This window comes from Carassius carassius, chromosome 34, assembly GCF_963082965.1.
Source record: "Carassius carassius chromosome 34, fCarCar2.1, whole genome shotgun sequence".
In the NCBI taxonomy this organism is placed as follows: domain Eukaryota; kingdom Metazoa; phylum Chordata; class Actinopteri; order Cypriniformes; family Cyprinidae; genus Carassius; species Carassius carassius.
The window spans coordinates 25,314,441-25,415,532 of record NC_081788.1 but is presented as its reverse complement, the minus strand read 5'-3'; the positions used below and the strand labels follow the sequence as shown (position 1 = coordinate 25,415,532).

The 101,092-nt window shown below is 36.9% G+C and overlaps 1 protein-coding gene across 3 annotated transcripts; it reads left to right on the top strand.

Annotated features, from left to right (window-relative positions):
• The first annotated feature begins 200 nt into the window (after positions 1 to 200).
• On the top strand, positions 201 to 58,628 carry LOC132114863 (TBC1 domain family member 22B-like). Of its 3 annotated transcripts, XM_059523228.1 has the most exons (13): positions 201 to 497; positions 4,659 to 4,715; positions 4,983 to 5,338; positions 8,231 to 8,398; positions 11,628 to 11,698; positions 18,600 to 18,728; positions 20,449 to 20,514; positions 21,981 to 22,095; positions 31,182 to 31,288; positions 33,199 to 33,274; positions 45,610 to 45,737; positions 54,691 to 54,786; positions 56,278 to 58,628. In XM_059523228.1, the coding sequence occupies exons 1-13, from the start codon at positions 442 to 444 to the stop codon at positions 56,404 to 56,406; spliced, it is 1,554 nt and encodes a 517-aa protein (XP_059379211.1). In that variant the 5' UTR covers positions 201 to 441; the 3' UTR covers positions 56,407 to 58,628. The 3 variants fall into 3 exon arrangements, with proteins under 3 accessions (XP_059379211.1, XP_059379212.1, XP_059379213.1); XM_059523229.1 differs by lacking the exon at positions 4,659 to 4,715; XM_059523230.1 differs by lacking the exon at positions 45,610 to 45,737.
• The last annotated feature ends 42,464 nt before the right edge of the window (positions 58,629 to 101,092 follow it).

Below are 101,092 nucleotides of genomic sequence, written 5' to 3'. Positions count from 1 at the left end.
CTCTGTATTACACTACTGTCCTCTTTATGTTCTTCAGTAGGCTCTGTACATTATAAGTCGTGTGCATTTTTCAAAACAACATTACAAGCAAACATCATTACATAAAATATAGTTGTTGTAAAATCGAAATATAACTAAAAATACGCGTCTGCGTCTATAAAACTCAAACCCCATTGGTCCGCTCCCATGCACCTGTTCGTCATTTCAACCAATCACAGCGTGACCTCAAGCACCTCCAAAATGGCGACGTCCATCCAGAAACGCTGTAGGCACATCCTGTGTTGGCAAAATCCCCGCTGTAACTAATCGAAACAAAGTAAGACGCATGCGGCAATACAACTAATAATATCGATTTAGCCGTCGGATATCTGCACATGTCGGTTGACAGCGTGGTGTTCGCTTTCATGGCTCTTTTTGAATGAAATTGGGCGTCCTCTCGCCATGGCCACCGACAACAGGATTCAATTCTGGAGGAGAAACCCAAAGGTTCCCGGAAGGTGAGTTTAATCAGTTATTTCTTCTTTGGCGTAGTTTTAAGTGTGTTGTTTTGTATGTAAAAGGCATTTAATATTAATGCATCCACTCTGACCAGCTGCTTTGTTTACTAGATAACATGCTATCTGCCAAAACATAGTGAACTGTCTATTTTGACATCATGCAGGTTATCCTGGATATGCTTTGCGTTATTGCTCATGTTTTAAAATTAAAATTAAGATTATTTGTGCATTCAACGAAACCGCTGTTGTGGTGTCCAGTTGTGGCCATATGGTAGCGAAGTTAGTTTTGGTTTATGTGAACCCTTAGTAGGTACAACATGGTAACTAATATCGAAAGGTTTAATTGTTACTAATATAACACTGTGGTAACTTGGGTTTTAGCTACTGTTTTAATCTAAAGCAAAAAGCCTCTTGCACTCTATGATCTCATAATTTATGTTACAGTAATAATTCTGTACTAACTATGCAATGCTATCTATGCACTAATCAGTGCTTGCCATAGTCATTTTTGTAAAGGAAAAACAACTGTTTACATATGCATTGTTTTTGGTTGTTTTCAAAACCATATTTAATCAAATAGTATTTGAAATTGTTAAAGCAGGCATGTAGGTTGGTCCAGTTTGTCCTGGCTGGCCTTGCTTTGTTTAGCCTGGACAGAGTTTGCTGAGTGTGCTTCATTGCGGGTTGTTTGGATTTTCATGGTTGCAGACTGAATCAGTTCTTCTTACTGTGTGAACGCAAGCTTGTGATGACTGGACAGTTTGCAGTAGATCAGATTATATATCGGGCCTTGCGTAATTTTGCAAAAGAGGAACTCTCGTGCCGTCAGTTTGGATGATTTTCTGCTGTTAGTGCTGCTGGTGCACAGCAGTCACAGTAATACACTTTTTTTGTTTTTTAATTTCTGTTAGAGGTAATGTATACACATGATGGATTGATTTTCAGGGGCATTTTAATTACTTTTTAATGGGGGAATATTGATTTCAAATTTTGTTAAAATAGTGTTGTTATATGTTTTTGTCCGCTAGTTTAGTTTTTAAAGCATATATTAGCCTGAGCTATATTCATGGAAGGTGTCATCAATAAAGTTAAAGTTCCAGATCGTTTGCTGTTATCTCAATATTATCTCTGTATTATCTAGAAGTTATTGCCTATAGGTTTTATGTTGATAACTTGCCATTGGCCTTAGCCTTGGATCTTGTTATTTTGTACTCCTAGATCTTGTTCAGTCTCTGGATTGGAGGGGGGCTAATTTATTTGTATGCAACAATCTGTTCTACATTTAAAGTTAATTTTTGTTATTTTATTTATTTTTTATTTTTTTTGGGCACACTGATATTTGCTACCATTCCAAAGCATGGTGTCGGAAAGGTCTTTTATGTTGCATTTACTTGATCAAAAGTATAGTAATGAACAGTTATTATTACAGTTTAAAAGAACTGTTTTTTTTTAAATATATATTATATATAAATAAATAAATAAATAAATACAGCCTTCCAGTCTTAGGTGTCAAATGATCCTTCAGAAATCATTATATTATGCTGATTTGGTGCTCAATATAATATAATCTGTTATGTTGTGTAATATTTAAATTGAGAAAAAAAAAAAAAATTTAATATATGATAAAATGCAAAAACATTCACCTGACAAGAACTTTCATGGGAAGAAAAATTCCATAAAGCATTTTTATAAGCTGTGATTGAAAATTACACAATCTATGACCTTCATGCAATGCATACTTTTGTAAAGACTGCAAGTCTATCTTGTTTTCACTCATTAAATTCAGTAAGGCATCTGACCTGAATAAGGTTTAAATGCTAGATTTGCAGCTCAAGAAATATTTCCTATGATATTTTTTTCAGAGTTCTTTAAATAATACAAATTCAAAAGAACAGCATATCTTTAAAATAGAAATATTTTGTACATTATAAATGTCTTTATTTTCAACAAATCATTAATATTTTAGATCAAATTAATCAGTCAGTTTTTAAATCAAATTAATATGTCCTTGCTGAATAAAATTATCAAGTTTTCTTAAAAAAAAATCGAATTGACCCTAAAATTAATTTTCTCTCATTTTAAATAGATTACAAATGCCTAAACTTTAATGCCTTTTCAATTGACAAAAAGTCATGACTTTTTGCAAGCAATTCTTTTTTTTTATCAGTTCTTTTTCTTTGAAAATTGAAATGTGATATAGTTTTCATGTGCACAATGAAGATTATGTTGGAAATGGACGGGATTCCCCTCTGTGATGGGAAAGATGAACAGGTTGAGCCGAAGCAGCCGTTATTGTTTGGGTGTGGTTGTGATTCCAGACGGTTTGAGTTGCTTGTTCGTGTGAATTGGCAGCAGTTGGAGGACACGCAGTGGGTGTGATCCGGCTGTAACATGAGTGGACGAGAGGTGTGGCCTCTTTCCCACCATTTATCTCATTTAACAGAAGGGACAGAGCATGCTAAAGTGACACTAGAGATGCCTTCAAACAACCTTGGTGTCATCCTAGTCAAAATAACATGACCTACAGCTGTAGAAAAGCACACAAAAAGAAAGATGTTCATTCACAGAGTGTGTCTTCATGTTAGTTGATAACTCAATTATAGACCTGTTTGATTCATTATAATAGCATGTTAATGAAATTCTCAATGGAAATTATTAATTACATTGACAGTTTTCCCACCCTGTTAACTTTTGTATGTAGATTATAGTGTGGAAAAGTCTTCTGTGTGTGTGTGCAGCAGAAGGAACAGCATACATTTAAGATAAGGCTGCCCTCCAGGAAACTGCTTACATACTCAAACACACTCCTTACTCGCAGCCCAATATTTAATGCAAATGCGAGCAGCTTGCTTCAATATCTAGAAGTAATATACCTTTTATTTTCTACTCCATATTTCAGCTGCATTGTGCTTTTGCCAATTATTCTGTGGTCCCATTTGCACATAATGCATAGTAGTATTGTGTTGATTTCACCAGAAAAGGGCCTTGTAACAAGCATACTGTTAATTTTCCTTTCAACAATATGACCACACCTATGGCCCTGTGTGGCCCGTAAAAATTCTGCTTAGCACTGCAGTGTTTGAACTTCTCTCGGCATTATGCAGGATATTGCACAGTAAATCACAATAGCCTCTAATATTGTAGAGAATAATATTTGTATGTTGTAGTGATGCACCCTGCAGTGTGCTTGGCTTTTAATTTGAGATGTATTTTTTGCTGTCAGCAAGCACTAGCAGGTCTATCCTGCTGCTCTGGAATTGTTTTAAACTACCTCTGCATCTCCAGATATTTGTTTTTCACTGTGTTTCTCTGACTAGGGCTTTGGGGATATATTAAATATTCAGAGTATATACAAATGTCATAATGATTTTACTGCAACTTTTATTTGGTTGTTACTTCTAGAGGCAGTGTTCGGAATAGCATAATGCAATGATATTCTTACTGTTTCTAATCTGTTATCTGTTCATAGTATGCAACTTTTATGTATCCATTGCATACATAGGTGACTGATTATTTGCCAAACATCCAAAATAGTAAGCACTCTGTCTGTACCTCATAATACAGTATATTTAACTTGACTTTCCATTTCTATGTGACTGCTGTGGTTCATTATCTGATTTGTTTACTTAAGTGGTGGACACCACTCAGGTTTAAACTCAACCCTAACCAATCCATTTTTGATCTGTTGAAAGAATTCCTAAAAAGTTTTTTGAACGGTAGTGTATGTAATGTAATCTGAAACTGTTGCATGAGCTATATTATGTGGAATGCAATAATTAGTATTCTATCATGAAAGCACCTGTGCCATTAACCTAGTTTCACTATCCCTCCTATTCTTGTGACTCAGTGACTCAGAAGTATGAGGGCAAAGAAATGTTTTGATAGCATCTCTGATTTAAAGCTTTGCTGTACTTTTATGGTGCCTGTTATCTCATTTTAAAAGTTGATGTTCTCAGTCTAAAAGTGGCCTGGATATTCCTTAGATTTGTACCTTTTTTATTTCATAGAAGAAGGAAAGTCATACAGTTTTGGAACAGCATGAGACTGTAAATACTGAGATGTATGTCAGGTACTGTCTTTATGATAAGGTTTTAAAAAGTCAGGATCACCCGGTCCTGTTTCTGACTCTTTATAGCACACATCAGCTTTTGTTTTTCTTAGCTTACAGCCTGTATATGGAGCACAGCACCCTCCTCTGGACCCACGCAGACACCGTCTGTAAGTGTTGCTGCTAGCTGTCAACTGTCTGTGGGCAAATCAGCCATTTGTTTTTCAGTTATTTGTGCTTTGTTTTCTGCCTTTCAGTTGTGTTCTGAATCCATCTGAACATGTTTGAGTGCAAGATTTGCATAAACATTTTGCAACTTTTTTTGTTTGTTTGTTTATTTGTCTTGCATGATCCTTTCTAACTGTAGCCAGTTCATATGTTATAGAGTGTGTGCAATATTGACATTTCCAAAAAGCTCTTTATTTATTTCCCTATAGATTAAAAGATACTCCAAAGGCCAGCAGTTTGAACACCAAATCCAAAAAACCTTCCACTTTCCACGAATTTGCTCGGAGCACCAATGATGCATGGGACATTGATGATGAAGAGGATGACGGTATGTTTAGTCTCAAACAGCCCTCATCTTCACCTGTCCAATCACGATCCATGCCTCAAACACCATGCGTCAAATTCATCAAAGCCCCAGAGGACACAGAGTCACTGCCCCGCCCACTGGACAGGCAGGAATCAATCAGCACAAACCCCGTTCAAGATCGTCTGGATGACAAAGGCAGTCCAGTCAATGGCAGGGTGGTAAAGTCTTGTAGCGACGCCCAGCTGAGTGTTAATGCAGGTATTGTGTTAGCTGTTGTTTTTAAGCTGCACCATTGTAAGAACATGTTAAAAATGCATAAAAAATCATCAAGGTGTATCAGATGTGTTTTTTCCCGCCTACTTTTAATCTGAATTGCTGTTTGTTATATGGCTGGCATAGATGTATAAATTAGTTTTTAACCGTCCAGTCACAGACTGATTGCAAGTAGATACTTTCAACTTAACAAGGTCTAAAATTTTCATATAAGGTTTGGAAAAACAAGTAACGTTTTGGCCATGCCTAACATTTAAAGAAGGCTAACTTGAGTTTATTATCCTCATTATAATTCAAAGTTTGTGTTGCTCATGTTTTATGTAAATGAGACCATGGGAAGAGTAATTCTTGTCAACAATTTTATTTTTATTTTTGTCTATTGGACCAAACAAACTAACTAACAAAAACATTATTTTAAGTTTAATGGACTAATGTCATGACAAAATATAGACTGAATTGAAGGATATTTTGATTAAACAACCAAATTTGCACCGTAAAAAAAAAATCTGTTAAAAAAGGCTGTGTCTTAATTTTTAAGTATTTATTTGTGAAAATATGAATATTAAATATGTTAAATATGAATTTAAAAAAAATTATATATATATATATATATATATATATATATATATATATATATATATATATATATATATATATAAATAATCGGCTTTAAATCAGGTATCCCCCCCCCTCCTGCTTTCCAGGATATCGGATTCAGCATCGGCTGTCAAAAAAAAAACAATATCGGTCGACCACTATATAATATATATCTAAATTAAATGATTATATATTTTTTTATTTAATAGTACCTATTAGGGATGTGCAACAGTGATCGGGGACTCGAGCGTGACACCGATGATCGATCACGTAAACGATGATCGAATTATTTTTATTTTTTTTGATTGGTTATGGCAGCACGTTGGGCAGCGCCCTGAGCTCTGATTGGTTAGCTTCCCACTTGATGCCTCAAAAGACGTAAGAAGACAGATAATCATGGCCTCAAAGTCACGTAGTGATGGCTGGCTTCCCTTTGAGAAGAATGATGAAAATACAGTTCAGGGTAAGCTGTGCAGCCCCAAGCTGTCACACAAATCTACAACAAATACAATGCGCTATCATCTCAAATTTGTACATAAAATATCTGGCGATAACAGAGCGGCAACTCAGACGAGCATTGAATCACTTGCCGTAAGACCTAAATGCAAATCAGGCAGTACCGAGAAGACGACAAAGCTATTCGCTGAAATGGTGGTGAAAGATTTGCTGCCCATTAGTTTCAGGGACAGAGAAGGTTTAAAGTTTTCCTTAACTGTGGTGGAAGGTAAATGAAAATCGGTTTTAGGGGGTTCATATCGGTCTTTTTGAATAGACATTTGAATGTTTCACCGGTCGTGGTAAATATAATTAATATAAATAATTTTATTATTTTAGTTTTGAGTTTTAGCCATAGTTAAAATATCTAGGCTATTTGGTCTCTGTTTTATACCTTATAATAGTTGTTTGGTTAAACTTTGGTGAACTTTTTTTCTTTATCTTTTAAAAACTACGTTTCACCGCTGGATCAAAATATGCAACTAAAGTTATACTGGAAGACAATGTTTTGTTAAAAAAAAATTCTGTTGAATAAAGAAGCAAAAAAAGAAAAAGTGTCTTTGTGTGTTAATTTTTAAATCAGACAAATAATGAAATGGTCTTTATAAAATAAAAATGCATTGGATACATTTGTAGCCTAATTACATTAAACATATTCGTAGAGATGACGAAAATCAAAATTATTTGTTTGTCATAGTTTTTATCTTAAATATATTTTAAATTGTATTCAATTATTTAGCAATAATCAGTGATTTCCCATGCTGTTAAATAACATTTAAATAATATTTTGGTTGATCAGAAAGTTCAAATTGAATACAAAATATTAATTAAATATTAGAATACATAAAAAAATAACGATAGTGACACTAATGTGAATTTATTGTACTTTTGTGTTTGTAAAGCGCAATCCGAGTTACACTTTCGGTCAAGTTCACATCTGCATCGTCAAATTTTTTTTCAGATAAAAGTTGCAAGAGCTAGTCTACATCTGATTAGTTAACATGAACAATTATGCTGAAATCGCTGCATATCAGCAATTCGTTTCATGCTCATATAAGCAATGCCCGATAATGATATTGCTCTTAAATGTTTAATTTTTCTATTATTATTGTTATTATTTTATTACTGATGTTATAATAATGCAGCCAAGCTTTTTTTTTCGTCATGTTTGTGGGCATAATTCAATTCATATGGCTTCGAAAACGCGCAGGTGGTTTATGGAAAATAAAACTTTAACTTAAAAAAAAAAAAACTTAATTACAACTATTCAACGCATAACTTAGCATCCTATTGTGCTGATGATACAAGTTGTAATGTTACGTCTGATATGTATCTCAGTTATCTGATTTATCATAGGATGTGTCATAGAATTAGCTTCCGTTTATTGGTAGCCTATACTCTTCACCTCAGGCAAATATTTCTTGCTCCTTTATTAATAACATTGCTTGATCATAATCATAATCTAACCTGTTCTAATCATGTGTTCATGTTTTCACAGACAGATTTTCATGTCAGATTTTTTTTTTTTTTTTTTTTTTTTTTTTTCATAGCAATCTTCAGATTTTTTCATTATATACATTATGGTCATGCCCCACCCCCGATTAATCAATTAATCGTTTTTGAAACCTATCGATGATCGAAATGAGAAATTTCCCAAAATGCCCATCCCTAGTACCTATATTAACACATTATCATATAAAATGTTTTTTATAATTGTTAAAATATTTTTATTAAATTATATTTAAATATTAATGTTTAATATATGTATTTTTCTGTCCTGTTTAGCTCGTAATACTCTGCAGAAACAGCAGTCGCTTCCTGTACGGCACGTCATTCCATTGGTTGCCCGCATTTCAGATCAAAATTCCTCTGGAGCTCCGCCCATGACAGTGAGAGAGAAGACTCGATTGGATAAATTCAAGCAGCTACTTGCAAGTCCCAACACAGACCTGGGTAAGCTTTAAAACAAACAATCAGCGATTTCTGCTAGCATTAAAAGGAAAACAAGGGATAAGGTCTGTTTTAAGCAGATTATAAAAGTGGCCACTTGTGGGTTACTTGTATAAGATATTTAAAGCCCATCCATCAGGGAACATCTCAAAACAGAAAGCCGCAAAACCCTCACATGTGTTTACACCTCATTCCCTCGCCCGTTTTTCTGCCTAGCTGAATCTCTTTGCCAGGTGAGACAGTGTGGGATGGCAGAATGGTTGAAAACCGTCCATGATGTTACCCTAGTCTTCCTGAGTTCACGCTGAGAGGCCCTTCTGTTCTCCCCACATTCTCCAACCACTCATTTCTTCGAGTGCACCTGCGAGCTGGTGGAACAAAATCAAGTTCTGTGTCTGCCTTCTCTCATTTGTGTCCCATAATGATGCTATCAAAGAAACTCGCTATTCTTTGCCTTATAACTAAGTTTCAGCCTCCGCAGGCTCTGAGCTTTCTGAGCGATAGGCTGAAATCACACCGGAATGAGAACCATCAGTCATTGGAGGGGAAAATAATGCTTATGCACTTCTTTCACAGCGCCTTATGAAAAATTTGCTTGTGATATAGTTGGAGGGGCTTCCCTGCACAGTATTCTGAGTTCATAATAGCTTCTGAGATCTTTCATCATTCTTCTATCATATGACTGTTGGCAGGTGTCCAATACCATTAGTATTTTAGGAGCGCTTGGATATCGGTTTCATGTTTGTTCTAACTCAAAAACGACCCAGGAGCAATCTCACCAGATGTTTCTCAGCAAGTCTTCATAGACGTTGTAAAAAGCAGTTTTGCATTCGCTGATCACGATGACCCAGAGGGCTTGGTGAGGGTTTGCAAAAACAATCCTTTAAAAGTTGTGTAGATTTCAGCTTCTGGACGTATTGATGATATCTGGTCTAATGGCATCCACCTGCAAAGTAATATTTACTTCATAACAAATGACAAAACAAGTAATTGCGAATGGTGGAGTTGAAAAGCTACATTCAAGGAGCAGACAAAGAGAAATGTTGAAGTTCACTATGATTCATCTGATTGTCATGACAACAGTTATCTTTGCCCTTTATTGTAAGACTCAAAAGTACAATAGACTTATTTCTTTTGTAGTGATTATAGCAAAGACAAGAGTCATAATTACGATCAGTCGGATATTATCATGTAACTCGTCCTGATTTGTTTACTGACACATCTGCATTTGTAACTGATTGGAGCCTTGGGGATATTTTGGCTCAGTGCTGGTTGGAAACCACCTAGCAACCCCACAGAATACCCTAGCAACCGCATAGCAACTAGGGCTGTGTCACTTTTTATTCGATATTAGAATATGTATTTGAACATGACGTGAAATATCCGTAATCGAACTATAAAAACTGATTTAAAATGCCATGTGTAGTGCATTTTTTACAGTCTATGATTAGACCGTTTGTTTTTTATTTTATTCTTTGTGATCTTATCCAGTAGAGGGCGCTCTAGACGTATTGTAGCGTAGGCCCATGACCAAAACAAGCGAATAATAGCTAGTAGCTACCCTATTTTGAAAGAACAGCCAGCCTGAGTGGACAATTACAACCCCAACGCATCTTAAAAGTAGTGTCTGGAAACATTTTGGGTTCTTCACCGTAGACAGTAAAATAACCGTAAAAGATAAAGTAGTTTGCCGAATTTGCAAAAAACGGTTTACTTACACATCATCCACATCCAATCTTCACGCTCACCTGTCGAGTAACCATCCAAAAGAGGCAAATAATATTAAAAGATGAATTAGGCACGTAGATATTCAAATATATTTGAATGCATTGCATGATATTCGATATCCGTTTGTTGGATTTTTCTCAAAAGTGACAGCCCTAATAGCAACACAAATCATAGCAGATATGGCAGACACATTTTCTGAAGAAATTAAATTTAAATAAAAAATAAATGCAAATTATTGTTTAATTGCTAATTGTTCTTGGAAAATAGTTTTTCTTTGTGACATTTAAATGACCTGTGTTCATTCGTCTAAAATATTTAAAATCAATAGCTCCCAAATCTCTAAAGTGAAAGGTATTTACATCATTTTATTAAATTAATATATTTTTATTCAGACACATATTAGAAAATAAACTGGCAAAATAATTTTCTTAATCAGTATTCGTATCTTGTTTTCCAGTCAAACATCCTTCAAACAAAACAGTTCTCTTGAGAAGCAAAACTAAACAAATATAATTCATAATGTATTATTAAACATATATATTTTAAAACTCCTGCTTAATAATATGTCTTGAATTAGGTTTCTTTTTCTTACCCATCAGCACATATTTTATCTTCTTTTAAGCATAAATCTATCATAATTTGAGATTTATACTTCTAACAAGAAAACAGACAATTCAATAAACTTATTTCAGGATATTTTCCCTGAAAACAAGTCTTGATTTCTTATGCAGTTTTCCTTCTCTAGTAAATATATCTTCTTGTAAGGATGTTTAGAGATTTTATTGGAAAACAAGACAAATTCTGATTAAGAAAATGATTTTTAAGGTGCATTACGAGAGACCCAGAATTGTAAAATAATAAAAACCAAGTTCGAATGAGCATCTTTCACATGAGCACCACAGGAAAAACATGACAGCAGGCCACCACGCAGATGCTTTTAAGCTGTTTGTCTAAATGTGCTCTCCAAACATAATGTTGACATCCCAAGCCATTGCTCCATCACCAATGAATCGTGAACTTCCCAGCCATTACTTTTTCAAATCAATGTGCAGTTATGGCTTGGTGTCTTATTGGAGTTACCATATTTCAAGGTGACATGGTTGTGAAAACTGAATGTGTTTGCTAATTAAAAATAATTGTGTATTGATTATGTTGATTGAACTATAAGTAAGAATGTCACCGGTCCTGTGAAGGCTGATGACTGTTGATTTAAAGCAAATTTTTCTAGATTTTCTATCACAGCATATGAACAAACTCTTATTGCATGTTTTAACTGCTGATTAAGGCTGTGTTCAGTTGTTTGGTCCATATACTATAATTTCAGCCCCCTCCTCCTACTCCAGCAGGTTTTTTTTTAACATTGTACTTTTGGGTCCAAACTGCAGTATGATTAAAAGCAGAGTATTAAAAGCAGCTGTTCACCACTGCAGCTATGGACCAACACAGCAGAAGATGCCAGTTTTGTCATTTTGGATTAACTTTGCACCGTATTTTGTTCATACAGAGGAGTTACGGAAGCATAGCTGGGCGGGAATCCCTCGTGAAGTTCGCCCAGTCACCTGGAGACTCTTATCGGTAAGTATTTACTAATACTGTTGTTTATTTCATTTCTATTTTTGCATTCCATTTAAACAAACAGCAGTGGGAGGACAAGAAACTATGTGAAAAGAGGGAAGAATTGAACTGAAATGAGTTGTGAGCTGAATTTGAACTCTCATTGTTCATAGACCTCTAACCTCTAGGCCGCGGTTTCAATTCCTTCCAATATTTTATATTATCATTATATCTTAATATATCTGTTTTCATTGGGAAAATAATAAATTCTGTTGGGTTTGTTAAATGTTTTAAACTATTTCTTGAAACTTGTCAAGCCAAATGGATATTTATCTGAATGAATAATAGGAAATACTGTAATGAAATAATCCATTGATCAAGGAAAATATATATAATTCCATGCCACTTTCAGTTTAATGTGTGCTATTGATTTGTTTTGCAATATTGGTTTTGCTGAGCACTTAATGTCAGCAGAATTGTGACCGTCATCATCATCAGAGGGGTAGAGCGGGCTGCTGTGTTGTGGCTGTATGTGTGTGGATTTTTGGATATTGCTTAACAAACCTCATTTGAATTTCTACTGCATGCTTACACAGTCAATAACACACACCTACAAGGTAAGCTGTACAAGCAAATCCCCACCCCGACCCAGCTCCTCCAAGCTTTTACTGCTTCATGCAGTGTTTGCTGGGGGTTTAGACAGAATAATTCCATACGTATAAAGTTATACATGTGCTAAACAAATGCTAATGTGCCAAAAAACTAAATGTTTCATCTCCGCTTTTCATATTCAAATTGTGATTGTAGAGCAACTCTTGCTTTTTGTTTTTGTTGGTCCACGTCATGTTTGTGTTATGTCAGCAAACATGAGTGTTTCCATTCGAAACAGGTTTCACAGCACACAAACCTCACCAAGACCTTCTCAGAATCGCATTGGAAAGCCGTTTTAAGATAATTTCAGTTGGAATTCTAAAGCCGTTATTAAAGTTTCAAGGGCTGATGATGGGGCGAATCCAAATAAGCGGAATTTGTGTACTTCTTATTTGCCTGAAGCACAGGACTTGAGCCGCATCGAGTCGAATTCTGAATGTACGTTATCATCTATGTGTTCAAGCGCTTGGCAACTCTGTGTGTGCTCATTAAAACCAGAATTGAGAAACAATGGGAGGGGAAGGCACTTTTAAAAATACCATTTTCTGAAACATGATGGAGAGTCATGACAACGATCTAACTGACAGTTCAACGCCTCCAAGTCTGCTCTACAAATAGCCTGCACTTGTTGTCTGCTCTTTAGGGAATCATCTGTAGCTACTAAGTATGTACTAGCACGATTGCATCCTTTCTGTGTGTTAGTTTAGTAGCTACACGATTAGAAGTTGTGGATTTTTTTGACTCTTGAGATCTGAGGTTTGTGCTCTGTATTTTCAAGAGTGTTTCTTAGTTAGTGGTGTTTGCTCAGGCAAGCATCGCTATTATCATTGCTCATACTATTATTGATTGTATACTATTATTGAAGCAATTACTCTATGCAGTCTGAATTACAAAAGTTTTCTTGATAGACAATATAACAGGCAAAGTTTTGCTCTAAAGGGCAATATAGTGAGTGGAAAAAAATAAAAACATAGACTTGCATTGAAATAGGCACCTAATGCTACAGTTCAATGAATGGATCAAAAGAGACAATAATGAATGATTTATGATTTACCAAAGATTCCAAATAAATTATGTTCTTCTGACCTTTCTATTCATCAAAGAATCCCATAAAACATTATCACAGTTTCCACAAAACATATTAAGCAGCAAAACTGTATTCAACATTGACAATAGTGAGAAACTAGATTAAACTGTTTGTAGACATATTTTAAGTTGGCTTGAAAAAGCCTAGCTAGAAAGTCTGAAAAAGTTTTAAAAGCTTTCAGTCAGAAAGTTTTCAGTATGAAGTAGTTTAAAGTTTGAATGTTTTCGAGGCAATACAGTTGATCTGAAAAACAGATAAGTATAAAACATATTGCTAAAGTACCTGGGTTGGTTTCTAGGCTGTTTCTAGATTAATTAGATTAGCATGTTTTTAGCCTGTTTTTAGCATGTTTCTAGCATGATTGGCATTTTGTTAGCATGTTTCTAGCTTGATTAGCATGTTGTTATCATAATTGAGAAGTAACTAACATGTTGCTAGCATTATTCTAGCATTACTAGCATGTTACTAGTATAATGTTAGATTTTGTTAGCATTATAAGCAAGTTTAACAAATTGCTAACATATTTCTAGCATGATTAGCATGTTACTAGCATGGTGATAGCATGTTTCTAGCATTTTTAACAAGTTGCTATCATGTTTCTAGCATGCTTAACAAGTCATTAGCATGTTGTTAACATGATTTTAGCATGATTAGGAAGTCAATAGCATGTTGCTAACATGATTAACATTTTACTAACATAGTCTTAACATATTTCTAGCAAGATTAGCAAGTTGCTAGAATGATTATCAAGTGGCTAGGACTAGTCTCGCATGATTAGAATGTTACTAACATAGTGTTAAGATTTTGTTAGCATGATTAGCAAGTTACCAGCATGTACATTTCTCAAGCCAAATTCAGCTTTATCACAGGAATAAATAAGAAAAACACAGTAAACTAGATAAGTTATTTTAAATTGCAATGATATTTCACAATATCATTATATGAGTTTGTTGTATTTTGCTCATATAAGTGACTTCTTACTCAGCCCATAATTTCTTTTTATTTTGACTTGCAAGCAGTAAGCAACTAAAACGAAAACACTTGTTTGTTTACTGTGTTGAGACGTGCTGCGTTTGGTCTCATACTCTATCGCATACGTTGTCAGTGTTGTGCGCTTGCTTAGACCTTTGTTGTGATAAACAGTAAAGTACGTTCAGCTGAATTCAATTTCCGTTTTGTCGGGTTTAAAAAAGATTAGTATAACGCGGCAGCGGTCGCGGCAGCCCTCCAGTTAAGCCCTCCTTGTGTGAATACCGAAGAGTGTAAAGACCATCGACTCTACCGTGCGACTCCACCGGGCAGGGACATCGGCAGGGAATAGAAGTATTGTTTCGATTAATCTTTTTCCTTCTTGTTTCATTTCTGTTTCAGTTGTTTTTTTGTTTCGAACCAAGTCTTACTTTGTGTTTCCAGATCCCTACTATCACTACCACTCGCAAACCACACATCACACAATGTAGACAGCGCAATCTTAACAACCTGCACACTTTGCCTATATCTGCTAATACACTACTTTCTTTTTCTATTGGTCTCTGGAATTGCCAGTCTGCTGTAAACAAAGCCGATTTCATTACTTCTATTATTAGTCAATCAAAGCTTAATCTCATGGCCCTAACAGAGACCTGGATCAAACCAGAGGACACTGCTACACATGCAGCACTCTCCAATAATTTCTCATTTTCCCACTCCCCCCGTTTGACTGGAAGAGGTGGAGGTACTGGTCTGCTCATCTCTAATGATTGGAAATTTAATCCTTTACCATCTTTGGGTATCAACAGCTCCTTTGAATCTCATTCAGTAACTGTTACTTACCCTTTTAAAATACATTTTGTAGTTGTCTATCGACCCCCAGGACCACTGGATAACTTTTTGGATGAATTAAATGTGTTGCTCTCAACCTTTTCTGAGGATGGTACTCCCCTAGTTATGCTTGGAGATTTCAACATCCATCTAGATAAACCTCTGTATGCTGATTTCCACACTCTGCTTGCCTCTTTTGATCTCAACCAAGTGTCAACTACTGCTACTCACAAATCGGGCAACCAACTGGACCTTATTTACACACGACACTGCTCTACTGATCATGTTCTGGTTACTCCACTGCACACGTCGGATCACTTCCTCCTCACTCTTAACCTCAACATGGTCCCTGACACTTCACTTACCCCTCCATATGTCATCTTTCGACGTAACCTACGCACACTTTCACCCTCCCGGCTTTCTGCAATGGTTTCATCTTCACTTCCTTCCCCTAAACTGTTTGCATCTTTGGATGCTAACAGTGCTACTGATACTTTCTGCTCCACTCTTACATCTTGTTTAGACACTGTTTGCCCCTTATCTTCCAGGCCAGCCCGTAACACCCCTTCTGCCCCTTGGTTATCTGATGTTCTACGCGAACACCGTTCTAAGCTTAGAGCTGCTGAAAGGGTGTGGCGCAAATCCAGAAATACTACTGACCTTAATATGTATCAGTCACTCCTATCTTCTTTCTCTGCTAATGTCTCCACTGCTAAAATGACATACTACCATAACAAAATTAACAATTTGTCTAACTCTCGCATGCTTTTTAAAACATTTTCCTCACTTCTTTGTCCTCTTCCTCCCCCTCCTGCTTCATCTCTAATAGCTGACGACTTTGCAACGTTTTTCATTAATAAAATTAAACGCATCAGTGCACAATTTTCCACACCACAATCAGTCAAGCTCATATCACCAGCAAACTTACACTCATTTACATCCTTCTCTTCACTCTTTGAGGCAGAAGTCTCAAAACTCATCCTTTCTAATCACCCAACAACTTGCCCGCTTGATCCTATTCCATCTCATCTCCTTCAAGCCATTTCTCCTGCAGTTGTACCTGCACTCACTCACATCATCAACACATCCCTCCACACTGGTGTTTTTCCCTCATCATTTAGACAGGCACTTATAACTCCACTACTTAAAAAAAACCCAACCTCAATCCATCTCTTTTAGAGAACTACTGACCAGTTTCCCTTCTTCCTTTCATTGCAAAAACACTTGAACGAGCTGTGTTCAACCAAGTCTCTACATTTCTCACACACAACAACCTCCTTGACAGCAACCAATCTGGCTTCAGAAGTGGACATTCAACTGAGACTGCCTTGCTCTCAGTTGTTGAAGCTCTAAGACTGGCAAGAGTGGAATCAAAATCTTCAGTACTTATCCTGCTTGATCTGTCCGCTGCTTTTGACACGGTTAACCACCAGATCCTCCTATCAACCCTACTGGCAAAAGGCATCTCAGGAACCACACTTCAATGGTTTGAGTCTTACCTATCAGATAGGTCCTTCAAAGTATCTTGGAGAGGTGAGGTGTCCAAGTCACAACATCTAACTACTGGGGTGCCTCAGGGCTCAGTTCTTGGACCACTTCTCTTCTCTGTCTACATGGCATCATTAGGTTCTGTCATTCAGAAACATGGCTTTTCATACCACTGCTATGCTGATGACACTCAACTCTACCTCTCATTCCATCCTGATGATCCGACGGTAGCTATTCGCATCTCAGCTTGTCTAACAGACATTTCTTCCAGGATGATGGACCATCACCTTCAACTCAACCTTGCCAAGACAGAACAGCTTGTGATTCCAGCAATCCCATCGTTTCATCACAATTTCACCATCAAGTTAGGCACATCAACCATAACTCCTTCAAAAACAACTAGAAGCCTTGGAGTTATGATTGATGATCAGCTGACTTTCTCAGACCACATTGCTAGAACTGTCCGATCCTGCAGATTTGCTTTATTCAACATCAAGAAGATCAAGCCCTTTCTTTCGGAACATGCGGCACAACTCCTTGTTCAAGCTCTTGTTCTGTCCAGGCTGGACTATTGTAATGCCCTCTTGGCAGGTCTTCCAGCCAATTCTATCAAACCTTTACAATTAATTCAGAACGCGGCAGCAAGATAAATTTTTAATGAGCCAAAAAGAATACATGTCACACCTCTGTTTAACAATTTGCACTGGCTTCCAATAGCTGCTCGTATAAAATTCAAGGCATTGATGTTTGCCTACAAAACTACCACTGGCTCTGCACCCATTTACCTAAATTTGTTACTTCAGACTTATGTGCCCTCTAGAAGCTTGCGTTCTGCAATTGAACATCGCTTGATTGTGCCATCCCAAAGAAGCACAAAGTCACTTTTACGGACTTTTAAATGTAATGTTCCCTCCTGGTGGAATGACCTCCCCAACCCTATCCGGACAGCTGAGTCCTTAGCCATCTTCAAGAATCGGCTTAAAACACATCTCTTCCATCTTTATTTGACCCTCTAACTTTAACACTCACTATTCTAATTCTATTCTTTAAAAAAATCTAACTACCTTTCTAATCTTTTTATATTCTATTTTCTTTTCATTAATTATGCAATTGTATGTGTGTGTGTGTGTGTGTGTATGTGTAAAGACCTCTAGCTTGCTCTATTCTTTTTTTATTCTATCTGTTTTCTTTATATTATTTAAAATCCCATGCTAGATGTACTGTGTTAACCTAACTGAGACTTGTTATAGCACTTATATATTATTGCTCTTTTTGTTGTTTTTGATTGCTTCCACTGTCCTCATCTGTAAGTTGGATAAAAGCGTCTGCTAAATGAATAAATGTAAATGTAAATGTAAGCAACTACCCAGAACATCCTAGCAACTGCCTAGCAATGCTTTAAAAGCCATCTGGACACCTCTTAGCCACCCTAACATCTAAATGATAATGCACTTTATTTTTCATTTAAGCACTTTGGTAGGAAAGCATTAGGTAAGAACTTGAGAAATTAGATGGAACTTGTCTGATTTGTTTCTCTTATAAGAAGTCTTTTGAAAAGTGCAATTTCTATGAGCAGCAAAAAAAAGACAGTTGCATAAAATCAGTCAGATCGTATTCTGAAAGGCATTCACTAAACATCTGACTTCAGCATGATAAAGAAGCTTGTCTCATTGAAATGATCCAAGCTGTAGATTTAAAAAAGCTGCATGGATCTACAGTACTGAACTGAATTCACATACTGCTGTTTTTAATATATTTAGTTTGCATTATTTATAGGTTACATTTTGGTTACAGGGCAAGATACAATTGGAAGACATGGAGAAAGTGGGTGTTCAGCAGTTGTTTTCTGAACGCTATTAAATGAGCATTTTCTTCTTTCCATGTGCTTTCTCTCAGGGCTATCTTCCAGCCAATAGGGAACGAAGGGATCTGGTTCTCCAGAGGAAGAGGGAGGAGTATTATGGCTTCATCGAGCAGTATTACCACTCCAGAACAGATGAGAATCACAGAGACACATACAGACAGGTAAAAATCAACCCGGCCTGCTTCTGAGTATGTTCTGAATAGAAAAGGGGAAGAGTTGGCTGAAATCGACCAGTTCCTTTCTAATCCTTTCTACACAATTTCCAAGAGTAAGAGAGCACTTTCATCAGTCCACAAGTCAGTTGTCAAACAGGAAATGCATTGTCAAATGCATGTCACGAATGCCGTCCATAGATATTATGCTGAAAGCAGCCCAGAATATTTGTTTAATTCCAGGTTTAGTTAGTTGGAAACCATCCTAATATGTAAATCTACTGTTTGTTAAGACATGAAAACAGATAATGCATGGGTGAATTTCAGTGGAAAAGGATCTTGTAAGATCGTTTGCAAGATAACATGTTTTTAAATTCCAGATGTTATTTGTTGAATGTCTGTTCATTTTGCTATCACAAGGCTGCATTGCAGTGTTCATACATCCTTCAAAACACATCTGATTTGTGTTTTGTGAACATGACAGTAAACCTGCTTAATTGGACAGGGCTTCTTTTAAGACAGACTGTTGATTTGGAAAAACCATGCAAAAAACTTCTATTTGGGGTCGGTAAAAATCTTATGCTCATCAAGGCTGCATTTATTTGGTCAAAAATACTGTGAATTATTATTACAATGTAAAACAGCTTTTTTCTATTTGAATATATTAAAATGTAATTTATTCCTGGGATGCAAAGCTGAATTTTCAGCAGCCACTGTACATTTCAGTCTGTTCCTAACACCGACCTCATCGTATGACTCAAGACATGGGTAGGGCACAAGACATTTGGATCTTTTTTTTTTTTTTTTTTGATACCAAAATGTTTGGTATCAAGGATGATTTTTGGGTGAACCATCCCTTTAACCACTAGGCTACACCAGACGCCAATCTGTTGAGGAACCTGATCCTCTCTGCAGTGAGTCATTCAGTCAAGGTTACACCTTCTAGAAAGCTATAGTACTAATACACCCAGATTTTGTCCTCCGTGTTATTAATGTGGACGAAGGGGGGATCAATATTCTTATGGGCTGTAAAACTCAGGTTAATGGTGCAGGACTGGTAGTCGATTGCTATGCGCTGCCTTCTCTCCTCTCTTGTCCGGTTCCTCAGGGCTTACTGGCTCCCAGCCCCTCATTTCGTCTACTGCAATACAAATCGGACACAGACCTTTAAAAGGATTTATATGGTCATACAGAACCGTTGGACTGGCCCCTGGCTGTCTGGGCAGGAACACTAAATGACCTTTTAGTGTGGTCACAGTCTGAGAGGGCGAGGAATGGCAGTGAATACGAGCAAACCGCACTTCGGTGGCCTTCGAGTGACCTGCATTACTACAAAGCCATTTCGTCAAACATATGATGGAAGTTGAAATAGAAAGAGGGAAGAAAATAAAAGAGAACCGGATGAAACGGAAGTGTGGCCATCTGTATGTGCAGCTGGGCGGTCCCGCTGTCCGCTTTCCAAGTGATTTCATGCAGGTTTTGTGTGTAGCTTGTTATGAAACCAGATCGATAGCATGTGCAGCTTGGGCCCTGATGGCTTTCCTCCATTTACTGGAAGGGTAAAGGCACATAGAACTCAATTTAGTGCTTTTGGGCCATATTGATTTAATCTCTTATTTTGTCCCTGGTCACCTGTGTTCCTTACACGCTGATTCGGTAACTGGTTTGTGTATGTGTGGGTGTGCATTTCAGCTTACCTGTATACACCTGTGTGTGTGTCTTTTCATAGATTCACATCGATATCCCGAGGACGAACCCTTTGATTCCTTTGTTCCAGCAACCACTGGTGCAGGAGGTAGGTGATCTTCTGAGACTGCAACACCCGAGCCTCGTTCTGAAGCACACCTGTGACAGACTAACCAGAAATCATAAAAATAAGAGAGTGAATCACACACTGTCCAGGTCACGTTTCACCCTGAAATCAAAAGAAAATAAAATGTATATAATTTGTATTATTTATTTATTGTGTTGTTTACAAGACAAGCACATTTTTTTTACAAGTTATCATTACCATTATGCATTCATTTTGAGGCTTTTGCCCCATTTTTTAAGACATATTCTTGAAGTATTTAATGAGATTCACTTAAGAAAAGAGCATGCGATTCCTTTCCTTATGGGAAGTCGTGGCCTAATGGTTAGAGAGTCGGACTCCCAATCGAAAGGTTGTGAGTTCGAGTCCCGGGCCGGCAGGAATTGTGGGTGGGGGGAGTGCATGTACAGTTCTCTCTCCACCTTCAATAACATGACTTAGGTGCCCTTGAGCAAGGCATCGAACCCCCAACTGCTCCCCGGGCGCCGCAGCATAAATGGCTGCCCACTGCTCCGGGTGTGTGCTCACAGTGTGTGTGTGTGTTCACTGCTCTGTGTGTGTGCACTTTGGATGGGTTAAACGCAGAGCACAAATTCCGAGTATGGGTCACCATACTTGGCTGAATGTCACTTCACTTTTCACTTTTTTTCACTCACTTATCAGTGTTTATCTTTACGTACTTGTGTTATATTCATAGTTTTTAGAGATGAGCACATTTTGTCATTAAACAATGACTTTAAGCACATTTTTCTTCCAGTTCTGAGGTAAATAATAACTTGAGGCAAAATATAATTTGTCTTTCTTTTATCTTGGTGTGAAGTAAGAGCAGGACATATTCTTTAAAGGTTTCATGAGATTCACTCAAAAAAAGAGCTTACTATTCCTTTCCTTATCTGTGTTTATTGTTTCGTACTTTTGTTTATATTCATAGGTTTTTGTTTTTTGTTATAGTTTTTGTCTTATTTCTTGTATAGATATTTTGTCATATATGCATATATGTGTGTGTTTGTGTGTGTGTGTGTGTGTGTGTGTGTGTTATGGTATTTTATTAAATTTTACCTAATAAAATGTCATAATTTTTGTTAATAATATTAACTTTTTTTTTTTTTTTTTTTTAAATCCATCACTTAAAAAACTTTTTTTTGTGTGTCTGTATTTCGCTGATGATGATCTCTGGTTAGATGTTATCAGCTTTGTGTCTTTGGATGCTTACCAGCAGGAGGGGCTGTGGTGTTTTCAACTTAGAAGTGTGCAACACTTGTAACCCATAAACAACAAGGAACTTGCACAAATGCTCTTGAAAATCAGTTGCGTTTGGAAATGCAAGCATGTTGGTCTGTCAAGAGTGAATTAAGCAACATCAGTTACCAAAAGTCTGCACAACAATCACAGTTGTAACGAGAAATGAATTATTTTTGTTAATCAGTGAAAGGGATTGTCTTCTTTTTCAGGTGTTTGAGCGGATTCTGTTCATCTGGGCCATCCGTCACCCCGCTAGTGGATACGTGCAGGGCATTAATGACCTGGTCACTCCCTTTTTTGTGGTCTTCCTCTCTGAATTCGTGGGTAAGTGTCTAATGACCTTCCACATGGATCACTTGGTCCGCTTGACTGATTATACACCTCTCTGATTGTGTCCTTTTGGATGAGCACATCAGTTGTGTTTGCTTCAATAATAGTGCACTGAAGTGTGTGATATGCTAGAGCCAGAGAGATGCAGACAAGCCTGTATCTGACAGATGATGCTCGGGACATGATGGTGTAAATGTAAACAAACTGACAATATCCTGTGAAAATGTCAGATGCAAAAATACAGAATATCAATTATCTATGAAAGAAACTCTTTAAGATAGACAGTGAGAGCGAGAGAGACAAATGGTGAAAGAGGGAGATGGATGGAAAGAGTAGCAGACAGAATGAAACGGAGATGGGAATAAGATGGGCATACGGTCAGAGAGAGAGAGAGAGAAATGGAGAGAGATAATGTGATGGACAGAAGGATAGATGGAGACCGATGAAGAGAGGGATCTATCTATCTGTCTGTCTGTCTGTCTTTTGCTCTATCTGTCAATATATCTATTCTGTTATTATAGCTCTAATTATCTCTATCGCTGTCTTATGTTCTGTTTTTCTATCTTTCTGTTTATTCAGTCTAACGTTATATCATTCTATCTTTCGCATTTTAGCATTCTCTCTGTTTATCTTTCATTTTGTCATTCTTTATGTTCTATCTATGTTCTATCGATTGTTCTATTACTCGTTCTGTCCATCTATCACTCTGTCGTTCTATCTGTCTGTCTATAGAATAGATAGAGGGAGAGATGTAGACAGACAGATAAAGAGAGACAGACAGGGAGGGAAATATACTCTCCAGCTCTGGTCCTCATTGCTATTCTCCCTCCACCCGCAGCCTTCCCCTCCCTTCCTTATTTATTTCCTGTCCTCTCATGTGAAGGTTAATTACTTATGGATAGTTAAGGATTACAGAAGAACAATAGGAGGCTCATTGATCTCTCCTGTGTGCCGCTGCTGCGATGTCACCAGTGCAAACACCGGGACATACCCACAGATTACCTGGATCACCAATCGATTTCTCTTTTTCTCCCCTGTCTGTCTGTCTCTCTCTAGCTGTCTACCTCGCCCACCACTCTCTCTGTCCCTCTGATTCTCCACAAAGCTCATTTAGCGAAAAGCAGATTTTTCATACAAATGCTTTTGTGTCATTCTGCAGGGCCTTTCTATATCTAATTTGTTAGCGGGCCTTGTGAATATGTGTGTGTGCGTTTGGGATTCTCCGCGTGTGTGAGCGAGCGACTCAATGCCGCAGGTAGAATGAGCCGCATTGATTGGCTGGATATAAGTGTTTACAGAGGCTTGAGAAGGTGCAGAGCACACGGTGGGGGACTCGACCCACTGATCGATACATCTGAACGAACGTCATGATCCCAACACGCTGCCAGCAGGAGATAGAAGAGCGAGGTTAGCGCATCCTCCCTGTGATGTGGGTTTCACCCCCATCGTCGAGTTTGCAGGCTCTAACGGCTTCGCCTGCTCTCATACGCAGCGTTTTGCCAACTTTCACTGTGCTGTTTCTCTTGGCCGACACGCCTCACTGGCTTTCTAGGGCTCCTCTGCGAGCTTTTTAACTTTCTGCTGAGACTGTCCTCTGAGAGAGACGTGTAGGAGAGTATTGGCGCTTCGCATTTAGCTCAATATCAGCGAGTAGCGTTTTAAAGAGTAGCCAGCAGGAAGGAGAGTCACGGCGCCCTTCGGTTTAAAGTGTTGGTATTGATGCGCCGAAGAATTTGAAGTGGAGAGAGAGACGTGGCAGAGAGAGAGGGAATATTCTCAAAGGGTAAATCATCACATTTACCCTGACAGACAAAGAGGACAGCGGGGAAATCTCCTCTGTAAAGCATCAATGCCCTGTCTCAGTCTCTCAGCTGTCCCTCACACACACATTGGTTTTTTATTACTGAAGAGGGTGTGTAATATTCTCACCTTATTATTTATTGCCTTCCTGGTTTTATGGATTGTTATTTGGGCCGTCACGGTGCAGTTTTAGTATTTGATGGATGGTCTGGTTGAGAATAGTTTGTGGTTTGGTGGTGGCGGTGTTGATCAAAAAGCTGCAAGAGGGTAAAATCACAAATGCACCGCTATTGTGACTTGAATATGTTCAACAAAAATTTAAATTGTTCATAAAATAACAGTATTTTTTGGTTTATAAACTGTAGGCTGTTTATAGTTGCTGTTTATTGTCGACAAGACTATTTAAAGGAATTGTTCATTCAAAAATGATTATGTAATTTACTCACTCATATGTCAATCCAAACCTCTCTGACTTTATCCTGTGGAAGAAGAATGAACCAGTTGCTGAATAAGTCAGTGAAAAATAAATTAGTTGATCTTTTCCATGAAATTTGCATCTGTAGCTTTTTATTCTTGGAAAAAGCAACATAGAAGTAGTCCATATGAGCACTATATTCCAAGTTATTTAATAGCTTTGTGAAAGTGACTAACTGAAATCCTTCTCCTTTAGCAGTTGCGATTGAAGCATTAAATCAGCATGTTAATCTCAAGACCAAGTTTGGTCTGAATCTGTTAATTTCTATATATATGTTTTTGGTGAATGATTCGTTCAGACCAGTGTTTTAAACTGAACCAACTTTCATGGTGTTGAATCTCAGCAACAAGCCGCAAGAGGGTAAAATCACTAATGCATAGCTTTTATAGCTTGAAAATGTTCAACAACAAACTTTTTTTTTTAAGTAATTAAATAAAAAAGTGCATTTTCTGTAATTTACTTCTGTCAATCCAAATCTGTACAAGAATGAATCAGCAATCTGAATAAGTTAGTGAAGAATGAATTAGTGTCTCTTTTCCATACATTTACCAACAGGAGCTTTTTAAGTTTAAATAAAGCCTCATAAAGAAGTCTGTATGGCTTGTGCAATATATTCCAAGTAATTTTATAGCTTTGTGAGATTGAAATTTACCTTATTCAATGAAAATCTTCTCTAGTGGTTGTGACCGGATCATTACTCTATTGGGTTGAGAACAAGACCCAGATTGGTTTAAATTTGTGATTGACTCACTCAGACCGGTTTTGTGAACTGAATCAACTGATCCATCAATCTAATTGGTTACGAATCAGACATGGCCTCTTCTCTTGATAAACATGCCAAGTAGAGCTAGGGCGAATGCCTAGGATCAGTTCATTATTGCGGTCTAGTTGTCAAACAAAAATGTTATATGGCTTGAAAGATTTTAAATAAAGTGCATGAGTCCTATATTAGTATCTTTAAGATAATTTTTTAAAGCCGAAAACTCCAGTCCCTGTTTATTGCAGTTGTATGGAACATAGCAACCAGTTCAACTCAAATTACTCTTGTCCTTTTCCACCAAAGAAACAAAGTACAAGTCGTACAAGTTTGGAATTAAAAAATCATGGATTTTGGTTAACTATACCAGTCATAAAGAATTCAATTGATGTGCGGTCACCAGGTGTGCGGCTGTCGGCATATTTTATAAACGGCTTTCAACACGGCTCATCCGCTTTAAAAGTCTGAGCTCAATAATAGGGATCATTTAATTGTCAACCTGAGACGTGCCGGAATGACCTGAATGAGCAGTGATTTGTTTCACGAGTTGCAGACTTAACTCATGATAACTGAATGATCTCTCAGGTCGCTTATTTTCGCACATGGCACAATAACCACCTGGGGTCAGAGAACAGGGTGGCAATGCCTCTCTTTGTGCCACAAACAGGATTTCTCCTGCATTCTGTAAAGCTGCTTTATGCAGCAGCTCTATGTGTGTGTGTGTGTGTGTGTGTGTCCGTGTGTGTGTCCGAAGCTTTGGAGTGATGTGGAAATGTGGAGAGCTAAATGGATCAGGAATCTCTTCAGTGCTGCGGCCAGTGACATATGGCCCGGCCCATGACCGGAGGGCACTGTATGCTTTATTTGTGGACAAAGAGGGTTATTTGCTTTACTTTTACAGCACCCCCACCCCCCACCGGCTTTTTCCTGTCGTTCTCCATCCGTCTTTTTTTACTTGAATCCCATCTCAGCCCCACATCAGCTGTTCTTCCTGCTGCAATGCAGAGGTTTACTGACAGTTTGCTCTGAGTTTGAGCAGAGAGATTTTTGCCAGTTGTTACCTACTACCAGTCTGGTTCACATTTGTGGATAACATTCATTAAATGCAAATTTCTGTGTAAATTGTTGGTAAATAAATTTTCTGTGAATTGATTAATTACATTTAATTCAAGTTTATTTGTATAGCGCTTTTCACAATACAAATAGTTGCAAAGCAGCTTTACATAAAATTATATATATTATATATATTATAAATATAGGTAAGTGATTTTGTAACTGATACGGAACTTAATAGGTAGCCAGTGCAGAGACCGTAAAATTGGGGTAATATGATCATATTTTCTTGACCTGGTAAGGACTCTAGCTGCTGCATTTTGGACTACCTGTAGCTTGTTTATTGAAGATACAGGACAACCACCAAGAAGTGTGTTACAATAGTTAGAATGCTGTTTTGTAATATGGGAAATATGATTTTCAAAAGACTATTATAACACCCAGATCTTTGACTGTAGAGGAAGTAACAGCACATCCGTCTAGTTGCAAATTGTAATCTACAAGATTCTGTGTATACTGTTTTTTTTGGTCCAATAAGTAATATCTCTGTCTCATCTGAATTTAATAGGAGAAAAGTTTTGGTCATCCGATCTTTTACACTTTTAACACTTAGATAATTAGGGGCATCTCTGGCCTAATGGTTAGAGTGTTGGACTTGTAACCCGAAGGTTACAGGTTTGAGTCTCGGTGCTGGCAGGAGTTGTAGGTCTCTTCCACCCTCAATACCCATGGCTGAAGTGCCCTTGAGCAAGGCACTGAACTCCCAGTTGCTCACCGGGTGCTGGATATATAGCTGCCCCATGCTCCGGGTGTGTGTTCACTTCTCACTGCTGTGTGTGCGCACTTGGATGGGTTAAATGCAGAGCACCAATTCTGAGTATGGGTTACCATACTTGGCAAATGTCACGACTTTCACTTTTTCATAATCTAAACTTTTTCATAAACCTTTTGCGCTGTTAATGCAATGCTCTACCACAGGAACCACAGATCTATGAGTTGAATGCAGCACTAAGATTAAGTAAAACTTGCCATATCTGTGCTATGGTGGGGCTTGAATCCTGACTAATATTCTTTATAGAGATCTTCTTTTTTTTTTTGCAGGAAGGAGCACAATTGAGCAGAACTTTTTTTTTTCTCTAAAATTTTAGACATAAACAGAAGATTTGAAATGAGTCTGTAATTTGCCAGTTCACTAGGATCTAGTTGTGGTTTCTTAATAAGAAGCTTAATAATCGCCAGCTTGAATGGTTTAGGCAGGTGACCTAAAGATAATGATGAGTTAATAATATTAAGAATCTGTTCTTCGGCTACAGGTAACAACTCTTTGAGTAATTTAGTGGGTACAGGATCTAATAAATATGTTGTTGGTTTAGATACAGTGATAAGTTTATTTAGCTCTTCCTGTAGCTCTTCCTCTTCCTATAGTTGTAAAGCACTGCAGTTTATCTTTGGGTGCAATGGATGTAGGGCTGGGTAATGTTCAGAATCTTTTGATCCGGTGCCAATTTCGATACCTCAGTTTCGATACCGGTTCCTAACGATACTTTTTCCGATACCATATGTTTTAAAATCCTTTTAAAAAAAAACTTTTATTTTTCACCTTAATTAAAACAATTTCTGGTAACACTCAGGATAACATTATTAATACAACTGGTTGTGCTTTTTGGATGGGGGTGTGCCAGCAGACATTCAGGATTGGTATCAATCCTAACTTGGCCAAAATTAACAAAAAAAGCGAAACCTTTTTGCTACAACATGAACATATTATAAATAAATGAATAAACAAATGATATTGTGTACAGGCTAATATTGAACCAACTAAAATGCAAATTATAAACGCTATCGTTAACTCATATTTACCATAGTAAAAACATGGTACATTTTCTTTAGTTTAAAATTAACCCATAGTAGCCACGAATGTACAGTTGTCTGAGAAGTCATGAAATGTTCTTTAACATCATGAACCATAAAATGTAGTCATCGTTCTGCTATGGTTTATTTTCATAACAGGTAAACACAGGATACAAGTTAACACGGTCACATTTGCTTGATTCAGCAGCTGCACGATGTGCCGCCGAGAGTCTTGTCTTGAATCCAGAGACCTGGAGCTGGTTCGGTGTAGATCAGTAGTTCGGTGGTTCGTGACTGTCGTCTCGCAGCGCGCCGTCTTTTAGCGTGTGTTCGAAACCCGTGCCAACACAGACGTACTTTATTTTTATTTTTTTGTTTATCCTACTTACTTCAGCCGCGAAACGGGCGATCATACTAATAACTTGTAATCTTTACAAGAATATCAAAGTCATGCAATGAGCATGTCTGCATTTATTAGACACTTAATATCACGTCAGTTTGTGCTTTCAGAATTGCCGAATCTGCTGCCGTCATTCCAGCACATCTGCAGCGGAGACCTAAACCAGGAAGTTGGTCACCAGATAACACGGTAACCAGTTAAACCGCAACACCGGCTTTGGTTGCAATACTCTTTAGACCTCTTTGGCATTGTAAAACATAATCGTTTTGAGAAAAAACAACTACACTTATGTTGTGTGACTGCGAGTATCTTCAGAAATCCTCCCCGTCACGTGGTGGTGGACAGCCAATCACGGCGAATTTAGGTCCTTACATGCAAGTATGCTACAAGCTCACACAGACACAGCCGCTTGGCAAAAAAAAAAAAAAAAAGTCGCTTGGCTTTTGGAACCAAAATTTGGCACCGAAAGATACATAATTTTTTCGATACTCATAGTTTTTCGTTCGATACCATAAAGGCATCGAAGTTCTGTACCCAGCCCTAGATGGATGAAACTGAAGTATTAGACGCCGTAGAATCTACATTTGTTATTGTATTTCTTTTCTTAAGAAATTCACAAAGTCATAACTATTAAACTGTGAGGGAATATTTAGATCGGGTGGTGTCTGGTTATTTGTTAATCTAGCCACTGTGCTAATTAAAAACTCTGGAATGTTTTGGTTATTTTCTGCTAGTTTGCAGGTATGCTCGGCCCTGGCAGTTTTTAGAGCCTGCCTATAGCTGGACATACTGTTTTTCCATGCAATTCTAAAAACTTTCAAGTTAGTTTTTCTCCATTTGCGCTCAAGATTGAATTTCTTTAATTGACTAATTAATTAATTAATTCATTCATTCATTCATTAAAGTTTTTCTTAATTAACAGTTTTCTTTAACAGTATATTTTTGTCACAAATCATACTTAATTTTAATACTTATTTTTTTTTATAAAATAAAAATGTTTTTTATATGAAAAACAGGTTGCAACAATTGATATTTTTTACTTGCAACCACCCACCCCCCCTTCTTTTTTTGTTATGCGGCTAGATAATTTTGTCTTGTTCAAATTTTTCAAATAGTCAACAAAAATATTTATCACAGAAAACCAAATGCATACATTCGCAAGGCTTTAAAAATGCACATGATCAACAAACATAAGGGGTAGCGTGTTGGTATTTGTAACCGGGTTTTTTTTTGGTGTCACTACTGGTGGAATTGCACATTTCAGTGTTTAAAAGGAAAGTTCACCCAAAAATTTCTATTCAGTCATCATTTACTCACTTTCATGTCAATCCAAATCTGTATGACTTACTTCTACTGAAATACTCCAAAAACACACTACTGTTGTTAGGTACAAACATTTTATTTATGTTACCTCCCTGGCCCTGGACCAGGGTCATAACACTGTTTAAAAGTTTAACACCGTTGTTTTTTTTTTTTTATGCTCACCAAGGCTGTATATATACTTGATTAAAAAATAAAGTAAAAACAGTAATGTTGTGAAATATTAACATAGAAAACAGTTATTTTGAATTATAATAATATAATAAAAAAAAAAAAAATTCCTTGTAATGGCATAGCTGAACTTTCAGCACCATTACTCCAGTCTTCAGTGTCATGATCCTTCAGAAATCATTCTATTATGCTGATTTGATACTCAAGAAACATTTTTCATTATCATCAAAGTTGAAAAATGGTTGTGCTGTTTAATAGTTTGTGAAAACTGAGATGCATGTTTTTCCAGGACTCTTTGATAAATACAATTTAAAAAGAACAACAGCATTTGTTTTTTAAATACAAATGTTTTGTAACATTATAAACTTAACTGTCACTTTTCATCAACTTAATGCATCCTTGCAAAAGTATTAATTTGTTAAAAAAATATATATATATTTCTGACCACAAACTTGTGAACGGTAGCGTTAATGCATTTATATGTCTGAAAGTTTGCTGTTGACAATCAGTTTGATTTTGTCTCTAACCACAGACCTCAGCAGCATTAGTCAGCATGGTCTTCAGTATGTGGTCCTCAGTTGAGTATCTGCGGTCCTTCGAGAGCATGAATTCTTCATTGTGTCTACGACCTTGGACCTGACCTTCTTCTTATCTATATTTCAGCTCTCATGTTCTGCAGTCGCGTGATTGACTGAATTGCTTTGGCGATGCACAAGCTGCATGCAAACATGCCTAGAGCACGCTCTCTCTCTTTCTCTTTACTCGGTGCTTCATCAAAATAGCTCCTTGTCCTTCCTTCCCCTCCCCAATCCATCCATCCTTATTAAGAAAAAAGCGAGAAAGAAATCAGGAGATGTAGGACTACATTAGTTGTGCAGTAGGTGCATGGAGTGGCACACAGAAGTCTTTTCCAGCCAGGTCTGGCTCTCTGGGGCATAATGTGTGTATCAGCATCATTTAGCACATATTGTTTAAAGAGTCGGGAAAGGTCATGGCTGTGAGGGGAGCCTGCGGTGGGAGGGAGAGAGGAAGAGGGGCGAGAAAGTGAGTTGATTAATGTGTTGAATAAAGAATGCAGTTTGCTGGCTAATGATCTAATGGCTTCGTGGTGTCTGTGCATACCACACGCGTCACACACCAGAGCTGCTGTTGCCTGCAAGAAAACAAAGACTGCTGAGAACACCTGCAGCATGTATTTTGGTTTGATCTGCTGGTGACAGAACATAAATATGTGTGTGTGTTCTTTTCCATAGAGGAAGACGTGGAAAATTTTGAAATGGCAAGCTTGCCCCAGGATACACAACGAAACATTGAAGCCGACAGCTTTTGGTGCATGAGCAAATTGCTGGATGGGATACAGGTATTTGATTCACTTGAGGTTTGACTGGTTGGATGAGAGATCCCATAAACATCTTTCTCCAGTGATTTCCATTCAAAATTAGCCATTCATAATAATTTTTTTTGTTTAGTTTATTTAGTTTTTGGACAAGCAGTTTATAAATCCTAACTCTTTAATTACACCCTTGTTGTCATTGTTTTCTTTTTCTTCATCTTCATAATAATAATTATCTATTTTTGTTACTCTGAATATTTTATATAATTTTTCTAAACATAAATTCAGATATAAATGAATGTATCATTAAAGTTCATTCATGCATCATTTTTCATATTTCTTTGTCTTATTCTTATCCCTTTTTATTTCTATAACTTTTCTAATAATCATCATCAATATCATCTTTTTTTATTGTTGTTACTATTTTTATTTTATTCAAAGGAGGCAAATTTCTTAATTTCTTCATCGTCATCATAGTAATAATATTAATAATAATATTTTTGTTACCGTTAACATTTTATTAATTGTTTTATAAACATATGTAAAAATATAGATAAGATACATTTATACAAAAAAAAAATAAAGCAATTCAAAATAATTTAATCTCTTTTTGTTGGTGCACTGTTATTGAATAATTTTCAAATATAGATTTAATTTAATTGTGCTGGTGGCATCATCTTATTCTTTATTCTTAATTCTATTCTACATTTCTTAATACTTATTTTATTTCATTTTTTTATTTTAAGGAGGCAAAATTCAAATCCCATTCTTCACAAAGTCCACATGAAAAACATTATGCACCAGCCAAGCTACTGTCATTAAGACAGTAATGGTAATGCTCACTTTCTCCAGGCATTATAGACCTTCTTGGTAGATCCTCAGTTTCCTGAGGACAGTATCTCAGTATCATCTTCATCTCTTCTGTGTCTTTTTATTAAAACTAAACCCTGTAGTGGTCATCCTGTCCTTTTGTTCTTTTCCAAAAGCTAAAGACAAGCTGAATGCAGTGCAATAAAAAAAAGACAATTTTCAGACGAACCAAAAAAAGGCACCGACTTTGTTGTGCTTAAGCCCCAGAGGATAAGACACTTAGCCGCATAGGGGAGAGAGACATAAAAACTCTGAGAGGAAGTTGAAGCTAGGACTTTTAAGCTAGGGGGATTCGGATTCAGGCTGTGTTCCTTTGAGAACGGCCCTTTGTTAAAGTGAGGCGAGCATGTGAGGGCACTCATCTGCAGGCGGGGGCAAGGGTCGGATGCAGGCCGCAGTCAGGCTGTCCTGTGGGCCGCTCAGTGTTGTGCTCATTGGCTGAGTGGAGCCGAGCTGAAGGGCAGAGCACACGCATGGATTAGAACACAGAATGTGTTTTCCCATGCAGTCGTCCCCCTGGGCTAAAACACGAGCCACAGCACAGCAGACTGCCACTGGCCCTTACTGACCCACAAGGGATGAGGAACAGAGATGGAACTAGATAAGTTACAAATTAACTAGGAATGTGATTTATAGTGCCTACAATTCATTACACTTTCTTTTTTTGCACAAGCAGCTTTTAAATATATGATATATGATAAATGATATATATATATTATTTTTCAACTCCTTTTCAACCTTTCAGCATGCAGGCATTTTTTTGTCTTTAACTGATAAAATGTATTTGTTGTTTTTTGGCTTGATTTAATTTTTATTGTGATTTATTTGTTTGTTTGAGTGCTCTTAAAAACATTTTTACAGGTTTAGTTTTGACAGTTAACACATAGGAAAAAAAATGACCTTTTCCAGAACACTAATTGCAGTGCTTTTCATGTGTAGGTCAAAGTGGCGCATGATGCTTGTGTTGAGCGATTTAAGCTCTTATATAAGTCATGTGAAAGAGGCTTAACAAGTTGATAGATCAATTATTCCATGTTCTAAATACTGCCTTTGTTTTTCTGTATCAGGACAACTACACATTTGCCCAGCCTGGGATACAGATTAAAGTCAAGGCGCTGGAAGAGCTCGTTAGCAGAATAGATGGTAAGATCATGTTGACAAACACATCATCTACCAATTTTACACTGCATAGAATTAAAGGAATTGTTAGTGTAAAAATACGAATTTTGATAATATGCACATTCGCATGTTATCAAAAAAATATATCTGAACTACTAAATAATGAAAAGCAAAATGACATTTTATAAAAATTCAAGATGCTAAGATTATTTCCCATTCGGAATTGAACAGCCCCAGATCAAGAGCAGTGTTAACATTCCATCAAATATAAAAAAAAAAAAAAAAAAACATTGGAAGCAACATTAGAATGAGTAAATGATTACAACATTTTAGTATTTGGGTAAAATGGTTATTTAAAAAGTTTGGTGTAGTTGGTCCTGGTCCCAAACAGGTTATCTTTGAAGCTACTTGAAAGAAATCACTCTCTTTTTGCACTTTGTTTTTGACATTTTAACAAAGCTGTACTCTTAGATGTATTTATTTCTTTTGCAGTGGTGTCAAAAGTATTGGCATTCATTACTCAAGTAGAAGTATAAATACTAGGGTTTAAAAAGACTTTTGTAGAAGTTGAAGTATCAACTCAAGCTTTTTACTCAAGTAAAAGTGTAAAAGTACTGGTTTAAAAAACTACTTAAAGTATAAAAGTAAAAGTAATGTAAGGAAAAAAAATGCCATTGAGAACAAAAGCTTAGGCCGCACCACAGGGGCCTTTTGTGCACTACCCCACCTCCTCAAAAAACATTTTTTTCTAAAGGCCATAATGACTATAATGTTATATTAAAATGTTCATGTTGAAAAATTTGGGATGCACTACGCTACCTGTTTCAGCCGCATATATGCCCATTGAAAATGAATGCATTTTAGTACAATGCAAATACATAGAGCTAGAGATATGATGACTAGTTGCCTATAAGTATTGTTATGGTGCAAAAAGTCAAACTTCAGAGGCATGTCATCAATAACCTTTAATGGAATGTAAATGTACATCCAAGCTTAGCTGCAGGAATTTGCGAGGGCAATGGACAAGAACATTAGTGCAGGCTTAGTAACAATTACATTTGTATGGTTGTCTATTTACAATAAACATTATAGTGCTGTCAAAATGAATGATTAATCCATGATTAATCAAAAATAACTAAAAATAAAAAAATAACTCAATCCTGATACCTCCTTGATTGATAGCTTCTTGTATTCGGTACATACGTCTGCTATGTCCAGATGATCAGGGGGTAACGAGTTACAAAGTTGGTAAAGCCCATCACAACATTGTCAATCGCGTCGTCAATCGCAAAAAAGATAATTTATTAAAACTTCTCGCTACCGAACTACCTACAGTAGCTTAATTTGCGGAGGACGAAGAGAAAGCACCCATTTGGTAAATGAGCCAGTGAGAAATAATAACTTTTAAGTGGGGTCCAGTGCCTTTTCGATACTTTTAAAACGGTACCGGCGCCTAAACGGTGCCTGAACCGATACTTTAAAAAAAAAAGGAACCTCAAAAAAAACTATGGATAACTTTAAAGAACATTACAAATATTTAAAATAAATCCATAGCTTTCACCTTGGATGCTCTCATTTCTCAAGTTGTGCTTCCTTTACTCTAAGGCTAATAAATGTATTTCACAATCTGGGTCATTATTTAATACAAAACCACACGTAATGTTTCTACTGTATCTCTGTCACTCACTCTGATATTTAGTTAAAATGAGTGCTGTCTGTCACTGTCTTTAATCAGTTCTGTGATGGACTGTATGGTCATTCTTTATAAAGTAGCAACAATGTCGTTTTTAAAATACAGTACTGTGCAAAAGTCTTAGGGAAAAGAAAAAATTGTATTTTCACCCCAAAAAAGGGTTTTAAGCCAGTTATTTATGTCTTTTGCTGTAGTGTGTCCGTAGGAAATATCAGTTTGCCATTAATTTTAATAAGAATCTAGTGCGATTTTGAATGCACAAGCAGTTTGACAATGGCAAAATGAATGTTTGGAAATGTAAACTGATATTTTCTACTGACACACTACACCAAATATATAAATAGCCGAACACCATTCTTTTAAGTGAAAATATTAACGTGCCTAAGACTTTTGCACTGTAGCTCGTGTATGTATAAAGTATGTATGATTAAATTAAGTATATTTAAATAAGTGTAATTAAAGTATGTGTTCGTTCATATGTGTTAAGGGCTAGATTTTCGCTGGAGGATACGGCTGTGATGAGCGGTGACAAGCGAAAACTTTACAGAAGATGAGAAACCGATTGCTCCCTCGTGACCTTTTGTAAACTGTATTTATGACAAAGAACTGCACAGATACAGATATTCTAACAATCTATCGATAAACACATACCTTGTGTCCTCTGTCTCTGTTTGAGCTCGCGCTGCTCCGCGAAGTAACGAAGCTATTTTTAAAATGTAAGGAGTAGAAAGTACAGATACTTGCGTGAAAATGTAAGGAGTAGAAGTAAAAAGTCAGCTGAAATATAATTACTCAAGTAAAGTATAGATACCCCAAATTTCTACTTAAGTACAATAACGAAGTATTTGTACTTCGTTACTTGACACTTCTGTTCTTTTGTCAGTTGTTGTAGCTCTTGAGGAGCCTAACATTTTTGACAGGTTTCTATGAATAGTTCAAATGTAGTCGTCAAAGCTATTTTGGGCCCAACCATGTGCCACTTTTTGTGACGTGTCAGATTTTTTATTTATTTTTAACACCCTCAGAAGCTTCAGCACAAATAACACGCCATGACTGCCAGAACAAAATGGCAGAGTCTGGAGTCTCTCAAATGATCCCGTCTATTTTGCCCTTTGCCCTCCAGAATGATGTGAGCTAGTTGTCTCGAACCTTAAATAGCAGTGCAAAATGTTCAAAACAACAAGGAGTTGTTTTTCTGCCATGGTGCGATCTTGTTCATCACCTCGGAAAAGTTGTTTTCCCATGGTGTTGGCCGTTTCTGTTTGTTGGAATCACACGTTTCCATTATGCCACTAGTCCGTCTGTGTTTTTTTTTCCTTGAGAGTGTGTATACCATCTGGACGCCTCCATCCCTGTTTCACAGTGTTTGGTGTGATAAGCTGAACAACCCACACTGAAACGCTCAGTGAGAGCCGCCGGGCGCCTCTTTCCCATCCATCAGCATCCACCAGCACTGTGAGCAATAGCAGACCCCACAGTCTCACCGGGGGGCGCAGGAGAGAAATAAATTCCCCATAAGCCCCTGTGATTAGGGTGTGAAGGCACATGGAAGTGAGCTTGAGAGGAGAGACGAATGGAGTGGACTGAGCGAAGGGAAAACAAATCACACTTTGAGAAGGCTATAGGAAAATTCATTAGCAAGTATACGTTTTTAATTTGATTTTATTTATATAAAAATGGGGAAAGAAGCGTTTTTGCAAAATTTGTGTGTGTATATGTATATACAGTGGGGAAAATAAGTATTTAGTCAGCCACCAACTGTGCAAGTTCTCCCATTTAAAAAGATGTGAGAGGCCTGTAATTTTCATCATATGTACACTTCAACTATGTTTTATGTAAAAAAAAAAATCCAGAAAATCACATTGTAGGATTTTTAACGAATTTATTATTAAGGTGGAAAATAAGTTTTGGTCAATAACGAAAGGTTATCTCAATACTTTGATATATACCCTATGTTGGCGATGACAGAGGTCAAACATTTTCTGTAAGTCTTCACAAGGTTTTCACACACTGTTGCTGGTATTTTGGCCCATTCCTCCATGCAGATCTCCTCTAGAGCAGTGATGTTTTTGGACAACACAGACTTTCAACTCCCTCCAAAGATTTTCTATGGGGTTGAGAACTGGAGACTGGCTAGGCCACTCCAGGACCTTGAAATGCTTCTTACGAAGCCACTTCTTCGTTACCCAGGCGGTGTGTTTGGGATCATTGTCATGCTGAAAGACCCAGCCATGTTTCATCTTCATGGCCCTTGCTGATGGAAGGAGGTTTCCACTCAAAATCTCACGATATATGGCCCCATTCATTCTTTCCTTTACACGGATCAGTCGTCCAGGTCCCTATGCAGAAAAACAGCCCCAAAGCATGATGTTTCCACCCTCATCCTTCACAGTAGGTATGGTGTTCTTTGGATGCAACTCAGCATTCTTTCTCCTCCAAACATGACAAGTTGAGTTTTTACCAAAAAGTTCTATTCTGGTTTCATCTGACCATATGACATTGTCCCAATCCTCTTCTGGATCATCCAAATGCTCTCTAGCAAACTTCAGACATGTACTGGCTTAAGCAGGGGGACACGTCTGGCACTGCAGGATTTGAGTCCCTGGCAGCGTAGTGTGTTACTGATGGTAGCCTTTGTCACTTTGGTCCCAGCTCTCTGCGGGTCATTCACTAGCTCCCCCTGTGTGGTTCTGAGATTTTTGCTCACCGTTCTTGTGGTCATTTGGACCCCACGGGGTGAGATTTTGTGTGGAGCCCCAGATCGAGGGAGATTATCATTGGTCTTGTATGTCTTCCATTTTCTAATAATTGCTATATATATATGTATGTATATATATATGTGTGTATATGTTTGTGTGTGTGTGTCCTCCATAAGTATTTGAACAGTAAAGACAAAATTGCTTTCTCTGCTGTGGAGTCAAGACATTTGCAAATATGATTAAAAGATGAATATGCGACAACTACAGAATGTCACATTGTATTATTAGGTCTTTAGACACATACGTGTTTTACCAAATAAAAAGGACAGCACAGGTTTGCATCTTGCTGTGTAGCTTCTGTAATGCTGTGTCAAAATCTCCTCCGGACTGTAGATTAAAAGAGCATCATCAACTACTGTTGTTTTTCTCAGCCAATCAGCTCATCGTTGGTTGCTGATGTTTCCGGTGGTTTCCAAACTCTTGATTTCTCCATGCCCTTTGTTTTTTTTCTATAGTTCTAACTGACTTACTCTTTTTCTTTTAGCATCAAAATTGCTTGCTTTTCTTTCAGCGTCGGCTTCCTCGTCTTCATCCTGGTTTGTGTGTGTTATCGTCAAATGCAAGACTTAGAATGGAGAAGCAATGGATATAACTGATAAGACACATTCCCTGCTTTTAATATCTGAAGAATGAATGCAACAGGACACAGCTGAACACTTAGAAAGACCTGTGAAGCAACCAATACTTATGCTCACATCAGATAGGGAGATGAAACTCTAAAAGTGCTGATCTTCTTAGCTGGGAAAACATCTTTGTGTTGAATGATTAAAAGATGGAGTAATAAAATAATAAATAATAAAATGTGACATTCTGTAGTTTTGTCTCATATTCATCTTTTAATCATATTTACAGATTTCTTGACTCCACAGCAAACAGAACAATTTTGTCTTTACTGTTCCAATACTTATGGAGGGCACTGTGTGTGTGTGTGTGTGTGTGTGTGTGTGTGTGTGTGTGTGTGTGTGTGTGTACTTATGGAGGGCACTGTGTGTGTGTGTGTGTGTGTGTGTGTGTGTGTATATATATATATATATATATATATATATATATATATATATATATATATATTAGGGGTGTAACGGTTCACAAAATTCACGGTTCGGTTCGATACAATACACTGGTGTCACGGCTTGGTACGGTTCGGTACGTTTTAGATACAGCAAAAAGAAAAAAATTAGCAGATAAATTTCCTTGATTTTTATAAAAATGTTTTATTTATTAAAACTAACAAAGTATGTTTTTTTTTTTTTTTACATTGAACAATGATGGAGCTATTCTTTACCCATCTTCTATGGTGTTTTCTTAGCAGCATACTGTATAAAACAAAAACAGCTCCTTATAAAAAAAAAAAATGAAAATGTTATATTAGTTATGAACAAATACAAAGATGTAACTTTTTATATGGAACTCTATAACTCTTTATATTGAGTGTGTTTTTACTCAATTGGTTCTCTATAGGGCTTATGTTTTTTGGAACAAAGCAGGAATTACGGTCTGTCTGAAATGAGCTCGTGAAGGAATATTGTAACGGGGCTCAATTACATTAAGCATGTTCTTAAAACCTACGTTTTCCACCAAAGCACAGTTACTCATTGCGTGGCTCGCGAGCCGCATGCAGCTCGTCAAGCTATAACTGGCGGCTCGCATAGTAGCTTACAGTATCACACTGCCACTTGCCTTCAGAGCATGTGAGGCGGGAGCGAGCGGGGAGCGCGAGCGGGCGGATCTTGGACAGAGCGCAGAGCGGCAATTTCAAAAGGACGGTGGACGGAGCGTCGCATTTCCCGCTCCAATTTCACTCTGCTCACACCACGAGTCTGAAGCATGCTCATTCAAGCCTGACCCTGAATCCATTAGTCTTGCACAGTCATCAACGGTAGACTATTTTCAAGCAAAACTCGGCTCAATAATGGAGTTCAAAAAGTAAAATGAGAATTCATACAGGTGTAGCCTATCAATATAAGTCGCTCCGGAGTAGCCTATAAGGCGCATCAGTCAAAAAATGCGCCATGAAGAAGAAAAAACATATAGGCCTAGCCTCGCACTGGACTATAAGTCGCATTTATTTAGAAATGTATAAAAAAAATAAAATAAAATAAAAAATCTTATGGACGGGACAGTTCTCCGTTACGGACGTGAACGCTCTGACAGCGGCACTAAGACTGCTTTAAAACTTTCACTGAGACCTCAAACAGAAAGCACAAAGCCTGTCTTTAAATTTGATTTCGTTTTGTATTAATTGTATCTTAATTTTAATCAAGGTTTCATCAACCAATTGTCTGGATTTAATAAGAAGTAAATAGAAAATAGATAACGACGATACGAAGGAGCCGGTGTGAACCTGGAGTTTGTCTCATGAATGAACCGAAACTCAGCGTATAGCCTACTTGCCTCACAGACCTGACACATAGGCTATAGCCTATATAAAGCTTGAAATGTCTACTTTTAAACAAAACAATTCAAAACGAAAGAAAACAGACTGCTCTCCCTCCCGTATGAAATGTGCATTTCTCTCAGGCGCGTTCACTACTGCGAAGATCACGAGTCAGCATCTTTCTAGCCGACAGACATAAAAAAATTAAATGTCTTCTGCTATATTTTACATATTCATAATCATTAATTTTGCCGGTTCGTTGTGACAGCTTTTAGGTGCACTTAAATTTTACATGAATGCATCAGCACTGAAAACATAGAGATTTTTTTTTTCTTTTGGGGGCATTTTGTTTGACATGCATGCCAGCTTTCGCTCATCCCACTATTCAAGTAAATCTGTTCTTAAACGAAAATGTATTGGCCGTGTTATTTCTTTTTTGTGGGATGTCCAATTTATATGTAGAAATGCACATTTGCAAAGGTGACTTATTATGTTGTCGTAAAAGTGGCTCGCCTTTTGATTTTGCTCTGTCAATGTGGCTCTTGTGAAAAAAATAGTGAGGATCACTGCACTACAGAGTAAGGCGCTCGCTCACTCAGTACGCGCTGAAGGCTCGTTGCAAAATGGCTTATGCGTTTAACAGACCAGAAATAGAAGATCCTCCAATAACCAACAGGTCTGGTGTTTGGGTGCACTTTGGATTCCCTGTAAGCTATAATGGTGTGTGTATGTTTCTCCTTTTTTCCATCTTTTCCCAGATACTGACACACTAAGGTGATTTCGGCGTAAATGAGTTGACATGTTTCAAGTATTCCGCTGGTGTTTTTTTTTTTTTTTTTTACCCTAGATGCGACATATCGTTGTTGTTTTTTTATCCACCACTCTCTTGCCATCACCATTATAGCTTACAGGGAATCCAAAGTGCACCCAAACACCAGACCTGTTGGTTATTGGAGGATCTTCTATTTCTGGTCTGTTAAACGCATGGGCCATTTTGCAACGCGCCTTCAGCCTGTATTGCTGAGTGAGCGAGCGCCTGACTGAGTAGCCTAATATAAACATATAAGTTGGTGTTTTTTCTTCTTCGGGGGTGTCAGGGGCGTTGCCTGTTACGTCGTTTGGGTTATTGGGCTACCTTATTGAACGCATATCATTATATTTCACAATTTTTTTTATTTTCCAAATATAATTAATTAGTCCAACGAACCTCGTACCGAACGGTTCAATACGAATACGCCTATCGTTACACCCCTAATATATATATATATATATATATATATATATTAGAGGTGGGCATAGATAATTTTTTTAATCTAGATTAATCTCACTGTGATCTTGAAATTAATCTAGATTAATCTAGATTAAAATGGCTCATTCGAATTCTGCCGAAGGCATTCAGAATGAGTGTGTTACCCAAATAAAATTGACAAACAGTAAGTCTTTGAGAAGGGGTTTATCAAGCTAGGTGGTGCATTAGAAAGGGGGCTCATCTCCTGTTTCCAAAATGCATCACAAAGTGCTTGAAAAAGCTGTAAACTAATTCCACATTGCACAAGGTGCAAACAACCTTACGCCTGTTTCACACATACTCCATCTGCAGTGCGTATACATGGCATATTTTTTTACGCACCCATGTTAACGGATTCCAGTTGCATTCCAGGAGCGTTGCGTCTGCAGCAGTGCAGCGATCGTTTACGTACCGAGTAGCGAACTGCAAACGCGTCCTGTGTGAAAGCACATCGAGTCCGTGCTGCACCACATACGTAACGCACACGGACTGCATACGCACTGCAGACGAAGTATGTGTGAAACAGCGTGAGCAGGGCCGTAGCTGGGGTCAGCGGGGACCCGGTGAAGGTTGTACCAGTGGGCCCTGTTTGAAATTGTTTAATTTGTATGTTCGTTTATTTTTATTTATTTGTGCTATTTACACAATGTTTAAGTTTTTTTCAAGTTTGTAGGTGTCAAGGTACAGAAACCAAATAATTAAAATGTAAAATAGCACTGGATAGTCTTCAATGTAAAAATGAAATATACAATCAAACCTACATTTATTCAGACACTTTCAACATTTCTCACATTATTACAGTTTTGCTATATATATCAAAAAATATATCTGGTGTCGGAAGTAATTCCGTCAAGAGCAGTGAGTGATTTTTTTATTTTCATTTTCTTGGATTAACATTACAGCAGCCAGTAGCTAAATTAGATGCAGTCCCTTTAAGAGATGATGAACAGCATCCAATATAATACACATCCCATTGTTTTCCTCAACTGTTCACTTTCACTTAAGAAATAACTGACAGTTTTTTTCGAGCATAATTTCCAAGGTGGATATTTTGACATATTTCGTATGTATTTGTCGGCACAAGAGCAAAAATAAGCAAATTCGATGTTCAAGTGTTTTGATCAAAACACTTGATAACGCTTATTTTTAGCGTCTCGAGACGCCTTTCTCTGCGTGAGCCCTGAACACCAGAACACCGCGAGTACTGAATTGGGCCCTTTCACATCTTTTTGTTTGTTCAAACTGCGATTTGTATTTGATCGTTCAGGTGCAGGAGGGACTTCGAGGAGAACTTCGCAGAAGAGAGCTCGGTTCAGTGTCGCTGTCCATGAGACGCGGCTCTCGATCTCTCTCGTGGGCACCGAACACAGCGCGCGAGTAACCAGCTACTCTGTTCAGCTTTTCCGCTTCTTGTGTTTGGATGCTTTAATGTTCAAATCAACAAGCGGTAAGGCTTAAAAACACATGAAAAAGATAAGCTTTCGTGATGATGCGCAGCAGTGGCCCGTCAACTGTCCTGAGCATCTTTTTAGGCTGGCCTCAGCCAGTCGGTTATATAAAATATCAAGGTGAAAGTCATCATAGCTTGCTTAGTATAGACCCAGCTACCAACCCAACTTTGAGAATAGATTAACGGCGATTTTTTTTTTTATCGCCCGATAAGAGTCTCCCGTTATCGCAGCACGTTAACGCCGATAACGGCCCACCACTAATATATATATATAAATATAAATATATATATATATATACTGACTTTTTTTTTTACATGCAACATATTTTAGGTGCTATAAAAATGAAATGATTAAAAAAAATTACAATTCTAAAGTTATATTTGACAAAAACAAACCTGTTGAACATGAAATTAAATAAAACATACGAGCTAAAAAGGGCCCTTTTGTATAGGTGAACATATAACATAAGGTTGTTAAATATTTCATGAAACTGGAAATCTTTATCCACTCCTTATAGTCTCCTGGTCCACATTGCATTGATCCAATATACATTTATCCACATTGTCTTTCTAGAAAACAAAATATTTTCTTACAGCCTTAGGTGAATTCTTCTGATACATCATGAATTGCAATCACTGCAGGGTAACAGGTGCATTAGAGCTAACATTAGCACCAAACTAAGACTTTTTATAAAATGAATTGTAAGTTTTTACTCAAATCTCGCTTCAATTCAGCATCGAATGTTTGTAATAACTTATTTATAGTTTTACAGCTTGGCATTTTACATGAAAGCTTTCTTTATTGTTAAGAAAACACCCCAAATCTAATTAAAATACATACAAACCATATACTGTTTTAATTGTGTGTTAAATATAGGGCCCTATGAAATCTGTTTTATTTTTTCCCAAATTATTTTCAAATTTTTCTAGAATCCTTTTTAATGGTTAATTTACATTGTAATATCAAAAAAGTGGAAAAGTGAAACTGACGTGACATTCAGCCAAGTATGGTGACCCATACTCAGAATTTCGTGCTCTGCATTTAACCCATCCAAAGTGCACACACACAGAGCACTGAACACACACACACTGTGAACACACACCCGGAGCAGTGTCTAATTAATTAAAATCATGGAACTTATACAATGTCACATCAATTTGTTGAAGGTTTAACAAAAATGACATGTTTAGGGCACAATGAAATATTTTCTTTTCTTTCACCAAATGTTTTATTGATACAAAATTCTGTGTTGTAGCATGTCTAATTATTTGAATGCATAAAAACAACTTAATTTCTTCACATTAATTCTTAAAATAGCCTTATTAAGTGTTTTATTTTTCCTCAGAAATTCTGTGTTTATCTGGTTATCAGATGAAGGCATGAAACATTAATTTAATTTATATTTAAATTATTGTAGATATATGCTTGCCGAGGCTGAAATGATTTGAGGTAAAATACAATAAAAGCAGTAATATTGTTAAATATTGTGACAACTATTTTAATAATATGACAAATTTTATGAAACTATTTTAATATATCTAAGTCATTTATTGCTGTGATTTAAAGCTGACTTTTCAGCATCATTACTGCAGTGTTCAGTGTCGCATGATCTTTCAGAAATCATTCTTATATGCTGATTTGCTGCTTAAGAACTAAAACTCTTTATTATGAAAACATTTATAAACCATTATAAAGACTAAAACAATTGGAATGCTGTCCAAAACATTTGCTTTTGGATTATTTATTTATTTATTTGCTTTTATTTACTGCATACATTTACTTTGCAAATGTTATTTAAATTATTATTAAAACAGTTGTGAATAAAGTAGCATTAGGTCCTTACAAAATATTGGCATTTAAAATGTGTACCACAAAATTTATAAACAAGGTGCTACATGTCTGTCCTCTTTTAAGTATAATGCATCAATCATTTTATTTTGGATTTTTTTTTATTTATTTTTTTATTATAATTGTTATCTGAAAAGGTTTCTCTTGGAGGACCAAAAAAGAAAAAAAAGAAAAGATCTTTATGGTATATTTCAGAAAATGACAGTGGTTTCAATTTTGTGGCACAAGAAATTGTTTGCAAATATTTTATGCTTTCATTTTGTTTGCTAGAATTGGAATCATAATGAACAAACCTTTTTTTTGCTTTTTTAAAGGAGTGGGATTGCGAAAGAAGTGAATTTGTGATAATGTTCAATCCTCACACCAGTGACTCACTCCATTAGTTGAATCCGTTATGATGCAACCATTATGTAACATCTCGAAGATCATTCATTGTTAAAACCCTTTTTTCTTTTTTTTCTTTTTTTGTGAAATGTTTTTGCTTTTATTCGTGGCAGTAAGAGTTTCCATTTTCTATCTGATAGGTCCGATTTCAGTTCTCAGTACATTCAGAGACCCATCACATTTTCTCCATCAGTATTTATCAGGAGTCTGGTCAATACAGCCACTTTCGAAAGCCATTCTTATTCTGGTTAAATCCCTCTCTCAATGAGCTAAGCACCAGGCCTGCGTTTCTTTTCCACCCCAACCCTCTGTATCTCTCTCACTCTCTCTCTATTCAATCGAATATAATTACACACGTGCTGGGGGTCTATAATGTTAGTTCAGTGAAACAGGTGTGGGGAGGATTCAACAATAGCTGGTGATCTTAGTTCAGGGCCAGAGTGCTTCTTTAAACAATGGGGGTCTTTACATGGCTTACAAAAGCTACTCCCAGTGCAGCACTTTGCTGAAAGTACCAGCAAATAGATATAACCCCCCCGTGCTTTCTCCTCTACACCCACAGAGGATGTCCACGTGCACTTTCAGAAGTGTGAGGTGGAGTATCTGCAGTTTGCTTTCCGCTGGATGAATAATCTGCTGATGCGGGAGCTGCCGCTACGCTGTACCATTCGCCTGTGGGACACCTACCAGGTACAGCAACACCAGCACCAGCCAAAACATGTCGGAAAAGCCTTTACATGTGCTTTTGTGTAAAATGTATGTGTCATTTATCTGATGATTTTAACCTCAAAGTTGCCGGGGGTTAAGTGTCTTGATCAAGAACAAGGGCGATGGTTCATGGATCAGCTATTTGTTTTAACCTGCAACCTTTTGGTTACTAGCCCAAAACTTGAACCTCTTGTAGGAGTATAATTAATTGTGCTTAGGATTTGTTTTTCAATTCAGTTACTTTGATGTACTTCATAATTATTTTGAATAATATGCCGACTACTCATTTCACCTGTAATTAAGGGGTGTAGTAAATGTTGCTAATACTAGAAATGTCTAAGTTTGCTATTCCCCGACTTTTTGGAAATAATCATATTATATAATCAAATATATTTATTCATATTTTTGCAGCACTGTTATATTTTATACATTAATCAAATATTTAAACCACATTTTATTATTTTTTTTAAATGACAGTATTGTCACTTTTAATGAACTATTGCTGTTTTGGATTAAAAAAATCGACTTGTTTTAATTTAAAACAGCAATTTTCATAAAGAAAAATCAAATTAAATGTTTATTAGGTTTAAAAATAGTTTATGAATGCAGTTACAAAAACAATAATAATAATAATATTTTTGTCCATTTCAGAAGATGATTTTTTTGTTGAGCGCTTATGTATTTATTTTTATGATATTTTTTTTATTTAGTATACTTTAATTTTGTTAAAGTAATAATAATTGATTATTCAATTCCATAATTGATGCCTTTTGACACCCCTGTGTCACCTCTCATTACGTGGTTTCCTGGAAGAATGCACACTCTCATGAATGATTGCTAATCTTCAAATAATATTTTAAATGCTTGAGAGGTTGTGGGTGATATGTCTTTGAAGACCATGCTGCTCATAATTTTATTTTTATGTTAAAATGGCAAAAGGTGTGAACTGGTCATATTCCTGTCATTCATTAATATTCTTTTGAAGAGTTTCCTTCTGATTTCTTTTCGTGTCTTGTCAGCATGTCCTCTCTCAGACTTCCTTTTGATATATCTCCTTGCTCATTTCTTTGTCCTTTACATCTGCCTTTGTCTATCTGCCGCTTCATCTCTCATGCATGGCGTTTTGACATGGATCCGTTTCCAAAAGGTGGGTTTTATTGGATAGGGGAATAGCTGTCAGGTGACAAGTCCAATCCGACAGAAAGTAAATGGCGAGTAGTGAACCATTATGCAAGCTTGCATGTCATTTGCTTCTGTTCATTTTGAATCAGTGATGTTGCCAAACATTGAAGGGAATTTTGGATCATCAGCCCCTAAAAGGCAATAGGCATATAGAACACCTTTAACACATTTTGACAAATTTTTCTTATACATATTTATCAAATTTTATGGGGAAAAAATACTGAATGTACCTATTGAATGTGACAAGAACAGGTTTCCTCTGGTTATTTTCCATCTGTCTTTCTTTCTCCGTTCCAGCTTTTTTTTTTTTTTTTGGTCTTTATTTCCTCAGGCTTTTTTCACAGCAGGGTCAGGGTCGGGGCGAGCAAGAAAAGTGGCATTCACCCCCCTCGCTGAGGTAAAAGCGGGAAGTGTGTCAGCGAGGCCAGCCTAACACACAGAGAAAACTGAGCCATGATGTATATGTTTTCAAGGTTAAACCACCCTTAAACTATCCATAATCTATCGTGCCTTCTTCACACATCAATGCATGCAAATTTAATGATAAGTCAAAGAAAGGCATGCAGATCAATTGTTTAATAAAAATAAATGATGTTTTACCTCAGAACAAATCCTTAGAAAGCATTTAATTTGAGTAATGTGATCTATGTCAGAATACAAAATATAACAATGTTCCATGGGAATAATGTTTTTCGGTAGTGTAAAAGTTTGGAGTTAATTGTTTTTGTCTAATTTATTTGATAAAAAATGCAGTAAAAACTGACTTGAAAAATCATTATAATGTAACGGTTTTCTTTTTGAATTTATCTTAAAATATAATTTATTCCTGTGATGGTAAAGCTGAATTTTCAACAGCCATTACTCAAGTCAAGTCAAGTCAAGTCACCTTTATTTATATAGCGCTTTAAACAAAATACATTGCGTCAAAGCAACTGAACAACATTCATAGGAAAACAGTGTGTCAATAATGCAAAATGATAGTTAAAGGCAGTTCATCGCTGAATTCAGTTATATCATCTCTGTTCAGTTTAAATAGTGTCTGTGCATTTATTTGCAAGTCAACGATATCGCTGTAGATGAAGTGACCCCAACTAAGCAAGCCAGAGGTGACAGCGGCAAGGAACCGAAACTCCATCGGGGACAGAATGGAGAAAAAAACCTTGGGAGAAACCGGGCTCAGTTGGGGGGCCAGTTCCCCTCTGACCAGACGAAACCAGTAGTTCAATTCCAGGCTGCAGCAAAGTCAGATTGTGCAGAAGAATCATCTGTTTCCTGTGGTCTTGTCCTGGTGGCCCTCTGAGACAAGGTCTTTACAGGGGATCTGTATCTGGGGCTCTAGTTGTCCTGGTCTCCGCTTTCTTTCAGGGATGTAGAGGTCCTTTCTAGGTGCTGATCCAGCATCTGGTCTGGATACGTACTGGATCCGGGTGACTGCAGTGACCCTCTGATCTGGATACAGACTGGATCTGGTGGCCACAGTGACCTCGGAATAAGAGAGAAACAGACAAATATTGGCGTAGATGCCATTCTTCTAATGATGTAGCAAGTACATTATGTTATGGGAAGTGTTCCCGGTTCCGGTTTACCTAATTAATGCAGCCTAAAAATCCTTTAACGGATTTGGATATTAAAAGCATATTAGTATGGTATGTGTAAGCCTGGTTAAAGAGATGGGTCTTTAATCTAGATTTAAACTGCAAGAGTGTGTCTGCCTCCCGAACAATGTTAGGTAGGTTATTCCAGAGTTTAGGCGCCAAATAGGGAAAACGATCTGCCACCCGCAGTTGATTTTGATATTCTAGCTATTATCAAATTGCCTGAGTTTTAAGAACGTAGCGGATGTAGAGGATTATAATGTAAAAGGAGCTCATTCAAATACTGAGGTGCTAAACCATTCAGGGCTTTATAGGTAATAAGCAATATTTTAAAATCTATACGATGCTTGATAGGGAGCCAGTGCAGTGTTGACAGGACCGGGCTAATATGGTCATACTTCCTGGTTCTAGTAAGAACTCTTGTTGCTGCATTTTGGACTAGCTGTAGTTTGTTTACTAAGCGTGCAGAACAACCACCCAATAAAGCATTACAATAATCTAACCTTGAGGTCATAAAAGCATGGATTAACATTTCTGCATTTGACATTGAGAGCATAGGCCGTAATTTAGATATATTTTTGAGATGGAAAAATGCAGTTTTACAAATGCTAGAAACGTGGCTTTCTAAGGAAAGATTGCGATCAAACAGCACACCTAGGTTCCTAACTGATGACGAAGAATTGACAGAGCAACCATCAAGTCTTAGACAGTACTGAGCCTTGAGGTACTCCATACTGCACTTGTGATCGATATGATACATCTTCATTCACTGCTATGAACTGATGGCGGTCATATAAGTACGATTTAAACCATGCTAATGCACTTCCATTAATGCCAACAAAGTGTTCAAGTCTTTGCGAAAGAATGTTGTAGTCAATTGTGTCAAACGCAGCACTAAGATCCAATAAAACTAATACTCCAGTCTTCAGTGTCACATGATTCTGATATGCTGATTTGCTGTTCAATTCTCTGTCATTTTTTATTATTATTATCATCTTTTATTTTATTTTCAGGATTCTTTAAATAGAAAGTTAAAAAATTATAAGCTTTTATTTTAAGTAGAAGTCTGTTGTATCATAAATGTTTTTTGATCAATTAAATGCATTCTTGCTGAATAAATGTATTAATTTCTTGAGTAATGGCTACTGGAAATTCAACCACGTCATCACAGGATATTAAAAAAAGTTATTTATAAATTGTCTTTTTAAAATTACAATATTACTGTTTTATTGTATTTTTGTTCAAATAAATGCAGCCTTAGTAAGTGTAAGAGGCAGAGATGTATAGGAAGTGCAACCTTAATTATTCAAAAAGAAAATTGACAAGCAGTGTATATTATATTCTTTCTTTTCACTACCTACAGTTTTGACCCATAGAAGAACAAATACTGTGGACCTGATCTCCATATCAATATAGATTTGTTTTTTAAAAGTTGAACAAATTGGTAGAAGGTTGTGTAAAATATAAAGTAGCTTGATGCTGCCTATAAAGCAAAACTTCAGTGTATCTGAGCAGACTTGGCTCATGAATATGTATGAATTCTGGCAGTCCAGGTTTAGTATCAACATGTGCATGATCCAGTTAATATTATTTATAATATTATTATTATTAGCTCACCCATTACTTATTTTGGCATCATAATGAGCTTCAAAACCTTTTGTATTTTTTGTCTTTATGATAACCTGAACTGATGAAGCGTGCACATTAAGGCTAGCAGTTTGAGGACAATTTGATTTCATGTTGCCATCAACCATTAATAACAGTCCTTTTTATTATCATTTTGTATTAAACTACCATTGTTCAAATGACACTTTGGGCTTTTCTGATAGCACTGCATAATATGTTTCTGATTAATTGTTAATGAATACATTCCTTGGCATACTCCAGTGAGCAGATACATGTTGCCTGTTCGGCGGACCAGAGCAAGTTGATTAGATGATGGTGTTTTGTCCAAAAAGACAGAGAAAAGCGCCTCAACTTCTCCTGGGCTCCTTTATCAGGTCACTTCTGTAATTGAACATTTGGCACAAAAGACTTACTCCTCAAGATCAATTAGAGCTGCACAAAAAGCGCAGGCCAGAAAGAAAGAGATGAGGGCGAAAGAAATAAAGAAGGAGAGAGAGAAAGGACTGTGAAGACAAAAAGGAAAGTCATGTTAATGTCTTACTTGATGTTCTGAAGCATCTGCATCTCACGTCCCCTCCATTAGTGAGATGGGTTCTGTTGAGAGGTGGAGGAGGGAACGCTCGGCTGTGAATAACCCCATGTCGGATGCGTTCTTAAGAAGGAGGGCTCAATCATGAACGCTTCTTTATTCCGCTTTTGTTTGTCAGTCTTCAGTCCTCTTACTTAGCAGTCCTTTCAGTCTTTTTCTTTCTTACAAACAAACAAGTGCTCTATCAGTACTGTAGTAGAGCGATAATGTCATACATGTCAATACTACGGTACTTGTAGTATATTTAGTCCACTATTAGATTGAAAAAGGAGAAACAATATACTAACCGGCAAACAACCTTTCAAAAGTTTGAGAACTCGAAGATTTTTCATTTATTTATTTTTTTAGCTTTATTCACAAAGGATGCATTCAGATGATTAAAAGTGACTGTAGAAACATTTAAACGTTCTATTCATCAAATCATGGTTTTTAAAAAAATAAGTAGCACACCTTTAAACTTTTTCAACATTCAAAATAATATATTTTTTTTAACAATCAGCAAATAAGCATATTAGAATGATTTCTGAAGTATTAAGTGACACTAGCTGCATGACCCATTTTCTCTTGAGACTCAGTTCACGGACAGATGTCCTGCCAGTTTTTCCTTTAGAATTTTCTGGTACAGTATAATTCAGAATTCATTGCTCTATCAATGATGGCAAGCCGTCCTTGCCCAGATGCAGCAAAACAGGCCCAAATCATGATATTATCACCACCACAGTTTCACAGATGAGATGAGATTCTTATGCTGGAATCCAGTGTTTTCACCAAATATAACGCTTCTCATTTAAACCAAAAAGTTCTATTTTGGTCTCATCTATCCACAAAACATTTCTCCAGTAACCCTCTCGATTGTCCGCATGATCTTTATCAAACTGCGTTTCTTTTTAGCTTTCTCCTTGCAACTCTGCTATGCACACTGTGTTTGTTCAGTGTTCTCCTGATGGTGGACTCATGTACATTAACATTAGCCAATGATAGAAAGGCCTTTAATTGCTTAGAAGTTACCCTGGTTCCTTTGCAACCTCGCAGACTATTGCACGTCATGCTGTTGGAGTGATCTTTGTTAGTCGACCCCTCCTGGGTAAGGTAACTGGGTCTTGAATTTCCTTCATTTATACACCGTGTGTCTGACTGTGTATTTGTAGAGCCCAAACTCTATAGAGATGGTTTTGTAACCTTTTCTAGCCTGATGAGCAACAGCAACTCTTTTTTTAAAGTTCTCAGAGATCTCCTTTGTTTGTGCCATTATTCACTTCCACAAACATGATCAGACTTTGATAGATCGCTCCCTGTTCTTTAAATAAAACAGGGCAGCTACTGACACCTAATATTCATGTCTTGAAAACACCTCTGGACAGATGGACTTTAATCCTAGAGATTCACATATTTTTTTTTTACCACTCTCAGATATGTAATATTGGATCATTTTCCTTAATGTTCCTTTAAATGTTTTTTTGTTTGTTTGTTTTTTGTCTCGTTTGTCTTACTGTGTCTACTTCCAGAATGTGAGAAAATCTGATGTTTTGGATCATATTTATGCAGATAGAAAATTCTAAATTCTAAACTTTTTTTGAATGCAGTTATTTTCCAGATAATATTTTAATTTTCCCAGCCTATCTTTCCACAGTCTCACTCTTGCATTTTTTTTTTTAGAAAGGGGTATATCTACTGACAAGTTGTTACTTTCAGAAAGATTAATTGTCAAGATTCAAACACTGTGGCTCGTCACATTTAAAGCTAGAAACACCTCTGGACCAACACATCTCATAATTTGAGAAGCTATAAACTCAACTCCTAGATTTGCTCTTGTTTTTTGCTATTTCTTTGTGCCTTCATAAAATCCAACTTTTTACTTCTTGCTCATTCTCTTCCTCTTTTCCTTCTCTTTTCTCACTTCAAGAGGGACCAACCGAAAGAAAGTAAACAAAGCTATTTATAACTGCTCGCTGTCTCTCAAGCGACTGAATGTACCACACTGTACACATTACAAGTAGAGGGGGATGCTGGGGAGAGAGGAGGACGAATGAGGAGAGGAGAGGCGAATTGGGTTGTGTCTTCTTTAGATATGTTGGGAATAACTAACACGACCTAATTCCCTATCCAATAAATTAGATAGATGGTAAAACTACGTTAGGTGCTCTGTGTAGGCGCTCGACTGTAGCGGAATAATTTAACGAATAACACGTGTTGTCTTAAAACTCTTATTATTCATGATGAAAGTTAACCGTTGTTTTTATTTCTGGCTAAAGGAATGTGCAGTCATTGGAGCCATGGCAAAGCCAACAAAATCTAAATATATATCCCAGCTTTAACTGGGAGATGGGTTTAAATCTGGCCCATGCTGTGACCTGATACCCCTCCCTCATAATGTCATTGTGCTTGCTCTGCTATGCTAACCATATTCTAAAGGAAGAAGAATCTTCTTGCAGATCGTGGCTATACAGCAACCATTCATATTGTCAATGTTAATCAATGTCCAAAAAGGCAAATAAAAACAAAAAAGGCACAATGAACGTGGCTCATATGAATCGTGTGCTGTCTCCTAAGTCTTCTGAAGTCATAATTCACCTTTGTGAATTCAGTAGTGTTCTTTTAGTATTATTTGTAATATTATAGTATTTAATAATATTCTGAATTAGCTTCTACATTTTCAGTTTTCATTTTAATTTACCATTAAGTTTTAATCATTTTATGTACATTTGTCAATTTGACCAGTTTGAATATTTAACTAATATTTATTTATTTTCAGTTTTAGTAATTCAGCTTCAACATCATACGTTTATTTTGTCGTCACATTCTTTCTTGTAACTCCTTCCTCTCAGACACACAGCTGAGTGAGAGGCTCATTATGCAGCTCATTATGCAGGTCTTTGTCTTCTCAGGTGTAAATCACAATGATATTCATGATAGTTGACGCCTACTAGCATATGACTTTTACCAACAAAAAGTGTCTTAGAAAATTTGAATCAATATTGTTTTCTGTAAGTGAGTAAACCAGATGATTTTCACATAATTTAGAAAGAGAAATTCTAGGCTACAAGCTCCAGTTCTCAAAAGTCCCGGGAACCAATGTTCTGAAACATTTTTAGTTTTTTCACTAACCACGCATGAAAAAGATTTTTTCTCAAAAACAAAATCATATAGCCCAGTTTGTGCTGATTACAGTGAGAATAGACTTTAGCCAATTAGATGTTTATAAGCAGCTGAAAAAAGCACAAATGTCAGGGCATGACAAAACTTCTCCAGGGCCCAAAAATACCCTTAGACTCCAGAGGGTTAAGGTAATGTTTAAAATTTTGGAAGGTTTTTTTTTTTTTTTTTTTTTTTTTTTTTTAGTTGAAGTTTTTCATATATTAACTTTATTTTGATTTAAAAATGATTGTTAATATTTTAGTTAATAACAACAGCACTGGTGAGAAACTGAAATTGTAATCATCATTTGTTGAAAATCTTTCCTTTTGTAGCTCTCAAATCTTTTTTTATGTTCATAATTTTGACACTTTCATGTTGTTGTTTTTTCCATAAACTGCTGTTGCAAGGAAAGCATTTTTTTAATGCATATTTTAAAGCAGTTTTCAGAAAATCACACCTTAATTATCAGCAGTCAGCAAGCCAAACATGACTATGAGGAAGATGTTCAGTTAATAAGACAAATTCCTTTAAAAAAGCCTTAAAAGGAACACAATGGTTGGGTGAATAAACAATGGCAGAATTTTGGTGAACTATTGCTTTAAAGTTCAAAACTGGTAACTGGAGGGTTGCTGGCTCAATCCCTGCATCCTCAAGCCATCATTATTTTGCCCTTTGAGAAAGGCACTTAACCCCAGGGGTCGAGTCTCTAATAAGTGAGCAGTATGTCACTTTGGATAATCATCTGCTTAATGACTGCTTCCTAATGCAAGCATGTGTGTTCTTCTCTGTGTCTGCTTTTGATACACAGGCAGAGTCAGAGGGATTCTCTCATTTCCACCTCTATGTGTGCGCTGCCTTCCTCATCAAATGGCGCAAAGAGATCCTCTCCATGTTGGACTTTCAGGTACTGACAATCTCCCGAATGTCATGTGTGTCACAGCCGCTGAGCTTTATGAAGAAGCGTGTGTGGTTTACATGTGACCGCCTGCACTTCCCACACATGCATACCTCACTGGAAAGCGCCCCGACTGTCACGTACCCTGAGAATATCGGAATAATTGGCCCTCCAGTGGAGCAGCCTCGGCTGTAACGAAATTTCACAGGCCAGTGGATTCACCACACCTCAGCAGCCACGAAACAAGAATGTTCTGATATACGCCCCCCGTTCTCACTCTTTCATGCTCTCTTTCGAAGGATCTCCACGCCTCCATCTCTGATTCTCTTGTTTTTTTATATGCCTCATTGTCAGGTCGAGTAGAGAAGGGTTTGATGAACAGTCATTGGAGCATGTGTTTATACTCGGGTTGTCAGTGGGTTAAAATTATCGCATTTAATCATCTGTGGACTGATGATTACGTTCACATGATCACATTCAGAAATTTGCTTTTATCTGATTTTGAAAATAACATTTAAAAAAAAAAATAATACATGTAAAATTATATTACTTTCACAGATGTTCTCATTTGATTTTAAATATTAGTAATAATATTGTGTTCAAAATTCATAGTATTTTATTAAATATGAATATATTGATATATGAATATAAATATATTAATATTAATAATTATCATTATTAAGAATATTTTAAACACACACAAGATAGCATGTTGAAAGTGAGTTTCATTTGTAGCTGATAATTCATACTTGTTGAGCTTTGAGTAATTAATTTACAGCATACTAAGACAAGTGTCCCATCTGGATTTGATTTATAAAAAATTAGCCACTGCCGATGTGTCTCTCCATTATTTACTGATAAATAAGCTTCTGTTAACAGGATTATTGTTCCTGGGAATTGAACAAAGACACCTGTGCTCTTGACAATTCAGACGGTGCTTATAAATCGCACAAACCATTGTCATGTAGAATTAGCTTAATGTCATAATGGTTTGAAGTAAATTGAACCGCGTTAAACATCTTTAATTAGTCTCTTTAGTCAGTTTATATTCGTGCACACATGTGATGTAAATATATTCTAAAATAGGCACCATATTTTAACCCAAAGCTCAAAGGCACGCTGGTTAGCAACTTGAAAATCAATGATTTTCAGCTTCATGCTACTGTGTTAAAAATCCTATATTGAAGAACCTGAGACACAGAGTGAAGCAGATTACTATAGATCTGCTCTTGTGCACTTATAGCAGCTGTAGGTGCCAGAAAGCCCATACACATGCATGTATACACACGCCAAATGCACAAGCAGCGACCTAAGAGCAGCACCAATCATGAATCACATTATAATCATGCCGTGACTAACAAGCATTTACAGTTCATAAGAGTAAAAATGCATTTCAAGGAATATATAATAGCCAGGAAACAGTATTTTTAGGTGGAAAGTCGCTACCAGCAGATTGGCTGAGCTCTATAAAAGCCGCTAAAATTATTTGTTTTTTTCCAGAACCTGCTAATGCTCCTGCAGAACCTTCCCACAATACACTGGGGCAACGAAGAGGTGGGTTTGCTACTGGCAGAGGCCTACAGACTCAAATACATGTTTGCTGATGCTCCGAGCCACTACAAGAGATGAGAACCTGTAAGCTGACCACAGCATGACCCTGCAAAACCCAGACGATGATCTGACCTAACAATGGGATCAGTCCAAACAGCACTTCTTTGCTCGGTTTAATCTGACACAGCGAAGATCGAGCTCACCAATTTTCTCCAATGACATCAAATTTGTGTCATCGTCTGTTACAATTCACGATCAAGAACAAGACGGCATAACGGACAAAACGGATATTTTGGAAAAAAAACTCCCAGAGATCTTGAAAGCTGACAGTTCAATTTGCCTGCTGATGACTTCAGAAGATAACTGACAGTGAGATGCTAAGAGCAGAGGAACAGAAAGCGCTTATGTGAGCGTATCAAACTAAAAACAGAAGGATGTGACATCCTAGGCTTCCCCACATCTTCCTATATTTGTTACCTCAGATGTGGAGAAACCACCTCTCGTTTTTAATCCTTGGCAGATCTTCATTTTTTATTTTGTTCCATCTATGCCGGTGTTCTCATGGTTTGTGTTATTAGACCATAATGTGATCTCCTCGGCCCTTCTGCTCATTGCCACATTGATTGTACCACACACAGGTGCACGGGTCGATTCCCGTCCGTAATCACTCTGCGTTATTGAAGCTCTGCAATACATGAAACTATGGCAGCCATAAAGGGTCATTTCTCAAGAGGCACGGCTAAGCGTTACGGATTCGAAGAATCAATATGCAACCGCGTGAGCGATGTGTTTGGGTTTTGTTTTGGGGTTTTTATGCTTTTATAGAATTGTGAGACTGTGAATTTGAACAATCCTGAACCTGTGGCTTTGAGTGAAGCCCGTGCACAATTATTCCTTAGAAAATTAGAACTTTAGCTTTAGTATTAGCATTCGACTACTACTGAGATAACGTTTCAGCAAAGATAGCTGAATCAAACTGCGGTGAAATATTAATATGGCATTATAAAGAATGAATCAGTGTGATATGAGGTCAGCCTATGAGACCACAGGACTGCAGTCGTGTTGAAAGGAAACTACTGACTTAGAAGCAGACTTAAGGGTTTTGGTTTTTAACTGCGTGGTACTGAAGAGTGGACGGGGGCGTTGCCTGACAGACACGCTTCTACCATTCTCACGTGCATTCAATCTCCCAGGGCAACCGAATTATGCAGATGTGCTAATGTGCTATGCTAATCAGATTTAGATGATCTGATTATCTCCTTTTTTCCCTTTGAACCTTCGTTTCACCTTACGGTATATTTATTAACTGCAGGGCTGATACATTTTGATTGGTGATTAATTGTTCACCGTCTAAATCTTTCCAAACTAGATGTGTGATCTTTATAAATCGGTTTGTAATGCGAAATGAATGACTCCGACTTATCAAAAGCAGATGTTTTCATTAAAATCTCTATTCATTTCATTTAACTCGGACCAAAACCCTGCATGGATAATCTGAATAATAAATTAAAGAAGTGTCTTTCTGCTTTAATTATTGAAGCAAATGGAGTGTATTGATTAGATGGAGGTGTCCGAATCGGTTAAAAGTGATGCCGTTGAACTTCAAGCTCAGCGCTGTGGAGTTTGCTGATGTTAAATGCTTGAACAGTGTACATTTTGTCAGCTCGCTGTCCTTATTCATCCATCAGAGACATTTGAAACCACCTGCGCCATGCAGTCTCACTATCTTTGATGAGGCATTTACGGTGCTGCACTCTTATTTTGAGGTGAACTGGAATGTATTTTATTTTATTTTTTTTCAGTGTATGTCTGTGTTTTCATACATTACTGAGCTCATATTCACTCCAGAGATAATTAGTTTGCTCGTCACACTTTAAAAGTGCGCTAATGAAGTGGTGACTTGAGATTGCTGACCCTGGTGAGGAGATGGAGCAGTGATTATTCATGAGGAACGTTGAGTGGACTTAAAGATTGACTCCCGGTTTTAGTCTTTTGAATGTTGTAAATGTCTAAATTGATTGTATTAATGAATCTTGTTCAAGTCAACATGAAATCAAAATGAACAGCATTTGCTTCATCGGTGGTCTTATTGTGTGCGGTCCATCAGTGCACACAATAATCTTCTGCCTCTGAATCAGCTTTTTATTTCTCCTGCTGTCATTTAGGCTATTGAATAATGTTAACCAGGAAGATGCTCTTGAGGGTGAAATTGACCATCAGTTGACCTCAATGTCCGGCTCTCAAGGTATGGGTCTTGTGCAGAATTGTCCACCTTTGTCAGTGTCTGATCAAAAGTTTAAGACATTATCTCTTGAGCTAGTTTTTCTTAATTAGTTAGTTGTTAGTTTGATTTCCGAAGTCTAACTGAAAGGGAAATATTTATTTGAACCATTTTTTTAATATAATGATATATAATTTTTTTATGATTAAGAATAAATAACGTACCGTTGAAAAGGATTTTTCATTGTCATTAAAAGAAGTCTGTAATGCTCACAAAGGCTGCATTTATTTGCTCAAAACATGCAGTAATATTGTGAAATATTACAATTTAAAATAACTATTTTCTATTTTAATATATTTGAAAATGTAATTTATTTCTGTGACGCAAAGCTGAATTTTCAGCATCATTATTCCAGTCTTCAGTGTCACATGATCCTTCAGAAATTATTCTAATATACTGATTTGATGCTCAAGAAAAATTGTATTATTTTCAACCTTTTAATTTTTAGTTAATTTTTTACTTTTTTTTTGGAAACCATGATGCATGTTTTCAGGATTGTGTGATGGATTATTAAAGTCCAAAATCAACAGCATTTATTTGATACAGATTTTTTATGTGACTTTACTGTCAGTTTTGTTCAATGTAATGCATCCTTTGCATAAAAGTATTAATTTTCTTCCAAAAAAAACAGTAGTGTACACCTTTGTGAGCACCCCTTCGGCCATGGCTTTGAGGGTGGAGATTCTGCAGCAGTGTCGGATCTGATGGTGTTCAGGACCGCAGTCCTTTACAATCCATTCATTCTCCTACAGTATGCAACTCTAACCTTCCATCATCCAATCGATTCCTGCAGGATAAAATATTAAAGTGCATCTTTCATCAGGATTGTTTTAAAAACTCTGGATTTCTCAAACACATCTGATTGTATTACATCTATTGCTTATATGTGCATTCATACCTTGTTTATGCAAATACACATTAAAACACAGGTTTTTGATTGCATGTGGTACAAACAATGAGTACTAACATATTGGGAATATATTACTTTTTTCTTCTGCCCTTTAAATTTTGAACGCGTCAGCTCTGCTTGGTATACTTTGTTTTTTTCTGTTTCTATTGCTTTTCTTTTTTTTTTTTAAGAAAGAAAGAAAAGAAAAAAGTGAGCGCCCTGCTGGTACGGCCACTATTCTATTTATAGACATGTCCTCTATGTCTTGAGTTATTTGTCTCCTTCCAGTGACTTGTCCTGGGATTTTCAGCTTTTTTTTTTTCCTTCTCTCCATTTTGGGCTTCCCGCTTGGCATTATTCCTCCTTTCATTTATCCATTTCATCCATCGGGCCTGTGTTTGAAAGATACGCTTTCATTCTTTTTTTTTTATTTATTCAAAATGTACTCTCGAATTTTAGCGTCAAATATTTGCCTTGGGTCTGCAAACAGAAATGGTGCTTCTCCCTGTATTAGTCATTCAGTTTGTGGAGAGAGTAATTTTTTGATAATGTAGATGTGAAAGAACAGTGCTGTGGTTTATGCGGCTCATGATTGTGTTCACAGTTTGCAATGCAAATGAGCCTCTCTAGCAGCTTCATAGTGCATCCTAACGCCAGGGCTCTTTTATTTGTGCTTTCCTCTCTGAGTAAAATGGCCAAATCCTCAAGTCATTGGGTTCTTCTTGCTTAATCAGTGCTTTTGTAGTCCACACTGCTTTTAGCCTTAAAGAAAAAGAGGAAACGTGGGAGTTTCCTGCTGTGTATTTGATTTTTGGATTCTATTAAACTGTTGGTACTCTGTTTAAATTTCATTATTGTGTGTGTGTGTGTGTGTGTGTGTGTGTGTGTGTGTGTGTCCTCTTGATGAGTCCAGGCAGCTGACGCTCGGAAGCGCCCTGTGGAAATGTCAGCTGTAATTAGCGCTTGTTAAGCAAATGGCAGGGTTAATGACCTCGTCGTCTCCCTGCCCACAGCCACAGTCTGTTGACTGTTGACTGACTGCGACCCAACCAGCATTAAACATTTATTATCCAATTTGACCGCTACGTCCAAGGTGTTGATGAGCACTCCTGGATGCCGCGAATTTCGGGGGAATTATGGGAAACCATAATGGCTAATTGTGCAGTTCAGTGCTTATTTTTGGCTGTCCTGTCAAAGATCAGGGATAGAAACCGAAGGACAAAAGGTGATTTCACAGGCACTCCGATATTGGGTGACAAGTAAGTCCGTGGAGAACTGAGAGAGAGTCTGCTGACAGACCGACAGGGAGAGTGTTTTGGGACTCTGCTGTATGTTGTCCTCTTGAGAAATGAAGGAAGATTTTCAAATGAGTCATTTTGAATTATGTGAAATGTTTGGCCTTTACATGTCAGCAGCTTCCTGCTTTAGGGGGCCTTGTGTTAAAGAGTCCTCAAGGTAACGGCACGCAAACAAATGCACACAGTCACTGAGTAACAGAACAAGCTACAGTTGATGTGCTGATGTTTAGGCATTATCCCCTTTAATCAAAAAACACATTCTTGAATGGCTTATTGCTTTTATAAAATGGTAGAATGAAAGAAAAAAAAAACACAAATACTCAATAAATAATTGCATTTTTTATTTTTTATAAATAACCACAACAAATGTTTTTTTTTTTTTTTTTTTTTTTAAGTAAGTAATGTGGGTCATTATCCTCACTGCTATGTACAACAACGTAAGATTTTGGAAAGAGTCTTTTTCTTTTACAGATTAATATTACAGTCTAAATTAATGTTGTTTTGTTGTTGCTTGGCCAGTTTTTCCTCTGTGGAGTAAAGAACTATTCGTTTAAGGCATATCAAGCCATTTATATTTTGATTTCATTTGCAGGACAGAATAATGTAGAGTCAGTCAGTTATTTTTGCAAAATGATCTCCTTTAGGGTGATACTTTCATGTCTCACATACCAAAGAACAAGAATGACAGACACAAAAGAGCCAGATACAGCAGAAAGCAATAATTTATCTAATAAATATCTAATTAATATTTTTATTTTATCATTGCTAGGCCAGTTGTTTTTCATATTATAATGACTATTTATTTATTCATTTGTTTTTCAGTTATTTTAGCCAATAAACCCTTACAGCTGGTTTTCATCTAAGGTCTATTTTGTGATAATGACCATCTGACTTTACAACCCTGTGACACAGCTACTAATTAAACAAAAAGACATTAAATTTAATTAAATGATCTTTCTTTGCTAAATTAGTAGAAAGTATTGTGCATGTAAAAAAGTTAAATATTTATAGATGGATAGATAAATTATACGCGTGTGTGTGTGTGTGTGTGTGTGTGTGTGTGATATATAAATTACATTCCCCTAAATAACAATTGACATACAGAAAATAACAGCCTTAAATTACAAATGAATATTTAAATGTGTACGTTAAATATTTGTAACACTGTATACTTTTTAGTTTTTTTTTTATATATATTTTTTTGTTTTATCATGTCTTGATAACCTTGCTTTATTTTGTGGTAATGACCAGATTAACATGATGACATTTAAATTATCTTTCTCTTGATAGTATCCTTGGATAGAAGGAAAAAAAAAGACAAAACCATAGTTAACGTGTGTCTGTGTGTGTCTGTCTGTCTGTCTGTCTGTGCATATATATATATAAACAAACATTTTTACATTTAAATGTTCTGTTAATATTTTCAGTATTTTTTAGCTTCAGTCTGCTATCATTTCAGTTTTATTATAACGATAAGGCACACTGTTGTGGATTGTTTATATGTGACTGTATTAACAATATAACACAGCTGCTTCATTTTTGATTCCAGCCTACTTTCTACTTCCTGTCGCTCTCCATCTCTCTGTCTTTCCGCTTGGTTTGTTCTCATCCACAACCATATTTGCAGGTGGACCATTGTGATCTGTCTAAATATTACCACGGCCCCCCGATCTCCCATCCGTCAGGAGGCAGGAATGGTTCTCCCATGCAGAAGGACTTGGTCTGCGGCTGAAATATTGATCACAGTGGCTCATGGAAGAGCTGCCACCCAAAGCCCGTGACAGCACTCGGGTCACTGTGACAAAGACCGAGGTGAGTGATTTTCTGTGATTAGGCATAGCCAGAGGCACTCGTGGCATTTTCAGTCTCAAGTACGCTGAGAGGGATAGAAACAAAGCGCACCGGGGGGATAAGAAAGAGAGAGTAAGAGACAGAGGAAGGGAACCTACTTCTAGATCCTTTTAGCCAGAGTGCCATTATTCAAGGAAGCTGATTCAGGAATTCAATAATGGATGGAGTGAGCTGCGGAAGAGTAAAAGCTTCCACTGAAAGGTCATTGATGCTTCTGTCTCTCTCTATCCTTATTTCCTCCCGGTACCCATCCAGCAGCTAATCAGTAACTGACAGCTCAACCAACTTTCTCTCTCACTTTCCACCGGTGTGTCTCACTCTGTCTGTCTCTTATCTGCAGATGGAAGGATAAGAGTTTGATTGTTGCTTTGAGTAGTCATTGAACATGTCTGAGGGAACAGAACATTAAGACGCTGTGCCTGAACAGAACAACGTCCTCTGTTCTTTACACAGCCTGAACAGAAGTTCAAGAAGTCAGAGTCATCGTGTTCCATGTGACCATGTTCTCGCTCGTGTTTGTGAACATACGAGAGGTTTACGGGCAGAGAGCTGGTTTTACATGAAAATGCAAGAGCTGGCTGAAATCTGCAGTTAGAATCTGATTGGTTAAGATCTGCTTACTTCCAGGAATTGGTTGGGCTGGGTATGCTGCCTGACAACAAGACAAAGTTTAGAATAAGAACGATTATTTTTAATTTTTTAAATGTTTGTAAAGGAATGTCAAAGGCTGCATTTATTTGATAAAAGATACATAAAATAAAACATAATTTAGAATAAGGAATGCACCGAAATGAATATTTTGGAAGCACTTGGCCAAAAACCAAACCCTAAAATGCAATGAAATAATTATTTATTATTTTAAAATATATGACATGCCATATATTTTCAGCTGTTTTTCTCTTTCGGACGGAATATGAAAATGCCATTTTTGGCTGATAATCTTTGGTGTTTGAAATTTAGGTGTATTCCTATGTAGAATTATTATTAGTATTACATTATTATAACTGAGAAGTACAATATGTAGCAAATTTGGTATTAAAGCAGATTGAGGATAGCAAAACGCATGTTAAGTTTGATTTTTCATCTGCTTTTAATTTAATTTAATTACTAATTTTGGTCTTGATTTTAATTTAGTGGATTAGATCTTAGTTTTTTTTTTTTTAATTCTGACAGAACTGTGAGAGTCAATGGTAGTTTTTCAGCCCCCTTGATAACATCTACTGGAACTCTTCAAAGCTGTGTTTTGTCTCCTTTATTATATATTTTATATACAAATGATTGTAAGTAAACCCATAATAGGTATTTTCTAAAGTTTGCAGATGTTTTTGAACAGTAATTTATTTTTTAGCAAATAAATGCAGCCTTAGTGAGTATAAGAGACTTCTTCCAAAAACATTCTATTAAATATTTGAATTATTTCAAACTGGTAGTGTACAGTATGTTTCAGTGCATCCCATTTGCATTTATTAATTTAGCAGATGCTTTTATTCAGAGCAAATTACAAATTAGGCATATAAGAAGCAATTTATTATATGAGCAGACAATATTTGAAATAAACAAAGAAATCCCAATATAATAATAATAATGTCCAGTTTTTAATAGAACCTGAAAGGGGTTTAGCATTTCCACACAATGGGGTCCCTCTGGAATTTCCTATGGGGTTTTTAAAGCGTCACTTTTTGATCTGAAGTGAAATGAGATCTTCGATTAATAGATTGTCATTACATCCCAGCCCTATAATGGTGGCTGAAAATTCAGCTTTGCCATCACAGGAATAAATTACATTTTGAAATGTATTAACAGTTATCTCAAACGGTAATAAAGGTTTTCTCAGTATTTCTGTTGTTATTGTATTTTTTTTTTTAAATAAGTGCAGCCTTGGTGAGTATAAGAGACTTCTTTTGGAACCAAAACTTTGGAACCATACTGAATGTAAGGTCAAAAGTCTGGTCACACAAGTAATGTAGGTGGAGATTACCTTCCATATTGATCTGAATAGTTCCACTCACATATTTAATGCAGCTGTGCCCTTTGAGATTTGTGTAAGTGTTGATTACAAGAATCAAAATAAAAGAATGTTTTCCCCTTTCACTCTGCAGATCTCATATCTCCAGAAGCTGTGCTGTTTGGAGGGTGTTATGTAATGCACAACTCGCTCAACAAACATCAGATGCACATTAGGCTTGAATAAATATCAGAAAGGCAGCTTCATATCCATGAGCTCAGTGACATGTCAGGAAATGCGAGAGGTCAGAGTCTGTCCATGTATCTTATACAATCTACAACTGACAACTTTCTGCCAGTTTCTTATGAATCCAGGACTGTTCATGAAGTGTTATATGGATGTGTTACATGGATTTTTTTTTTCTTTGTTCCCACAGATGGATTGAGATATTTCACGCCTATACCTCCTACATGATTTTCAGTTTGTAATCAGCATATGTTGTGCACACCTTCAAAGATGTTATAGTTTGCACATAATAACTTCTGAGCAATAAAAAAAAGGTGAATGTTGGCCAAAAATGGTAGCAGACCAAGATGAAATGAAGATGAGAAGTTTGGCATCGTTTGCATTAGCATGTACATGGAGACGCACCAAGATTAATGTTCAATGTTCACTAGGTTAGTTGTGTTTTTGGGCATTGAGATTTGAGGGATATGGTATAGGAAAGGGATTTTAAATTCAGGGTTGTTCCTCACACAAAGCATAAAAAGAATAACTTTTTAACTATGTTTTGGGTAACTACCTTAACGTCACATGTATATGTCCAGCGGTTGGACAATAAAACTGAAACACCTGGTTTTAGACCACAATAATTTATTATGAAAATTATTATTTGTATTACTAAAATTATTCATATTATTTAAAAAGTATTATTTTAGCTCTATATAATATAATATTATTTTGATTTGGCTTTTATTTTTGTATTTTAATTTCTAATTTTAATTTGAGAAATTTTTTTTAGAGGGTATTGTAATTTTATTTGTCTTTTAACTATTTCTATTTACCTTAGGGTTTTTTTTTCTTCCCGTTATGTTAGATTTAGTACTTTAAGTTTTTGTATTTCAGTTAGTTGCCAAGCTTTGTTTCAAATAACAAAACCATTTTTAATAGTTTTAGTTAATAACAAAAAGACACTGGTCTAAATTAGTGGACAAGTTTCAAAATGAACTTACCCCAAAAGTGCATGGAAGTAAGAAACACTGGTTTGCAGCAACATGTAGGTAAATGAGTAAATGATGTCATTTTTTACTTTTAACATACTGCCATATATTTGCATTCATTCACTATAAAAGTGAATATTATTACAGAATATCTGATCTTCTCAAACTAATGCTTATCTCTTTGATGGTCTATGGCAGGTGCCAAACTGGCTTTATGAATGTGTTGTGAGGTTATGAATGCGGCAATTCTGAACCTGAAGTCATGATGAAGGGATGAAGATGGGTTTACAGCTTTAAACTTAATCCTAAATAGGAGGGTTTCCTTCCAAACCCCCACATGGCCTGATTCTCTCAATAAAACATGAGAGAGGCAGCAGAGCAGTCTGAATACATATTTAAACAGGCTATTGAATATAGAGAGAATGTCTTTGTGTTAAAATTTGTGTTTTACCAACAGTGTGTGTGTTCATTTAGCAGCCTCATTGTCGAGGCACATTTCCGTTTTTGTTTTTTTTTAGGGTTGCTTGAATTTCAAACATGGACTGATTCAAATATTCCCTTTTTCTTCTTCAAAAACGCATAAAGTACTGATAAATGGTTTGAAGAGAGAGGCACTAAAAGGATGAAACTCCATAAGAGACTGAACGGAGCGAGTGTGGTATCAGGTGTGTAAATGTGTGTGTGGCCAGCCCTGTCAGTTGTGTTGGATAAATGATGTGACAGGTGAAAGTGTGCTGGAGTGTTTGAGAGGTGGATGAGTCTCTCACTGATTGATTTTCTTTCTTCGAGCGGCGCAGGCGTTGACGGGGAATGCAAACAAGTGGCCATCTCACTCTCCACCATCTGCGCTCTGAAGACAGCTTTGTAGCGGCCACAAGTATTCTTCAAACGCTCTTTGGAGGCCGGTTTGGAAAGTTTGTACTGGTGATATTTCTCTGTTTTAAACTCTAAAGACTAAACTTTGAAGCCGAAACTTTTTTCAAAGGCTTTTAGAAGCTTGATCTCTTGCTTTTTTTGTGAACTATGGCCTTACGCAAGTATGGTTACTTCATACTTTAGCAGTGGCTTTACTACAGTGAACAAGAGACTTGCCTTTAAAAGTCTGCTCCATTAAATTAGACTATTCACGTCCATGTACATAATTAAAATATGTTTGCAGTGTTATGTGAATAGTCCATAAACGTATTTTGTCACTTAACACACACTTAAAAATCTCTGTTGTGTCTCTATCATTAGCAGGGTTATTTTAGTATTGTTAGTTAGTATTAAATAATAGTTTGATTAGCATTTATTTATTTAGTTTTCATTTTAGTTTGTTCTTTTGTGTTTTTTTTAGTGCATTATACATTTTTTGTATTTCTATTTAGCTTTATTTTTAATTAAATGTTTTTGTTAATTATTTTTGTACTTAAAATTACTTCAGTTATGTGATGAAATGTTAATGGAATAAAAGTTACAGTAAATAACGTGTATAATGTTTTTGCAAATTACTCAATTTGCATCCTGCAATATTGTGATAAAATATTTAATGATCATTCTGTTAAAATTGCGCACCAAAATGTGAGAATGTAGTGTTTCAGTGTTAATTAATATGTGATGGAACAGCTTTACTTTTTAATGTTTTGATATTACAATAATTATTTTAACAGAAAAATGACTGTATTTTTACGAGATGGTTATTTTCTGGGGGTTTTCTAAAATAGTTTTAGTTTCAAACAAACAAACAAACGATGCTGCATTTTTATTTTTTATTTTGATGTCATATTGTGGGATATTCCTGCCGGATATCTGACTTAAAACCATACAGGTGTTCCGCAAGTGGCAATTCTTTACAAGCGTTTACTGTCGGCAAAGAAGTCTCCTAGCAACTAAATTAAGGATAAATGAGGCAAGCCAATGCAGGGATAAAATAATCAAGAAATAATTATAATTATTATCAGAAATGCTAATTTTGCACACCATTCCCTTAGCAAACAAGTTGTTTTATGTTGGAATTTTTTGGCTCATTGTTGCATTTCATTTGCTTTAAAGTGAGTGTTTAACATTCATTGTGCATATCTCGCTGGGTGCTGCCATGTTCATGTTATATCACACATCTGAAACATGGCGAAATCAAATTGAATGCATTGAAATTCGGACATCAAATGCCATTCTATTGCACTTTTCCAGTAGTAAGTTGGGAATTCTGACTTTTAATCAACCAGTGTTTTGCCGATTGAATGATTTTGGTTTGAGGTGTTTTGCTTTTGTTTGGATTGGGTTGGTCTTGTTTTGTTTGTTTTTGATTGGATTTAGATTTGGTTTTGCGTTGGGTTGGTTTTATTTTGGATTATTTAGTTTTATTTTATTTTTTATTTATAAGTTTATTTGTATAGGGACAGTACAAAAGAAACATTATCCCAGTCAAAACTGGAAAATATGTATTGCACATAGAGAGTATAGCATAAGCTAATAATTTGCATCTCGGGTCCCTAGAAAGCCTTTTCTAAAAAAGTAAGATAAAAACAAAGAATAAAACTACTACTCATAAAATAAAACTACCACAATATGTCCCTTACAGACATTCAAATATACCTCCCTGAATTATACCTATATCTATATAAGAGAGAGGGAAAAAAAGAAAAAAAAACGTTACATTACATTCCACTTATACATACAAAAATTCTTACATTTAAATATGCGTGCAGTTCTGGTTTATATTAAACCAGTTTTTTTTTTGGACTGATTTGTGTTGGCTTGGGTTTTTCTTTTCTTCTTCTTTTTTTCTTTTTTTTTTTTTTTTTTTTTGATAGTTTTGTTTGTTTTTGATTGGTTTGTTTGTTTTCAGTTGGTTTTGCAGTTGTTTTTGTTTTGTGTTAGTTTTTTTATGGAGTGACACTAACATATTTAAGTGTCCAAAAACTTTTCAGTTAACTGAAACGTTAAAATGCGACATATGCCAAGTGCAGTGTCTGTAACGGTTCTTTTTTTTCTGGGAGATCTTCCATGAACTGCCTCAGGATGTTTATTGCTGCTGTTTTTCGGATGAAAATACCCTCAGTACGGTGGCCAGCATCCTCCTGCCCTCTGGACCACACAGCTCTCTCTACAGCTGGAGGTGGTACCCGCAAACATGCCTTTCTCTGACAGGCCTCTCACCAAGATGAATTCATCGCCAACACAGGCTGAAATACTCTGGCCAAAACAAGTAATTTGATTGCCCCGGCCGCAAATTAAGTTAGTGTGATTCAATTTTCGATTTGGAGCTATCCAGCAGCCATACATCACAGCAGACATATTTCATTACCCAGCTAAAGCAGGTGGGGGGGCGGGGCCATGGGTGCAAGTCTCCACAGCCACAGGAAGACATCATAGCATTGTTATGGCTCACGTTCAGTAGCTCACACTCTCTTCCTTCCAGCTACAACGCGGTTTTTATAACACGTAAACACATATGGCTGCCACCGCACACACTCGCGAGCGCATCAGATATATCCAGATAATTGTGATTGTCCCTGTCCGCTCAGTGAGAGATGATGTAAACAGCATTATCGCCACTGTTTCAGAAAGGAAATGTGTGTGTGCGCGTGTCTGTAAGACAAATGACGGGCTGTTGTTGCGTGCGAACTGCACTTCTCGCAGTTTAGCCTCTGAGAATTGTTGTCCGTTTCCTTGGTGACTGGCCGTCACACTGATTGCACTGACACGAATAATATTCTGAGTGATATTTGTAGTTTAGTCTTTTTTTGTCTTTCAATTACCGAAAAGGGTTTTTAATATTTTAATTACCGAAAATTATAATTAATATTTTAATTTTTAGTTAACAATACGAACACTTATCTTTAGCTATCAATCCTAACCCTTACTTTCGCAAATTTTAATGTATTATATTTTGGATTTAATTTTAGTAAAACTTGTCTTGGAAACTAGCTACTTGTTTTTCATCTAATGTTTATATATATATATATATATATATATATATATATATATATATATATATATATATATATATATATATATATATATATATACAGTACAGACCAAAAGTTTGGACACACCTTCTCATTCAAAGAGTTTTCTTTATTTTCATGACTATGAAAATTGTAGATTCACACTGAAGGCATCAAAACTATGAATAAACACATGTGGAATTATATATGGAATTATATACACAACAAAAAAAGTGTGGAAAAAAATGAAAATATGTCATATTCTAGGTTTTTCAAAGTAGCCACCTTTTGCTTTGATTACTGCTTTGCACACTCTTGGCATTCTCTTGATGAGCTTCAAGAGGTAGTCACCTGAAATGGTCTTCCAACAGTCTTGAAGGAGTTCCCCGAGAGATGCTTAGCACTTGTTGGCCCTTTTGCCTTCTGTCTGCGGTCCAGCTCACCCCTAAACCATTTCGATTGGGTTCAGGTCCGGTGACTGTGGAGGCCAGGTCATCTGGCGCGGCACCCCATCACTCTCCTTCTTGGTCAATTAGCGCTTGATGCCTTCAGTGTGACTCTACAATTTTCATAGTCATGAAAATAAAGAAAACTCTTTGAATGAGAAGGTGTGTCCAAACTTTTGGTCTGTACTGTATATATGTATATATATATATATATATATATATATATATATATATATATATATATATATATACATATACACACACACTCCTCCCCCTCCTGCTACATCTCTAATAGCTGACGACTTTGCAACGTTTTTCATTAATAAAATTAAACGCATTAGTGCACAATTTTCCACACCACAATCAGTCAAGCTCATATCACCAGCAAACTTACACTCATTTACATCCTTCTCTTCACTCTTTGAGGCAGAAGTCTCAAAACTCATCCTTTCTAATCACCCTACAACTTGCCCGCTTGATCCTATTCCATCTCATCTCCTTCAAGCCATTTCTCCTGCAGTTGTACCTGCACTCACTCACATCATCAACACATCCCTCCACACTGGTGTTTTTCCCTCATCATTTAGACAGGCACGTATAACTCCACTACTTAAAAAAAAACAACCTCAATCCTTCTCTTTTAGAGAACTACAGGCCAGTTTTCCTTCTTCCTTTCATTGCAAAAACACTTGAACGAGCTGTGTTCAATGAATTCTCTACATTTCTCACACACAACAACCTCCTTGACAGCAACCAATCTGGCTTTAGAAGTGGACATTCAACTGAGACTGCCTTGCTCTCAGTTGTTGAAGCTCTAAGACTGGCAAGATCGGAATCCAAATCTTCAGTCCTGCTTGCTCTGTCCGCTGCTTTTGACACGGTTAACCACCAGATCCTCCTATCAACCCTACTGGCAAAAGGCATCTCAGGAACCACACTTCAATGGTTTGAGTCTTACCTATCAGATAGGTCCTTCAAAGTATCTTGGAGAGGTGAGGTGTCCAAGTCACAACATCTAACTACTGGGGTGCCTCAGGGCTCAGTTCTTGGACCACTTCTCTTCTCTGTCTACATGGCATCACTAGGTTCTGTCATTCAGAAACATGGCTTTTCATACCACTGCTATGCTGATGACACTCAACTCTACCTCTCATTCCATCCTGATGATCCGACGGTAGCTATTCGCATCTCAGCTTGTCTAACAGACATTTCTTCCTGGATGATGGACCATCACCTTCAACTCAACCTTGCCAAGACAGAACTTCTTGTGATTCCAGCAAACCCAACTTTTCATCACAATTTCACCATCAAGTTAGGCACATCAACCATAACTCCTTCAAAAACAGCTAGAAGCCTTGGAGTTATGATTGATGATCAGCTGACTTTCGCAGACCACATTGCTAAAACTATCCGATCCTGCAGATTTGCTTTATTCAACATCAAGAAGATCAAGCCCTTTCTTTCGGAACATGCTGCACAACTCCTTGTTCAAGCTTTTGTTCTGTCCAGGCTGGACTATTGCAATGCCCTCTTGGCAGGTCTTCCAGCCAATTCTATCAAACCTTTACAATTAATTCAGAACGCGGCAGCAAGATTAATTTTTAATGAGCCAAAAAGAATACATGTCACACCTCTGTTTATCAATTTGCACTGGCTTCCAATAGCTGCTCGTATAAAATTCAAGGCATTGATGTTTGCCTACAAAACTACCACTGGCTCTGCACCCATTTACCTAAATTTGTTACTTCAGACTTATGTGCCCTCTAGAAGCTTGCGTTCTGCAAGTGAACGTCGCTTGATTGTGCCATCCCAAAGAAGCACAAAGTCACTTTTACGGACTTTTAAATTAACTGTTCCCTCCTGGTGGAATGACCTCCCCACCTCTATCCGGACAGTCCCATCTTCAAGAATCGGCTTAAAACACATCTCTTCCATCTTTATTTGACCCTCTAACTTTAACACTCACTATTCGAATTCTATTCTTTAAAAATGTGTGTAAAAAATGTGTGTGTATGTGTGAAGACCTCTAACACTAGCTTGCTCTATTCTTTTTTTATTCTATGTTTTCTTTATATTATATTATTTAAAATCCCATTCTAGGTGTACTGTGTTAACCTAACTGAGACTTGTTATAGCACTTATACAGGTCCTTCTCAAAAAAATAGCATATTGTGATAAAAGTTCATTATTTTCCATAATGTAATGATAAAAATTAAACTTTCATATATTTTAGATTCATTGCACACCATTTGAAATATTCCAGGTCTTTTAATTTTTTAAATACTGATGATTTTGGCATACAGCTCATGAAAACCTCAAATTCCTATCTCAAAAAATTAGCATATTTCATCCGACCAATAAAAGAAAAGTGTTTTTAATACAAAAAAAGTCAACCTTCAAATAATTATGTTCAGTTATGCACTCAATACTTGGTCGGGAATCCTTTTGCAGAAATGACTGCTTCAATGCGGCGTGGCATGGAGGCAATCAGCCTGTGGCACTGCTGAGGTGTTATGGAGGCCCAGGATGCTTCGATAGCGGCCTTAAACTCATCCAGAGTGTTGGGTCTTGCGTCTCTCAACTTTCTCCTCACAATATCCCACAGATTCTCTATGGGGTTCAGGTCAGGAGAGTTGGCAGGCCAATTGAGCACAGTAATACCATGGTCAGTAAACCATTTACCAGTGGTTTTGGCACTGTGAGCAGGTGCCAGGTCGTGCTGAAAAACGAAATCTTCATCTCCATAAAGCTTTTCAGCAGATGGAAGCATGAAGTGCTCCAAAATCTCCTGATAACTAGCTGCTTTGACCCTGCCCTTGATAAAACACAGTGGACCAACACCAGCAGCTGACATGGCACCCCAGACCATCACTGACTGTGGGTACTTGACACTGGACTTCAGGCATTTTGGCATTTCCTTCTCCCCGGTCTTCCTCCAGACTCTGGCACCTTAATTTCCGAATGACATGCAAAATTTGCTTTCATCCGAAAAAAGTACTTAGGACCACTGAGCAACAGTCCAGTGCTGCTTCTCTGTAGCCCATTTCCTGCACTCGCTTGTGCACGGTGGCTCTGGATGTTTCTACTCCAGACTCAGTCCACTGCTTCCGCAGGTCCCCCAAGGTCTTGAATCGTTCCTTCTCCACAATCTTCCTCAGGGTCCGGTCACCTCTTCTCGTTGTGCAGCGTTTTTTGCCACACTTTTTCCTTCCCACAGACTTCCCACTGAGGTGCCTTGATGCAGCACTCTGGGAACAGCCTGTTCGTTCAGAAATTTCTTTCTGTGTCTTACGCTCTCGTTTGAGGGCCTTGAGGGTCAATGATGGCCTTCTGGACAGCAGTCAGGTCGGCAGTCTTACCCATGATTGCGGTTTTGAGTAATGAACCAGGCTGGGAGTTTTTAAAAGCCTCAGGAATCTTTTGTTTAGAGTTAATTAGTTGATTCAGATGATTAGGTTAATAGCTCGTTTAGAGAACCTTTTCATGATATGCTAATTTTTTTAGATAGGAATTTTGGGTTTTCATGAGCTGTATGCCAAAATTATCAGTATTAAAACAATAAAAGACCTGAAATATTTCAGTTGGTGTGCAATGAATCTAAAATATATGAAAGTTTAATTTTTATCATTACATTATGGAAAATAATGAACTTTTATCACAATATGCTAATTTTTTTAGAAGGACCTGTATATCATTGTTCTTTTTGTTGTTTTTGATTGCTTCCACTGTCCTTATCTGTAAGTCGCTTTGGATAAAAGCATCTGCTAAATGAATAAATGTAAATTCTTTGGTTTTGCAAAAAAAAAAAAAAAAAAAGTTGCTGATTGTTGCAGCAGGTGGCTGGACTCAGACACTCTTGGAGGTGAAGATGCTGGATGTGGAGGTCCAGGACTTGTGTGGCCTGCGGTTGTGAGGCCAGTTGGATGTACTGCCAAATTCTCTGAAACGCCTTTGGAAACTGCTTATGGTAGAGAATTGAACATTCAATTCACGGGCAACAGCTCTGGTCGACATTCCTGCAGTCAGCATGCCAACTGCACGCTCCCTCAAAACCTGTGACATCTCACTAACTAACACAGTATTTAACACAGTACTCACTAACACAGATTTAGACAGATTTGTGAACAATATTTGAGAGAAATAGGCCTTTTGTGTACATAGAAAAAGTCTTAGATCTTTGAGTTCAGCTCATGAAAAATGGAGGCAAAAACAAAAGTGTTGAGTTTAGAATTTTGTTCACTATGTATACATACATACACACACACACACAAACACACACACACACACACACACAACGTGGGTATAAAAAAGAATCACCCCCCTTTAAAATAATCACATTTTGTCACTTTGCAGCCTGAAATGAAGATACAGTTTTTGTTTTATCCAGCTGTATTTACTCAATGCAACTTTCTAATGTCCAAGTGAAAGATATAACACCAACATGGCAAAAATAATAATAATAGGGCCTTAATAATAATATATATATATATATAAGACAGGATCACTGAGTTGGAAAAGGATCAACCCCTCTTAAAAATGACTTGTAAACTCAATCATGTGTAGCTAATCACCTCAATGTGCAAGTGCACAGATTTATTTATCAGTTTGTTCATTTATTTTTAATTCAGTTTTGTTTTAGTAATTTCAGTACTTCGCACTAGACTTCATTTCAGTTAGTTGCCAAGGAAACGTTTTTAAAAAAAATTTCAGTACTTTTTTTTTTTAATTCAAGTTGTTCATCTATTGATGGTATTTAGTTTTATATAGCTTTATTTCAGTTACCGAAAACCGATTTAGTTAACAATACCAAAATTGATTATTAGCTGTCAAACAAATATCCAAGTAGCAAACAAATGATGGAACAGCTTTTCTCAGAAGAACAGCTTTTTCGATGTCATATTATTGGATATTCTGCTTACTTGTGTGTTAAAATTCTGACTTTAATGCTCTTATTCAGCATGCTAGCTGACTTTTGAATAATCATTTGTTGAAGGTTTTCTAAACAGAATATGGTGTTTACGTCTGTTGCCCCTTAAGCCGAACGCCACAATCTCCGTGGCAAGATTGGGCTGTTGAAATGGATGTAAACAGACTGCATTATATTTCATTATCCTGATCATTTCCCACAGATGTATCTATGAAAACATTGATAAAAATGCGTATAAAGAATTTTTATAGCTCCGGGAAAGAAAAAAAAAAGTGGTGTCTATATCACAGCTGAGGCCGTATTGAATCTGCAGTAAATTAGGAGGATGAAAACACATTTTCAGAGCACATATTAAAATAAGAAGAACCCAGTAAGGGGTGAGAGCTTTTTCTGCATTTCTAGTTTGTTAGAGGAGTCTAGTGAGGAAGTCTCACAGCAGTCCATGCTGCTAACCGCTTTAAATACAGCACGAATTTCCTGCGGATCTCGGCCGGTGTAATTGGAAAGGCGTGTTATTGATTGCATTGGAGACTATGGCTAATGAATAGATTTAGCTTGAGTTTCCGCTCCTGTTTTTCGATTTCAGTCAATGACAGCGGTGCCGCAGAGCAACAGGCCGAGATTACTGTAACAATCCTGTTATTCTGTCCTCCAATTAGGACGGGTCAGTCTATTTACCGGTATGATGTAATTCATGTTGTGAAAGGAACTCGGTCTATTTGCGCTCAGTCATTATTATCCGGTTTAATGGGAGTGTCGAGACAGGGTGTTTTTCTGAATCCGCAAGGTGGTGATGTGTGAGGCTCTTTAAAGACAATTGGACTTGTAATAGACAGAGAAATGCTTGGCTGGTTCACGGCAGCTCTTGTTGTCAATTATATCGAGCACCTGAACCTGTTAAACATCAATACTCCTGTCTCTCAACTGACACACTATTCTTCTTCTTATTAACAATCTCTGTTGGCATATATACCATGCATGAAAAAGAACAATCAGGGAAGCAGCCTGCAGTTTTTTAGCCAACCAGAAATGCTCTCTGCTTGTCACTTATGTTATGTGTTTGTGTTTCTGATGCCAGATTGGCTGACTTGTCTTAAGAGGGTGGGCTTTTGGAGAGGGAGCAATATGGTTGATGTTAAAGCATAATGGCTGAAATGGAAGTAACAACACCTTTGTAGTTTCTACAGTAGTATAATTTTGTAAATAACAATACAGTTATTGAATGTTTGATGGCCTCAGCATGGCTTGTTCAGTACTTTGAGTTAGTGTGGTGTACCTATTAAGGCTCAAAACAAACTCTTTATAAATATTGAAAAACAAGTACTTCTAGCTCCGCAAACTTCCAAATCCAAGTCACACTGATGAATCAATATGGATCAGACTCAAAACTATTGAGTTGGTTATCATATAAACAACAAACGAACGCATAAAATCAGATTTCTGCAAACCTGATCTTAATACAAATAGTTGGATCTGCTTAGAGTCATGCAACAAGGTTTGTTGTACAGTATTTTATTTTATTCCTTTGTTTATATTAATGTATTTCTACATTAAGTAATTTTAATTGTATTATTTAATATATATATATATATATATATATTGTAGTGTTAGACTATGAACAATTAAATAAATTTTCAGTTGGATTTGTTTAATTGTAACATTTATAAGTTTAATTGTTTATTGTCTGAAGAGTACGAACGCATGAAATTTAGATTTTTACAAACTTGATCATGAAAAGAGACTACAAATAACATTGGATTTGAGTTTGCTCCTTTTTGATAATCAGGTTTGTAAAAAAAAATAAACTTATTTGCTGTTCAAACTATACACAACTAAACACACGAATTTAAACAAATCCAATTCAAATCCATTTAATTGTTTGCAGTACGATGTACTTGTTTTGTAGAATTCAAATTTTTGTTTGTTTTTTTCAGACTACAAGCAACTAAATGGATTTGAGTCTAATGCATTTGCATTTATATGTTTAGTTGTGTATAGTTTGAACAGCAAATCTAATTTTTCAGATCCACATCATTAAAAAGGCAAGCAGGAGCCAACTCAAACCCATTAAGTCCATTAAGTTTGTAGAGTAAAAACTTTTTCTTTGTTTAGTTGTTTGTAGACTGATTAGGAAAATTCTACATAGTTTCATAATAGAATCTTATATATGTAACGGGTATATTATTTTGAAAGGAGATTATATATATATTTTTGTTTAGGGGACTTTTATTTAGGCGAGTGGTCTACTTTTTGTGCGTGCTGTGAATGCAGCGGAGGGAGACGAAGAAGAGCGCGTGTTATGAGTGTGTGACTGACACAGAAGAGAGTGCAGTGTCGCGTTTGTGAAGCTTGTTCGATAAAGTTGTTTCAATTAAAGATTATCGAGGCTTAAGTAGAATAAAGGATGACAGCACCAAGTGAAAGTGTGAACAGTGACCCACGTTTGATTTCGCAGAAGACAGTTTCGTTCCAGTGGTATGTGTTGGCTGTGAGAATGAGCAGTGACATATTGTGAAGACCACGGAAGCTGTGAGTACGTGCAAACCCTGTTTGATTTTTTTTTTTTTTTTTTTTTTGCCATCCAGAGACCTGTTACATGTCTTATTGCAATTTTTTTTGCACTTCTCATGTTTTGATCGAAAAGTTTCGTCGAGTTAATAGCTCAGTGGGACTGTTCACGTGTAATTGAGTTTCCCGCACGAGTCAGAGCACGTGAGATTGAGATCGCTGTAGCAGCTAGTATGCAGTATGCACTTGATGGAAAAAAAACATAACTTTTTCGCTGATTCAAGAGTGAAGATTGTCGTTACCCTGCCATTCAAGTGACATCTCAGTTTGATTCATCTGCAAGTTGATTTTTTTTTTTTGAGACAGTTTATCTGTGAAACAGTTGAGACAAAGTTGAGTGTATTTTTGAACTTGCATACTTCAATACGGGATCTTCAGTTTATTGCAACGCACCCCACGTCCAGACAACGCACTCTAATTCTTCATTCTACGAACTGGTATTTTCTTTTATTTTTCAGTGACTGAACTGATAAACGGTGAACTGTGAGTACACGTTTAAAAGTGCTTATTCAGAGGTGAGATTTGATGGTATGTTTGTTTGTTGTTTTCAAATGTGATTGTTTGAAGGTGATCTTTTAAGAAAGGTTATAATTTGTGGGTATACAAATTGAAACATTTGAAATTATCTCGATTTGACGATCTATAAGGGATTTGTAATTCCACAAGCGAAAAGAGTTTACAATTTCAGTGTTGAAAGTGTTGGTGTGAATTCAAAGACAACACAAAGGCTGTAAATTATTTTTATTTCATTTTTTATTTAGACAAGACATAACCAATCATAAGAAAAAGAAATCTAAAAGAATAAATTGTTTAATTGTTTTTTTTGTACTTATTTACAGTGTATCTTTTCATTGAGAGCTGCTAGGGAGTGGGGAAGTCTCACTTACTTTATTAGATCTGGGGAGGGTGGAGTATAACACACTGTGATCTAGCATATGCAATTTCTCTTCAGGAAGCCACCGTGTGACATTATCGTACCTGAAGCCTACCCTTGTCAATCTTTAGATTTCTCATACAATAAAGTAAGAAATCACATACACACATTAGCGTGTAACGAGGCTAAAACGTTTGGGGAGCGAGGACCAAGATCCTTTCGTTGTCCGAACTTCCAGAGCAGCCATAATCCATTTCCCCACACGACGGGCTAAATACCCCGTTACAAAGTGGCGTCACGAACAGGATCGAATTAGGCACATTTAAGTAGTCGCACGTCTCCAGGCTCATAAGTAGCTGTTGTCAAGTAAGAAGATGTCTGAGCTGGAGGAATTAAAAAGAGAGATGGCCGAGATGCAGAGGAGGTTTGCTGAGCAGGCAGGGGCACTTGACCAAGCCAGGGCAGAGCAGAGAGAAGCCCTATCCTTAGCAAAGGTGGTAATTGAGAGCCAAACCTCTGCACAAACGACCCCGGCTGCCATTTATATCCCTCGAGACCGGAAGCTCCCTGATTTCACTGGTTGCGTGTCAAAACCAGGAGAGCTGAGTGTTGAAGAATGGGTAGCATCGATGAAGTCTGCATTTCAAGTCATGAGGGTGCCCACTGAGGATCGGGTAGAGCTGGTGAAACAGCACCTAAAGGATGAGGCCAAAGCCACAGTGAAGTTCATGATGGATGGGAAAGAGGAGTCTGTTGACAACATCTTTACCGTTCTCCTTGACACCTATGGAGATAAAGTGCCCATTGGTACAAGGCTGAAAGACTTCTATGACCGTGCTCAGAATGCAGGAGAAACAATACGCTCCTATGCTTATGACCTTCGGGAGAGACTTAATCGTGTTCAGCGCCGAGAGCCAGCTAGAGTGGCAGATGCTGAAAATGTTCTGAAAGAGCAACTGGTGTTAGGCCTAAAAGATGACTTCTTGCGTCGAGAGATGAAGCGCAGAATTAAGGCTGAGCCAGAATTGAGTTTCGTGGAGTTGATGCAAGCAGCAATTACCTGGTCTGAAGAGGAGGAAGCACAGCCTTCTAGCAATGCCAGGCCCAGTACCCGTGCCAGAGGGGTAGTGAATGCTGCTGTAGCACAGGATGCTCCTTCTGCGCTGTCATTGGAGAAACTGCATGAGGCGATACAGAAAATAGCTGCTCGTCAAGAGGAACTATATCAAGCAGTCTACGGGAAAGAGAGAAATAAACCACAGCAAAGCCGTCCAAAGAGTCAACCTTTAAAAGATAGTGAAGGACGTTATATTTGTTATTCATGTGGTGAACCCGGACATACCAGTCACTATTGTCCGCAAGGTGGCAAGTTAAGAAGGGGACCAGTTCCACCACAGCATACAGTGGAGTCAGTTGAGGCTACAGAGACAGAAATTGGAGGTGCAGTGCAGAAAGGCCCAGGGCCGTCATTGATTAGATGCCACACAGCGGAATGGTTGGCTGACGAGACTGCTAAAAAACTGAAGGACAGTGCTTTTGGGGATTGCTTGGCCATTGAGGTGAAGATAGCAGGTGTCAAAACCAAGTGCCTCTTAGATACAGGGTCAGAGGTGTCCACCATATCCGAGTCACACTTCAGACAGCACTTTGGGGAGCAGAAGTTGAAGTTATCCTCTGCGTGCTGGGTTAAGCTTACAGCGGCCAATGGACTGGACATTCCTGTCTTGGGATGCTTGCAGGCTGATGTAGAATGTCTGGGAAAGGTATTTCCTGGAAAGTGTATATTCGTTCTGACTGACACAAGTCCTGATGTGAAGGGAATGAAAGGGGTGTCTGGGATCATCGGGATGAATGTACTCAGTGAAGTTCAGTCCTTGTTTATCCCAGCTGAGGGGATGAAGAAGATTGGCAAGTATAATAGGCGAGATGAAGCCCAGGTCCGGAGAGTGCTTGCCAAAGTTGAGAAAGAAACAGGACATCTAGGGTCTGATGGAAGGATTGGGTATGTCAAGATTGCCGGAAGACAGGCTGTCACTATTCCTCCCCGCTGTGAGAAGGTGCTGGAAGGCCGCTGTGGAGTGTCGCCTAGGGTGAACGGTCATGTGCTAGTTGAGCCAGTCGCTGGAGCAAGTTTGCCAAATGGACTCTTAGTGGCTCACGTTCTTGCTAAAACTGAGGATGGAAAGGTCCCTGTGCGTGTAGTGAACTTGAGTGGAAAAGCTGTTAGACTTATTCCCAGATCCAGAGTTGCTTCTGTTTTTAAGCCAAAGGAAGTAATCACAAAGGACGTGCTTGAATTTGAGGAAGATAATGGAGTACTTCATGTCAAAGAGTTGGTGCAAGACAAAGTTCAAGCTGATAAAAACTCACTCACGCCGTTACCAGTTCCTGTTGAAGTGAACTATGACGGACTCACACCAGAACAATGTGAAAGGCTCACTGAGTTACTATCAAAGCACAGAGATGTTTTCTCCAAGGATGACCAAGATTATGGCTACACCACGGCTGTGGTGCACAATATTCCGACAGGTGAAGTGCCACCAATAAAGCAGCGACATCGTAGAGTACCACCGCGGATATTCCAAGAGGTCAAAAGGCATGTCCAGGGTCTGGTGTCCCAGGGAGTCATTAGAGAAAGCAGTAGCCCCTGGGCATCACCTGCAGTTATTGTTATGAAGAAAGATGGCAGAGTGCGTTTCTGCTGTGATTATCGAAAGCTGAACGAAGTAACGTATAAGGATGCATATCCGCTTCCACGAGTGGACGAGTCCTTGGATGCGTTGGGGAACGCCAAGCTGTTCTCAACACTGGATTTGACTGCTGGGTATTTCCAGGTGGCTGTGAGTGAGAAGGATCAGGAGAAGACAGCCGTCACCACTCCATTTGGGCTGTTTGAGTGGACCAGGATGCCGTTCGGGCTGTGCAACGCTCCGGCCACTTTTCAGCGCCTTATGGGTGTGGTGCTTGGTGACTTAGCCTTTGACGTTCTTCTTGTCTATCTAGATGATGTCATTATCTTCTCCAGAGATTTTGAAAGCCACTGTGAGAGGTTAGAACTTGTCTTTAACCGGCTAAGGCAATATGGTCTGAAGTTAAAGCCAAGCAAGTGCTTTCTTCTAAAGCCCGAAGTAAAGTTTTTAGGACACCAGATCTCTGCAGAGGGCATAAAAGTGAATGATGAGAAAGTTAAAGCCCTGGATATGTGGCCAGTTCCTAAGAATGTGAGAGAGGTCAGGCAAGTGCTTGGTTTTATGAGCTATTACCGAAGATTTGTCCCAAGGTTTGCTCAAATTGCCAAACCACTGCATGCACTGGTAAGTGGAGGAAAGACAAGCAAGAACCCAGGAACGTTTACTTGGAGCCAAGAATGTCAGTCCGCATTGGATAAGTTGAAAGGGTGTTTGATGTCACCACCAGTCCTGGCATATCCCGACTTCAGTGAACCCTTTATACTCACCACAGATGGAAGTCTTCATGGACTGGGAGCAGTCCTCAGCCAGAAACAGGAAGGGATTGAGCGTGTTGTGGCATATGCAAGCAGAGGGCTAAGGGGTTCAGAAAAGAATGACAAAAACTATAGTGCGTTCAAGTTGGAACTGCTTGCATTAAAGTGGGCGATCACTGAAAAATTTAGAGAATATCTTATGTATTCAAAGTTTACGGTGATTACTGACCATAACCCACTAAGGTACCTCTACTCAGCTAATCTTGGCGCAGTTGAGCAGCGCTGGGTAGCGCAGTTGGCCGAGTATGACTTTGAAGTATGCTACAAACCTGGCCGACACAACACGAATGCCGATGCCCTGTCAAGGATTCCCTCCAAGGAGGAACCAGAGAAGGATGATGATGGGAAGGATTTTATTCGGCTAGGAGCTGATGAAGTGAGAGCATGCTTGTGGCCAGGAAAAAGGGTCGACCAAGAGCAACCTGACGGCAAAGCCGCGGTGCAGGCTTCAATAAGAGGAGAAATAAATGGGTATAGTTGGAGTGAGATAAGAAAGCAACAGAGGAACGATCCTGTGATCGGCCCCATTTATAAAGCCGTATCTGAGAACCAGAGACCAAGTAGAATGGATCACAGAGATATGGCGCCAAAACTGAAGAAGCTTGCCAAAGAATTTGACCGTCTTAAGCTGCGTCAGGGAGTGTTGTTCAGACGCATCTTGGACCCGAGGGATGGAGAGGAGATCTGGCAGATGGTTGTTCCTGAGCCTTTACAGCGTGAAGTGTATGAGGGACAACATGAACACGGAGGTCATTTTGGAGAGAGAAGTACAGTTACTCGGATGAGCAGAAGTTATTACTGGCCTACAATGTCTGCAGATGTTCCATGCTGGATCAAGCAGTGCAGGAGATGTACACTAGCCAAAGATGTTTTTCCCAGACTTCGAGCTCCTATGACCTGCAGTAATGTTTCAGCTCCATTAGAGGTCCTAGCCATGGATTATACGCAGCTTGAGCAGTCTTCTGGAGGGTATGAAAACGTGCTTGTTCTTACCGATATGTTCACCAGATTCACAGTTGCTGTTCCTACAAAGAATCAGACTGCAAACACAACAGCAAAAGCGTTGCTTAAGCACTGGTTTGTTTATTACGGCTGTCCAGCTCGCTTGCACTCAGACCAGGGCAGGTGTTTTGAGGCCAACGTGATCAAGGAGCTTTGCAAAGTCTATGGTATAGGAAAAAGCCGTACCACCCCATACCATCCACAGGGGAACTCTCAATGTGAGAGATTCAACCGTACCATGCATGATTTGTTAAGAACCTTGCCACCCGAGAAAAAAAAGGATTGGAAGACTCACCTTCCAGAGCTGGTAATGGCTTACAACAGCAATGTGCATTCATCCACTGGTTATTCTCCGTTCTATCTAATGTTCGGAAGAGATGCACGTTTACCAATGGATGTCCTTGGGGAAAAGGACCTAGAAGAGGATGAGGTTGATAACCTGGATGATTGGGTGAAAGGTCATCATGCAAGGTTGAAGACGGCAGTGGAGATTGCAAACGCAGCATCTCAAGAGGCTTCCAGAAAGAGAAAGAGAATTTATGACCGCAAGTCATTTGGAGCTCTTGTGAGGCCTGGAGATCGAGTGCTTCTGCGTAATCACAAACACAGGGGCAGAAATAAAATTCAGGATAAATGGGAAGATACACCATACATAGTGTTAAAGCAAAACCATGCAGACATACCTGTGTTTACGATCAAACCAGAGCAGGGGGGTCTTACTAAGGTTGTACACAGAGATCAGCTTCGGCACTGTTCATTCCCGTCATCCACAACACCGCATGCACACCGGCACGATATCAGAGACAAGCCTGAGTCAGACACAGACATGTCAGACATTGTCTGCTTTCCAGAAACTGCACAACACTCCACTTACCATGCACACACAAGGGTGGATCAAGGGGAGGTACAGGAAGTAGGACAGGGTGACCGTGATGAAAATCAGAATGTGATAATTGAATCAGAGTTGAGGGTACAAGATGACGCAGATGATGTTAATGTTTCAGAAGCTGTAAGAGAAAGTATTTCTGAGCTTAGACGCTCTCAGAGGCAAAACAAGGGTATCTTACCTGTGAAGTATAGAAGTGACTATATTGTTAAATAAGAGTTCAGAGTCTTCTGTAACTTTGGGAAGTATATGAAGTTATATGACATGTTTTTCTAACATGCTGTTTTGTGTTTCAGAGATGAATCTGCCAGAGATGTCAATGGAGTGGCAGGGTTTAGCAGGGGGGAATGTAACGGGTATATTATTTTGAAAGGAGATTATATATATATTTTTGTTTAGGGGACTTTTATTTAGGCGAGTGGTCTACTTTTTGTGCGTGCTGTGAATGCAGCGGAGGGAGACGAAGAAGAGCGCGTGTTATGAGTGTGTGACTGACACAGAAGAGAGTGCAGTGTCGCGTTTGTGAAGCTTGTTCGATAAAGTTGTTTCAATTAAAGATTATCGAGGCTTAAGTAGAATAAAGGATGACAGCACCAAGTGAAAGTGTGAACAGTGACCCACGTTTGATTTCGCAGAAGACAGTTTCGTTCCAGTGGTATGTGTTGGCTGTGAGAATGAGCAGTGACATATTGTGAAGACCACGGAAGCTGTGAGTACGTGCAAACCCTGTTTGATTTTTTTTTTTTTTTTTTTTTTTGCCATCCAGAGACCTGTTACATGTCTTATTGCAATTTTTTTTGCACTTCTCATGTTTTGATCGAAAAGTTTCGTCGAGTTAATAGCTCAGTGGGACTGTTCACGTGTAATTGAGTTTCCCGCACGAGTCAGAGCACGTGAGATTGAGATCGCTGTAGCAGCTAGTATGCAGTATGCACTTGATGGAAAAAAAACATAACTTTTTCGCTGATTCAAGAGTGAAGATTGTCGTTACCCTGCCATTCAAGTGACATCTCAGTTTGATTCATCTGCAAGTTGATTTTTTTTTTTTGAGACAGTTTATCTGTGAAACAGTTGAGACAAAGTTGAGTGTATTTTTGAACTTGCATACTTCAATACGGGATCTTCAGTTTATTGCAACGCACCCCACGTCCAGACAACGCACTCTAATTCTTCATTCTACGAACTGGTATTTTCTTTTATTTTTCAGTGACTGAACTGATAAACGGTGAACTGTGAGTACACGTTTAAAAGTGCTTATTCAGAGGTGAGATTTGATGGTATGTTTGTTTGTTGTTTTCAAATGTGATTGTTTGAAGGTGATCTTTTAAGAAAGGTTATAATTTGTGGGTATACAAATTGAAACATTTGAAATTATCTCGATTTGACGATCTATAAGGGATTTGTAATTCCACAAGCGAAAAGAGTTTACAATTTCAGTGTTGAAAGTGTTGGTGTGAATTCAAAGACAACACAAAGGCTGTAAATTATTTTTATTTCATTTTTTATTTAGACAAGACATAACCAATCATAAGAAAAAGAAATCTAAAAGAATAAATTGTTTAATTGTTTTTTTTGTACTTATTTACAGTGTATCTTTTCATTGAGAGCTGCTAGGGAGTGGGGAAGTCTCACTTACTTTATTAGATCTGGGGAGGGTGGAGTATAACACACTGTGATCTAGCATATGCAATTTCTCTTCAGGAAGCCACCGTGTGACATTATCGTACCTGAAGCCTACCCTTGTCAATCTTTAGATTTCTCATACAATAAAGTAAGAAATCACATACACACATTAGCGTGTAACGAGGCTAAAACGTTTGGGGAGCGAGGACCAAGATCCTTTCGTTGTCCGAACTTCCAGAGCAGCCATAATCCATTTCCCCACACGACGGGCTAAATACCCCGTTACATATATATAGAATCTTGATCAAATAAATGCAGGCTTGATGAGCAGAAGAAACTTCTTTCAAAAACATTAAAAATAGTAATGTTTCCAAACTTTTGGTCTGTACTGTATATATGTATATATATATATATATATACTTATTATATATATATATATATATATATATATATATATATATATATACTTATTATATATATTAATATTATTATAATTTTTTTATGACAAAAATGTTTATTTTTCCACTGCGTGTCTGAATAAAGCCACTGATCTGGGCTTTGTCTGAGATCTTGATTGATGCATTTGAGCAGCAGTGATCTAAAGGAACTCTCGGAACATTCTCCTGCAAATGATGATTGCTTTGCCTCTGTGCTGAGGCAGAAGCCCTTGCTGGAATACCAAATTATATCTATACATTTTGTAGATTGTATTCACGCTTGATTATGTCTTATCTTCTCCTCCTCTTTCTGTCCCCACATCGCATCGCCTCACCTCTCCCTCTCCTCTCACTCATCTAGTCTCTCTTTAAAGCAGTTAGATTAGTTCTACTGTTCTTGTCTTGTCTCATTATTTAGTGAGTGCCGGAGGCGAAGAGCTTATGCTGTAACCTCAAGAGACGGGGGACACTTATTTAAGTCGGCCCTCGTCTTATGTCTTCATCAGAACACCGGGCTCTCATGTCTTCAGTTTCTCAAACTGTCCATTTAGGCGCTTTAGCCTTAATGCAAGATTAAGACCTGTTTGGTAGGAGCCCATATGCAAAACAGAGGCATCATATCAGTATGCATGAGGTTGTCAAATCTTTCTGAAAAATTCATCGGAGCAAATGGAGCTACAATGCAAATAGTTCCCCCCGCTGTGCAATGATTTCTGTGCCATGCCAGGTACCCTGTTCAAACAAATGTAAATGAAAAGAAAGCAAAGGTTCCATTATGACGTGGAAAACAGTGAGATGTACTTGGGCCATGCATCCGGGGCTTGACGTATAGTGTGTGTATGTGCTGAGGAGGATCGTGGGACGTTCTCTGCGGTGAAATTTCATTGCACATTTACATCTCATCCTTCTCTGTCACGAATGGAATTTTGATGGGAAAATTATTTAAATGTTAAACCAAAAACTGTCACCTAGAGCATTAGATGCATTCATAAATATTCATAATAAGTCACAATATGACTTATTTACTTCCTCTCTGCAGCTTCCACTCTACTTTTTTCTTTTCTTTTTCTCTCCTCTTTCTGCTCTGAGTTTTGGAAGCCATCTAATGATCAAGAGATCAACTATTTGAAATGCACTTAATTGACAGTGAGTACACTTTTTAATTTTTTTTTTTTTGTGGAAATTTTACACTTTGAGACCTTGTGATCAAACATTTTAGGACTTAACAGCAAAACTATGAAGTGATAAATGTCTGATAATGTCTTTAACAGCAGTAGCAGGCACTGGAGACTAGTGAAATGCACAAAAATTGTACCAACAGGGGCACAACAACAGCTTGTCAGCCTTTGTACCTTCTTTATAACTAATTATTCTTAATGGTACATATTACTACTCCACAAATACATATCATTACTTTATGTAGTAAATATTAGTACATACATACTACTATTAAGATAATAATAACTGTAATTAAGAGTGAATACATTGTAAAGCGATTTATATAATAAAGTTTTATATAATTTTTAATAAGGCACTGAACAGAGTACAAAAGGTTGTCTTTTAGCCAATGGAAATGCTTTGAGCAAGCAGGATAACTATGGAATGTTTTTTTTGTTTGTTTGTTTGTTTTTTATTCTGATTACTAATATATATACATATATATATATATATATATATATATATATATATATATATATATATATATATATATATACATATATATATATACATATACATATACATATATACATATACATATATATATATATATATATATACATATACATATACATATATATATATATACATATACATATACATATACATATATATATATATGCGCAACAGATCCTGCTTGAATCCATTTTGTTGCTTATTGTCTGAATAGAGATGTTTACAATTTTTAATTTATGTGACTACAAACTACAAACAAATTTGATCAAAATTGAAAACAGAAAAAGATTTGAAATATTTTTACAATTTTAAATCAACTGTTTTCTATTTTAGTGTATGTAATTTAATTCTGTGATCAAAGCTGAATTTTCTGCATCATTGCTCCAGTCTTCAGTGTCACATGATCCTTCAGAAATCATTCTAATATGCTGATATGCTGCTCAAAAAACATTTCTTAGTATTAATCCATGTTGAAAACTGTTGTGCTGCTTAATATTTTTGTGGATTAAAAAAAAAATTTTTTTTGATGAAAATTAAGTTTAAAAGAACATTTTTTTGTAATAGAAATATTTTTGTCACTTTAAATTTAATGCATTTTTGCTGATTAAAAGTATTAATCTGATGATAAAATGTATTAATCATTCTTTCAAAAAAAAAAAAAAAAGCTTACTAACCCCAAATTGTAGACTTGTCAAGTCACCTTTATTTATATAGCGCTTTAAACAAAATACATTGCGTCAAAGCAACTGAACAACATTCATAGGAAAACAGTGTGTCAATAATGCAAAATGATAGTTAAAGGCAGTTCATCATTGAATTCAGTGATGTCATCTCTGTTCAGTTTAAATAGTGTCTGTGCATTTGTTTGCAATCAAGTCAACGATATCGCTGTAGATGAAGTGACCCCAACTAAGCAAGCCAGAGGCGACAGCGGCAAGGAACCGAAACTCCATCGGTGTTTGTAGTGTAGTGTAGTCTATTTTAGTTTGTATACAGTCTTTTTCATATCTGATATTTGTGCTGCTTTATTGTAAAGTGACCTTTTGATAGTAGTACACGTTTTAGTTATGTTTATTCATGGCTTCTCATACCATATTGCATCAGTGTATTTATTGTGCACTGGGTCATGCTGCTGACTGTTTTCCTCAGCACTGTGAGAGCCGTACCAGCTCATTGACTGTGGCTTGTGGGTTTATGATGCATATTGATACTTACAGTCAGGATCCCTACTAAGAAGACACCAGGCTCTGAAAGCAACTTCCTAATGGCACAGTTTTGCACTCTGAAAATCCAGTGAACTGTGCTGAAGCTGGAAGTGGATGAATACTGTATGATAAATCTATTTTGTAGCAGCCAAAACTCTAGACGCATGAATGAAAACATGAATCAGAAAGATTCATGATGAGATGTGCACCAACAGGCTCTAAGTGCAATTTTTTGATGTTTAACCAGTTACGCCCAGTAGTTAGCAGATATGCTCAACACACTTTCTGTGATTTCACAAAGTAGGACATGTTCCTGGATCAACAAATCGATGCAAATTCACTAATCATGAGTTAGGCCTTCAGTTCAAAGCGTGCATTTGATTTAGAGTAATTTTCAAGCTAGTGCTCCTTTTCCATCTGTAATGCTGTTTGCAGATCCTCTTGTGTTTAAAGCCAGTTAGTTAAATAGTTTTTAATGCATTAGGGCCACAAAGTGCTCTGATAAAGTATGTGTAGCTGAAGTGACGGCAGACGTGGCAAATCTCAAATCTTATTGGCTGTCATGTTTTGTGTTTGTTAGTATAGAGCCTTCAGGAAGTCATTTGTAACACACTTTAAAATGAGTTTTGATTTTGTTAACTTTAATTAATGAACTAAGAGTGACTGTGGGAAAAAAAAGGAAAAAAGAAAATATCTGTCTGTCGTTCTGTCATTATCATTCTATCTATAATTCTATCTATCGTTCTATCAATCATTCCGTTGTTCTATCATTCCATCTATCATTCTATCTTTCTATCTGTTGTTCTATCTATCATTCTATTGATCTATTGTTCTATCCAACATTCTACCTATCACCTGTGACCCTGGAACACAAAACCAGTCTTAAATCGCTGGGGTATATTTGTAGTAATAACAAGCAAAAAACAACAACAACATTGTATGGGTCAAAATTATTGATTTTTTTTAATGCCAAAAATCATTACGATATTAAGTAAATATTATGTTCCATGAAGGTATTTTGTATATTTCCCACTGTAAATATATCAAAACTTAATTTTTGATTAGTAATGTGCCTTGCTAAGAACTTCATTTGGACAACTTTAAATGTGATTTTCTCAGTATTTAGATTTTTTTGCACCCTCAGATTTCAGATATTCAAATAGCCTAATTATATCTCTGCCAAATATTGTCCTTTCCAACCGAACAATACATCAAAGGAAAGCTCATTTATTCATTTTTCAGATTATGTATAAATTGCAATTTTGAGAAATTGACCCTTATGACTGGTTTTGTGGTCCAGGGTCACATATATTCTTTAATCTCTCTCTCTCTCTCTCTCTCTCTCTCTCTCTCTCTCACTCTCTCTCTCTCTCTCACTCTCACTCTCTCTCTCTCTCTCTCTCTCTCTCTCTCTCTCTCTCTCTCTCTCTCTCTCTCTCACTCTCTCTCTCTCTCTCTCACTCTCACTCTCTCTCTCTCTCTCTCTATATATATATATATATATATATATATATATATATATATATATGGAAAAATAAATATATATATATGGAAAATATGTGTTATACTGTATGTAATGTGATTACTTTTTCAAACAAATAAAACATTATTAGCAGAAAAAAATGGCAATTACTTAATTTTCTGAATTAACTAGATTAATAAATGCAGTTAAATATGAAAGATAATGCATTTAAAGATATAATGAAATTTCATAAAAAAGTCCAGAAATGCATCCTACTTAGCAAATTTACATTCACCCTCTAACACAATGACTTGGGGCCACATGTTTGTGTCTGACTTGCAACTTTTGCTAATCTCTCAGTCAAATCTACTGTACCATCCATTAAAATGGAACAATAGCAAAAATAATAAATAAAAAGGACTCAAAGCAGCTGACATTAACCTAACAGACCATGAACTGAATTCACCCACACAATGTTCCTTTTGTGGTTTCTGCTCTATGTAATTTCCAGTTGCTTTAAGTCACCAATCAGTATCCAGCGTCCAGCAAACAAAATCATGCTGGCAAACACAATTGTTTAAAATACACTATATAGCTCCTGTCAACATAATTTAATAGTCGATAAAAGCACTTTATGATTTTCTGCTTGGTCACAGTCATGTGATCAGACTTCAGGTTCTCTCTTCATGTTACAGTACGTGGTTATCGTCAGAATCTGCACGTTGCTTAGCAACCCCACACTTTTCATTTTGTGAGCTGGTATTCACCCTGTCAGTGGAGGATAATGGTGAGATCTGATCATAGACTCTGTTTTCATTTCTCTGCAGCTTATGCACTCTGATTTAGTATTTTTTTAAAGAGTGTTAAGCTTGGAATAATGGAGAGGAAAAGTACAACTCTGGAATAGAAGTCTCACGCAAGTAGAAACATCACAAGGCAGTCGCTAATCACTCCTCGCTGTCATTCCAGAGACACGTTCAGGTCTGTTTGCAACCGAAGGCATCTCGCAGTGCTATCACTCACAAGCCTGATCTGAATGGGGAGAACTTTCCACAACAAAAGAAGCACAAGCCCAGAGAGCAGACAAAGGGTGTCTCGAACACTGTTACGAAACCAAAGTCTGCACAGGTTACACTTCTCAAAAGACACTGTTTCTGCCTCTGCGTTCCCCAGAGAGCCACAAATAAGGAGAATGCTAGTTAAATGAGAGAGAAAAACCTGCCGATTGCAGGAAGAAATGTAGACAGTACCAGATTAGTGCTCCTTGGCTTGTAACAATAGCAGAACCATTCCATAAAGGTGCAATAAAGAACTGTGCTATGCATATTTACTGCATAGATGCGTTTATATATATATATATATATACTGTATATATATATATATATATATATATATATATATATATATATATATATATATATATATATATATATATATATATATATATATATATGGGAAATTATGGCAAAATGACAAGTGCTTTGGAAACAGCTGAATAAATTAATAAATGATAATTGACAATGAACATGAATGTTTTTGTGAATGCAATTTGAATCAGAAATCCTAGTCAGAATTTGAAAATATGTTCAAATCAAAAAATTAAATATCACTCTCACTTACTTGATTGGTAGGATGCCAGATATGATTTGGAAGTTAAAATGTTTAGACTGTTTAAGAGTGGCACCACATGCATGTTAAGAGTGTGTTGACAATCTGTGTAGTGGATGGTTGAGTTCCAGAAAATCAATATCAATGAGGTGGCTTTGAAATTCTTTTTTGACAGTTACAGATTTAAAAACAAAAAAGTAGGAATAAAGAATCCTAAAGACTAATGCAAATAACAATTTTACCATAAAACAGTTCTTCAGAAAGATTTGGATCTAAATAGAACTGCAGGAAATCAATAATGATGTGGCTTTGAAAGTGCTTTTTTATGGACAAAACAAAAACAAAGAATGCCATGAAAAAAGAATCGTAAAGCATAACACAACCATTTTAGCATAAAATGGTTCTTCAGGACGAAATGGTTTTAAACCGAACTGACACTGTGTGTAAAGAACTTCTAAAGAACCATAATTTTTTAAACTACCAGTATATTTCTCCAAGGCCCTGGGAGATGATTTGCTTTGTACTGGGCTGGAATGTACAGTATTTGATGGTGGGTTTGATGTGTGTAAGAAGGACATTATGCTTGTTAAGAATGTGTTTGACAATCTGTGTAGTTGGATGGTTGAGCTCCAGAAAATCAGTAATGAGGCAGTACGAAAATATTTTTTGACAGTTACAGATTTAATAACAAAATAGTGGGAATAAAGAATCCTAACAACCATTTTAGCATAAAACAGTTCTTCAGGACATTAAGGTTCTAAATGTTTTGTGTAAAGAATCTTTAAGCTGTTAATTGTCACCCGGGACGCCTACGTTTACTTCACTATATTACAATTAAATCCTGTAGTGTTCCTGTAGCTCAATTGGTAGAGCACATGATGGGTAAAAATTGATAGTCTGATTGCACTGTAAGTCGCTTTGGATAAAAGCGTCTGATAAATTTAAATTTAATTTTAAATTTAAATCCAAATCTAATCATGACAAACTATTTATCGTTGGAAAGGTCTAAGACTCCTAAATAGATATTTTACCAATCTTTTTGGTTAAAAATTATGTAAGAGTTATAGATTAATTTATGGCAAGAGAGCGCCTCAAAAACCTACATCATAACAGTTCTGACCTTTGTAAAAAAAAAAAAAAAAAAATCTTCTTTGTTGCCTTTTTCTCTATCACACTTTAGAAATCATCAGAAATTATATATCACTTGAAACTTAAAATCTCAAAAATCATCCTTTGAAACCCATTTTAAAATCAAACATTGCGTTACCATGAAAATGGTACATCAAAATCATGTTAAAAAATGTTTTCAGTCATGAATTATAAACATTTAGGTTTGGATCATGCACTTTCAAGTCTATGTTCAAAAATGTGAGTGACAGTTAATTAAAGAATCATGCTGTTGTTGGTTTTTTTTTTGTTTTTTTTAGAGAGAGATAGTTCTCCAAAGCTCTGGGAGATATTGATCATTTTCTTTATATTGGACTGGGATGTAAGAAATTTGATGGCGTCCAAAAGTCAAACACAAATAACCATTTTAGCTTAAAACAATTATTCAAGGTGATATGGTTCTAAACAGAACTATTATATATAAAGAACCATCCTTTTTAGAGTGTAGTTCTCCAAAGCTCTGGAAGATTATCTGCTTTATACCGGACTGGGATGTACGGTATTTGATGGCGTGCACAGCTTGTGTGCACAGAGCTTGGAGAACCGTGTTCATGTGAGGTTCTGATGGTGTGTGTAGTATTCATCATTCAGGGAAAGCGGCGTGATAGCCATCTCTTATCAGGATTGCTCTAACAGAGCCAAAGCTTTACCTAAAACAGTATCTCTACGGTAGCCGCTGGAAAGCAGCAATGTATCACGCCGCAGGAGCGTTTGTTCGAGAGCGACCAGCCTAAAGCAGTGAGCACGACTTCTTACATTCGACATAAGAGCGTCTCGGGTGTCGAGGGCCCAGGCTAACAACTCTGTAGCAACCTTAACCTATGTTTTAAATATGAGGCATGATTGAAAGCTAGTCTGCTAGCTTTGAGACTGGACTTGGTGTCTTTTAGCACATTTTTATCTATTCTTGGAACTGCTGTCCATCTAAAACGAAATCAGTTTGTATTTAAATTTTATTCTGTTTGCCCAGGACATTTGCAGAATGCACATAATTTCCCGGCAGGGGCCAATTTTTCAAGTGTCTTCTGGCTCCCTGGGAAAACATCCCACTGAAAAATGGATGTTTTGCTCTGTTCTACCTGTGCTTTGAGTTGGCCTTGAGCCGAGGAACATTCCTGCCGCTGTCAGGGTGAAGCTGCATTAGCGAAAACGACAGAGACAGCCGAGTGTTCTCTCTTTCGCTTCAACGCCTGACAATCTGACAATTCTTCACAAGCTCTTCGCTGCATCTTTTATGTGCTCTGCTCTCCAGACTGGCCTAAAGTTTTTTGGGGGGCAGTGGTGTGGATGCACTGAACAGACAGGCCTGACTCCAAGAGGGCAGATACTTCAGTGGTCGTGGTACAGTTTCAGTGTTAATCTTTGTTGAAGAGACAGATATTTGTAAATTCTCTTGGTACAGAGCGATGTTGAGGTGTCGCACAGGGGAGTGTTCACAGCAAACAACAACAAAGCAAATGCATGAGATTATTGGACTGCATTATGCAAGAACCGTGTCTGTTTCTGTGCTGTGAATCACTTCTAAAATGAAACGTCTGTCCCAGGGCTTTAGAAAACAGTCAAAGATAATAACAAAGCATCGTGAAAACCCATATTAGCCTATATTTTTCTGTTATAAATATGGCTTAAATTCAGTGATGTCTGTTCAGGAGAACAGAACTTTTGTGTAACTAATTTTTATACATTATTTAACATTTTGATGTTATTTTAATGACAGTAAAACAAGTCAGCGTGTGTGTGTGTTTTTTCTTTCTTTTTTTCCTTTTTAGTGATTCATATTTTTCATGAGAATATTATACAGTATATTTATATAATGAAGATTATTATATATTAAATATATATTTATCAAGGTAATATGCTTAATCTAATCTCAAAATATTGCAAACAAATGTTGATAATATTATTCATTTTAATACATTATTATATTTATAATTATTTATCATTATCATTATTTTTGTTTGCATTAGGGTAATGTGCTTAATTATTATGGAAATACTGTCACAATGCAAACATGCTAATATTACTAATTTAAATGTTTTGGATTTTACTAAATTAATTTATTTACTTTGTCATTATATATTTACAAATTATTTCAAATTATCATTATTTTTATTTGCATTAAGGTAATGTGCTTAACTGTGATTTAACTTATTGTCACAGTAAAGTATGCTTTATTTTCTTTAAGCCAGAAAATAAATTCTTAGAAATGTATAAAATTATAAATAAATGTTTGTTTGTTTGTTTTTTTGTCTGTGCTTTGTGTGAATTCTCTCACCATGTTTTTTTTACTTTTACATTGTGTAATTTGAGCAAAACCACTAGCAGCACACAATGGCAGACATGCAGTGCATCTGGCTATTCATCTAGCAGAATCCTCCGTTAGCATTGTGCATCATGATATGTAGGTGAAGCGAGGACAGTATATGCGCTTTTCTCTGCAGATCAGTGTACGCTTGAACTCCCTCCATGAGCAGTACTAAACAATTTTAAGGCTGTCTGTGTGTGTTAGAGACTGAGACCAAACCGTTTACTTGGTGGTGTTGGTGGGGGGGATCCACAGAGACCAGTCTGTGCAGGAATGTGTGTGTGCGCGCATGTTTAAGAGAGAAGAAAATACACTGTTTATGTCTTCTGGGATCACACGTGAGATGTTATGATTCTTAAACTGTATTCACTCATTCTATTCCTTTTTCAGTGGATTTCCTCTGAGAATAGGAAATCAGTTTTATCTGAAGCCAATGGTTTACTTCCATAGCTATATGTGACCCTGGAACACAAAACCAGGTTTAAGTCGCTGGGGTATATTTTTAGCAATAACCAAAAAAAACATTGTATTGGTCAAAAATATAGATTTTTATTTTATTTTATGTTTTCGGATGTTGTATAAATCTCAATTTCAAAAACTGACTAAATGGACACCTAAGACTGGGTTTTTGGTCCAGGGTCATATATATATATAGCATTTATTTAATAAAATATACAGTAAAAACAGTAATATTATGAAGTATTATTACAGTGCAAAATAACAGTTTTTTGTTTGAATATATTTTATAATATAATTTTTTCCTGTGATGGAAATCATTAGCAGAATCCTTTAGTTATACACATATACGTATTTATTTATTTATTCATCTTAATAAATTGATAGTTTTGTTCAGCAAAGAATACTTTAAATTGATCAGAAGTGACAGTTAAGACATTTATAATATTACAAAAGATTTCTTTTTTTTTTACATTTTTAAAGCTGCCTTCTGTTCATTAAAGAATTCTGAATATGACATTTTGTTTTTTTTTAATTTCTTGAGCAGCAAATCAGCATGTTAGAATGATTTCTGAAGGATCGTGTGACACTAAAGACTGGAGTAATGATGCTGAAAATACAGCTTTGAATAAACAAATTACATTTTAAAATATATTAAAATATGAACTGTTATTTGAAATATAAATACATATAAATAAATGCAGCTTTAAGATTTTTACAAATATTTTTACAAATCCTACCGATCCCAAACTTTTGAACGGTAGTGTGGGTTTTTGTCTATTAATATTCATCAGCTGGAAAAGAATGTTGTTTCAAAGGTGGAGCAGGTTATCAAGTATTGATGATTTTTCTTTCTGATGAATAGTTCATAATAAAGCCAGGAGTGTGTATTAGGAAAGTCACGAGGGTGCATTCTGATTTTATATTTACTTTGAGAATGTGAGATACATGCAGCGGAGTGTACTGTATATAGTATACTTTTCTGTTTCAGTACAAAAACATTTGAGGAACAGTGATGTGTTATTTTCAGATATGCTGATATTAAGTTCTTACATCCCAGAGAAGAATACAATGATCTCCAAGCAGAGCTGATTATGAGCTTTTTAATTTCCTGTCTGCTTGGCTGCACGGGTACCTGAAGATCTCAGTGCAAAGGCTTGCTCTTTTCTGCTTTTGTGTTTCTCTTTTATAGATGTTCAGCACACATGTGAATAGAGTTGATTTTCATTTATTCCTGTCTCGTATGTCTTTATCTGTAGGATCTAGGAACTGAGTTCTGACTTCTGAGGTCTGACTGTGTGTGCACGTGTGTGTGTGTGTGTGTGTGTGTGTGTGTGTGTGTGTGTGTGTGTGTGTGTGTGTGTGTGCACGTGAATGTGTGTGTGCACGTGAATGTGAATGTGTGTGTGTGCATTTGCGTGCGACTGAGTGAGTGAAGAAGTGAAGTGATTTACATTTTTTTATAAAAAAAATTTGGGGGCCTCTGTTAAGTATACAGGGGGGTTCAGACCTCTGAAACCAAAAAACTTTGGATTTAATAGTTTTGGATTATTTATTTATGTATGTACATTTAATTGAACAATGAATTGCTCTAAATATACTCACCCCCACTTCATCCATATAGATTTTTTCTTCTTATTGATTATGTTTGTTACTTCTAAAATTTATTGAAATTAGAATTACATCAGTTGCTCACCAATGAATACTCTGCAGTGAATGGGTGCCATCAGAAAAAGAGTCCAAAATATGCACAGATCAAGAACAAAAAGAGAAAGATCAAAAACAGTCCAGAACGGTTCTGAACAAATCTGTCAGTGGATTTTGATGTGAGAGTACAGCAGGGGATGGACTTCTTTACTGGAGGAAGTGTTATTTGAACAATACTGGATTATAGACTGGTATATTGTCCAAAAGTGATGGCTTAACATTAAAACACCTTAATGATGGATTTTTTTCCCCCTTCTTACAAACATAAAGCTTTTCACTTCACAAGATGTTAATTGATGGACTGGAGTCGTGTAGATTACTTGTGGATTATCGTGTTGTTTTTATCAGTTGTTTGAACTCTCATTCTGACGGCACCCATTCACTGCAGAGGATCCATCGGTGAGCATTTGATGCTCCTCAAAATCTTTCCAGATGAAGAAACAAACTCATCTTTGATTTTCAGAAAATGTTCATTTCAGGGTGAACTACTCCTTTAACAAATATCATATAAAGCTTCTAGACTAATTTTATTGTTTTGATATTGACCAAGTAAATCGGATTTCCTAGCTTTCATTAAAGTACAAGATGCTCTTTGGAATATCTCAGTTCATGTTGGAGAACACTTTCATCAGGTTTTATTTATTTCAGCTCCATTGCTTATTCCTTTTTTGTTAGACTTTTTTATATTGTTATACTGAGAATATCATGCAATGAGGGGAAAAAAAGTATTCAATTAGAAAACAGAAGCTTGTTTTCATACTTTACTAATCACCAGTAGCATTTTTCTCTAATGATAACTGTTGCTCAGAGCAATAACAGATCATGCTAATGATGCTTACCATATATTCAGTTGCGTATGTTTCTCATTCCAGGTGAAATCTGGAGAAGATGAAATATGGGTTTGATGTCTTCTGGAGGCAGCTAGCTCTTGTTTCCCTACAAAAACCCTGATGCTATTTCAGTGGCCGTATTGGGATAGAAATACCACAGGATCACACGGAACATTGGTGCAGGGCCGATGCTGCATGCCCCACATTGTGTAGGAGTAGGGATCTGGATCAGCTTGTTTTGTAACATTTAAAACATAAAGATATAAGGAATAGACACGGGGAAGGAGATAGGGGGAAAGAAAGTCACTAGCACACACATTTATGCTAATATCCTTCAGGTAAACAATTTCTACTCCCTCGTTCTCTCTAACACAAAAATCATTTCATCTCCTGTCACAGATAAAAGGCTTTTTCTCAGAGGTGGAAAATTATTTTTATAATGTTTGAGCTGCTAAAACTCCCAATTCCAGGAAGGCTTTTATTGTTCTTATTGGTTGTGGAAGAACCTTCATCCAAAATCTGTTGTTCCAGCACATTCTGGAAACCAATGTAGTCAGTGTGTCGCCTCAGGCCTTTAAATCATTAAAGCAAAGTAAACCAGAGGTGTCTACAGCCAGACCTGCTGATAACAACAATTCATTTTAAAACAAAGACACAGAAACCTGTTGTGCTGCGTTTTGGAGGTGGCATTAGGTATATGCATTAGAAGTATGCAGTTTAATTACAGCAGTGTCTGTGGAAATATAATGCATTTGTAGATGTTTCGTCTTTTTATTTATTTATTTATTTATTTATTTATTTTTTGAACATATACATCCTGGAGAGAACTTTTGCTGCATCCCATTTTCAACAAAATAACAAGTCTGAAGCAATAGGTGAGGTTTGTTTAAGAAAACAAATCAAGTTATTAAAAATAATTACAGAATTGATTTACAAAATGTTGATTTCTACCATGTGTACAGTACCATTTTACAGAGGTTTTTTTATACAGGTTTTATAAGTTTATATAGAGTATAATATATTTATAAGAAAGTGTTTTTGTTCAGCAGTTGACTTAATTTGACCTTTTTTAATAGAATGTTGTATTAATAATATAATATAATATAATATAATATAATATAATACAATACAATACAATACAATACAATACAATACAATATAATATAATTTTTTATTATAAATGTAAAGAAAATATTTTTACTCAACAGTTGAATTTAATTATTTGACACATTTAAGGAATGTTTTTTTTTTTCTTTTCTTTTTTTGGTAATTATATTTGATTCAATTCAATTCAAGTTTATTTGTATAGTGCTTTTTACAATACAAATCGTTACAAAGCAACTTTACAGAAAATTATGTTTCTACAATATTTTGTAGCTTATAGGTGGTGACTGTCAGTTTGTGCACGTATGACAGGATTTTTAGAAAAATTCATACAAGACGTAGTCAGCCAGACGATGAACATTATTAATATTATTAATAATTAATAATTATTATATGATGCAGTCACACTTGTAACGATATTTGTTAGTTCTGTTTGTTGATTCAGGGTTAGCATCATCTGAGGTCCTCTGAGGGTCAGCATCAGCTCTTCTCAGGTGTTCTGGATCCAGACTGGAGCTTGTGTAAATCGTAGTTACATCCTGTGGCAAAACATAGAAACAAATAGAGACATCATTAGCATAGCTGCTGATCCAACAAAGTAAAATTAATTAGTTTATTAGCCCAAGCAAAAAATAAGAATGCGCACTTGATCAGATGCAACTACACTCACAATTTAAGAGATACATTATTCGAATGCTTGGTGAAAAAGATGCGTTTTTAATCTAGATTTAAACAGAGAGAGTGTGTCTGAACCCCGAACATTATCAGGAAGGCTATTCCAGAGTTTGGGAGCCAAATGTGAAAAAGCTCTACCTCCTTTAGTGGACTTTGCTATCCTAGGAACTACCAAAAGTCCAGCGTTTTGTGACCTTAGTGAGCGTGATGGATTGTAGCGGGGTAGAAGGCTAGTTAGGTACGCAGGAGCTAAACCATTTAGGGCCTTATAGGTAAGTAATGATAATTTGTAACTAATACGGAACTTAATAGGTAGCCAGTGCAGAGACTGTAAAATTGGGGTAATATGATCATATTTTCTTGACCTGGTAAGGACTCTAGCTGCTGCATTTTGGACGACCTGTAGCTTGTGTATTGAAGAAGCAGGACAACCACCTAGAAGTGCATTACAATAGTCCAGTCTAGAGGTCATGAATGCATGAACTAGCTTTTCTGCATCAGAAACAGATAACATGTTTCGTAGCTTGGCAATGTTTCTAAGATGGAAGAATGCAGTTTTTGTAACATGGGAAATATGATTTTCAAAAGACAAATTGCTGTCTAATATACCACCCAGATTTTTGACTGTAGAGGAAGTAACAGTACATCCGTCTAGTTGCAAATTGTAATCTACAAGATTCTGTGTAGTGTTTATTGGTCCAATAATTAATATCTTTGTCTTATCCGAATTTAATTGGAGAAAATTATTGGTCATCCAATCTTTTACATTTTTAACACACTCTGTTAGCTTAGATAATTTAGAAGGTGAATCTGGTCTCGTTGAGATATATAGCTGAGTATCATCAGCATAACAGTGGAAGCTAATTCCGTATTTTCTAATAATATTACCA

Excerpts from the sequence above, each read along its gene's own strand:
- LOC132114863 (XM_059523228.1), top strand. The coding sequence starts at position 442 with ATGGCCACCGACAACAGGATTCAATTCTGGAGGAGAAACCCAAAGGTT. Across the intron at positions 498-4,658 it reads AACCCAAAGGTTCCCGGAAG|CTTACAGCCTGTATATGGAG; the intron begins GTGAGTTTAATC and ends TGTTTTTCTTAG. Across the intron at positions 31,289-33,198 it reads AATTGCTGGATGGGATACAG|GACAACTACACATTTGCCCA; the intron begins GTATTTGATTCA and ends TTTCTGTATCAG.